This window comes from Rhipicephalus sanguineus, chromosome 7 (genome assembly GCF_013339695.2).
Source record: "Rhipicephalus sanguineus isolate Rsan-2018 chromosome 7, BIME_Rsan_1.4, whole genome shotgun sequence".
In the NCBI taxonomy this organism is placed as follows: Eukaryota; Metazoa; Arthropoda; class Arachnida; order Ixodida; family Ixodidae; genus Rhipicephalus; species Rhipicephalus sanguineus.
This window is the reverse complement of record NC_051182.1, coordinates 128969879-129114057: the sequence shown is the minus strand read 5'-3', so window position 1 is coordinate 129114057 and position 144179 is coordinate 128969879. Positions and strand designations below refer to the sequence as shown.

The following is a 144179-nucleotide window of genomic DNA, read 5'->3' as shown; positions in this document are numbered from 1 at the left end:
CGTAGGCTTGCGGGCTGTCCTCTGTGTCGCTCGCGCAGCAGAAGAAACGGCGCAGCCTGCGGAGAGTGAGAGGGGGAGAGGCGTTTATTTTTGGATGTTTCCACTGGGTTAGCCAACTAAGCGAGTCGGTATTGTCGCGGACAGACAGGTAAGCAAGAACCACGACAACGTAAACGAAACAACATTGTTATGTTCACGTCGCCATAGTTCAATTTTTGTTGAGACAAGTCGGCTTGTCAACTCTTAATAGGCCTTCCCGATAGATCAACTCGACAAGATAATATCGGGCGAGTCATCTTGTCGGGTCGGCTTTTTGGGGGGCTGACAAGCCGGTTCTAGGCATGACAAGCCAACTCGACCCAATTCGTCAACTCCCAACACGCCGACCTGAAAAGTCGACTCGCTACGACAATATCTCGCTACGACAATATCAAAGTCGACAATATAGTCTTCAAGAAAGTTGGCTAGTATAGAGTTGACAAGCTCTTGACAAACCGGTTCGTGGCCCGACAACTCGACCTCACCCACATTTTCGGCTCTCAACATGCCAACCCAATAAGTCTACTCAGCACGACAAAATGGAGCTTATCGGGTCGGTTTGTTGAGATCCTAAAAGTTGGGTCAAGTCGGCTTTTCGGGCCAAGAACGAAATGTAGTTGGTTCCTGATGGGGTCTTGTAGTGTAGATCACTATAGTATCTTCATGGACACTATAGTGCCCATGAAAATGTTATCATAGTGCGATTTTCTACTCGACACGACTGAAGACGAGTTAACGAATCTCGTATAGCGTGACAGTCCGGGAAACCGTGAGTTATTTTTGTTCTGTTGTCCGTGTATGTATGTATACTTAAACCCATCGCTGTGGTCTAGCGGTTATGGTGCTCGACTTCAAGGCAAATCAGTTTTATTTACCAGAAAAAACAATCTCGAGGGACACCGGACCAAAAGCTGTCGCCGCAGCTCTTCTTGCCCAAAGGACGTGGGGTCGAATCGCGGCCGTGGCGGCAGCATTTCGATTGAGGCAAAATGCCCGTGTACTTAAATTTTGGTGCACGTTAAAGAACCTTTGGTCGAAACTTCCGGAGCCCTCCACTATACGGCGTCTCTCATAATCATATCGTGGTTTAGGAATTCAAAACGCCAGCCAATATTATATGTTTATACGCATATCCTCGTCGAGTGCACGCACCTGGCGAACCAGAGGCGTGCTCGTCGGCGGTGCCCTTTGTCCGAGGGCTGGAGGAAGAACGTCTTGACGTCGCGGCTGACCTCGACGTCACCGATGTCCCGAAACGGGTTGTGCTTGAGCGATCCAGCCGGGTCGTACAGCGCGTACACTAACAGCAGCAGCACCAGCACGATGCCCCAGGCCACGATCACCAGCGTCTGGGTGGTATTTGAAAAGAGGGAGAGAAGGTGATTCAATAAATTCGGGGAATACAGTACAGTATGACAGTCTATAGAGCAGGGGTCTCAAATACGCAGCCCGGCCCGCAGATGACTGCCTTTGTGCGATATTTCTTTTTTCTTAATAATTATGCGCATGCTCAATGTGACAAAACAAACAACGAAAGGCTATGTGGCTGGTGAGACGTGGACGTGACGCAAGCTATCCGTGAGGTATGATACTTCCGCATCTGATAGTGCTAACGAGCTAGTATTTGTCGCGCTAGTATTTGTTCAAGATGGAAGTACACCAACTCGCCCAGTTGTCAGTTCTGGTGCATCCACCCATCCCTTCATTATCTCAACCCTCCCAGGTCAATAGGTTGTGATTTCTCAATGCTCATGAATGTGGTACCGTATCTACATTGCAGTATCTCTGAGGTTAGTATGTAGCAACACCTCTGTGCTTACGATTGTATAGGATCGACTTTTAAATACTTTTTTTTGTCGTTACGGTGTGGAGGCGCGCTAGCGTTGGATTAATGGCGCTGCGGAACACTGGATAGTTCTTTTGCCTCATTAGGGTAGCTTACGAAGTTAACGAAGCTGATACTTGCAGAAATACCGCTTGAGACTAATGACGACGAAGAGAGCATAATTAAGTTTGGCGTGACACGCGGCGATATGAATATCAAGCGCGTTGCGAGCCCGGACTACATTCATAGACAATAGAAGATACAGGAAAAGAAAACCCCGAGCGGTCACCGGTAAGGGGTGACGAAACGCGGATGAAGGTCAGCAGAGAAGGAAGGAGCAGTTATATTAACCAAAAGAACGGGCATTGCGTCACGGTCATGTGACTACGTGCTCACTTATAGAATTCGTTGTCATCCGCGTGCGTACTTAATTATTAGCATATTTATTGCAACACTGGTGTGGACTGTTACCTTCACATGACATGGTAACAGCTAGTCGTCCTGGTTTTTGATGTTTTGCTTAGTTATCGTTAAAGCGGAAGGCAATATCGAAGCATTGGAGCAATTAGTGGTCACCGCCGCAGCACGACGTCAGACACGAAAATTCTGCTTATAAAGCAATCCGGACTTGTACAAGCCACATCCTCTTTAGGAACATTTGTCCGCAGAGGTTCTGCTTGCTTTATACAGAAGTATGAACATCTATACAGGAAGGCAAGTGTACCTAGAAAGACGGCGTTAATTAAGCCGTGTTCGTCCTCAGTAGTCACGTTGTTATCATCCGGTCCATCCCCATTACGCTGGCTGAGAAGTGAGTGGTACGCTCCATACGCGGCCCCTTATCACATACATTATAATCTTGTGCAACTGATCACACTGTTTTGCATACGGTGCGTCTCTACGTTCCTCTAATGTAGCTGGTTGCCAAATGAAGTGAGTGCTTCATTGTTTGAAATCTAGCATATCCCAGATAAGATATTAACATGACATCACTGGTGCTTCTCAGCAAAGAGGTGATGTACCATACAGACACGCCACTTCGGGGCCTTACACAATGTCTTTCTTGCCAGTTCTTCCTTCACACGTTCTCTTGTACATCGTGTTTAAATGTGTACAATTTGAGATGACGTGGCGAATGTTTTATGCAGTATCAACTGCATCTGTACGACCTTTGTCCTCAGTGGCTACCGTAGCGTATGAGTAAGGGTTATACCCTTAAGTTAGCCTTCCTGATCATGGACATAGCCAGCATATTATTTATAAGAGGAGCGGGAGTGCCTGTCACCTCCATGTGTGCGTGTGTTTGTTTGTATACATACAGGCAATTCTTTAAAATGTTCTGGGCCGTGGGAGGAGGGGTGTTGTTGAAGCCCCACTTTCCCTTCCCTGGCCACACATGGCCAAGAGAGCGTTCAGCGTTCTCTTTTTAATATGCGGCTCAGTACCGAGAGACAGAAGGCCCTGGACACCATCACTGACCTGCTGTAAGAGGGACGTTGCGCAGTGGTTCCTGAACTAAAACGGTCGCTAGAGGTCGTTTTAGTGCGATTCTCCTTGTCATCGTCGTCTTGCCTATTAAGGTCCGAGTCAAAGATGGATTAGTGCGCGTTATATAGAGTTTAGATTAGCCGGCCGATAAGACGACAGACCGGGCCACAGACAACGAGCAGTTAATTACGAACCAATAAGTTCCACAGACTGCTTGTGCAGCTTCTTTAAGGAGGAGGCCTGCACGCACTCGTGTATCTGTAATACGCCATATGACAGCCCGCGTGATAAAAGTAAGGAAGTATAGTACAGAAAAAAAAAAAACGACAGGCATATACACATTAAAAGCGGTACTGCACTGTACAAGAGCATAGAAAGTTGGGTGAGTTGGTACGCTTGCATTATGAAGAGAAACAGTGCAAAATGACGATTTCGAAGTGGAAGCAACTTTTGTACACAGTGTAAGAATGCTTCCGAAAGCAGCTAGGCGCAGTGAGATACTCTGGGCACAGTCATTATGTATGTGCATCGTTGAATGTACCTCTAACTGCTGCCAGAGGTCCAGTGGCACGCAGGAGTCCCTGTAGAAGAAGACCTTGGCCGTGCCCAGGGCGTGCCACACCGTCTCGGCGAGCAGCATGAAGCTCCGGACGTACAGTATTGGAATCTGCGCCCTCCGTGTGCTGCTCTGCAGGGTGAACGAAACAGGACGTAAGTGAACGTCAAAATAACAGACTGAAAGGAAACGCAGGACAGGACTCAAGACAGGAGGAGGCGCGTTTAGTCTCAAGGACGCATGCGCCACTGTTTTCAGTTCAGTTCGGGTATACCCATAGCCGTCGTGGGTAAAGTCCCTAGATTTTTCCCTGTTCTTAGGTAGAACAGGGAAAAATCTTCTAGGTCTTAGGTAGAAGGGAAAAATCTAGGGACTTTAGTCATGGGGGCTCGCCTACCCAACGTAGAGCGATGACTTTAGGAGCCCCATTCCGAAACTTTGCCACCACGACCAGTTGGCGCAGAGGGGGAGTGGAATACTTCAGTGATGGAATGGTGGATGGTCGGTCTGAAGAACATACCAGGACGCTCCACGTTCAGGTGAACGATGGAGATTCGGGATGTAGAACGGTAATGAAGTGATGATGACAGTGAAACGGAAGCGTGATGTTGCGCGCATGGTGTGCACTGCAGTCATCACTGCAGACAATATATATATATATATATATATATTATAAATGACGGTGAATTCATACAATCCGTCTGGCGTAACAAAAGCGGTTTTTGGGCGATCGGCCTCCGCCATCGGCACCTGCCAGTAGCCTGACCGCAAATCTAACGAGGAAAAGAATTCGGCACCCTGTAAACAGTCCAGAGCATCGTCAATGCGCGGTAGTGGATAGACATCCTTCAGCGTGATCTTGTTCAATCGCCGGAAATCGACACAAAAACGGATAGAACCGTCTTTCTTTGTGACGAGTACTACCGGAGACGCCCATGGGCTCTGTGAAGGTCGAATGACGCCTCGGCGGAGCATGTCATCGACATGGTCGGCAATGACGCGGCGTTCCGTAGCGGAGACGCGATATGGACGTTGCCGCAGCGGTGAGTGAGAACCAGTGTTGATGTGGTGTTCGACTGCTACGGCACGACCTAGAGATGTTTGTGCAACGTCGAAAGAAGGGCGGTAGTGGTGAAGGATGGTGAGAAGCTGTGATCGCTGCGAAGGTGTCAAATCTTCGGCGATGAATGGTCGAAATACATCTGTAGATGCTGGGTCAGGCGCGGAGAGGGCACCCAGTTCACAGACGGCCGTAGAAGACACCTCATCGGGGACGGGAATGATTCGTGAGGAGTTGACCGTCTCGACGTGGCCAAGGCATTCGTGACAAAACAAGGACAGCGGTGATGAGTGATGATTATAAATGGGCATCGTGGTGAAACCTTCGACAAGGTCAAGAGCACCAAAAGGCAACGGAAGGTCTCGTCGGGTAACGAAGATGTGGGATGGCGTGAAGAAGACCGTCCCGTCGGATATGGCGCTGCACGAGACTGGTACCAATGCCGAAGAGCCCGGAGGGATGTAGGTGTCGTCATGCACGACAAGTTTAGCGGTAGATTGAGGGTCAACGGAGGCTGGGTCATCGAGTAAGCATAATTCAACCTCAGCCCGAGCACAGTCGATTACGGCGTTGTGGCGCGACAGAAAGTCCCATCCTAAGATAATGGCATGGGAGCACGATGGAAGAACGATGAACTCTATTGTGTACAGAACGTCCTGAATGGTCACACGGGCTGTACAGACTGCGGTCGGTTGAATGGGCTGAGCGCTGGCTGTACGAAGCGACAGTCCGGAGAGAGGCGTCGTGACTTTACGAATTGCGCGGCAAAATCCAGCATCGATGACAGAAACAGCAGCACCGGTATCTACAAGAGCGACTGTAGCGACATCTTCGACAAATACATCAATAACATTGGCAGGACAAGAATGAGGACTTGGGCAAACCGAAACTTGCGCAGTTCTTGCCTCGGGAACTGCGTCGTCTAGTTTCCCTCGTCGGTAGGTGCGGGCCATCGACGCATAGGAGAAAGCGAGCGGCGGCGGGGAGAGGGCGAGCGAAGATGTTCCATTCTGGCGCGGCGATCAGCCTGGTAGCGAGCTTGCGCTGGTGCGGAGGGAGCGTAATGCGAGTTCGAGTCAAATTGGAAGTAGGGCTCTCGGGGGTTGTCATCAGTGGCTTGAACCCGGCGGCGGCAGTACCTTGCGACGTGTCCGGGGCATCTACATGCGAAGCATATCGGACGATTGTCGAGCGTGCGCCACGGGTTTGCGGCGGCTGTACTGACCCAGTGAACAGGAGGTGGGTGGTAGTTCATAGGATGCTGGAATGGTGGTGCAGGTGCTTTGCGAGTGGGCATGGCAGCAACCGCAGCGTATGTGAGTGGAGCAGCCACAAGGTTTTGCTCGCGGGCAGCTGGCAGCGCCTCAGCGACCTCTCCTTGAATAACGCCACGGAGGGACGATGGTAGTGTCGTGGTAGGTTCCTGAGTGAAGGGCACCAGAGAGAGCTGTCGCGCGACTTCTTCGCGGACAAAGGCTTTGATTTCAGCTATCAGCGACGTGTTGTCGTGGCCGTTGGTCAGACTCGACAGTGATGCCAAATCGTGTGCGGGAGGACGTCTTGTCAGAGCTCGCTGCTTCCGCAATTCATCATAGCTCTGGCACAAGCTAATAACGTCGTTGACTGTGATCGGGTTCTTCGCCAGCAGCATCTGAAAAGCGTCATCATCAATCCCTTTCATTATGTGCTTGATTTTGTCAGTTTCCGTCATGGCAGCGTTCACGCGTCTGCACAGGTCGACAACGTCTTCGATATAGCTGGTGAACGTTTCACCTGTCTCTTGTGCGCGTGTGCGCAAACGCTGCTCGGCTCGGAGTTTTCGGACGGCGGGTCGGTCGAATACTGCCGTAATTGACGTTTTGAACAGCGGCCATGTTCTGACGTCTCCCTCGTGGTTCTTGAACCAAAGACTGGCCACGCCCGCGAGATAGAACGACACGCGTGTCAACTTGTCCGCGTCCGTCCATTTGTTTAGAGCGCTCACCCGTTCAAAGGTCGACAGCCAATCTTCAACGTCGTTGTCGTCTGTTCCGCTGAAGATTGGAGGCTCTCGCTGCGGAACAGTGCCAGGACAGGTGGCAGGTGGCGATGGAAGCGTCTGCTGGTTGGCGTCCGGCATAGCAGAAGGTAGCCGCCGAGAACGGAGATCCAGGATGGTAGGGGGACGGTAGAGGGAACGTTACCCCGCACCTCCACCAAATATAAAGGCGATTTATTGAGTGTGTAGCTGGTCGCTGGTCGCGCAATGCACCGAGAGCAGTTCGCTAGCTCGAGCCTCTGCTGCACACTCGATGATGCTGCCTCTGCGCCAGAGTACTTCCTCTTCGTTACAATATATATATATATATATATATATATATAATGTCACGGGCGGAGAAAGGCAGCGAATGACGACGACGAAGTCCTGGGCGGAACGCGCTTGGACTGCGACAGCGCTGTACGCTTTTGCTGTTAAATATACCCTGTGTATATAGTTTCTTCCCCGTAACATCTTTGGTGGAGGTGCGGGGTACGACTCGCTATACAGCACCAGGAACTGGATCTTCGCAGCGGACGGCGCGTTGCAGCTGCCACTATGACGGACCAAGCGACCCAGTGTGAAGAAGATCCGTCAGGCCCACAGCCGATCGTTGTGGTGCAGCCCCGTGATCCTGGCACATTCAACGGCACAAGCGGCGTGGACGTCGACGACTGGCTGGCTCTATATGAGCGCGTCAGCAGCAGCAACCACTGGGACCCAACGCTGATGCTGGCAAACATCCTCTTCTACTTGCGTGGCACTGCAAAACTCTGGTACGAGACGCATGAAGAAGAGTTGACAAGTTGGGATGTCTGCAAGCAGAAATTGCGCGATTTATTCGGGAAACCTATTGGACGTCAAGTGGCCGCAAAGAAAGAGCTCGCAACTCGTGCCCAGACGGCCACAGAGCCATACATCGCTTATATACAGGACGTGTTGGCTTTGTGCCGCAAGGTAGACAAGGACATGGCTGAAGAGGACAAAGTCGGGCACATACTGAAGGGAATTGCCGATGATGCTTTCAATTTCCTGTTGTGCAAGGACTGCTCGACGGTGGAGTCGGTCATAGCAGAATGTCGTCGCTTTGAACAGGCGAAAAGTAGGCGCATCATTCACCGGTTTGACCGCCTTCCCAACACGGCAGCTACGTCCTCCTGTGAAGATCTACCCACGCTACGTCAGCCACCAGCTCCGGAAAACGTCACCAGGATTGTCCGTCGGGAACTCGAGGCTATGGCACCCGTTACCCCTGGCGACAGCACTTCAGGAAACAACTTCCCCGTAACAATATATATATATATATATATATATATATATATATATATATATATATATATATATATATATATATATATTGTCTTCAATCACCTTGCCTTCTTCTCAGAGGCTATGCCTACGGCCAATTTCGCCGCCACTACTCTAGCACTACACGTGTATTTAGCAGGCGCATGCATTCGAAGTAGAATGGCCGTAATCAGTCCTTGATTGTTTCCTGTCTTAGCACTGCCGTTAAGCAATTGATGAACTGCGAAGACAAACGTTCAGCTCACCGCCACGATGGCTCCTCGGCTGTCGATGGCGGATAGCGCGAGGTCCGAGCCGATGACCAGCAGGCAGAAGACCTGCGCCCCGAGCTGGTAGGCAAACGCGAGCCAGTCGGAGTCGCCGCACAACCACAGGGGTCTGTGCTCCCAGAGGAGCATGCCGGACGCCACCAACCTGCGCGGCGAGGTGGTTGTGCGCGTGCGCACGATCATCTTCGTGTAATCTTCCTGAATGGGCACTATGAATAGCAACGCAATATCATCTGAGGAATTCTATTCCCTTTAAACACTCATCTGCATGCGTTTGGTGAAAATATGTCGATTAACATCTGCTCAAGAATTCTAAAGATTATAGTCTAGTAAAAGATAAGTTGCCTATCATATTATTAAAACTAAAGCGCATGATTTTTTTTTACATTTATTTAAATGAACACTAGACAGTACCAATGTCAGTTAAGACGTTCTATCGCGTTAAGTTATCCCGTTAAATAGTCCATCTGCATTTATTTAATGAGTAGCGTTTCGTTACGCCACAAAACGAAATGAAGATTAGATTGCTAGAAAATTAGTTGATTAGATGACGTCACATGTAAAGGTGCAAATGTCTTTTAGACAGCCGCGGTGGCTCTGTGGTTATGGTCTTTGCATGTCGCCGGTTCCATTGCCACGAGGCCGATACAGCCGTATTCCAATGAAGGCGGAAAGCAGAAACCCTTCGTGCACCGTGCTTTGAATGCACATCCACTAAACACCTTTTTGTATATTTACTTTACACACCCACCGTTATTTCAATACCACATAATATCGCCACTGTGACGAACGATCTCGGCATGCCCGTTTTGAGTAGCTGTGACGGCAGTGATCATCGAGGCAAAAGCGCGAGGGTGTACACACACACTCACCATCCGAGCCTGCAGATTGCCTCCAAGAGTGGCGGCAGGTACAGGTCGTCGTTGGCGATGATCCAGCGACGACGGAAGAGCACGATGCTCGGCATGGCGGGTCCTCTGTAGTGCTTGCGTGACGAACGATCTGTAGGTCCTGCACACCAGAATATAAAGAGTACGCGTCACAGTAGACAATCGCGAAGAGACAAATAAAACCGCTCGCGTTAAGTAGCGTTTTGGGATGAAGTTATCATGGACGCCACCATCTTTGGGTACTAGCCTCACGACAAGGAGTCACGCGAGCGAGAAGCTCGACAGCGCGTAGTGAGGCCGAGAGACAAACCGATCAACTGTGACAAACAGCTGATGACACAGGCAACTCAGCCGGACAATAACAAACGACAAAGCCGACAAAGGCTGTAGTCCCCCAGCTGACGTCACCGGAACTCCGCTCGCAGCGCCACCACCGACCTCCGTACGAGGTCAGTAGTGAGCTTCCGAGAAGTGAGCTTCTTCGCTGACGTTTATTATACGCCGTAAAATATTCATATGACGCCTCCAGTATAGTCCCGGCTGCTATGTCTCTAGGTACAGAAGGCCAAACGTGTCGCGTAAGATACCTGGTCGCTATTGTATTAGGGATGAAATGCGGAAGTGCCGAGGCTGGGCGTTACGCGTAACCCTGTGTGCGCAAAGTCCGTCATTCGCACTGTATATGTGCTATGCATGTACGCACGGCGGCGCAAGGCCGGATGCTCGCGAAACACCTTAAGCCGTATAGACGCGTGTTGTTATTACACGATGCTCATTATTGCAGTGTGACCTGGTGCGCTGTCAGCTGCAAGGGTCGTTTTTGATACTCATACCCCGTGGATTCGTGCATGCAGACGAGACGCCACTTTACCGTTTACTAGAAGCAGCCTGTTGAAAAATTTAGTGGCCGTGTAGTCATCAGGTGGTCTTGAGACACGTAAGGAGCTTGGGACAATGAGCGTCTGGACGTTTGTAATGTATAGGTGGCCCGTATGTCCTTGTGTGTGACGTGAGTCTTTGGGGCTGTCATGGTCGCCACGTAGCACAAGACTGTGGAGTGTACTTGTGCATTCGGAACTCTCTCTCCCTCTCTCATATTTCTCATTCAATTGTAGATGGGTAATTATCACGTTTTGAGTGTCACTGTTCCGTATACCCCCCCCCCCCCCCCCCCCCCCCAAAAAAAAGAGAAATCTTCGAGAGGAGCTCCACAGCTGCTCCTCAGGACACCGAAGTCCTCGATTTAGATTGCTGCAAGCGCGGCGGACATTACATGCGCAAAAAAAAAAGAAAAAAAAACGAAATGCGTTATCCGCCAAATAACTACAATACACTCATGTCTTTTTTTTTACAATTACTAAATAACTAATAATCAATTATGTTACAAATTGCAATAGACACATTGTATGCCGCTGAGCTTGCAAGGCCACTACTGGTCGGTTGGATTACGTGCCGCAAAGTGATTAATTGAAAATTAACGAGTTAAGATTAGTTGATAAACTGATAATTAGCGCTGTTTTCGCATTTGTGGACAGCCGCCGGAACCCGATCAGTTTACGTTCTTTTCTACTTATTAACTGTTGCTTCCACCCGCTGTGGGGAATTGCCCAAGATTTGTGTGATTTTATAATTCAATTACCCTATTCTTGATTTAAAATCAAGAATAGGGTAATTGATAGAGTATAGCACTGTTACGAAATTACCTTTGACGTTTTCGTTTTCTTGCCTCGAGAACCCCAGCTTTAATCATTTTTCGGCAGTCTTCGGAAAAACACCCAGTGTATGTATACACTCACGCACCGAGCTGCTCCAAGGACCTCTTGAGCAAGCTTTCCGTGCGGCTAAACACGAAATTAAATGAGCGCTCACGCGCTCCAGGTCGACGCGCTGAGAAAGTAAGTAATCAAAATAAAACAAGCGCTTTCTCGCGAAAGAAAGACAATGGAGGGCAGTCATTAGGAGATCAGCAGTTTCGGCGGTGGTGACGTGGTGAGATCGCGGCGCCGCGCTTACATTTTGGAGAGGAGGAAAACGTGGAGAGAGAGAGAGAGAGAAATATTGCCGCTGACCGCGCCTCCAAGACGTTTGGCGTTTTCGTTCTCCAAGGTCTCGGGCGCCAAGACTGCAGGCTTCTTTTTTTAAAGGCGAAATCCTTAGGAGGCTATGTTGGCGCTCCCGTTTGCGAGACTTACACGAGATTTCGTGAGACCGTGAGGTCTTGTAAGATCTCGCGAGGTTGCAGTACCACAAAGTTAAGGCTGAAAGTTGGGCTAGTTGCTATCAAGCCTAATAGGATTAGATTACCAGCTTAAAAGGAGACGGGAACGTGAAGAAGGGACATGGAACCACGCTAGACTTCAACTAAACTTTGCTACATTCAAAATTATCAGCGAGGAAATTAATACCATAGGTGTTATCCGATTATCATCATCATCAGCAGCAGCCTGTCTACGCCCACTGCAGGGCAAATGCCTCTCCCATGTTCCGCCAATCAACCCGGTCCTGTGCTTTCTGTTGCCACGTTATACCTACAAACTTCTTAATCTCATCTACCCACCTAATTTACTGTCTTCCCCTCACGCGTTTGCCCTCTCTTGGAATCCAGTCAGTTACCCTTAATGACCACCGGTTATCCTGCCGACGTGCTACGTGCCCGGCCCATATCCATTTCTTCTCAATTTCAACTATGATTTCCTTAACCCCCGTTTGTTTCCTGACCCACTCTGCTCTCTTCCTGTCTCTTAAGGTTACACCTATCATTTTCCTTTCCATCGCTCGCTGCGTCGTCCTCAATTTAAGTTGAACCCTCTTTGTGATTCTCCAGGTTTCTGCTCCGTAGGTAAGTACCGGTAAGATGCAGCTGTTATATACCTTCCTCTTGAGAGATAGTGGTAGACTACCATTCATGATTTCATAATGCTTGCCGAATGAGCCCCATCCCATCCTTATTCTTCTAGTTATTTCACTCTCATGGTTCGGCTCCGCGGTTACTACCTGTCCTAAGTAGACGTACTCCTTTACAACTTCCAGCGTCTCGCCACCTATCGCAAAGCGCTGTTCTCTGCCAAGATTGTTCCACATTACTTTAGTTTTATGCATATTAATTTTCAGACCTACTCTTCTACTTTCCGTATCCAGTTCAGTAATCATGAGCTGTAATCCGATTATATTTGTGACTTAAAACGGACCTCCTGTCCTGTGTGCATGCGTTCACCGAATTTTGTGTACATATACTTGCATGTTGTACGTGTAGTGAAGAAGATGAGTGCTACTCGAAAAGGCAGAGGGTACCACTCAGGTGGAAAAGAAGAAGACGTTTGGTTGTCTCGGCGCTCAGGCTGGTTCCGCCATTAGCACGTAACTTGTCTTAACATTTCCTCTGTTTTATAAACCAGTGCTACTCCTAAACGCCTTATTTTAATTTGTGGAGGTGCTGGGTACTCCATAATCCTGGAACTTCGAAACCGTACGTTGCCTCCGGTTTCTACCATGTCCACGGACGAAGGTCAGCAGGTAGCCGCCTCGGCTTCAACTACTCCGCCTGTTGTCTGTTCCGGCCCCATTCGGCAACGCGAACCACCTTCCTTCAGCGGTACCGATGACAAGGACGTGGAAGATTGGCTTGACGAGTACGACCGGGTGAGCAAGCACAACAAATGGGACGATGCGCATAAGCTTACCGTCGTCCAGTTTTATTTAACCGACGTCGCCAGTCTGTGGTACCGTAATCACGAGCGGGACCTTCCCACCTGGTCGGCCTTCAGAACGGCGTTCGCGGATCTGTTCGGCCGTCCAGCACTTCGCAAGCTACGTGCCGAACAGCGCTTGCGCGCTCGAGCTCAGCAAAATGGTGAAAATTACACCAGCTACATCGAAGATGTGGTCGACCTTTGCCGGCGTGTCAACTCGGCCATGACGGAAGCCGAGAAGATCAAACACATTTTGAAAGGTGTGAGTGACGACGCATTTCAGATGCTTGTCGCCAAGAACCCGCAAACGGTCTCTGACGTAATCCAACTCTGTCAGAGCTATGACGAGCTCTGGAAACAGCGTGAATCCACTCGTCGCGCCAGTGCGTCATGTGCAACGATCTCCGCTTTAACGTCGGCTGGCATTGCGGAAGACCATTCTGCCTTGCTCCTTGAGATCAAGCAGTTTGTACGCGAGGAGGTCGCGCGCCAGCTGTCTCTTGTACCTTACACCTTTGAAGCTGCCCCATCTACTTTGCCGCCATCGATACAGCGTGTCGTTCAGGAGCAAGTATCCGAGGTGCTGCCCGCAGCCCATGTACCACCAGTCGCTGCTCCGCTGACCTATGCTGAAGCACTGACCGCACCCCGACGTTTGCCTGTCGCGAACTCCTACGTTCCCGCGCGCACCTTTGCCGCACCGCCTGAACCTGTGCATCACGCTGCCCGTCCGTTCTCCCGACCAACACCATCACGCCTTCAAAACCCATGGCGCACTCCAGACAACCGCCCAATATGCTACGCCTGTGGTTTTGCGGGCCACGTAGCACGGTTTTGCCGACGGCGTGAGTTTCTCCTACGTGACGACATGCGGCCAAACAGTTACGATTTCCCGCCGAGACCTCAGACTGCTCCATCTGGCCCGCCTGCCGCCATGGACACATTTTCGACTCGCCAGAACTTCAACAGACGCCGGTCGCCTTCACCTCGGCGCCGTTCCCTTTCCCCTATGCTACGACGCCCTCCTTCTGTCCCTGAGGAAAACTAGAAGCCGCAGTTCCGGAGGCAAGAACTGCGCAGCTTTCGAACTCTACAAGACCTTGTTTTTCGCCGTCTAATGTCGTTGCTGTCTCCGTTGAAGGTGTTCCTGTTTTAGCACTGGTTGACACTGGCGCCGCAGTGTCTGTAATGAATGAGAAACTTTGCTGCAGACTCAAGAAAGTAACGACTCCTCTTCACGACTTCGTTTTGAGCACTGCAAGTGAGCAACAAATTCGCCCTCTCGCTGCGTGCACGGCACGCGTTGCGATTGCAGACGTTATTTATGCCGTCGAGTTTGTTGTGTTGCCGACGTGTTCCCACGACATTATACTGGGCTGGGACTTTCTCTGCACTCATCATGCTGTCATCGACTGCGCCCGTGCCGAAGTCGAGTTCTCGCCGTTGTGTGCATCTGCTGCGGTCGACTCGCCACCTTCACCTGCAAAAGTTTTTGTGGCTGCCGACACACCGATACCCCCTTTCTCATCCGCGCTAGTACCGCTTTCCTGCGACATCTCTACTGGCTCACCTGTTCTTTTTACGCCTTCTGAAACCGCTGTCCGGCGCAAGTGCTTCCTGATTCCCTTCGCCGTTCTCACTATTCACGATGGATCAAGTGCAATTTATGTCTCTAATCCGTTTCCCTCGCCTTCCAAATTACTGCGCGGAGAGTGGCTAGGCCTTGCAGGTGACATTGATCCCTTGTGTGCACATGTCGTTCCTGATCACTCGAACCCGCTTCATATCGACGCCGTTGATTGCTCCACGTTACCCTCTCAGCCATCGTTCACCGAAGCACTTTCGCGATGCATCGACAGCAACCTTACGGCCCAGCAGCGCGCCGACATCATCGCCCTCCTCGAGCGCTTCCGCACAAGCTTCGACCACCAGCAACCAACTTTGGGCCGTGCTTCCACTGTATGTCATCAAATCGACACTGGCATTCACGCACCTTTACGTCAGCGTCCGTATCGTGTGTCGGCATCTGAACGCCGTGTCATCGCAGAACAAGTTGACGACATGCTGAAGCGCGGCGTTATTGAGCCCTCTAACAGCCCATGGGCCTCGCCGGTTGTTCTAGTAAAGAAAAAAGATGGCTCAATAAGATTTTGCGTCGACTACCGCCGGTTGAACAAGATCACACGCAAAGATGTTTACCCGTTACCTCGCATAGACGATGCGCTCGACTGCTTACAAGGCGCCGAGTTCTTCTCGTCGCTAGACCTGCGCTCCGGTTATTGGCAGGTTCCGATGGCCGAGGCTGATCGCCCAAAAACGGCTTTCGTTACCCCCGATGGTTTATACGAATTTAACGTCATGCCATTCGGGCTATGCAATGCGCCTGCCACCTTCGAGCGCATGATCGACAACATCCTCCGTGGCCTGAAATGGCAAACCTGCCTGTGCTATTTAGACGACATTGTCATATTTTCCCGTGACTTTTCAACACATCTTCAGCGCCTCGAAACCGTGCTGACTTGCCTCAGTTCCGCCGGTCTACAGCTCAATTTAAAGAAGTGCTGCTTTGGCGCCCGACAACTCCTAATTTTGGGCCATGTCGTCTCTAGAGATGGTGTTAGTCCGGATCCGACGAAACTTCGTGCCGTTGCCGAGTTCCCTAAGCCGAAGACGATGAAAGAACTTCGCAGCTTCCTCGGCCTATGTTCCTATTTTCGTCGTTTTATCCGCAACTTTGCCTCCATCATATCGCCCTTGACTGAACTTCTTCGTGGCAACCGCGATCTTTCGGGATGGTCATCGGCGTGTGATGATGCATTTGCCACACTGCGTCGCCTTCTTACATCACCTCCAATACTGCGACATTTTGATCCACTTGCTCCAACAGAAATCCACACGGACGCTAGCGGTATCGGTCTCGGTGCTGTGCTCGCCCAGCGTAAGCCTGGATTTGATGAGTACGTCGTCTCCTACGCCAGCCGTGCGCTCACAAAAGCGGAAGCCAACTATTCCGTTACAGAAAAAGAGTGTCTGGCCATTATATGGGCAATAGGCAAATTCCGACCCTATCTTTACGGGCGCCCATTTAGCGTGGTTACAGACCACCATGCATTATGTTGGCTTTCCTCTTTAAAAGATCCTTCCGGCCGGCTCGCCCGTTGGGCACTCCGGCTTCAGGAGTACGACATTAACGTCATTTACCGATCTGGCCGAAGACATTCCGACGCAGATGCTCTGTCCCGATCACCCCTACCATCTAATGACGAGTCGCCGGCTCCGCCTACACACGACGTATCTGCACTTGGTGTCAACGACATGTTTCTGGAGCAAAGGAAGGATCCCTGGGTTGCTTCAATTCTTAACTTGTTGCGTCGGCCTCCCTCGCAACCCATCCCTAGAGGTATGCGCCGTCAAATACAGCACTTCGTTATCCGGGATGGTTTGCTATACCGACGAAATTATCAGGACGCCGATGGCTCCTGGTTATTCCCACACATCTCCGCTCGGACATATGCGCCTCCTTTCACGCCGACCCACATTGCGCGCATGCGGGAGTGTTAAAAACTTACACCCGCCTATCACAACGCTTTTACTGGCGCGGAATGTATCGGTTCGTTCGCCGCTACGTCCGTTCCTGTATTGCTTGCCAGCGCCGGAAGAATCCAGCTTCCCGTTCTCCAGCTCCACTACAGCCCTTGCCTTGTCCTGCCAGACCATTCGACCGTGTTGGTATAGATCTCTACGGACCTCTTCCAATCACACCTGCTGGAAATCGCTGGATAATCGTCGCCATTGATCACCTTACGCGGTATGCAGAAACTTCACCGTTGCCATCTTCATCGGCAAGTGACGTCGGTTCTTTCCTATTGCATCGAATCATTCTACGTCATGGTGCACCGCGTGAGCTGCTCAGCGACCGAGGACGCGTCTTTTTGTCGGACGCAGTCGAATCACTTCTAAAGGAATGCCATGTCATTCATCGGACCACCACCGCGTACCACCCTCAAACAAACGGCATGACAGAACGATTCAACCGAACATTAGGGGATATGCTGTCAATGTACGTCGCTTCCGACCACTCCAACTGGGACCGTGTTCTCACTTTTGTGACGTACGCGCATAATACTGCAGTACAGACAACCACTGGATTCTCTCCATACTTCCTCCTTTACGGACGCGAGCCCTCCTGCACGCTAGACACCATCCTCCCTTACCGCCCTGATGTGGCTGAGTCGACGACGGTGTCACAAGCTGCTAAATACGCGGAAGAGTGTCGCCAGCTTGCCCGCTCCCTCACTACTGCTGACCAGCAACGCCAGAAACACCATCGCGATAGCTCGACGCCTCCGGCCTCTTATGCCCCTGATCAACTTGTATGGCTTTGGATCCCATCAACCAGCCCTGGTCTGTCAACGAAACTTCTCTCCAAGTATCACGGCCCTTACCGTGTGGTCAAACAAACATCACCTGTGAATTACGTAGTGGAGCCGCTTGCGCAGTCCTCTGATCAACGACGCCGTGGACGTGAGACTGTTCACATAGACCGCCTGAAACCGTATTACGACCCCTCTGTCGTCTCCTGCCCCTAAGTCGCCAGGATGGCTCTTTTCCGGAGGGGAAGAAAATGTAGTGAAGAAGATGAGTGCTACTCGAAAAGGCAGAGGGTACCACTCAGGTGGAAAAGAAGAAGACGTTTGGTTGTCTCGGCGCTCAGGCTGGTTCCGCCATTAGCACGTAACTTGTCTTAACATTTCCTCTGTTTTATAAACCAGTGCTACTCCTAAACGCCTTATTTTATACGTAATAATGTTTAGTTAAAGTCTAGCGTGATCCCGTGCTTCTTCTTTTCGTCCCCGTCTTCTTTTACTCTAGTAGTCATTTCCTTAGGCTCGCGAAGATCTCGCATAGGCTCACCCGAAAACCACGTTACATTGTCCGAATGATGACGTCACATGATGACGTCATGATCACGTCATGACACGATGTCACGTTATCACGTCATCGTCAACATAAACCGTTATTTTGCCAGCGGGGGTCAACGTGAGCAACTTCCAATCGGTATACAAGAGCTGCATGTACATGTAAGGTGTGTTAGAAAAGTAATGAGACTGGCAACACTGCGGGCGATCTGGCAAAGTTGTGCCTAACGGCCTGTGCGAGACCCATTTATTTATCCTTTCCACTTCCTCCGCCTGAGCTACAACTATAAGAGTGTCCTTGAAAGGCTCAGGAAAAGAGATTCGTGTGAGACCAGACATTGCAGACAAGTGGGTACTTCATCATGACAATGCCCCGTGTCACACTGCACTTTCCATAAGTGAATTGTTTACCTCAAAACGCATTACTGTTGTTCCTGAACCCCCTATTCACCTGTTTTTTGTCCTTGTGACTTTTTCCTTTTCCTGAAATTGAAACATGTCTTAAAAGGACGTCATTTTTGGAACTCTGGTGAGCATTCAGATAGACTGGGGCCGACCAGTTAAAAGCCATACCAGTTGAAGACTTCTAGCGCTGCTACCAAGAGTGGGAACAACGACTCCACCGGTGTATAGCTGCCCAAGGGCACTACTTTAAAGGGGATAACATTGTTGTTTGAAAAAACTAAAAAACCTTGGTAAACACAAACTCAGTCTCATTACTTTTCAACACATCTTATATTCTTACGTGTACGTTCAGCACTGTTACAAGTTCTGAAAACGACGCACGCTGTTCCGAAACCTACTCAGGCCCAACAAAATCCTTGTGACACAACACCTTTTGTGCACGTTAAAAAGAGAGGGCGTGCAAACACGGACACAAGAGAGAAGTCAAGACACCACAAACGCCGTTTCGGTTTTTGTGGTGTCTTCACTTCTCAACAACTATAGCTCAGCTCTACTGTTATTCTAACCTTTTGTGCGATATATGCAAGCTATGCAAGTCTAGCAGCTGCAGCTGCTAGGGCCACCCTTCAACACATGTTGTGGGGATGTAATATGGTAAATGTGGCAGTCCCCCCGGAAAATATGGGGACGCGGTAGTCGGCCTTGCTGCGCAGTTCGAAACTCCAAGGACAACCGTGGGCCGTCCAGCGAGCCATTGAGGTCGTGCTGGGGCAACAGCTTCCGGCGGCCATCTAGGTGGCCTCAGGCCCGGGCCTCCCAAAAAGTTATTTCACTCACACACAACACATTTTACAGTCGCTTAAAGCCACTGTGTACGCTATAGCATCTAATCTACGTCGATCATATTCTCTTGCACATGTAGTCGACTTCTAGCAACCATCCCGCGCCGGACTTCTAGAACACCAGCATACGTTCCCTGTACCAGAAGCGGAAAACTGAAAGGGTATCTTATGCATTCGCCTAAGACGTCTCGAAGGCGAAAGCCATCTCCTTTTTCTTATCAGTCGATGTAGTAATCGCTCCACCCCCCCCCCCCCCCCCCCCCCCCAGGATCGCAAGCTTTTTGCACACCACCTTGTTTTGCGCTGAATCCGGGACCTTTGACCAAGCGACGAAATCATGTGACGTTACGTTATGTGTAGTCAATGCGACGTCATGATGACGTCACAAATTCCGGTGATCCGCGTCGTCATGCTAACGTCACATGATAGCATCGTCGCGTGATGATGACTTCTTGGCGTCACTCGTGTTGACGCCGACAGTCAACTTTCGCGTTTGATGAGGCATCTAAGGCTTTCTTTCGCCTTAATACATGGGTGCAAATTTGATCGTTTGTGTGCGTGTGTGTTCACGCGCGCATGTTTTATTAATGGAAGGTGGCATAAAGATACGAGTACCCGCTAACGAGTAGTAGACGCAGTTGAATCACGGCTGAATGGGGTCCGTTTACAGCACTGCCCTTGTTTCTATGAGCACACTAAAGAGGGTGCGTATAGTACATAAACAGGGCCCACTTAGGCCGTTAGAGCTGACGTAAGCTCTCTGAGTCTAAGGCCATGTGCTTGACCTTACTCTGTGAACCCTTTCTTTCGGCCTCAGGCACACAATTTCTTTTGTCTCTATTCATTCAGTGCGTTGCTGCACGCTTCCAGTGTTGACTTGTGAGCAGTTGCGTGCACTGAATGAGTCTGTTTATGCTAATTAGGGTTTTAGTGGGGCGGCAGGCACTATACAGTGGCTCACAGTGCAGCGTGGTGCACGGGTCGGCGGTCTCGCGGGTTTTTTGCATAATCGCTATGGCGAGAGATCTCTCTCTCTCTCTCTCTTTCTGGCAGCCTTCGACGTTGGCCGGGGTTGGTGATAAAGTCAAGGTTGGGCGCTTGCGTGCTCTCGCGATGCGAGCATATACGCACGCTGTCGGGACACTTTAGGAGGAGAAGAATGTGAGGTTGAAGTAAGGGAAAGACGCTATTTTTTTAACTAGGGCTGCAGAAATAGCATATCTTCCTCAACTCCACCTCACCTCCTTGTCATTTCTTCAATTCAATTGAATGTCCTTATTTTCGTGACAAGACAAGAGGGGGCAAGGGCTAAAGTCTTATGCGCCTGACAAAGGCTCCCGCCCCCACATACACATCAGTCAACGACGTACATTCTTCTTTAAAGTACATTGAGCTTTTTTTTAGGGGCGAAGCTCCTCTTAGTCTAACCTTGTCCGGCGTAAGGCGTAAGGTGTCCGGCGTAAGGCGTATCCGGCAGTATACTACGACCCATCACCGATCCATCACTTCACCGACCATAAAGCCGTTATAATGAAGGGGGAACGGAAGCCACGTCTAGCTACCACTTACGATTAATAAAATTTCTTGTATAAATATATACAGTGTTTGTCACGTCTTTGATGATGTACTGGGCTATCGCTTTGGTTACTGCTCGGCGAAATCACTGAAGATTTCACGGTGTAACCATGATTGCTTCAGGAGCTTCACCCAAGCTCTTCATCATTCACCCGTGGATATGCTCTGAATTTTTTTTATTTCGAAAGCCTGCCCTTAGGCATGAAGGAAAGAAGATGGCTTTTAAGGGCTCGTTTTTTCTTTGTTAGACACAATATTAATGAGAATTGAGAGACAATAATGCCAAGGACATTATTGTCCTTGGCATTATTGTCTCTCAGTTCTCATTAATATTGCCCTTAGGCATAGTAATTCGCGGTATCAAAAATACACATGCAAACTTGCTTCGTGTATAAAGTCTAACAGCGAATGGTGGAAAGGCTCGTGAATCCAGCGGTCGAGGTAAGGTTGATATCGTCGGGTTGATATCGGTTATACATTAGTTTTGAGCAGCAGTATAACCAAGCCAAGATAAACATTCACTTAAACTGAATATATCCAATATGCGCATACAAAATATATACATATTTATATGATGTTCACACAACATATCTGCTCGTAACGCACCGAAATATGGATGCGCAATTCTCTGTGGTCTCTAAACTCATCTTGCTCATTCGCTTCCCCACGAGAAGCTTTACGGTTTAGCAGCGCAGAAAATCTCACGTGGAACCGTACAATCCACCGTATTGTAGAACGTTCTTCGGTCCAACACTCCATTTCCACTTCATTGCGTTCATTCCGCTGCTGCTGTCGTCGATGTAATTTTGATGTTTACCGCGTACAGGAGGATCCCAATTCAGTGTTTACCGCGGGAGCTTCTTGTGTCTACCTCGATCTGCAAAGTAGAAGACCACACGATAAAAAAGATTGATTCCCCACGAATGCTGCGAGAAGATCGTGTTTCCGCAAGGTGCGCGGATGCCTTCACCAGGAAGCTGCTGGTATTCTTTTACGTTTTCTGCGAGAGACCGGCTCAAGTTATGCACGGTGAGGTATACTGCATGGAAAGAGTCGCTTAGGCGGACCAATTACCGACCAGGTCTGCCAGGCTAATTCCGCCTATGGCAACATCACCCACCATCATTTTGGCAAATAATAAAAGATTGATTGATTGATTGATTGATTGATTGATTGATTGATTGATTGATTGATTGATTGATTGATTGATTGATTGATTGATTGATTGATTGATTGATTGATTGATTGATTGATTGATTGATAAGATGGCGAATCCGACTACATGGCGGAATCCGACAACGTCCAGAAAACAGCACCCAGGGACAGCCTTCACGAGCCTGACTGGGCTTGTAGGCACTGTATACGCCTGGAGCGATCGACGCCTGGAGGCGTACGCTGCCTTGTCGTTCGTTCTCGACGGCGAAACACAATGAGATCATTTGCATACCGCCGGCTCGCCATACATGTCTATCAGCACGACCGTATATGGGTGTATAACGCGACTTCGGTGTCCTCATTGCCATTATCCTTCGAACGTAGTGGGGTTTCCTTACCGGCTTCCGTCCTGCTTTTTTCTTATACCCTATTGTCTGTATGAATGCCTTCTTGCGCACTCCGTGCCCAACCGAGGTGTCTACCTCTTCGCCAGCGTATACGCAGAGGAGGTATACGGGTGGGCCGGAAGGCCTTCGTGTACATCGACAGCTGTACACGCGTCGGCACCGATACAACCGCTTCGCCGGATGTGGCAGCGAACGCGAACATCCGGCGAATGGCATATAGTCGCTCTACTTAATTAAGTTACCAATTAATTAACATCCCTCTTAGCGCATCATTGTATCAGGTGGTAGAACTTCAATGTAACACATTTATATGTAAACGTATAAAGCAGTGCAGGCATATACAAGCACTTGAATAGATTATATCCGTAGCTACAACTCAGAAAAACTTTCAAAAAATGGTTTAAAAAGGAAATGAGGCATCGTGTCATTCAACCAAAGCGTGCGAATACATAGGAAAATAGCTCTGTGGACAAGTATAAGAAAGAAGAAAGGAATGAAAACGACATGGTTTTGGCGATCGACCTCCTGCAATCAAAGGGTTAGACGTGAGAAACGCACGCTGAAACATTGTATGTATGTAGTATGTATGTATGTATGTATGTATGTATGTATGTATGTATGTATGTATGTATGTATTATGTATGTATGTATGTATGTATGTATGTATGTATGTATGTATGTATGTATGTATGTATGTATGTATGTACGTACGTACGTGTGTGTGTGTGTGTGTGTGTGTGTGTGTGTGTGTGTGTGTGTGTGTGTGTGTGTGTGTGTGTGTGTGTGTGTGTGTGTGTGTGTGTGTGTGTGTGTGCATGTATGTATGCACACGGGCAAATGGAATGATGAATGCGCAAAATCTTGCATTGACCAATTCACCGGTAGCGCTATAACACAGCTTATCTATCGCGTACAGCCAATCACTCTGCCACGCTTCACTTTGCGTTGTTAAAGGGCTGGTTTTCACAGGCGGCGAAGGTATGCGTGGTAACCCTTGTAAGTTTTGGCGAAAGAATCTTGCAGCGCTCGCCCTTCCAACTTTCCTCCTCCCTTCTGACATCCTTTCTGGTTACTTTGAACGCTGGTATCCTGGTAGGTTGTTGAGTACACTGGCATGACCTTGAACGCTGGTGTCCTGCTAGGTTTTTGAGTACACTGGCATGATCTTGAACGCTGGTGTCCTGGTAGTTGTTAAGTACACTGGCATGATCTTGAACATTGGTATACTGCTAGGTTGCTGAGTACACTGGCATGATCTTTAACGCTGGTGTCTTGGTAGGTTGTTGAGTACACTGGCATGATCTTGAACGTATCCTGCTGGGTTGCTGAGTACACTGGCATGATCTTGAACGCTGGTATCCTGCTAGGCTGTTCAGTACACTGACATGATCTTGAACTCTGGTATCCCGCAAGGTTTTTGACTACACTGGCATGATCTTGAACGCTGGTGCCCTGGTAGGTTGTTGAGTACACTCACATGATCTTGAACGCTGGTGTCCTGGTAGGTTGTTGAGTAGTACACTGGCATGATCTTGAACATTGGTATACTGCTAGGTTGCTGAGTACACTGGCATGTTCTTGAACTCTAGTGTCCTGCTGGGTTGCTGAGTAAATTGGCATGATCTTGAACGCTGGTATCCTGCTAGGTTTTTGAGTACACTGGCATTATCTTGAACGCCGGTGTCCTGGTAGGTTTTTGAGTACAATGATATGACCTTGAACACTGGTATACTGCTAGGTTGCTGAGTACACTGGCATGATCCTGAACGCTGGTATCCTGCTAGGTTGTTGAGTACACTGGCATGATCTTGCAAGAATTTGACCCCGCGTGTTATGCATAGCTCTCATAACACACGTTCACTAAAGTGTCGCGTAGTAACATCGAATGATCTAGTGTGAGATATTTGACATGTATTCGGTGCTCCCAGCACTCACAGCGTGCTCCATTGCGCAGTACCTTCCGTCTTTCCTATTTTGTCACCATCCACTGCTTCCAGTAAATGCGTTTGCATATTGTAAGGCCGCATATGACTGTGCGCCCTAAGGATGCTGACGTGTTTACATCTACAGGGGAGAGGGCAATATCTCCTTCGCTCGCCGACGGCGGCCGCTGAACTTTTCTTTTTGTGGCGAGTAGAGCACTGCACGGGCCGTAATTTTCGTCCCGGGCCCGGCCCGGGCCCGGACCTCGTTTAAATTTACCCGCCCGAACCCGGCCCGGTGACTCAAAATGAGACCCGGGCCCGGCCCGAACCCGAGAAAAAATTTCGCCTACCCGGCCCGGCCCGGCCCGACCACAGATCAGGCCCGACTGAGGCCCGACCCAGTAATTTAGGTGGTGATGCCCGAACATGGAATCGACAGCAGGGTGTTTTAAGTGGCAAATATCTACGCTTTGTGGGCGCATGTTTTGCTAACAATTATACTTTAACATAGTTACGGTAATGTCTTGTAAAAAGGGGCTCACGGTGCAAACAGTTGAGCGGACATACCGAATACAATGAATGTTTGTTCGGCAGTGGTATAGTGTACCTATTTTTTCTGCAAATACACTGAGGATCATGAAGGGTAATTTGTAGCAGACATTGTAGCAAGAAAAGTGATTTGCAGCACGAGTTCAGTTTCGATAGGGAGCGCAATAACAACAAAGGATGGATTGATGGACAGATAAACTTTATTATGGCCCATCGGAACGCACTCTAGCACGTTGCGGGCCGCTCCGACATCGGAACAGAAAGACCAAGTCTCTCTGCTGCTTCGCGGGCCCGTTGGCCTGTCCATATAGCTGTTCCTCTAGCGCGGAGCTATAATAGCAGCCTCCCATTTGGACAGCGTGATCGCTTCACCGCCGCGTAACACGGAGCACCACCAGAGCATGTGTTCTAGATTGGCTTGGCAGAGAACAAAACGCTCACTTCACTTTGTTTTTATTGCACTTTATAACCTATTGAAATTTATAGCATGCTCTAACCACAAAGCCAACCATGCACCCTTCTCGATATGTAGTACCCGTCTTCACCATTGTAGCACCTTGCCAGAGCAAGAGAAACAGGGGAAAAAAACAAATTTGTGACCTTTGTTGTAAACACACTAATCTAGATAAAGGTATGGAACCGCGTGCACCACGTGTATGCGTATAATCAGCCGAAAGGAAGAAAAAAACTATTTGTCATAGCACTATTTTCATACACCATACCACTGCTTGTATATACAGACTGTAATTTCTTCTTCACATGTTACAGTCTGTCTTCACAGACTGTAAGTTTACTTATTCACATGTTATTGAGCGAAAAATCAAAGTATCAAGAGATTCCCGATTTAAGCACGCCATGCGCTGTTGCATCACATATCCTGCCGCACTAAAGCTTCTTGCACTGCTCGCGCTGGCCGGACGGGCGCACCACATCTGCCTTGCCAATTGCGAAGGCGTCGGCAGTCGTTGCTCAGCTTCCACCACTGGAGCAAATCTAGGATGTCTTTGTGGACCTCTGCAGAATGACCATAGCTGTCCAGCTCATCCCTTCACTTCTCTCGTTCCCGAACGTCGTGCCACTCTTCAATGTCGTCTATAAAACTGCTCTTTGAGGGCTTCTTGTAGTTCTCAGCAGTGTATGTTATGCACGGTTTCCACCGTGCTCGTTTTATTCATATTATAATGGTTTATGCCTTCCCAGCGATGTTGTATCGGTAGAAGGTGGCCATTGGACTACGCGGTTAGGACTGGCAGGAGTAGGACGAAGCAATTTCGATATATTTTCGGGGTTCGTTCGAGTTTGGTAATAAATGCGCGATTATAAGCTTCTCGAAGCTTACTAACTGGATGCATACGGTTCGAGGTAAGGGGATATCACCCGGCACGGAATCTGTCATTATCCTTTTTCAAGCCAGATATTTCGTCAAGTGAATATACTTCACCCTACGCCTTGTTTAATGGACCTGTTCTATTCCTGCACATTCCAACGCTGCTGTAGCAGTATCATGTAGCTCTCGCACTATATAGCGCACTGGCCTCAAACACGCGGCTCGCGGACCTCTCGCTAGCGGCTCCCCGCCCGCACATGACTGTCTTCATCCCATTTTTTTATAAGTATGTTCTTGAGATACACAGGCATGACAGATCGAAAACATATTTTTCTTGAGGCACCCCCTGCGGTCACCGTATGTTGATACATAACCGTGAAACAAAAGCTATATTTCAGAATCGGCGTCCAGATTTCAGTCACTATGGGTGATACGAAATGACTGGTTACCCAGACGTGAAAGAGAGACGTCCGTTAATGGCAATACTAAAGGCGAACTGCTGCGCCGGCCACGTGCATGTGCACGTGCCCTCGATGACCATCGGTTCCTGTTCTTCGATAGAGTCTGGCCAGAGACACCCCTGGCGCGCTCCAAGTTGCTCCGTTTCGCACTATTTTGCAACGATATGTTGTTGGAATCCTGCCGCCAAATCCCCCTCAGAAATGATCCCGTATATGAAATATGGGGAAGGTCTGCTGTGAAATAACGGTAGTTTTAAAACCTGTTCGCCCGTCCCACGCTCCTACCTTCGTCATTGCCCTAGCCCTTGCGGGAGTAAATTTTTGTGAATGCGGCCCGTTAGCTGAGGTGAGTTTGAGACCCCTGATATGGCGGAGCAAGACGAAAGCTCAGACGTTAACAATGCGGGCATACAAAGCAGGCTGTGCATGTCCATCTCGCGCCACATGACCACTGGAAGCCGTCACAGAGTCACAGAAAAGAATGTGCCTTTATAGGGATTCTATGTATCAAGACTCCGTGCAGTCCTTTCGTTTTAGAGGGGGGCTCTAAATTTCAGCAACGTTTGCCTGCTTTGGGTTATCACTGTGATCGCAACAGCGGTCACAGTGCATTACACATTACATTTATTACTGCGATTACAGAGTAACATTTGGGATACAAAATGATAACGTAAGGAAATAAAGCACGGAATAGCGAGATGTTACATATACGTGCCTGGTCTATTTACTTTTAGCTCGCCCGTTTCAGGTAAATCTAGTAGCTCATATGCAAGAAGCAAATCAGTTCAGTACTTATCCCTCATAAAACTTCTCCAAATAGCTTACCCCACATAAAAAAGCGTTTTTTTTTTCGAGATAAGATGTGGGACATATATGCATGCACAGCGTATGCGGAAGAAGGCATATTAAAGAGAACAACGATTTTTCTATTATCAGTAAATTACTCTTTTACCATTCCAAAAGCACCACGCTCGCCGCAACAAGACTCTTGGTAAGAGACAAAACTCGCATGAAAATGCAGGTAACGACGCCAACTTGAAATTAACGCAGCAAACTCCGTAACGTCATAGATTCTGACGGCATTTACTGGGCCCTACGTAGTTTATAATGGGTAAAAATGAAGTACATTGACCTCTGAGGGGGTCACAGACTTAACATACCAAGTTTCTGGAAATTTCGTTGAGCCAGTGTCCCCAAAATACGACGAATACAGTTTGAAATCCGTGACGTCACGTGCGGAGATTTCAGCGCGAAATTTAAAAATGGAACTTTGACCTTGATTTTCTCCTTTATTAATAAACTCATTGATGGTGAAATGAATGACGTTCGGGTTCTCAGAGTACACTTTACCGGTCTAAACCAATTCAGTGTTTCACTTTAGTGACCCTTTAAGAACGGAGCAAAGTCCAAGCCCGGCCCGACACGAGCCCGCCACCTCAAACCCGGGCCCGGCCCTAAGCCCGGAGCTTCAGGCCCGAGCCCGGCCCGGGCCCGCCGTGAAAGCTACTTTACCCGGCCCGGCCCGGCCCACGGGCCGGGCCGGGCTCGGGTTTTCGGGTAGGCCCGAGCCCGTGCAGTGCTCTAGTGGCGAGTGCTCAGGGCGAGAGCGGTTTCGCACCAAGGGGCGAACCGCGAGGTCGCAGAATGCCGAGAGGGGTCGGATTTCGGAGCGGGGACCTGTGCCGTACACCTCTCGCTGGGTTTGAGTGCATTGCAGGCAGTTGTGTCGGCTGCGATGGCGCCACGCGAGCAGTCGCTCGCCGCCTCCCTTCTAGTGTGAGATCTGGACCACGGCCGCCACGGTCTTGTTTTCGAACTCTGGGAAGACGCCGCTTCCGGTCAGAAGACAGACCACACTGCGTGGGTCTGAAGCGCAGGCTGCGCTGTTTGATGACAACGGCCAGGGACGGGAACTCGCTGCAGAGGCGAAACGCCAGTAGCCTGGTTTGCGCCAAGTTGGAGGCGACGGCCCTTTTGCTGGCCGACGATGCCGCTGAAGCGCGGAATGAGTGAGCAATAAATTCCGCACATGTGGCGCCGGCTCCTGATACCGTGCATGGCCACGTGTCGATTAGAAAGAAGGAAAGCCGTTGTTTTTCGTGATATCTTGGTTATATGTTTAGGTCTTGCCCGGTGGGCTGTGGCCTACAAGTACTTGCTCTCTGGTTGGTCGCCGTGGTCAAGGGAAGGATTAACGGATGCCACAGCCCTTTTTCTTTGTTTGTTGCAGTATATATTGACCTGAACGTTTGTGGCACGTCAGTCTGGGCTGTAATCAGCGTTGCTGATAGATCGGTGAGGCTTCGTGCCGTGTACGTTAAGCTAGCCTGGTCTGAAATCAGGACGCTGATAGATCAGTGAGGCTAGTGTAAATAGCAAGTTGAGACAGTCTGGTCTCTAACTTTGTTAGCAAGTAGTGTATATTTGTCCTGCATCAATCTTTGTATCTTTCTAAGCTCAGTTGTATGTATCATTTTGTGTTATCAAACGACTTCATCCATCATCTTACTTCCACTGCTGCCTGCATGTGAATTCATCATAGCTGCCGATCACCGTCCAAGACCTCCGTGATCAACGACGAAGAACCATCGAAAACTTTACTCGTATGACATCGCTTTGTAAGGATGATGACGTGGCATGCAGCACGCAAGATGACGTCAGTGAGGAAATGTCACTGTGATCATTCCTTCCCACCCTCTAATTAAGCCTCTGCGCATCTCGTGTAAGACAATATAACAACTGAGAGCAAACAAGAGTAACAATGCTTCTACGGCATGCCGCCGACCATGATGATTAGCTGCGACAGTAACCTGTCCTTTCCTGCCCTCGTTAAAACGACAGCAAGTACACTCTTTAGCACACTAGATGCCCGCATGTCTCCTCTGTAGCGATGGTCCTTCCTTGATTCTAACAACTTCTGTAGCGCAATGGCAACGTTGGACCAAAAGCGTTGTTGTCCTTCCAGCAATAGCGCCACTTGACGTCATGGAATCAAACGCGGAGAACTCGTGGACAACGTCGTTAAGCGCCCCCCACAAGGCCGAGTCTTAGTGGTGGGTGGCGCCCTCTGTCAATTACAGCGCGTCGCGCGCTCAGACCACAGATGGCCTATTGTAATACAACCACTCAGCGGCTGTTTCCTTAGAGGCCCTGGTATCAACAGCACCCCGGTAGCAGGAACCTCCTGCATATGATTTCCTGGTCTACCCCGAACGCACTACATTGTGAACGCAGAGGCGACTTCGCTTTTGAAAAAAATTACAGTGTGGTACACTGTTTATGGGAACATCTGAGCGCTTGTGGTTGACCTGTGGTTAAGGTCAGGATGACTTTGTGGTTGGTGAAGTCGCTGCTCTTCTACATAACAACAGCTCCCGCCGGCATTTCCGATCACTTGTTCATTGAGCGGACTCTTGATTAACATTCAGTTTCTCTAAAAGAACCGCAGATAGCCTAAATTAACCCGTAGTTGCATGTGGCTTCGATTACGCGGTCCAGTAGATCCTTATGCGGAAAAGATATTCGAGAAAGAAGTTCCGCAAACCAGTGGCACAAGTGGTTGCAGGCATGAAAATTGGACGTGAAAGTGTGCCAACGGTTCCTTAGGTAGACATATTAATTTGGAGTGAAACGTGACGCAAAGTATATCTCGGTACACGCAACGGCCGACCCTGTCGGAACAAAGCAGGGCGATTGCCTCAGCTTCCACGAATGAGATTTCTTTAAGTGGGGATCACTCCAACGTCGTTTTCTCCGCGTGAATTTCGAAAGCTGACATCTTAAACAGGACAGAAAGAAAACAACCGTACACCAAAAATTTGGATCGCGTGTTTGAGGATTGTGTAATACAGTGTGTTGTGTGGTGTTGTACGATAAGTTGTGCCGCTTCCTTTGTTTCGTGTGGAATAGGTCGTAAAAGATGAAGCTTCAAAATGTGTATACTGCTTAGGAACGAATCCTAATCACGGACATGTTTTTGTGTCACTTTCTTCGCATACTGATGCGTACGGATGCTTCCGTAAAATCGCGCCTTCCGTGTACAGTACCGTCAACGTAGACTGGAAAGAGCGGTAGAGTTTCACCCCTTCCAACACCGAAAACGGGTTTTTTTCGCTCGGAAATTCTTCACATCGCTGTAGACGCTATAACGTAAGTCGTTCCGTGTGCTACGCGTATCTTCGTGTCATGGAGTAATGCCAAGATGTCGCTCCTTACAATTCGCTGCCTTAAACCACTGGACACTCTAACAATAGGTTTCCAGTCCTGTATACATATGCCGTTATAATATACGAGTTAAGGCCTTAATTCGAGGCAGTATCATCAACGAATCGCCAGAACCGGGAGTTGCGACACGCGTTTGCCAAGCACCGGAGCCTCGGCATGCGCTGTCCCTCGTGACGCCATAGCAGGCCGAGTGACGTCACTCCGCCATCCCCCTGGATCGAGGTCACGCTTAAACAAAGGGCAGCGCGTACTCGCTTCCGCTATGAGTCACGCTTAGCGCATCACTCATCCTTGCACCGCGAGTGACCAACATCTTAATTCTTAATTACGACCACCATGCCAGCTATATTTCGCGGGAAAAAAATAATTTACCTGGTCGAAAGACTAGCTCTACACTTCAAGTACAATATAGACGGCTCTGCCCATTATGGGCTTGTTCTGTTGAACTGCTGCCTGTAATCTAGCTTGTATAGACAAAAGTCGTCAGCGTCGCTGCCTTGAGTTTGATGCCTATAGACTTTGAAACTCATCGTTAACAATTAACGTGCCTACAAGAACAAGAGACTGCACAACAGCATTGAGGTCTAGCTTGAGTATGCAGACTGGCTATCTTGTAGACGTCGAATCGATGTTGAAAAAACATCCATGCACTAGCTGTGCACTACAAATAGATTGCAGGGCCACCCACGGGTTTGCTCTGTTCACCTGTTGGCTGTAGACTAACTTGTAGTCAAAATTCGTAAGCGTCAATGGTTTGAGTTTTATGCCTATAGACGTGCAAACTGGTCGTTAATGGTTAACATGCCTATAAAAAAACAACAGACTGAACAACAGCATCGATGTCTAGCTCGAGTATGTAGAGAGCTTATCCTGTAGACGTCAAATAGACGTTGTAGAAAAAGAGCAGCAATAGAACTTCTATAAGCTGCCTAATATATTTGTTTGATGTTGGAACACGGCACGTAATGTGCTGTAATGGACTACGAGGCAAATAAAAATCATGCCACCAAGTCAGATTTGCTAAGGAACTGCGCGATTGACGGAACACAAGAAGTAGTACACAGGACAAGCGCAGTCCTGTGTACTACTTCTTCTTGTGTTCCGTCAACCGCGCAGTTCATTACCGTTCTAATGTCATACCAACTAGCCCCCCAAAGCACTTTACTCAAGTCAGATTTTTTTCCGGCAACGAGAAGTGCCGGAAAAAAAGCAACGTTGCTTCCTGGGCAACAAATGCATGGCTTATGCGTTCCACACGCACTCGTGAACGGCATGCAGTTCCTCTAGTTTACACACGAGACGTATATAAGAGGTATAATACAAGATCACTGCTAGATAAACACAAGGCCTGCGCATTTTGGGTGCCGCAACGCGGTATGACTGAAGCCAGATCGCCCCTCTTTTGTACACGCCACGCGTGTATACTCTATTAGCGACACCGACGATAAGGCAGGCCGTGTGCCAGAAGCCAAGCACGTAGCCAAGTTTTCACACGCCAGCGGCCGTTCTTGCTCTTTAATTCTGGAGCCAGCAGCGCGCGACGTTGGCGCGTCAACGGCGACCGATTATCTCGGTGACGTCATTCTCTCTTTGTTTTTATTTCATCGTCACGGAATGGCACGCGAGAAAGAGCGAGAACTTCGCGAGGTTAGAAGGGCGAGCTTCTAGTCATCGGCCAGCTCGGTATAAGTCGCTTGGCCTTTGGAATGTAATCACAGCATGGTTGCAGGAGTACTTGCTCGTTAATTAACACATTTGTCCAGTAAGTGGATTGAATCGTCGCTACCAGGAATGTCATTTGCATGCTCACAGGGGAACACTGGCGTAGCCAGGGAAGGGGGCGGTTGGGGGTTCAACCCCCCCCCCCCCGAAATTTTTCAATTTTGCATGTGTATATATACGCGCCCACATACAAATGCATGCATGATCATGCATAAAGGGTGGTTAGCCCCCCCCCCCCCCTCTCCGGAAAAAAATTCTGGCTAGGCAACTGCGGGGGGGAGGCTATAGACCCCCCCCCCCCCCCTGTGCGCATGCCTATGCTGCTTGTAACTCACGTAGTTGCAGTGACTCATTGCCTTGTTGTGTCTATATAGTTAAAGAAAGCTACGAGTGCTTGGAGAATGTAGCAAGAAAAATGTCGAAGGTTCAACAAATCGATGTTCGATAAATCCATGTTCAAGGTTGGATTCGTGGCACTGCGAGCGCGCAGCTATATACCGTCAGAATAAACAGGCAGAACACGGATTTGTCGAAGGTTCGACAAATATATGTTCGATAAATCCATTCTCACTGTAGCATGCGCCACCGCAGCGCCAGCTGGTCTGCCTGCGGTAATTTTTACAGGGAAATCTCTATAACAAATCCATAGTGTTGATTGCAGAGTCCCGCCGCTACAAAACACCACTCGACATTTAGCTTTTTTTTTGGGGGGGGGGGGGGGGGGGGGGCATAACGGTATGATGCACTCAGAAGAAATGAAGAAGGTGTCATTTGCTGTCGGCCGGACACGGCAGATTTCGACTCGCTGTTCAAACGAGGGAACGTGGCTGTCGTTGTTAAGTCGTTGCCATTACGGTGGTGGTCATCTCGTGAATGTCTGTGTCACAAAACAAAAGGTCGTGTTTATCGCCAACCAACAAATGACGTTTACAATTAAGCCACAGGCTTTGTTGTTCAGAGACGACATTCAGCCGAGTATAATATGCCTCCGGCCGCAGGGAAGTGTTTACGCTGCGGTCTCATACGTGCATCATACGTATACAGGGCGTCCCAGGTATCACGCAGCACGATTTAAAAATAGGGGAACGCCGTTACGCGAAGCACACCAAGTGCACATTGTTCCCATTACGCTGTAGTAGCCATTACTATTTTTTTTCGTTAATGAGGTTTAGGTAATTAGTCCAAATTACGTTTCCAACTCGACAAATACTCACCTAATCATTAAAACGTCAACGAGGCATATGTAGGCATGCTCAAAGTACATCTAACTGCGCTATTTTCAACAACGTGCTAACCGCGTGCTGGCTTTTTTATTGGCTAATAAAGAAAGCCCGCGAAATCTGAAGATTGACACGTGACTAGACTGCAGCGCCCTCAAACAGGATCACCGTGAGTTAGCGACTCAAGACAACGCTCCCACCTTTTGCTGGCGGGAGCGTAGGCACGCGTTATTTTTCATATTTCGGGTGCTTTCTTTACCAGCCGGAAAAAATGAGCACGTAATTAGTACGTTGCTTATCCCATATAAGAAGAAATTAATTGTTCAAGTTTACAGTTGTATAGGATACATGCGATATTGGAGCACGCGTTTAGTCAAAGTAAGGGCCAATTAGCTGGTAGGATAATTAATGAAAAATTAATTGAATGAGTTCGTTGAAAGAGCTAGCAGACGGTTTTCTTGTGGCATGTTGCCCTTGTTTTTCTAACGTTGCCATTTGACAGAAGGCATTTCCCATATATCATATATGGGTCCTTTCTGAAGGTTATTTCACGTCAGGTATCGAGAAGCATTTCGATGCTCATCTCGTGAATGACAGATCTGGACGTCGATCCTGAAATCTAGAGTTTCTATTTTACGGTTATGTTTTAATACATGGTATAGCCGTATGGGGTGCCACAAGAAAGAAGGAGAAATGCTCGAGACCAGTCATGTCTGTGTGTCCCATGAACATACTTATTCAGAAAGTACAATGAAAATATATGGAATGAATACAGTCATGCACGGGCCGGGCCGCTTGTTTGAGACCCCTCCTCTAAACAGTCTATATACGGACAATCTGTACACTAAGTTTAAGTTGTGACTTCCTCTTTCTTGTCATACCCTCACCCCACATACACTCTTCAATTATAGACGCTCGCACCTGTGCCAACCCCGTTCCCCGATGACGTCACATCCATTGTTCTTTGCGAGAAAAAAAAATCCCTCCTTTCTTTACACTAAATGTGGCTCAGCGTTCAGCTAGGCGGACATGCAACGGCATAATTGCGCGGGCTTTCCTAGGATATGAGCCGCTCCGAGAGAGTTCATGCGCGTCTCGCGCATCGTCTATAAATGGTCAGCGCTTATCCCAACCCGTGTACATGCAACTGCTTCATGGCTGACGTAGTACAGTCCTCTGAATACAAGCTCACGTCTGAGTCGCGTGACATGTGTCATGCCTCTTTGTTCCCAGGGAAGGGAGGGAATGGTGCATCATCAGGGAGGATTCGTATTCAGCAAACGTATATCTAACGAGCCTCGTTGGTAAAGTTCAGGACGAGCCTCGCGAGAGAAAACAAAAAGTTCGTCGAAAAGTACTCGATTCGGTGTAACGACGTTCCTTCTGTAAACACCCACGGGGTTGTTGCATTGTTCGTTTCAGTCGAGGCACTTCCTGGGGTAAAGACTAAGGACATATATTAAGCCAAAGCAAACACCTTGAAATGCTGCAAGCCTCGCGTATAAGTTCACGGTGCAGTTGTCCGCAGAGTGTGACGCACGCGCCGAACAAGAAAAAAAAAAAAACGCCAGACCTGCGCTGAAGGCGCGGCACATTCACAGCGCAAGCTGAAGGAGCGGTCTTCATGGAGGTCCTGTAAACTCGCTTAGGGCGCCTACTGCACGAGCACAGTCGCGAGGTATCCACTACGCAATAAATCATGGCGTTTCACGAAGTAGTGAAGCAAACCACTACGCGTTTCTAAGACAATATGTGCGCACCACCTGCGTAGCTTGCTGCTGTGGTGGATGATGATGAGGAGGATCAAGAATCATGGCCGAGTCCTTCATAATAGGTGGGGAGCTTCGATGCACCCACTCGTTACGCGATTCGACTGGTGTTACGCCTGGTGTTACGCCTGGTTACGCCTGGTGTTACGCCTGGTGTTACGCCTGGTGTTACGCCTGGTGTTACGCCTGGTGTTATGCCTGGTGTTGCGCCTGATGCGATTCTACTGTTCTGCCACGCAATATTACATCTGTTAACCATACATGACGCTTCTCCGAAAACGTTTCGAGCACTGGCGTGGCTCTGTTGCAGAATACTTGATTGCCAAGCAGAAGCCCTCTGTTCAGATCCGCCTTGAAATCTATCTATCTATCTATCTATCTATCTATCTATCTATCTATCTATCTATCTATCTATCTATCTATCTATCTATCTATCTATCTATCTATCTATCTATCTATCTATCTATCTATCTATCTATCTATCTATCTATCTATCTATCTATCTATCTATCTATCTATCTATCTATCTATCTATCTATCTCCCTGTACGAGCATGATATCTAACTGTGCAAAGTATGGTTAAACTTCTTAGCACTCCAATGCCCACTCTATTTTTTTGTGCGTATTAAGTTGTATTTTAGTGAAGATGAGCCCCTACAATTTCCTCCATTTTCTGACTACCCCGCCTCCCGGTTCATTTCTACGAGTCGACCAGCTCCCCTAGGTGTTGCGCGCCACGATGCAACGCCCTAATGGTCAAGAAACTTGGCCAATTAGCGCTAAGCGGCGATTCTCGAGAAGCTTAGTTCACATGCAAATCTTTCGTGCACGAGAGATTTGCATATCAACTAAGCTTGTACGTAACACAAGGCCTTGCACGCGGCATCATCAAGAAGCCAAGATGCATCGTATGACATCTTTAAGAAAGAAAAAAAAAAACCCGCTACAACGCGCGTACATTTCCAACGTCACCAGTACTTTTGTGCGACGTAATTGGCGGCCGTCGCAGAGCGCTCATACCCAAAGCACAAGTGTAAGGCTTTTATAATGTATACTAACTTGTATAGGTGTGTGTCCGCGTGGCTGTTGGTTTAGATGTGTGGGCTGTTAGACGTAAATGGGAGCATTGTTTCCTAGAATTAATCTCTGTCACAAGTAAAAGAAACAAAAAAAAAGAAAGAAAGACACGGACATGGAGATTATACATTGCGAAAAATCACGAGGAAGCGAAGGATTTGTTTTGCGTTGGTATTTTCTTTTTCTTCTTATTCCTTACGTTTCTGCATAAACGAGGCGTCAGCGCGTGCAGCCTTGGACGCTTTGTTCTAGGGCGCGCACGAACCCACCCCGTGAAGCCTATTAGGGGCTTAAGCGTCGCTCTGCAAAGCCCGAGGACGAGGGCTCGAATCCCAGCCACGGTGGCCGCATTGCGATGGTGGGCGAAATGCGGAAACACGCTTAATCGAAGTATACCGCACACGCTTATTCATATAAATACGTCTACATGACATATATACAGAGGCTACGGAACTAATCCTGACACGTTTGGTGTTATATTCTCGGCAACATTCAATAACACATTATCTTGGTGGTGTTCCGGCCCGGACCCCGAATCAGCCTGACAGAAATATACTGAGACAGCCTTCTGCCTGTAGTTCATTAATCATCAGCCTCATCACAAGCTAATTTGACGTCCACTGCGAGAGAGGTTAAATGATCTCCAATTTACCCTCTATTGCATAAGCTGATATTCCATTTTAAGCCTGCATATTTTTCAATTTCGTTGCTACCACCTAACTAACCATTTGCCGCGTATACAGACGTATTTTTCGCCTCAATTTATAAGGTAAAAATACGTCTGTGAAGGAAGCGTAAATGGTGTTTGCGTTCCTTTTTTTTTTTTCTTTTATGGCGTAACGGCAAGTCATTTTGCGCTCGAATGCCACAAAATAGAGCCTCTTTTCGTTTCCCTGTCACAGTGCCGGTAACACAAAGAAACAGGACCACCAGAGCTCTTCGTAATGGCACAATGACCAGAAGTTTAGAAAGGTGCTACGCTGAAACATGCATATATACCGCTTGCTATAGCAGTTTTCCTTATTTCGGCAATGATACAAAGTGGGTGTATAGACGAGCACCCTTATGCGGTTGCAAGGTCTCGCTGTTCCATGCTGACACATTAGGTAAGTATACGTCGCTCATCAGAGATTTCCTTTTGTGGGCTTTTGACTTCTTGTATCTACATTTTCTTTTTGTCGTTCTGCAGTGCATGCTTTCGTATCACTAACTGCCCTTTTCCGTACACACACTTGGCGATTGCGGCTTCTCCCGCGTGCGGAGCCTGACTCGAAGCGAGGGAATTTTGTGAAGCATCAAGGAAAAAATTTTATGCATACACACAAACGTGTTTGTTTGTTTGTTTTTGTTTGTTTGTTTGTTTGTTTGTTTGTTTGTTTGTTTGTTTGTTTGTTTGTTTGTTTGTTTGTTTGTTTGTTTGTTTGTTTGTTTGTTTGTTTGTTTGTTTGTTTGTTTGTTTGTTTACTCTTGATTGCGGGAAAGTCTTAGATGATTTGCAACCTAGTGTTCATTCAGGAAGCAAACGAGAAAAAAAAACTTAGATGCAAAAAAAGTGTCTGACGTTTCAGACGCGTTTTCGAACCGTTTTAAATGGGCGTTGGCCCTGAGATCCCCGCATCATTAGGCGAATGACTTTTTTTTCTTCGCCTGCGAAAGTCATTTTTCTGTTGTTTTTTTTTTCAGACACCCATACGGGAAGCACTTAACATAGCTTCGTGTTGTAATCCTCGCCTGTCGTATGAACGAAGAAGGGGAATGGATCGATGGTTCGTTTCTTTGTTAGATACAACCAACCTATTGCCGACTGCATGACGCTCGTCGCTCTCGAGATGGCGGCTCCTTTCGATCGTTCGCCGAACTAATTTTCCAAACCACACCATACACACCAAGATATACACCGGTATATCACACTACACGCGACCTCTCAGAGGCACGCAGTAACGATCACAAGCTCCGCGCCGTTTACAGCTTGTTAGCTGTAAATGTTATCTCGTAGCGCTGTCATCTACAAGGGTATATCTTTTAAACCAGCACGGTCAACTGTACGCGTATATCTTCTAAATGAGAAACCTGCGTGAGGACTTACACAGAACAATTATAGTTGGAGACAGGCGCTGTACGATAACGCTGGCAGCGAATTAAGGAAGTCAGTGTAAAGGTAAGATAAGGCAAGGAAGAAGGAAACAATAACCAAGAGCAGCCACTCCCACGAACTCAAGGGTTGCGTGGTGCAACCTTCCCGAGGAAATGGCGTTTTCCACGTGCTGGATTTAACTCGCGCGCACGTGCGTATAAGCCCGCGCTTCAAGGATTGTTCCGGCGTCCTTGACCAGGCGTTTATACCGGGTGGTCGGAATTAAGCTTAAAAAAAACAAACAAACAAACAAAAATAAAACGCCTGTGCAAGACAATTGCACCTTTTGTGTCCTAATAGTGCTCTCAGAAACGCAGATTATTTCGCGATAAAAGCGAAACCGAAAAAAAAATATATTTGATTCTCTAACGAAGTTTCGCTAATTAATTTTTATACTATATAATATCTAACGGCACATACTGCAGTGTATGAAATGTAGCTGCTGACCTCCAAGCGGAACGAGTTCTTCGCCCCGCCACGGTGGTCTAGTGGTTATGGCGCTCGACTGCTGACGGCGAAGGTCGCGGGATCGAATCCCGGCCGCGGCGGCTGCATTTTCGATGGAGGCGTAAATGTTTGAGGCCCGTGTACTTAGATTTAGGTGCGCGTTAAAGAACCCCAGGTGGTCAAAATTTCCGGAGCGCTCCACTATGGCGTCTGTCATAATCATATCGTGGTTTCGGTACGTTAAACCCCAGATATTATTATGAACGAGTTCTGAAGATACATACCCAGGAATTCGGGACATCGCTTTTAGTTCACCTTTTTTCACACCACGTGGCGCACGGACCTTCGACGTTCAAAATTCGCGCGATGACGCTTGCCGTAGTCGCGCGAATTGAGAAAACCACAATACATTAAAAAAAAGCACGACGACGATATCCGCTACAAGCAGCGAGCGCGAATCTAAATCGACGACTGATAACCGCAGCGCATGCAAGGAGCGGCCGGTTGGGCTGCTCGACCATGAATCAGCAGTCCTGTTGCAATGAAAGGAGGCTTACATGTCGCTTGGCTGCGCTTGATAACGACGAGCTCTCGAAAGAGCATGCTGCCCTTCTTCGCCTCCCCTGCCTCTTCCATATATTTCGTCCGGTTATATTGTTGTTGGTTCCCACGGCTTTCTTAAAAGTTCTAAAGCAAGAACGTCCTTTAGCACTGTTGTTTTTGTAGTGTGAAAAAACCTAACTTCCAGAAAATAATACAAGCTTGTGAGGCGGTGATGACGATCGCGGGTTTCAAAATGTGTAGACAGACATTTGCCGCCCCTAATTTCAGTTGGTCTCAATTTATGAATTCAATATTTTGCGCTTTTACAAGACGTCTTGCCATGTTATATTCGCTGCCCACAGACATTTTTCTTTAAAGCTCAATTACCGGCAGAGGTAAAGCAACAATACCTTTGCAAGCACAATATTGTTCAATGATCTTGTTAAAAAGAATCATTTTAATAAAGTCACCTTAGTTTCAACAGCGCCCTTAACAAGCTCTCGCGGCTATGCGCCCGTGTGTCTGTGAAAAACAATAAGGCCGCCTGTGACATACAGCATGTAAAACCGTATTGCCCATGCGTAGTTGGGGTGGTTTACGAAATGCCCCTCAGCTGTGGTAGGACATACGTCGGCCAGACTGGTCGATGTTTAAATATCCGATTGATGGAACATGAAGCCTCCCTTAACAATGTATCTGGTTTACACTTTCCTTCGCACTGCAAGTCCTGCGCATGCGCGCCCCGGTTTTTCGAAACCAGGGTGCTTGGGAAAATTCGAAACCAGGTGGCCAGAGAATTCTTGGAGGGCTAGTCCTGTTGTGTGTGTTCCTATTTTTGTCGTCGTTTTTTTCGCGCTGCTTCTAGTTTTCGCATCATGAACCGACTCGCCCAAACCTACAAGTTGTTGGAGGCTTTTTGCATAAACAACAAGGGTGCCCAATGTGTTAGTGTGCCTTCCTTGAATTTATATCGCAACGAATTGCACTTTTTAGACAAGTCTTGATAACTCAAAGTAGGTTGTCATTCTGTTACCGTGATTGTCAATGTGACTCGCCCATGCGCGTGAAGCTACCTGGAATGGAATGTTCTTTCCAATAAAACAGTTTTTAGTTTGGCACCAGTCCTGTCATTTCTTGTCCTCGTTCCTTTGTGCCTCCAAATTTTTCTCAGACCATGCACCAACTAGCCCAAGAACGCGTTTTAGTCGATAACTAAAGACGCCGGAAATCACCGACTTCATTATGCTCATGACATGCTACCCAGGCCGCGTTTTCCTCTCCGCTAAGTGTTGGTGAAAGAGGGATGAAACAGATTAGACAGATATAAAGTATCATGCAACCCGCCTTCTTGTTTGCTGCCTATGCTGAACTATAACCCTTCAGGGTGGTCTAGTGAATAAGGTGTTCGACTGCTGACCCGCAGGTCGCGGGATCGAATACCGGCCGCGGCGGCCATATTTTCGATGGAGACGAAAACGCTAGAGGCCCGTGTACTTAGATTTAGGTGTATGTTAAAGAACCCCAGTTGGTCGAAATTTCCGGAGCCCTCCACTACGGCGTCTCTCATAATCATATCGTGGTTTTGGGACGTTAAACCCCAGGTATTATTTGGAGAGTTTTAGCACTGGGGACCCCAAGCCACCTGCGTACGCACGCTCTTGCGTTCCTTTGTACTCCCAGCCGCATCCAGCGGGAATACAAAATAGCGCAAGGGCCCGCGCGCCCCGAAGCCCGCGGGAACCCAGCAATAAAACTCTCTATTATTGCACTGAGTCGCGCAAACCTTGGCTAGAGCAGAGCTGGTCGGCACTTGGCTGGTCTTGGCTTGACTAGACACACGTGCATTCACACGACGATGCACGAAGTCTTCACGGGGTCACAATGGTAATCACGAGTATAGACTAGGCGTTGATCGGGTTCGATTGGGTATCGCTCGGCAGTCACAACGCCAAATAGGTTAATTAGCTTAATCAGATTAATTGGAACAATTAGCGTAATAGGTCTAATTTGCACATTTGGAACTTGGTCTAGCTTAACTTGCATCCCCAGTCAAGCTAGCATTAATTATATTTTAGTTAGCTTAATTATGCTAATGAGCTTAATTAGTATAATCTACATACTCGAGGCTTCATCTCGACGAGCTTTCACCACAAGTCAGTCTAGACCTAACGCGTTAATTAACGTAATTAACGCTAATTAGACTCATTCCTAATTAATATATCGGTATCGCTCGGCATCTCTTGCCGAGCTCGGCATGACTACGCAGACTAGAATCTCAACTCGGCTTAATTAGGGCTAATTAGCCTTCTCGCTGTATTATGCTTGGCTAATTAGTTTTCATCGTGCTCAACTAAACTTAATTACAATTGGCTATGATTAACATAACTATGATTAACTAGGCACAGCTATGCTGAGTGCGCCGGCATAATGATGATTGTGTTTTGTCTACATCGCGAGTAGTACAAAGCGTGGCCATAACTCTGCTGTAAAAAATATTATTATTATTTACGCTGCAGAGCCCCTAAATGCCAATTAGCACACATTCCAAATGTATTCAGCCTCTTCCTATATGCTTTCATTTGATGCATTACTATGTTGTCGGCCTATTAATTTATTGACCATATACCCGCACTTGGCAACCGCCTACAACGATCACTAATAAACTATAATCGTCATCTTTAATTGCTAGGTTCCATAGATTTTCCCCAAATTATCCCTGATTACTAATTATTGATAACTATCACTAAGGATAATTGCATGTTACTATCTATCTCGAATGTTAATTTCATACATTGAATACCCTATATATATCATGTACATATCCTTCTATACTGAAAGATTTCTATTATAACCTTAAAATTGGTGAATTCATTACAAGTTATTACTTATATGGTCAGGGTGCAAATGTGCATAATGTTGCTGAGTAAATCTCACTCAGTGTGAATTCTTGGGGGTCATTGTCAACTCTGTTAATTTTTCATAGTAATTAAGCTGAAAGACCCCTAATCACTAATTAGCAACCTAAGATTCTTATATCTTTGATCCTCTTCGTCTCCACTTTCATGTGATACATTACAACGCAATCCTTGGATTAGTTGATTCTCATTGACCCCTTTTCTATTTACTTCAAGGTGTAAGTATTAATAATGACAGAGTACAATTACCATATCTCTTATACCTTTGATTACTAATTAGCTATAACTGTATCTACTGCTAGTTACTTGCATGTGACAGCCATCTAATATTAATGGCGTGCATTGCAATACTATATCTAAATATATATATATATAATATACATGTCCTTCTATACTAACCGCTTTCACCAATAAGTTTTAAGTAAATTGTTAAATTCATTAATACCTTGATTACTTACACGCAGTGGAGCAAAATTCGTATCCGTATCAATATATCTTGTCATTTCTTACTTACGTTGAATTACGAGGAGCTATTCTCATTTTTTACCATCTGCTCTAATTAACCTAAAACTTCTCATTGCTAATTAACAACTTAAGACCTCCACAGTATTCTTACCCTCCATATCTTTAGCAGCTTCAAGAAAAACAAGATTATATAAAAACACTGACATTTTCACCTGTTTTAGGGCAACCGTAAACACTATGAAGCGTATGCACCCCTATAAGGCGGTTTCGCTGCAATGCACCTTAGACAAAAGTTCCCGTCGAACCTCAGAAACTTCGCCGACATCCGCCAAACTTCACAGGTACGAATATTGAATCATCGAGATTGGGTCCCTTCAGTGATTTAAGCAGGTGAGGGCGCATTGTTCTTATATAAATTTTTAAATTATCTCCTATGGAGTTTCACATAGCACATAAAAGTGGCTCTCGAACCCAGCAAGTTAATGGGAATAAAGCAAAACTTCTCGCACTGTGGCATAATGACTCCCATATTATATGGACGAAGTGATTTAAGCGTACATTGAAGCGTTACACTACAATAAATGTTCAAAGGTCGGTTCCCATTGAGTGACGGTGCCACTTAGCAGCCCACACAACAGATGGCGCTAGTTGTCGATGTCCCGAATTCCTGGACATGGAACCGCTTTCGACATACGTGCATCTCGAAGTTTGCCATGAAACGTGTTGGTGTTCCAGTTACTTTCGAGCTCGAATGCATAAAGAGACATTTCCTTGAACAAGTAACTGACGACGACGAATTTTTATCGCAATTTGGCACGCCTTATAAGCAAACTGCTGTTTGTTTAAAATTTCGTTCCAAGCGAATGAACCTCGTGAAAACGCTTGGTTGGTTTCGTACGTTGTAATTTTGTTTATTCACAATTCACAATAGCCCTAAGGGCCCTCTTACGGGGGTATTACATAGGGGGGGGGGGTACAATACATTACGAAGCTTAGTCATTCATTACGATTACAGAATATATGCATACTAGCAGTTGGTAGATGCAATATTACGTTACAGTAACACTGATGCAAAATATGTTAATGCGTAAAAACAAAACAGGTAGTAATATGAATCTAGGTCGAACTGCTTTCATGTAGCAAAACTTGAAAATATGGTAAGTCAGTGTCAGTTACTATGTATGACAGTAGGTTATTCCATTCAATCATCCAACGTGGTATAAATGATTTAGCGTAAAGAGATTAGCGGCAAGTTGTATGCACTATAGAATAGCTACTTAAAAACGCTAATTGGTGAAATTTTGTTAAGTATTCGATTGTGCATTTTTAACTTGTATATCCCACACGGCCTCTCCCATCTTCAATAGCTCCTTGAAATGCAGCTTTTTTTTTTTTTGTCTAAATTGATAAAACGATGGAGCTCGCTATCAGAATATTTAGTGAAGAATATCAAGTCGACTGATGAATTCACGAAATGTATTAGTTTTCTTCCTTAGCACTAAGATTTCGCAATTATTACTACCAATTGTTGTTGCTTTTTGCACGTCGATGAATACTATTTGAAAGCGTACTTCTGTTGCATTGTCCCAACTCAAGCGATCCAATACATGCAATATCTATAGGATGTAATTTAGTAACGTATGTATTTTATAAAATAAATAAGTTAAGTTACTGAATAGTAGAACGAGACTGACATATTGTTTGTTTTTTTGTTTGTTTTTTTGCTAAAGAAAAAAAAAACATTTCAGTCTCTTTCTACTATCATGTGAGCATCATTTTTAGCCAATATTTTTTTAGATGGTTCATACGTCTTTTTATGTACATTCCACATATTTAGACCCAGCGTGAATAAGGAAAAGATATATTCTTACGGGCGTTCGAACATAACACATATTCGTGTTAAAAGAAAACGTAAAGTTTATTCATTAGTATACGATCCGTGGATATAACCTGCAGTGACCAGGGGCGTAGCCACGGGGGGGGGGGGGGATAACCCCCCCCCCCGAAAATTTTCGAATTTGCGTGTGTATATATACGTGCACACATACAAACGCACGCACGAACATAAAACTAGGATGGTTGAACCCCCCCCCCCCCCCCCCCCCCGAAAAAATTTCTGGCTACGCTTCTGGCAGTGACCTAAGTCGTAGTATTTGTGTTCCCTAGCTCTGTTTAAACGTAGAAATAACTAAGTTATTCATTCACAGCTGTCTTTTGCAATTTTTATGTAACCGGTTCGTTACACGTATTACTACTGCCTTGCGCAAATCACGCCCGAATATCTGGGAACCTTCCAGATTATTTTAGAATCTTTTGGTAGGCTTGAGCACGCAGACGCGAATGGTAGAGCTTGTTCTGGAACGAACGCGGCCACCAGCGATAAGGCTGGAAGCCTCGATGCCACATGCATAAATCGCCTCACCGCAGAGTAGACTGCTAGACGGCCGACGACTGTTCTCACCGCTATCAGTGTACAGCGTGAATCGCTTGTACGTTGACTTTTCACAAGTTGCCGGGCACAACTTCGTCCAAATAAAGCGTTCTGTATTTCCCAGTCCTGCTGCAGCCTTCTTACCGTCACAACCACGCGACAATATGTATCTTTGAAATACACATGCACATCGGCACAGGGACAATGTTGTAGCTTTAGGAGTCATGTATCTGTAGACATTGTAGTCCTCTAATATGTCCCCGCTATGAGTCATCTATCTGTAGACCACTTGTAGTAATGTACTGCGCCAAACATGAACTTAGCTTCGTTCTGAAGCAGAAGAGATAGAAAACGGTCCGTTGCACAGCGTTGTATACAGTCGCATCATCCGCCGTCCATTTCTGGCCGTGCTTACGTCAGGTGCGTGCTTCCCGTTACGTTTCTTTTTATTTTTACTTTCGTTTGATCCACAGCCCCCCAGCTGCGATTCCCTCACACCGTATTCTCGCCCAACGAAGCTTGCAAGCGCACACTAATGCGAAAACTTCCCCGTCTCTTTATATATACTTCTGAGACGCTTTTGTTTCAGCGCCAAGAAGTGTAAACAAGCCCTCCCATTATTGTCTCGTTTACGCGTACAAGTGTGTTTTTCCTTTCTTCTTTATTTTTATTTTTTTGTTTCCAGCTCCCTTTGTACACACGTTAGGCGCCCCTGCTTCAAGTTTTCTAAATTAAAGCATCAGACCCGCAATCTTGCCCCCAAGCCGGCAGTCGTGGACGTGGTCCACCACTTGTGTGTATCGTGGAGAGTTCGCGTGTGCTGCGCCCGGCTTGGCTGTCTTGTAACTTTGACGTTGTCTCGGGTGGTACTACGTACCTGTGATAATGCTTGGCTATGCACTACGTGTCAAGGGCAACTCGCTTCGCCGGAAAATAGAGATACGTCATCACCAGGGAAAGAGGGAGAGAGAGAGAGAGAGATGTGGGAGTGCCGAGCTCCTTAATTCAGTGTTTTGTCACGCGATCTGCGAAAGCGGCCGCACAATGTTTCGGGCTCCCTGAATACCAGATGTATCATTTTGGACACGAGATATGTTGACATTGTGGACATTGTCGCCATTTTGTCGAATTCCGCCATCTGGTTAGCGCTCATTGGCTCGGAGAGCCCCAAACTCCTGCTCTTTGCGATTGGCTCAAAAGTGCCACCAGGGGCGTAGCCGGGGGGGGGGGGGTTGGGGGGGTTCAAACCCCCCCCCCCGAAATTTTTCAGTTTTGCTTGCGTATATATACACTCACACATACAAACGCATGCACGAACATACATAAAGTATGGCTGAACCCCCCCCCCCCCGAAAAAAATTTCCGGCTACGCCCCTGAGTGCCACCATCACATAAGACATCATGGCCGATTTCGAAGCTTTTTTTTTTGGAATCAAGGAACTCGAATGTACGCGAGATGGAGCGCGCACGACGTGCCCGATGTCGACTACTTGGCGCCAAATGAAGTCATCAACAAGTTGTGTACACATTTGTATATACAACTTGTTTTTGCTAGTTGAGTCGACTAGTGGCTAAAAAAAAAGAGCAAGATACATCGCGCATTCAATGAATTGAACCTCCTGTGCAATAAATGTGTCTTCATTTAACTTCATTTCATGATATGTTGCTTGATATGATCACTTTGCTGAAGGCACTACCATGTTCGACGAGTCGTTCAACGTGCCGCTTTCCGCGAGCCACGTCAAAAGTTTAATTTTTCTTCGATTGAAATGAATATAACTGGAAACGAAATTACGCTATATTTCTAGTCTGAGACCTTATTCTATTTATGCAGAACTTCAACGTGGATCACTTCAGGATAAATAGTTATTTTATTGATATGTAATTACGATTAATTGCCAGAGAACACTCATATTAACGTATTACGACGTTATTTTTGTTATTTTTGTGTCAGCAGGATATAGAGTACCTAGAAATAATGTCTAAATTTAACCCATTTACAGACAGTTATTCGTAGGTCGTGCCTGAGGGGTCAAAGGTGTACTGACACGATTTTGAGGCATCGCAAAAGGGGCATTTTTTTTTTATTTCCTCGGCACGCAGGGCTAACGCTCTCCACACACCGGAGCCAGGACACACGTATAAACTATTTTAGTTTTATTTTCATGTTTTTTGTCGAATAGCATCTACAAGCCAACCCCACCGTAATGGACATTATCATGACGAGACAACACTGTTCGCTGGGCTTGCGAACTCTACGCCTTGGATGCAGCCGAAATTGCTGTCGAAGGACGGCAATTCACTCCTAGTTGTTTATGTGGAACACATGCGACTGACAGCAGACTACAGAGTGCTGCTGGTACGACTATATATAGTTGCTGTCCTTGCGTGACTGTCTTTACACGTCAATGTGATACCGCCCCTTTGATATCGAAACCGAAAGTGGATTTTTAAGAAAGCGGGATTAAAAATATATTCGACACTTTCTGAGGCACCACGATGCTTTCTTTAGCGTTTTCCACACCAGTGTTTTTTTTCTTTAGAGCAACGATACGAAAATTTCTGAAATTTCTGCCAGCACTTCACGTAACGATGTGACGAGCCCGACAGAGGCATAGTCGATCAGGCTTTATCGAGCCGATCGTCAGTATTGGGTTCAAGCGCTCACGCACCTTGCGAAGTTACTGACTAGAAGAGGCAAATTTCGTAACGTTTCGCAAGGTAACGATTATACGATATCGGACCATAATGTGTGTCCCCACAAACGCGAGCGCGAAGGGAGCCGGGGAAGAATGCCCACTGAAGACAAGTGGAGTCGTACCCATCCTGAAGCTTAATTCTAATGTATCCCATTGTTTTTTTTTTTTCGCACACGTCATCATCCGCCACTTCTGATGGATGAGAACAATAAGTACTTCAGCGAGTATCATCACTCGAGGATATACAATTGCGTCAGACTCGAGGCAAATTGGTGACAGCCCAATGTGACAGAAAAGACGTCCTGCGAATAGCTAACTCGAATCGCTGTAAATGCAGCTATAGCTGTCATATACGTGTAGATTACAGGGTGGTTTCGTTACTTCCTGACAGCCTCGAAGGACAGTCGGTTGTAAAAGAGGTCAACGGGGTGTCGAGCGTGTCCGGGGTGTTAAACGATGACGTCACTTTGAGACGTCGTTCGACCCTCGAGCTGTCTCACTCGAAGGCAGTCCCTTTGACTTTCGCTTTCAATGAGCATTTGTACATAAAAAAAGTACTCGCGTCTTGAGTGTCCCTCCGTTTGTGTAAGTGTAGACAAGGCCTTTTTAATTATTGCCTCTGACAAGCAGTGCTGCTGCGTTTAACGTCAACTGAATTATACTCCGGCAACAAGTCGTAGGCGATTAAACTGCAGCTTGAAATGCTTCGCTATGTAACTGACATCGTGAGGACATATTTTACATCACACGCAGGCCCCGATGACGAAATCGAAATGAAGCATTTATGATTATGGTGGTAGTAGTGCTATTTATTTCTCGTATAAGAAATGCTGCCTCTTTAAAATGATTGGTTTAGGTGTTCTATTGCGTTTCTGTTGACTTCCTGTTGTACTTAATAAAATGTCTGTTGAGATGCAATAGGACATACCGTACAACCTTTCTGTGTGGTCCGAGTGATACAGCTCAAAGAAGACAAAAATTGTGCTTTTCGTCTCAGGATATATATATATATATATATATATATATATATATATATATATATATATATATATATATATTTTTTTTTAAATAATGGTTGAAGAAGTCATATTCAGTGACCGTATCTATGACAGGACGTGCTATAGCTAGCTCTTCAGCGGCGTTACGACGAACTACTTATGACAGAGCATTAATAATTATAGAGTATTAATTAGTGCAAATTACTGCGGAGCGTTATTTATGACGTAATTTCTTGCCCCTTTTATATCTCCTTCTCGTTCCTAAATAAATCAAACAATTTAAAATGACCAAGTGATCGATAGATGACTGAAAATGAAAAGCGGGATTGGCGGGATCGATATAATTTTGTTAAAGCACGCACACATTTTATTTTAATTTTTTCCTGCCTTATCACAAATAACCCCGATAATCCGCGCAACGCGCAGAAAATCTTGTGCTTAGTGTGGAACGGCACAGGACATTTTGAACAGTTATTCAAATAGCTGCAGTAAACACTCCTTCAGCAGTGCAAGCGTGCGGTCGCTGCTCCTGCAAAACCACCGGTAATATCGCGCACGAAATTTCTAACACAATAATGCACCTAGTTGGGCTAGTTGGCAGCTGATCATGGGTGCACGCTTCCATAGTACTAGCGAATTAACAGACACATAGACTACACATGAACGACACAGAGACTTCGACTGATTTTTAATCGACAAATAGGACAGACGTATACATTTTATTGCGCACACGTAGGTGCCAAGAATTTCACTGCCGGCCCCGCCACGGTGGTCTAGTGGTTATGGCGCTCGACTGCTGACCCGAAGGTCGCGGAATCGAATCCCGGCCGTGGCGGCTGCATTTTAGATGGAGGCGAAAATGTTTGAGGCCCGTGTACTTAGATTTAGGTGCACGTTAAAGAACCCCAGGTGGTCGAAATTTCCGGAGCCCTCCACTAACGGCGTCTATCATGATCGTATCTTGGTTTTGGGACGTTAAATCCCAGATATTATTATTATTAATTTCACTGCCGCCTATTTGTATACCGCCAGCTCACACGTGGCATACGTGTAAGCAAAAACCACATGTGAGCGGGTGGTACACATAAGCGGCGGTGAAATTGTTTTCAGAAATTTGTCTCTGACGTGGCACCTGTGTGTGCGCAATGGAATCTATATATCTGTCCTTTAATTATGTCCTTTAATTACATCGATTAAAAATCAGTTGAAGTCTAGCGGCTGTTCTGTGTCGTTTTGTGTAATCTTTGTGTGTACTCGCTATCGTATTATGGAAGCATTCTCTCTAACACGAGCAGCTCGACACCTCTTCCCTTTACACAAGCAGAGTCGTTCGATTCTGTTCGTATTAACCGGAAGATTCGAGTTATACACCGTCGGGGGGGCTCCGTAACCGAGACCTCTGCTGCGATATCGAAAGCCGCATCCGGCGTTTTGAGGCGTCCGTGGCGCGTGACAATGGGGTCCCATTGTCAAACGATCGAGGCGAATCAAGATGAACGTTAGATCAGACGCGAGGCGACATGTACGGGCACGCTTGCTGCATGGTTGTTCGGCCAGTACTCCAAACTCTTCTTGCGGCCACCAGGGGCGCGGGCTTTGCCTTGACACACGTAAAGCCCCTCTACCTTGATACACGTAAAGCCCTTCTATCTATAAAGCCCCTCCATCTATACGTAAAGCCCCTCTATCTATAAGTAAAGCCCCTCTACCTATACGTAAAGCAGGGACCTTAGATACACGACTTGTTGTACAGCTAGAGTCCCTAAAGATATAGATGTATCTGCTGTGGTAAGGCTATGTAAACGACAGAATAGGTCTTAATTGAATGTGAAGGCACTAGCCTACATTAAGCCTTCGGTTTAAGGGAAAACTCTGGAGAGCTAAAGTCCACGAGTACTTCCGGTTTTCGGGTATACTATTATAAAAAATTTTCCTGTCACTGGTATCTGAAGGTGTCGGTACTCGTTCAGATGCGTTAATAATGTGCCGCAGGCTGCGGATCAGTAGATGATCAAATCTTGCATTAGAAGACATCTCGTTCTAAGTCTGCGTCGTAATTGATACTCTATATTACCTCCCTAGCGCATCATAGCCTTAGTCACTTTTGTGCCATAAAACATGAATTAGCTAACTAGCATTACGCTTCATTAATTGACGGTGTTTTATACCGTCTCGCAACCACGCGAAGAGTGACAGTGGAATCTCTAGCGACAAGTCTGGAAACTTACTTTGGCATATCCCCAAATTAAGTGACTTAAAATGCTCACATAATGTAAAACTAAACTGTAAGCGTGGGAGCACAGACGAAATAAGGTAAGCTATCTTGTCCAACCTTTGGCCTTAGGCAGAGACTTCTCTTCCCTCCCGCCTTTATTCTTCAGCTATCAGAGTGGAATCGAGCCCGAAACATCGATATCAGCGGTCATGAGACATTCAGTCATCACTGTCAATGCTTCTTCGTGCCTTGTAGCAGCTCTTCAGGACTGCACCGGAGAAGGGGACTTTGAAAAAATCGTGACCACACTACTTCTTCCATTTTTCTCTGAATCTTATCGGCCTCCTTTGAATCCTATATTGGTGTCACAAAGGGCACTTTCGATCGCGATCGAGGTTGATCGGGATCGAATCTCTCGGTCGTTATTGGCTTTGTCTATTGCAGGCTGAGAAAGCGAGTCAATCGCGATCGATAAATTGGATCCTGGTTGGTCCCGATCGCGATTTGAAGTATGTCTCGTGACTGAAGGGTAATTCCCAGTGATTTTTACGATTGCTACATCATTCCTATGGCTTACATTTAGCGCCCAATTGAATTAGGATTGTTTTACTTAAGAAAACGTCCAGTAAATGTCTAATTTTCGCCAAAGATTACGATGCGCGATAGGAAAGGAAAAATGGGATGGACACTTACCAAGTATTTTTCTTCCTTTCTTTTTTTAGGTGGGACGTCAGTCGGCGTCTGATCACGGCTCTGATGTTGAAGCGAAAGCAAAAAAGTAAAAAGCACACCGGCACGAAATTTTGTTACGTTGCCGTCGATTTTCCGGGTATCACGATGCAGACGCCACAATACAAGAAGTCGTCTGCTTCACATGTCTCCAGAAGTTCACGTCTTAACGATGCACACAGGTGTGTCACTCACTCACACATACGACCACGAAAATTACTAATAATCGTCTTCTTCCCTTCAGGCTCTCTCGTCGACAACCAGAGGATCGCGGGAATGGTCACAGCACGAAATCGCGAGTAACATTTTCGCGCATGAAGGGTCTCTCAAAATCGCGAGGAGCACGAGAGTCGTCTGTCTTTCTTCTTCGGTCGTCTGCAAGTTTTCTCGGAGCAGAAGAAACGGTCGTCCTGCCGTCCTTATAATAGCAGACGACATTCGCTCTTTCTCCCTCTCTCGTTGCCGGCGGCGCGCCGGCCAATGAAAAGACACCCTTGAGAGGCCTTTTGTGTTTCGAGCGTGCGCAGTTGTGGCGTCCGCATGTATTTCTTTCTCGTCTTTCTTTTTCTCCGCAGTTAGTAAGTTTCGTAACAAGTTCTACGTACCTGAAGCCCTTACATGCCCATTCTGCGTCAGTTACACACAATTACCATTGCATATACATTTATACGTGACCGCCATGTTGGCGAGTCCTTTCAACTTTTGAAGATTCGCCGAAAAGCTAGGTTTGGTATGACATTAATGTCGCAGAAAAAAACAAAAAATACAGCATTTCTTCTTTTCCCCGGCCATCTCCGTTCCTTTTTTTTTTTTTTCTTGCGTGGATGTGTGTGTGTGTGTGTGTGTGTGTCACCTGAGAAGCACACTTCTAGAGCAACAACACCTAAACAGGAAAATACTTGAAAGTCACTGAAGTCATTCTCTTGGCAAGTTTTCGCAGAATTAAAGGCTACCAATGCCCTCTCCCTTTGGGCATTACGGTAAACAGCAATACAGAAAAGCGACAGCATACAGAGACGGAAAAACAAATAAAAAGTTGGAAATAGAACCTGCTTGGGGGAAGGCGGCGGCGCCAACGCTTAATTAATGTCGGCCGAAATGACTTCTATTATGAAAATCGCCGAGGGTCTATTACCCTCTCGGCCATTGCAATAATTGCGCGTGCCTGAACCGAGCGTTTTGATTCGCTGTCACTACAGAGAAGTGTGTTGATGGCAAGTGCACTGAAAACACGTTGTTCAGAAACAACAAAAATGTGATCAACGTAGATCAAAACATACGAACAGAAGGCGAGCGTTATATATAGTTGCATGACATTTCTTCAACGATTTCGTGGGAACACTCATGTTAGCACTTCAACGCTATCAAAAAATAAAAAAGAACACTGTGACAAATAAAAGCAGTGCTCCCTCTACTACAATTTGTGTATATGTTTGAATAAAAGAAACAAGATAGATAGATAGATAGATAGATAGATAGATAGATAGATAGATAGATAGATAGATAGATAGATAGATAGATAGATAGATAGATAGATAGATAGATAGATAGATAGATAGATAGATAGATAGATAGATAGATAGATAGATAGATAGATAGATAGATAGATAGATAGATAGATAGATAGATAGATAGATAGATAGATAGATAGATAGATAGATAGATGAATGTAATAACTGCTGTTGCCGAACATTTAACGCAAGCAAAGCTTCAACTACTTGTGCAGTTCTCTGTGTCGTCTGTCCTTCATGCATTTCGCTCAGCGCAACTGCATTACAATATCAGTTAAATAAATGCATAATTCAAAGTGTCTAGTGGCCCGTTTATTCAGCAAGCAAACGCCGGTTCTTCTTTGCACAAATAGTTTTCAAAAACCAAAGCTTCATTCCACCTGTTTTTGTGTTTTCGCGCGTGTGGAAACCACTTCGAACCTAAAATTAATCAATATTGGTATTGAGCTTTTCTTTTCCTTTCCTTTATCGTTTTAATTTTTATTTGTTCCTTCCATTATTACTCTTACGTTATCGGTGAAAGCGCCCTGGGCACTTAGTATTCGCAAAAGTGTTATCTGCTGGACCTAATACGCGTGTCCAAGTGCGGTATTGCGAGCGCATTCTGTTGAAACACAGCTTTAAATTTGGCGCCCTAATTCGAAATGTTTACTTTCTGCATAGGGTGCGTGGACAACTGCCCAAGCAGCTTTAGGATGGCGTCTGTGCGAGCATCTGGGTGACTTGGCATCACTCAGATTTTACGCACATTCCAACACCTTTCCAACCAAGGAGCTTGCTTCCAACTACCCACACCTCTTCTAATCTCGAAGGCCATGCTTTGCATGTGCCTCAGTTTTTTTGCGCTTTTTTTCATGTTTTGAACGTCGATACATGTAGATTGGTTTATAGTTTGTCGCATGAAGCACCTGATTGTCTGTGCTACTCAGGTAACCATTCTTAGTTAGGGCCAACAAAAAGAAAACCTCTGAGATTTGTATTTTTGTTTAGAAGAGTGGGCCTCTCTGAGGCATGCATTTAAACCACCTATTCAAATGATGATGATGGTGATAGTGATGTTGCGGTAACTTCTTTACAACGGATCGCCAACTCTGATAAATGTGGCCTGAAATGAATGGAGTAAAAAAAGCACTCTTAGTGGAACGGCTCATTTCGCATGCTTCTGTCGCTTTCCGTGTGGACCATTTCGCAAGTTTTGGGTGGGAGCGTCATCTAGGGGTATTTCACAGAGTTCAGACAATTTAATTTAGCGATTATAGGGCCTCCGAGAGCACCATTTGACAGTCTTTGTGCCCGTTCTTCAGAATCGCCAGCGTTTGCACTGCCATCTGTGCCGAAGTACATAAAGCAATCGAACAACCGCTCGGACTCAGAGATTTGCGGCTACCATTGTGGACAATGTTTATTTTGATTTAGACAAGAGATACGCATTAGACCATTAATCTTGCTTAACCGGATTGTGCGCGCAGCAAAGGCCATTCATAAAAAGTTCAGAAAAACTAACTTTAATGAGCACTGAAAAAGAGATTTTGTCATGATTACACTGAGCCACTTGTCCCGAATGATGGTACTTGAAACCCTGGTTATATATATGGAATCGAAGGGGTACCTGGTGTACTTCCAAAGTACATATACTAAAATTGGAACGATACAGAGAAGATTAGCATGGCCCCTGCGCAAGGATGACACGCAAAATCGTGAAGCGTTCCACATTTTTTTGTCGAATTCTTGAGGATATTTTTGTCTTTTTTGTGAACATCACCGCGGTTACGGCTGTGTGTTCAATTCGGGTTTCCTAATTTCTGGTCCACGGTTCTGTGTTTTGTTTTACTGTCTTCGAGACACCGTAGATTTGGTTTCAGACGCCGTAATAAGGCCGCACGATTATGTGTAAAGTCTGCACAACGTGACCTAAATACGTATACGTCATCGTTACGGTGCACGTGTGTGTGTGTGTGTGTGTGTGTGTGTGTGTGTGTGTGTGTGTGTGTGTGTGTGTGTGTGTGTGTGTGTGTGTGTGTGTGTCTGTGTGTGTGTGTGTGTGTGTGCGCGCTTCAACGCTTACTCCGAGGAGTGGTAGGTATGGAGGGTGCGTTATTCCTGACTGATTTATGCACGCGGATCTAGAATTTTCTGGATATGCGAACAATTCAATGCGTCCAATACGACGAAGTAAGGCTGAAGCCAGTAGATGCCATAATTTCCGTAATCTAGCTTCCTTATTTTACTTTTCGATTCCTCTGTTACTTGTTTACATACATACATACATACATACATACATACATACATACATACATACATACATACATACATACATACATACATACATACATACATACATACATACATACATACATACATACATACATACATACATACATACATACATACATATGGGTGGGTTTTGAGGACATATATGCGCATACACTTTCGTGGAAACCAGCTGAGTCATTCCACCCTCAATATATTTATGCTCGACTCTATGACAAGTCGTCATGTCACGCATTGCTCGTTTTACATGCCAAATGTTGAGACACACTTAATTCATCTTGCCTGCGTATATCTATGTGCCATGGTGAACGCGGTTCCAGGGGGGGGGGGGCACTTGCTGAAGGCCTTGATTCTGAGCAGAACACCTATTTTCGTTATTTATTTTCGGTAAAACACCGTATCATCACACCTCCATCAAAATTTCGGAGGAAACCCGGGCCCCTAGCCCCCCCCCCCCTTATTTTGCTACGGCCTGATACAGGCATAGTATACATCTATACAATTCGGTCAAAGCGTGGCGCCTTTGCGATTATGTATGCACAGGGGCCCGGAACATGATCAGGGGCAGCACCAGGATTTTTTTAGGGGGGGGGGGGGGCACCCGCCGCAATTTAGTTCCTTCGGGGAAACAGGGAGGCGGGGAACTCAAGGCGTTGTGTTTTCACTGTTTGCGTTTGGGGTAGGGGGCGGGCTAAGGCGCACAGATGAAAATTTCTGGGGGGGGGGGGGGCACTCCCTGCCCCCCCTAAACAACACTGTGATTGTTCCGGTGCCATGTGCTATATCGGAGAATACTGTACGGTAACTGGGTCTGACTATAGCGTTTATTCACATTGGATGCATTAAGCGTCCCACTATGAACGATGTACTGAGATATGGTATGATTACACGCTGGCTCCTTTGCTCAATGGAGACCTTGGAGCCCACTTTACGAGTACACTTCCTTGTTCTTGAACATTTTGTAGCTAAAAGTATATCTCATCGCGCGATAAACAGAGCACTGTCTAGTAAATTTTTCACGCAACACAGACTTTACCAATTTTCGCATAGTAATTGAATGCGCAGGGAACTTTCATCTGGTGTGATCATGAGGCAGACCTTCAAAAGCAGTGTTTTTTTTTTTTTCTGTTGGGTCACTATTGGGTCGTGTATTTGGTCACCTGTGTTTTTTTAATGCTTGAAGTAAGGTACTCAATTATGTACTTTGCGTGGTCACCATAGAGGTACTCAATGAGGTTTGAATTAACATGTCTGGTCCCTTTTCCCAGCATTCTTCCTGTCTATAAGCACTTATTTCGGTTCGTTTATTTCGGCCGAACCCATGCACATATGGATCCCTATATATGTCCGCTACCTTGTGACGTCAATTTTACGTCATATGCTGAAGACCAATCCGAACAGTTGGATGCATAATGGCGTCCTACGCCATCCTGTTTCAGAGGGAACTGCATATCAGTTGTCTAGTACTGTGTAGTACCTAATGCAATAGTTAGGCAGGCACATAAGAAAGCTTGCTATCAAAGAAGTTTTGTTTAGAGTTTCTCCAAGCATTATGAAGTGCATGCAACTGTGATAGCTGAAACTTATTCAAGGATTCAGGCGGAAACCTTAATCACGGGATACAATTATTCCTCAAAAACACCACGCACTTCGTCATTCAGTGCTATATAAACGTTATGTAAGAATGTAAGCTTATCACACCTAAATTGGCATGTATTATTCATATGCTATTAACTGCAACTATACATATGCACAGCGTGGTACGCCGACTGTGTGTGCTTTAATCATACCTAATTTGTCTCTGCAATATATAATATTATTGCCATGATCAAAATTAATTGTATGTGCATATCATTTTGAAGTATCGTTGTTTGCAGCAAATGAACTGTCCCAAGTATTGCTACAATTACTATAGTTTCATATCGTGAATATATCGATAGCTTTGTCGCAGCGGGCTGTTACGAAAGTTCGATAACTAAAATCGCATTTTTAATTTTTTTATTTTGCTGTCGTTTAGGTAGAATTAGAATACCTCAGAGTCGCGATATTAACTGATACGCATGTAAAATTTAATACATTGTCTATGGTTACTGCTTATCGCACTGTAGAGGTACCACTACGCGCGACTTTTTTTTTTTAGTTTTTCGGTGTAACCCGCGGCCGTCAGATGGTGCGTGCGTCGTTGCCATTGTGACAGTGACTTTGGTGTGCGTGAGATTTTTTTATTTTTCAATGCGGAGTAGTGGGGCATTTTCGGACAATGTAGCCACCATGGACGTGGTTTCAGCGCCGAAACAGACCAACGTACCGGGCACGGTAAGCCGTCACACAGACGCTGAAGGCTATCCGCGTCGCCTGCATCGCTAACCGCGTCCCACACCGAGGAGGTGTCGACTGTGTGCTCGCGTCGACTACGCTAAGCCTAAAACACGCTGTGGTTGGTGTCTCTTGCTGCCGCCAGCGACACTAGCAGTGGATGCGGATTTCGGACGCCTCCTACTCCCCCTGCTGATTTTTTTTCTTATATTTTTTTTTAATCCGCCGTGCGACTTTGCTCGATCGCCTAAAGAAACTTGAGCAACTCCTGCTGCTACTGTACGTGTTATTGTGCGATTCTAGCGACTCTCTACTGCGTTGCACCGAGGTTGCAAGAAAGAAGAAAAACACCTCCTAGGCTGCGTCCCCTCCCTATGCTGGCTACCCGGATTATGTGGGCATAATCCCGACCCTGCGATGTCTCTAGCGCCGCTCGCAACGCCCAACTCGTGGTGCGTAATGCGCGACGTCTACATCTAGGTAAGAACCTCTCTTGTTTATGCATTTAGTGTCCAGTGGCAGCGCGAGCCGGTGTCGTTTTATGATTTTAAAGCTATATAGAACCGCACGAAATGAGAGAGAAGAAAGGGTGTGCTGTTGTGACGGGTTGAATGGGAGTAGCAGCGCGGTTGGCATTTTTTTTTTTTTTTCGAGAACGAGTATATATTCAAAATGAAAGCGCAACTAAGGGAAGCGCCGTATTAGCGCCCGATCATGCATAACGCGCAATACAGCTCTCGTTTAGCTTAGCGTTCTCTTGTTCCAGTGTTTTCCCGATGAGCAACGTCGGCGTGAAAACAGCGCGGCATTGTGCATCGAAACGTGGGGAGCGTGATTGCGTAGCGAGAAACTACAAGCCGATCAAGCGCTTCTAGTTTCTCCCAAAGCCGATCGAGCGCTTTTAGTTTCTCCACTGAGTATTCTGACACGTTTCGGTGGTGTATTAACTCGAAAGCCTGTGGTGTTTGTTTGGGCCGAGCTAAAGTTGACGCTGCTGCATGCAATTGACCCGACGCTACGCGATGTCGCTTGGTGGACGCCGATTTTGAGGAAAAATAAAACTATAAAAACACTCGCTCCGCTCGTCGATGTTTCAGCATTCACAACGAGGCCTAACCGCGGAGTTAAATCTGTTTCATCTTGTGATCGCTTCTTTCTCCCACAGCCTTTTATTATTGAACTCGCGTGATGTGTTTGCTTTGTCGCAGTTTGCGGACGCTCTTTGTTTCGCTTCGTGCGCGCTTTTCGCGTGATGCCTTTTTATGATTGGCCCGCAGCCCTTCGTTTCGTCACGCAGCAAAAATAGTTGTGTTTACGGGTGCACGTTTCGCTTGGCGTCTCGCGCGCACCTGCGAGAAGTGAAAATGAACGCGATTTGATGCTTGCTCGTCGGGCGCTTACGTTCGTGTTTACTTTGAAGAAACTCGTTGCACTATGCGATAGTGTAACGTGCACGGGCTCGTTGCATATTGGAAGAGCGATCGCCTTGTTGACATTACTAATGTCGTCATTTTGTTGGCGACTCACCCCATGTCTTCGCGTCGTGTGTGACCTTAAAAAGCCTGTTCTGTAATTGTAGCAGACGACAAAACGAAGGCAGATTAACGAACCTCTGTTTTCTTTTTCGGGAACGAACAAACAAAAGTACGTTGGTTAAGTTTTGTATCGGTTCCTTGTTTGGTGCGCCGTCGTCCAAGCAGGTAGTGTAAGATCGATAAACGTTGCCGCTTAATGAAAGGAGCATAGAAGCTCTTAAGCAGACCGCTTTTACATATAACTGTCGTGTCGTCTGCAGCTGTCGTCTGTTTTGGAAAGCCGACGCTAATGTTGCAGACGACACGGCAGTGTCGTCTGCAACTGCCTTCTGTTTTGTAGAGATGTTGCCGTTTGGAATTTCGTGCGTCCATATACATTTCACCCCGTGTCACATACGTGTCAAGGATGTAGGAAAATGGTTTTTGAATCAATTTATATCGTGTCTACAGGAGTGCTTTCGCCCCACCTGCGCATTTATGACTTATTAATTTCAGCGTAGGCGCATGTTAACGTCGGTCAGTTGTAACACTGCTTGACAAAAAAACGGAGAATACAGAACTATTGGACCGTGCCTGTTAAAGTTCAGCGACAACATGAGCATGCGCTTTCATTTAAAGCTTTTTGAGAGTGCTACAACTTCGAAATGTCAAAGCTTGTGTCACAAGCGGAGTTGCGAGAACTGAACTAGATCATGCCACGCTTAGAGGGGGCCGAAACAGAATAAGCTATCCCATGTAGTCAACATACGGCAGTCTCTTATCTGAACCCTTTCTTTATTGTTTTTCTTTGGTGAGAAACGCGCCTTATCTATGCCTCTCAGCGACAAGATTGGCAGATAAAATGGTCCTTGCTAACAACAGGCCTGTACAGCTGATCGGTCCTGCGTCGTATGCAATAAAGAAAGTGCTCTGGACATCCCCCCTGTCCCTCCACACACACACACACACACTCACGCTTTTACCGTTTCTTTGGGATAGTTAACTGCTGCAGCCTCCTAGTTTTTCCATTTACAAAATCCACAGCGAAATAAGTACTGTAAGCTGATGCTGTTTGTGGAAGCAAGGTTTTTCGAAAAGTGTTCAAGGCAGCGCATGAAAGCGTAACAACTTGCACTCGAGTCGTGTTGCAACTTAACAGTTGGGTTGCGAGAGAAGCATGTTTGGTTCTGTGGACGACGACAGTAGTACTCTCTCTAGAATAAACATAACTGCGATGGCGCTTCCACCAGGCTCTAAAGACTTCTCCTTGATGAAAGCGTGGTGTAGCAATCTTTCCATTTCGTTCTTGTGTTGTTTTCAAACTGCGAGAAACCAGGACACTTCTTCTGAACAGTTCTTTTTAATGCAAAGTCAGCAAGCTGTCTTGCTGTTTCGCATTAGAGTAGGCAGTCAACTTGCAAAAAACCCACTAATGCGATAAATGGGGCGAGCTTCTTCACGATGGCGTAGCAGTGTGCTTATGGTAGGGTAACACACTAAAAAGAACACGCAGGACACAGTCCTGTGTCCTGCGCTACGTCCTGTTAAACTGTGTCCTGTGTGAATTCTTTTTAGCGTGTGCTATCACAAGTGCATCGACAAGCCATTACAAAAAGCGTCTAATATGTGTTACATGAAATTGATTGGTCGGTGAGAAGCCGGGGTACTGATGGGTTTGCTTGCTCTTCTTGCATGGTTTCGTTTTAGAACGAACATTCTTTCTACAAACTTGCGGCGAGTCATTTCTGAAGAAGGCTTGCTCGTAGTAACAAGAAGGACGTCATGCACAAGTTAATCTGTACTCCCGTTTCATACATCAGGTGCAACACTATGGAAGCTCGTAAGACTCTTTGCAGCAGATGCCTTTGCACCAAGAAATATTTCAATGATTTTACCACCCCTAATGTGATTTTTTTTATCGTTTTTAGGCTGAGTGTTAAATGAAGATGCTCCGTTCCTTAAAAACAAACAAACCGCAGTATTTATACGGTTGTCAATACGTTGTTCTGGATCGCTTAGGGTCCCATTTTTTTGTATCGTGGCGTCCTCAGTTAGTTTCCGGTAGCGCGCAGCCGGAGCCAATCGCGGAGGCCACGTTTGCAGCGACGAAATCCAAGCACAAGATGCATGGACTTGCACATTTAGCTGACCAAACTTCTTGCATAGTTTGCACAGCGTTGAACCTGATGTATGAAACGGAGTATAGACGGTCATAGAATCTACATCTATTGTTGCCAAGATTTGCAGAATTTGAAGCTTTGCAGTGCACCTTACATTGTTTTTACTACTATACTTTCACTTCCTTTAGTTGTGTCAGTAAGTACTCTTTAGTAAGCTGCACAACAATGCTGTTCTTGTAGTTTATCTTAATGCTAGCACCTCGGCCTAAACAGGTACATCTGAGAACCTGTACTAATTATGTTGCAGATTTAAGCGGCCTGACGAATGTGCCACGGTTCTTGTTCTCCTGGAACAAAGGATATTTGTTGTGTAATGGCTAGCATTGTAACCATGTGAATGAGAAAGTATGCGAGGTGCTCTCATTGTGTTTGAGAGCTTTAAAAAATAAAGTCACTGCCGAGCTTTGTGCTTCCTTCCCTCCACCTGTCAACCGAAGTCAATGACATCGCGTGCAGTCTTTCTCTCGCCCACAGTGTTGTTTGGAACCACTGGGTCGTGTTAACAATGCTGATGTTACGTATCGAAGGGTTAAGAAACTGGGGCGCAGCGCGACATCTTGGGAAAGCATTGCTCCTGCACGAGTGCTTTGTCTGGAGGACTAGAGAGATAGATAGATATATGTTTATTTTGTGAGCAATACAGATCATGAGGGGTGAGAGAAAAGGCTGCTTTTAGGCAGCGTGACAAGGCTCTTACCCCCTGTAACTCGGACTTGGCTCAGCATTTGGCCACAAACATACTATCAATATAATACATCAGTACAATATGTGCAAATAATATATACACAATTGAAATAACAAAGGGGCCCACCATGATCATCCGGAAAAGAAGTACAAAACAGAAAAGAAAACAATACAACGAATGTATGGTACGATCTTGCAGGCATCCTTCTACGGTGAACAAAATTATGAAAGTTTTCAGTTTATTTCACAGCAAAAAACAAAGGTAACAGAAAGAGGATGGAAAATAGAATACAGTATAGAATTAACGTTGCTTAAGCTGGTTGAATGTGAAGTACTCTATATGTATATCGTGTTCATAAAAATTATTTAATATTCTAGGAATGAGATGAGGCAACACAACCTATCTTCACCATGGTTAGTTGTAGTTACAGCAGGGTTGTTCGCTGTCAAGTGGAACACTCTGACTCGCGGCTCTTAATTTTTCTCGCGCTTCTCTAAGTGCGAACTTTGGCTGAAACAGTGTACACAAGTTTTACATGATTGGTGGGCGAATAAAACTTGTTGATGTCATCAGAAAGTGTCCTACGTGGCTCCCTTCTGCATTGTGGGTTGAGCCTCTGGTTGCCGTCCTCAACTTTGGGATCCTCTTCTGTACATTCCTTGAAAACCGCCGACTGTTAGGTGAAGCCGTAATGATCTCAAACTGATGCATAAGTGTCTCAATGCATTTAATTGGTTGCACTTTTTTTTAATTCAGAGGCTTTAGAAGTTGCGGGCCCTGAGTTTAAACTGAATTTGTCGACAGAAAAGGTAATCTGTCGACACTCCTTTGATATCTCTCAGCTGCTTGTAGAATCAATCAACCAACATCACCTAAGGCTTCACTAGGTTGGGGTCACTGCAAAGATAGTGGTCTTCACTCTTTTAGGTGCGACCTATGAACAACTAACTGTCTGCAGGTGTGTACAATTTACACATTATTGAACATTATTCAAGGCGCTCAATATTTTAGTGTAACAAAAATAATCTCGTGATACATACAATGTATCACGAGATTATTTTTCACGAGATTATCATTTATGTGTTTTATCATCAGCAGGGGCGTAGCCAGAAATTTTTTTCGGGGGGGGTTCAACCATACTTTATGTATGTTCGTGCGTGAGTTTGTATGTGTGTGTGTATATATAAGCAGGCTAAACTGAAAAATTTCGGGGGGGGTTTGAACCCCCCCAACCCCCCCCTTGGCTACGCCCCTGATCATCAGTAATCCTAATTAGATTGAAATTAAATATTTATCCCGAAGTCGCTCAAGTTGTTTTTTGTTTAAATAATATCAGACATTGTGTTTGAAATATCATGCCATTTAGTTTTCGATTATATTCGTTTCGAGCAAAGGAAAATAATACTTTTGATGTGGTTCCGGAAAGTGGCTCTTTGAACGACTCGTCTAACACGCTAGTGCCTTCCTCAGAGTGATCATGTACAACAGTATGCTGCAGAATGATGTTAAACGAAGACACATTTATTACACAGGAGGTTCAGTTGATTCAAAACTCCATGTATCTTGCTCTTTCTTAGCCCCTACTTGACACAGCTAGCAAAAACAAGTTCTATACGCAACCGTGTGTTCAAAGTGCCTCAAAGGCTGAAGGCTGGTTAACTCCAATTCAGTATCTTTTGGATGTGTTTTTCTCTCCCATTACCACATTACTATAGTAAGCTGCTTGTAGAAATCCTTTCTTTGGTGTATTAACGATGCTGTGGCTGGTAACGGGCGACGTAGGCTAATGGGTTACGAAGGGGCCAAAGTGCCATCTTTCAGGATTGTTTGAGTAATGAAGACACTCAGGTGCTTCTAAGTGCACGCTAATACACGTTCAAATTGTATTTAGCTTAAGTCGTACACAGGCGACATGGGCAGACACCCACCCATGCCCACTTGCCAATGCGTTCCCAGGGCATATGTACTTGCCTGTACGCTCATGTATACCAGCACTAGTGGCACTTGCTCCGCATTGTTTGCTTCTCCTGTCCACTTATGCCAACACCCACTTGTGTTCGTAATAACATTTCATTCTCACTCTGACACCCGATCACCTGCAGTCACCCACGTACACCCACCAGTTGTAACCCTTTGTTAGTGCTCACGTTTGCTTAAAGGGGTACTGACACCAATTTTCAAAGCTGAGTTTACTCCACCATACAATCTGCTGTATAGAAAGGATGCTCCTATCAAGCGTGAAGTTCAGGAAATGCTGATAGGATATTTTATTTTGACACTAAAGTCAATTGTTGCATGGTGCGCCTACTGGACATCGACAGTAGTGTGTACGTCAGGCTGTGGTAACAATTTTGCTGACCTTACGCGCCAGTGTGGCTAGTTGTGATGTTGTCGCATACCAAAACATGCAAAATGGCCTCTTGTGCATCGCCAGTGGAGCCACGGAGTGGAGCGGCCACGGAAACGTCATGATATCTTGCGTGAGCACGTAATGAAAAACCCCTGCCATGTTGTGATGTCAGGGTACAGTAGGAAGCGAACTTCGTTTTTAGAAACATGTAATTAATATTTTAAGGTGCACTCACGGTTACCAGTGCATTTTTTAGGTGTGTGCTAATCTATTATGTTTGAGCATTTGCCATTTCATGTTGTTTAATGGTTGCAGCTGTTATATTTTGTGGCCAGATATAGTAGAACAGGTATTGGCAGGTAGTAACTGAACAGGTATTACCACATTAACAATACCAACTTTAACGGCTGTTTAAGTTTGTGGATTTGTAAAGAGGGTCGGATATTTTGTAAATATTTTCTGCTGGCCTGGAGTGTTGTTACAGTCAAATGGGAGTGGTTATTTAGGAAGCATTAAGAAACACTGGAAGCTTCACGATGTAGATAGCGGCTTATTTTATTATTATTTTTTTTAATTGTAAGTCTAAATGTATTTCATTGGCATAGCTTGCAATAACTGCATTGCTGTTTGCGACAGTAGGACACTTTCTTTACACTGAAATGTTCTTTCAAGATTGAAGGTTTAGATGTTGACATGTGGAAAACCAAAATGTGTTCCTTTGAAAGGTCTCGCAATATCTGTATTCTCACTTATAGGATAGTCTACAATTCACTAGATTTTGCGTTTTAATCAATAATGAACACATTTTGATCAATAATGAAATGATTTCTGAATTTTCCGGTGCACACATGGGCATTCTGTTGCACTTCCAGTTCCTTCGACACCTGGCTCTTAAAGTGATTACAGCAGCTGGGCTTTGTTTACTGTGTGGTACATCGAAGAAATCCTCGAACTTGTTTCCATTGGTGTGCAGCACTGCATATTGTATATTTTGAACAGCGTGCCTGTTCTTTGTTCCCGTTTGCTGATTTTGTCAAAATCCACATCTTTAATGATTATTGGCAGCATTCACTCTTCGTGGCGTTGTTACTGTATTCGCGTTGTTACTGTATTCCTTTCAAGAGCAGAACCACAATATTTACTTAAAACACCTCACCTCTTTTTACGTTCCACGTGCATAGAGGGTGTTGTGTCAGACCACGGGGGCACTTTCGTATGGTGGAATACCAGAATACGAGGGACAGTTTGTGCTGGCGGTGGACTATCTTGTGATATTTCGATCGGCTATACTTTGCAAAGAACTTTCTGTTGTGAAGCGCTCACACGTTGCTGAGGACATATACCACTGCTATTCAGGATCAGAGTCTGCTTTATTTCGAACACACAAGTTGGCGAGTGCGGAGGCAGAAAAGCTGTCACAGACAGCTCGACATGTGACCTGGTGGCCTTCAGAGAGAAAAGGGCAGTGGATTTCACATGATGATAACAGTGGTGAATAAACACAGACATAATGAAAAACAACAAAAAAATGAACTTGCTTGGCAAGACAAAATGCAACAGTCAATTGCCTGTATAAGAGTTTGGGAACATGAATTGTCGTACAGCGCTGCAATACATGCCTTGCACGTCACAGACAGGTTCTCTGCGCTTGTTCACAAGCATGACGGCCACCGTGACTTTTTTATCTCATTAGAGTGTCATTTCAGTGGAGGACACCCAGTCGTTCCCCCCCCCCCCCCCCGCATTCTTTTGTGCTCTCCCCACTTTCTTTTGTTCGCCAGCTGCGTCAAGGGGGAACACAAGAGGATTGGAGGGGCCACCGGAACTAATCTGATATCACCGTTTCTTGCTACGCGCGTTCGAGCAAGAGTTCACCCTGCGTCTCAACCACTTTGTTCTCAAAGATGGCGGCCACAGTGACGTCAGTGCAAGCCATGTATATTTTTTTTCTGCTAACTCGCAGCTTGCTTCCAGAGCACCACCGTGACACACTGCCCTGCATTTCACCAAGCCTAAATGGTTAGTGCCCACCGCACTGAAGGCTTACTCAGTGTTAGCTTTTAAAAAAAAAAAAAAGCAGCACTGCAAAGCTCACTCCACATATCCCTACATGCTCTATCCCCCTCTATAATTTCCCTAGCCTCTGCTCTTTGGTCATTTTCTCATGTTCGCCGTTCAGGTGTCAGCTGCTCGGGCTAGACGATTACAGCGGCCATCATTACTTCCTTTTCCTTTATCGCAAATACCCCAGTAAACAACCACTTGCTGCTACCCTTCTAGGTTTCCCCTTTTTCTCCATGGATGCTGACTGCGACGTAATGGCGCATCTGGGTGTGTCTGCTCTGCCGACCTGTCTGTCCCCTCCGAGCCGTTCCATCCCAACACTTTTCTAACCGAGGCACTACTTCTGCTGCACTGCTGTCGCGCCGAATGTTCCACCACTGCAGCTTTCTCTATCCACTCCCCCCCTCCTCCCATCCTTCCCCTGACAACACCACCCGCCCCTCCCCTCTTCCCTTTTCGTTCCCCTCTAGACCTGAGGCGATCTTTCCAGAGGAGAGCCATTCATCCCACCTCGCAGCGAAGGGAGTGTCGGTTTCTCTCCGGTCTGTCTCGCTTCGTTTTCGTTTCGGCGCGAAAACCGCGGCTTCTTTTCTGTACCATTCCGTTAATTCCCGCGTCCGCCGCCAGGGGGACCCACTCGCCCTCCTCGCACCCTCCGTATCGTTCGTGTGTGCGCGCCGGCCGGTGGTGTGTTTCCCGCTCGACTCCGCCGCTGCCGTGCTGCGCATTGTCGGTGGTTCCTCGTACGTTTGTACTACGCAAGCGCGAGTCGTCGTTTCGCGTCTCTTTTGTCCCTCCCTCTCTCCCCCTCATTCCCTTCTCCTCCCTCTCTTCATCTCTCTCTCTCTCTCTCGTCCCTCTGTCACTGTCCTTTTGTCTCACACGCAGCGCAGTGTTTAGTGCCGTCGTTCGGGGCCCCGGGTTTCGCCGTTCGTGTGCGCCTGGCGCGCGATAATCTCCTTAGCTTGTCTCTTTTTGTATATATATTTTTTTGTTGCTCAGACTGCGCACAGCGGTCGGCTCAAACCCTCCCTTGCGTTCCCGCTCTTTTTTTTTTTTTTCCTAGGTTCCGCGCTCTTTGCCTTGCCTGCCTGCCCGGAGGCGGAGGATGTATCCGAGTGTCGGTTCCTCGCGAAGGAAGGAATAAAAATCGCGAACTAAAGAAAGTACGACAGTGAAGGGCCATGTCGGACGACGGAAAACTTGTCGAGACTTTTTTTTTTTTTTTTTTTTTTTTTTGCGCGACAACAACGGACCACCGTCGTGAAAGCGAACCACGTTACGTGTTCAAGCAAGCTTGCTCGCTTCGGAGTTCGGTGCTGCGCCGCTAATTAAGTGAAATGTCCTTCGTAAGCAAGCGCGTTGAACCGAAAATTTTAGGGGAGGAAAAAATTGTCCAGGCAAGCATTTCTGGGAACAGCGATATGTAACTTGGTTCGTTCTGTCATACTGATAATTAGCAAAACTGGATGGTATGAGTGTTGAATAGAAACAGCGAAAGGAAAAAATTAGTCGTTTTGAAGTTTTCCCTATAAAAGGGAAAAAACAGCGCAAAATTCTGACAGGAGACACGAGATGAAGGCACGACAACAGCGCTGTCTTGTGTGTCCTGTCAGAATTTTGCGCTGTTTTTTCCCACTTATAATCATGAACCAACTAGCCCAAGCCTGAACCCTATGAAGTCTTCCGTTCTTTTCTTTTCTTCTTCTCCTTGAAATTTACTCTCTTTTTTTAAATTTTACTCGTCATGCGCGCAAGAAAACTGGCGGGGTCGAAGGACGGGGCCTTCAAAACAGTCTTACAGGTCACGAATTAAAACGCATAATCGAGGACACGGCGCCGCTGCATAACTCGTAAAAACGTCTCTTCCTCCCCGCAATCTCTCTCTCTTTCTCTCAAGCTTTCCTTATGAACAGACGGCTGCTCACGCACAAAGCATCAATCGGTGAATGCTGCGTAAGGTCTTATATAGGCTTCCGAAGGAGCGCACCGCGTTGGTCCAATTTTTCCTTATCCAAAGCGGCTAGCTCGTTCACCTCATCGAGGTGTTGTGCCGCCTGTAGAGCGTTGTGAGGGTCACGTGAGTGTGCGCGGCGAGAGGCTATTGGTATTCACGCGTTGTGACGTCATTGGAAAAAAGGAAAAAAACCAAAGAAAGTCGTCATCACGAAACACGAAAGTAAACTGTAGGGAATCAAGAACCGGGTCATGTTATTACTACGTGCTTCACTTTGTGTTGGATCACTTCTTCTTGTGCAGGTCTTGCCCATTGTGTTCATGTTTCCTGTGTTCTTTGCGTTTTTTTTTTTATGCTGCAACATATCACTCGCGATTTGTGAATGGCGGCAGGTGGTTTCCTGGCCTGTCGCGTTAAATCGCATACTACGAGCACTAGTTGTCATTGGCTAATGTTCGCAGCGTCAGCCAATCCTTGTCAGCAAGGGTTGGCTAATGTCAATGTTTGCTAACTATCGGCCACCATCCGTGTAGTGTTGAAGTGAGCTGGAATAGAGAGGGTCTCTTCTGCAGTGGCTTACCGGACCGGGTAAGCCACTGCAGTATTGGTGGGTTCGAACCTCTCCTCCCGAATTTTTTACATTTTGTAGATGTCTTTACGTATACGCGCACATCATTCAAACACACCCACGAACATGCATAAAGGGTGGCTAACACCCCCCCCCCCCCCCCGCCCCCTTGGAACTGATACATAAAGGTGCGTCCACCTCCTCCGGCGCTGCCATCGAGGCACCCTAGTGGCTGAACAATCGCAGCGCCACGGTTCTGTCTAGTAAATATTGCAGGAAACTCTACGGGTAAGGCAAAGGCTTGGAAGGGAAACGGCAGGCCGTGGAAGCTAGCTGGCGTTTTCCCCTTCGGCGTTGCGTCGCCTCGCTAGCGCCGGCGGGCTCGCGCGGTGCATTGTGCGAGCGGCAGCAGCGCTAGCGCGGTAATCCCTTCGGAGGCCTCGCCGTTCATCTATATACTCCGCGCCTCTCCTTCCTCGTCGGCTGGGCGCGATCTCTCCGAACTGCCTGTCGCTACTCCTCCCCGATCTCGCGAAATGCGTGCAGCGCATGCAAAGCGCTTAGGCCCATACGTGCCGCAGCCGATCGCGGTTGTTTTCGTTTTGTGTATGCAAGAGGAAGCAAATGAAAGTGCTGCAGTCGCTAGTCTCGCCCCATGTGTATACTACAATAATCATTCCATTGTTATGGAAGATTACAGACAGCAGAGCTTCGTGCGACCAAGAGCGGGACAGCGGAGAGGCAACTGAAGCGTTGCTCCGCCAAGCACGTGGATGAAGCTCCAATTCTCGGCCATGGATGAGGGGAACAGTTAGGAGGGAGCATTGCCCAGCGCGATAGAAAGAAAAGTGGTACGTCACGCACGCCAAGTAGTGTGTACTAAGCTTCGCGGTGCAAGGGCTCCCGACTTTTTTTTAAATTTCTGGTTGGTCGACGCGGCGGACTGCAGCTTCTGCCGCATCGCGCGGAAGTGATGCAGTGTAGGGTTCGGTAAAGGTGCGCGCACGCGCGCTCCTTGGGGCGTCGTGGGCCATTGTCGGCGACGGTGCGGCCCTGTTTGTTTCTTTACGCGTACGAACTGTCGATGACAATGCTTTCACGCGGGGAGACGGAGCGCGCGCTATGTTCGTGATGTTCAATGGATTGCTTCGCAGCTTCGTCATTGTTTGTGGTAGTGTCGTCGTAGCGGACTACAGGCGCGATGTGAAAGTTTGTTGTTACCTGTAGCTAAGGCGTGCGCACATCGTATGGTACATGCCTCTGGTACACGAGTGTTATGCGACGTACACGGGTGTCCTGCGCACACCCTAGGCGTCCGCGGGACACCCGTGTACCGCGATTTAGGTGCACTTCAAAGAATTCCAGGTGGTAGAAACTAATCCGAAGTGACCTATATTAACCGTATCGTAGTTTTAGCGCGTAACGTAACCGACAATTACTATTAACCATGGTTAACACGATCCGTGGCTCCTCAGGCGCGGTAAAAAGCTCTCGGAAAAAAAGGGGGAAAGTTCGGCAGCTTGTTATATTCGTTGTAGCACTTGAAGGCGAAAGCCTGTTTCCCACGTGGTAATGCATTGAGTTATACAATCGGGAGCCAAGCTTCTTGCAAGACATACCGAGCCGCAGTGTTAAAGGCATGCATTTGATTATCTTGACGATCTCAGTCTCATTGCCCCCCCCCCCCCCCCCAACCGAAAGCTTTCTGCACCTTAAGACGGTCCGATTTTCCATGCGATCCGACCGCCGACGCCGCGGTGGGGGAGAGGGAATGGTGGCTGTACGATGCTATGAAAGGTCACCATTCCGGTTGCCCTCCGCCGTGTCGGACGTCGAATCGCATGAAAAATCGTACCGTCTGTCTCGCCCTTTATTCGGCGTTGCACTTCCTCCTCCGGGTTATCGGCCCACCCTGACGAAGCGACGACGTGAACTGATGACATCATACTATGTGTGATGACGTCGGGATGTCGCAGTGTTTGAAGATTTGTGACGTCTTTAATGGCGTAGGTCACGGAGGTTTTTGTACCACTTCATTTTCGCATGTCTTTTCCTCAAGGGGCCTCGCAGCGAGACACCTTAAGATTTTCTTTAAAAAAGAAAACGTGCTTCGTGACGCCGGCTCAACGCCCTTTTAGTTTTTAGAAAGGGCATAGGATGCTCGCGTAAAATATTCATCTACCAATCCTGTATGTATCCTTCCCCTCGTTTCCCTAGAAAGGCGCCATCCTTCATTAATCCTTTCGCGCCTTCCTACTAACAAACGGCCGGGTAAAACAGCTCGCGGGTATGGGGAGGGCGTCTGATGCATGCAGCACGCGGGTCTGGTCGGTCGCATTCGCCTGGACCCGACACGTTCGCGTGCTTCTTCTCTCCACCCCCCCCACCCCCCAACCCCTTTGGCTTAGACTAATGACGCAGTGCGTATGCCACGCGACTGCCTCTGAACGAATGACAGAGAAGGAGGGGGAGGAGGATCGCATGGGGAAGTGGAGGGGGCGACGCTCGCAGATCGAACGCCCTGCGTGCCGTAGAGACACCACCGCCCGCCCCTCCCCCGTGGAATAATACGAGGTTTGCGTCGTATATAGTACTCTCGAAGAAAAAAAAAACAGTACGTGTTACTCTTCTCGGTGTGTGTATAGCTGACTTTGCCACGTATATATAACTCTCTTTAAGGAGACACCTTAACTCTCTTTTGGGTCCCCACGACTCCCCGACGAGAGTATGATTATATCCAAAGAGAGTTCTCGTGTCTCTTTTAAGAGAGTCATACACGTTTATACTCTCTTTAAATAGACATATACTCTATTCAAAGATCGTCATCTTTGAAGAGACACGTGAACTGTCTTCTTGCACTCTAAGACAAATTTATTTAGTATTTCTGCCACACAACAATAATCGTCATCTGGCTTGCTCGCGTTTCCTTTCTTGAAAACCCGGCTCTCGTCACTTTCCTGTCGAGAATGCTATGTCACGCTGATAACGCGCGCGCCGTTCGTGACCGGCAAGTGCCGGGACCACGGTGATGACGCGAGGGAAGTACGCGAGGTGGATGACGATTATTGTTGTGTGGCAGAAATACTCCCCAAATACTCGATTTTTTTCTTAGAATGTACTGTGTTGTGGTAAATAGGTGTGATCCCCATAGGCGTGCGCAGGATTCCCCATCAGAGGGGGGGGGGGGCAAAGGTTCATCGCAGCGCCCCCCCCCCCAGCCTACTAACGCAATGTATAGGGAAGATTTTGCGCCCCCCCCTCTTAGGTGATTAGGGGGGGGGGCAGCCGCCCCTCCTGCCCCCCTGTGCGCACGCCTATGGTGATCCCCCCCCCCCCAGAAATGTACACCCGAGGCAGTGACATCAGAGTGCGTCAGCCTTTGTGCTCCCACGCCAGTGCGGTCCAGAAAGAGGGTGCTCTCCCTTCTCAGTTTAAAAGACACATATGCACTGACCGCTAAGAGGGCGGAACCCGCTTCGTTTGAGGGGCGCGCGGCGATTGAAGGGGTCCATATACGGATCGAAGCATGTAAACGGTATACCATAGGTTCATCATCAGCCTGTTATATATGTCTAGCTCACGTCGAAGGCCTTTTCAGGATTAATGCCTCTCCAGTGTGTGTGTGTGTGTGTGTGTGTGTGTGTGTGTGTGTGTGTGTGTGTGTGTGTGTGTGTGTGTGTGTGTGTGTGTGTGTGTGTGTGTGTGTGTGTGTGTGTGTGTGTGTGTGTGTGTGTGTGTGTGTGGTGTGTGTGTGTGTGTGTGTGTGTGTGTGTGTGTGTGGTGTGTGTGTGTGGTGTGTGTGTGTGTGTGTGGTGTGTGGGTGTGTGTGTGTGTGTGTGTGTGTGTGTGTGTGTGTGTGTGTGTGTGTGTGTGTGTGTGTGTGTGTGTGTGTGTGTGTGTGTGTGTGGTGTGTGTGTGTGTGTGTGTGTGTGTGTGGTGTGTGTGTGTGTGGTGTGTGTGTGTGTGTGTTGTGTGTGTGTGTGGTGTGTGTGTGTGGTGTGTGTGTGTGTGGTGTGTGTGTGTGTGTGTGTGTGTGTGTGTGTGTGTGTGTGTGTGTGTGTGTGTGTGTGTGTGTGTCCACGGAGATGAAAGAGGGACGCTTGGACCAACGCGGCCTGCGTAGGGGCGATATCTGTCGAGGAATTAGCTCTGGCAGAAAGGAAAAAAAGGATACTTGAATGAAATGAAGGAAATTAAGTTAAATCTACCAATAAACGTTCGTGACAGGTGACAGGAAGTGGACAAGCAGCGGACCGTGCGGACGGACCATTTCCTTCCCCCCACCCTCCTCTCTCCCTCTCGATGTTCCCTTTCCCGTTTCTGCATGTGGGCGGTGCTGATATAGCGTGTAGTGTTTTTCACATTCTGCGGTCTTCGCGGTCCTCCTCTCTTTTTTCGCGTGATTGAATTTATTATACAGCCCCGTCATGTTTCTTTTTAATTTTATCGGGTTAGCGAGGGTTCAAACCCACTCTCTCCCTCCCCTCCCCAGTGTGGGACATGTGGTATTGGTGATGTAGTACGACAGAAGGAGCATCGTTTGAGTTTTTCTTTTTTTTTTGTTTTTTTTAGACGCGACCAATCGAACCGTCAGGCAAAGCTAACGGAAGCATAGCTGACACTGTTTTAGTTTTTTGAACTATGTGTAATGATTATGTAATGATTGACCCACAACCTTGCCTGCGAGTGGCGCTGGCTAACGCTGCCAGGGATTAAGCGCGCCTAAGTACCCGACAAAGTGGACGAGGGAGCGCCTTCCGTCGTCCTATCTCGATTGCTAGGAGAGCATCGGACACGTTATTCGAAGGTTGTGGGTTCGGGTTCCACCGACGGAAAGGGTGCTTTCTCGTTCTCTTCTTAATTCCTTTCAGTTTATCATGTCGTAATCGTTTAACACTACAGCTAAAAACAACAGATAACGTCCCCCACGCTTTCCTTAGCTTGATTGTTGATGATAGCGATTTAAGAGAAGGAAATGACGCTTGCTTCTGCAGCTACTGCCCGCATGGTGGCGTCTGTTGGGCGTCCCCTTCTCTCCCTCTCTCTCCTTCTCTTTCCTTCTTTCCTTATTCCTCTTTGTCTTACTCCTGTCGCATACTTCCTATTCCCGCGGGCCGGTGTTAACAAAAGAGCCCGTGCGCTCCGCGCGAGCTACAGTCAAAAAATAAAATAAAAAAGAAACGGGCCCCATCGATCCGCGTCATCGGAGAACAGGGCGCGCCTAGTCGTCGGCTCTCTCAAAGAACACCGACACGTACCACCCCTCTCCCCCCCCCCCCCCCGCTCTGTGCTTTCTTCCGCCGTTCTGCATGTGCTATGTAGTGTGTGCGTGCGTTATACGAGTGCGTTGTTATACGAGAAATGGATGGATGGTGTGTGTCGCAAAGCAACGCGCGCGCCCTTGTCGCGTGCGCCTCGTTCCGGCACCGCCCCTCACCCTTTTCCCCCTCTCCACTTTCCGCCTATTCTCTTTCCCTATCTTTCGTTGTGTTCATCTCTCCTCAGTTTGTCGTTATTAAAGGGACACCCCCTTGTTTGTTCTTCGCCCTCTCCCCTAGCGGGCTACGTAGAGGCAGCGCGCAGGAGGGAATAGTGTGTTTTGGCAGTGACGGTAACGCTCGGCACGCAGATTTTTTTTTTTTTTTTTCAACGAAAGGTGCTATGAGATCACAATCAGCCGATTTTGGTGGTTTAGTCCGCCGTCGCGCCGGGGTCCGTGACAGCTATCCCGGGAAAAAAAAAACAAGTCCAAGAGCGAGCGGGACTTGAACCCGGGCCCTCTGCTTGGCGGTCGAGTGTTCTACCATATATAGCCACGCCGGTGCTTGGAACTAGTCCGCAAAAAGACCATGTACCGTCGTCATGTCGGGCAAGGAATCGCGTTAAAGATCTAATATAACGCGGTAGAATAGTAAATTAACAACCATGCGTCACACAATGCGAATTGCGTAATCGAGCGGATGGTTTGAAGGTTCCCACCCGTTATAAAAATTGTTCAGCCATAATTGTTCGTCGCCATCGGCCACAGCATCAACGAAGTGCATATATGACGCCTCGCGGACGTGTAGCGGGTACCTTGCTTCTCCGCAGTATGATGATTCATGGCGTAGTGGGTACCTTTCGACTGTACTTGTATTTGTTGCCCCGAGACAGTTTACAACGTGCTGTAGAAAGTCCGCTCCTCCAGCTTTCGCTGTGACTGTGCTGCGCCTGCGTGTTCCGCGCAGGCCTGGCGTTTCTTTTCTCTTTTAAAGACGATAGTCTTTCTTGGGGTACTTAAACGCAGAAATTTTGGTCTCTCAGAGTCTCTGTCACCCGATTCAGCCAGCCGGCCAAAGTTGAACCACTTTCTGAACGCCGAGCCACCTTGGAACTGGTACGGCCGTTCATACTTGTGAACACTGTCGATCAAAAAGCAAGTATTACGCATATCTGTGGCGCAACATCAATACGTAAGTATTAGGTGGTGTGTTCCTTTACTAGAAAATACATAGATAAGTAATTCTAAAGACCCTGATGTTTCTTAGGCTGCGCTGAAAATGCTAGTGTTTCTTTGGCTGCGCTGAAAATGCGGCGCTATGAGCCAGATGCGGCGGTTCAAAGTATACAGACGAGGACGACTGATGTAGTACGGCCGGCACAAGACTATCGTCTTTCGGCGACATTTGCAGCGAAGCACGCAGATACGCGGCCAATTTTTTCCTTTTTTTCTTTTTTTTAAGCTTTTCAGCCGCGCGAGTTGCTTATTGCGTACGGTAACTTCATGAGGTGACCGTAGTGTCTAATAGAGGTCTCGCATATACGTACCGACGACGACGGTCCAGTTATTTCGTATACCACTGGCGTAGCTATAGGAAGTGCTGTTCAAAGCCCCGTCCGAAATTTTTTTCCAGTTTTGCACGTGTTTATATACACACACACACATATATAAACACGCACCAACATACATAAACGGTAGTCGAACCCTCCCCCCCCCCCCTTTCGAAAAGAAAAAAAAAAGATTCTAGCTATACGCCGCGTTCCGCACTTATACCGTACGGTGTTACCGTCACTGCTCAAACACCCTAATATCGATTGGTGTGTTCGTGTGTGTGTAGCAGCTCTCGTTCGTTTCGAACTGGAAAAATTGAGTGCACTTCTGCAACGGCTCAACGACATTGAACAAACACGGGCTGTCAGAAATCGAGTGTCCTAGCGATATTCAGAACACACAGATTATAACCGTAAGAGATACCTGTACCCCCTGCGGCTGGAGAAGCAAAAAGGCGCACGAGGTGGTCGTGTTCGTTTTAAAGTATCCCGCTATAAAATATTTAAGGTGCTCTGAGACTTGCGAGCGACGATATTTTTTGACAGCAGAGCTTCGAACGTTACATGGCTAAGAGTTTGGAAAATATGGCGTTTCGTGAGTGCGTAGGAAGTATAATGAACAAGCAATTACGCTATACCTCGAAGGGTCTCCGCGCTTGCGCTAGTTGCTTTGGCCGCAGCACGAATCGCTACCCATTAAGTCCCATAACGCATCTCTTAAACGTGGTGATAGTGGAATGAAGAGCCACAAGAGAAGACACTTTTGATAAGACTCCAGCTCGCTCGTGATAAACACCAGGTCCGCACATTTCAGTTTTGCTGGTTATAACGACCTGTACGGACTGCTTGGGCGGTGACATACGTATATATATATATATTTTTCTTATTGTTTTAAGGTCTAGGACCTTTAACACTCGTGCAAAGAAGTCGAAAATAGCATGCGGGCACTTTTATAATACATGGATGGTCGTGCCGCGGGCAATTTGTCCGGTGGGCCATAGCATCGCTATAACCGGGAAGGCGTATCAACGGGGAACGTGTTATCGGTACTTCATTGAGTCATATAGCAGGGTGGGGCGTCTGTGTGATGGTCGCCCGCGTAGTTCAGGAGTCGCACTATGGGTACCTTCGAAAGCTGTTCGTCCCGGTAGCGCGCCCGGGAATCACGAAATAACCGTTATAACGCAGTAGTCGGCTTCTCGGCTGACCGTGGACAATGTGTCAGCTTCCTCAGTGGACGATGCATTTAGATCCTTGCAAAAAAAAAGTATGTAGTACAACGTTTTCTTTTGTTCACTACAGCTAGTGCCCTTGGTTACATGAATTATATCTACAGAAGATTGAAAAAACTAGTAAACGAGTCAATCTTTTATCTGTAGTGCTTCCGCTGTCCTTGTGTTTACCTGACGTGTGGTAGTGATGTTAGAGAAGGCTCATAGTGTGCTCTTTCAATCTGCATTTCTTCGAAAATATGACTTCGTCGTGACGAGGTGTTTGATGAATTAATTAATTACGCGTCTCCTCTCCCCCCCCCCCCCTTTTCCCAGAAAAAAAAAAAGAAAGATGTAACAGGTTACAAAGCGATCAGCAAACTCAGGGGAATGCTTAGATTGATTTTTTTTAATGGGCACACGATTGCATTTTATACGAATTGCACGACACCTAATTGTTTGAGCCCATATTCGTGACGGCTCCAGCAATAGGGTCCAATTCTGAAAACTCACCTAGGAATACGCAGCACGCATTTTTTTTTTTTTTTTGGTTTCATGTATGACACATGTAGTAAGCCCTTGCTAGGTGTCCAAAACTCTTTTAGCAGTTTCTTTTGCGAAAGCATGTACAGACTGGTCCACTGTTAAAGGGAACACTTGCGTTTCGGGTATGTCCGGATTTCGCTCTCCTACAAAAGCATAGTAGCTTAGATTTGCATAACACTACTGGTGGTTGACAGACTAGTAACGTCCACGAGCAATCTTTCCGCATCCACTAGTCGTTAAAGGGGTACTGACACAAAACTTTTCAGTCGTCGTTTTTTTGCGTCAAGCGAAAGAACAAGCCCTCAAGAGCCCAGGAAAGGTAGTGCTAAGCGCGAGTGCACACTGAAAAATCAATTACAGTATGTTTTCAAAAGCTAGTTTCGGTTCCTACTGTACCCTGACGTCACAACACGGTATGAGCTTCTCGTCACGTGCTCGCACAATATATAGTGACGTTTCCACGGCCGCTCCGCACTGTGGCTCCGCTGGTGACGCACATGCGGCCATTTTGAATGTTTTGGTGACGCACGAGCGGCCATCTTGGAAGTTTCGGTACCTGACGTCATCACAACTAGCCAGACTGCTGTGTGAAGTCACCAGAATTAGTACTGTAGCCTGACGTCAAGCTAGTGTCGATGTCGGTCGGTTCGCCATGGAAAAATTGACTTTAATATCAAAATAAAATATCTTATCAGCATTTGCTGAGCTTCCTACTTGCCCAGAGCCGTCTCTGCATACAGGAGATTTGGATGGCAGAGTAAACTCGCCTTCGAAAAAAGGTGTCAGTACCCCTTTAAATGAAACTTGCTCATTCGAGTGTTCCCTTTAACAGTGGACCGCACTGTACATTGGAATCACCAATATAACGCGCCACGGTGGTCTGGTGGTTATGGTGCTCGATTGCTGACTGGAAGGTGGCGGTATGGAATCCCGGTCGCATTTTCAGACCCGTGTGCTCAGATTTAGGTGCACGTTAAACGACCCCAGGTGGTCGAAATTTCCGGAGCCCTCCACTACGACGGCGTCCCTCATTGTCGTGTCGTGGTTTTGGTACGTTAAAACGCAACAATTCAAATTAAAAAAAAAATATGGAATCACCTATATTTCGTTTACTCTGGCACCCTAAAAAATACCGCTGCTTTTGAACCCAAGGTGAGAATTTATTTTATTGCAGACGATATGTTCGTTGTTCGTTGTTCCCGTGTCACTGTAAATTTCTGTATCCCCTCTAACGCAATGCATTTTGGGGCCTGTAAAGCTACATTTTAAATGCACAAAGTGCCAGAAGGTATACGTTTAATGATTACTTCCTCTGTTGCATGAGTTCTAAGCATTATTATCTCCCTCAGTGCTTCACGAGAACCCGCGAGAGAGAGACGGGGCAAGTATTCAAGAAATTTACGACCGTACGTGGCATTCGCGCGCGCCCATACATAAAATAACCTTGTCCGCTGGCTTTCTGCCCAACGACGCTTGTGTGACCATCTGATAAGCGACCTTGTTTCTGAACGGCCGGTTTTCGTGTGGCCGTCATATATGTACGCGCGCTACCAACCTAAATGTTCGTGTCTTGCCTTCACATTAGCCTTTGCTTTCTTTTGTTACGTAATATCTTACGCTGCTCTGCTGTGGTCACGCGTTTCCTTTTCTTTTAACTAGTACTCTTTAGGGAACGTAAAATGTCTCCTCCATACGTCTTAGTTTCTTCATACGCACCGTCAGTGCCTCGTTGAAACGACCTTCGAGGCTTCTTCGATGTCGTAATGCATGCTAATGAGTTATTAACGTTTGGTTGAACGTCCTACGCCGCTCGTAGTACGCGGCAGCGCTTTGGTTTTCAGATTCGGGTGGCTGCATTTATCGCTGCATTTGCTTGAAAATTTCGAAAGTGCGACGCTCGCAGATGGTGCCAGCGTTGAAAACGAAAAATCCAGAGCATCGTCATAACTTCCGAAGGAAAGACAAGGGATAGGCGCGGCTGCTGCATCAGCGACGATCGAAAGAAAGCGAGGGGCGCCTGCCTGTCAATCATCCCTCCATGCGCGCTTGTTATGTGTGTACATATGTGCGAGAGAAAACGAAGGAACGCAATGGCGCGGACTTTTCCTCTTCGTAAAAGCATTCGTCGCCGTGAGCTGCGCGCTCTGTTTTGGAGGAGGAGACAGCTGCATGCAGGCAGCGTCGTGTCTGTCTGTCTCTGTCGCTCGCCGAAAGGGAGAGGCCTAGCGATGTGTAGGGTAGGCGTGCGCGCACAACGTACACACAGCAAACGACCGCCCGAGAACGCAAGCCTCCCGCTGCGCGCTTTCTGGGAGGAGGTGGAGGCAGCTGCGCTGTGGAGCTCTCTGCGCCGCGCCGGCTATTTATCTATCTATCGGGGCCGAGCTCGGAGCGAAGCCCGAGTGAAGTATGGAGGGATGAAAGAGTCGAGGAGGGTTTGAAGCGAAGAGGGGGGGGGGGAAGAAGCGGCGGCGCGATGCGATGGATGGGGGAAGGAAAAAGCGCGGGAAAGTAAAAACGACGGGGGTCTCGGTCCGGCGCCTCCCGCTCCTTCCCCCGCCGTCCGTCCGTCCGCCTGGCTTTCCGGTTGCAAGGCATTTGCGTGTCCTGTCGGCTAGCTCGCTCGGACGCGTGGCTTCTCTCGCTCTTGCCATGGGTTTCGCTCCTGCGGCGGCGGACACAGAAGCGGCGACGCCAGCATTCGGGGTGCCCCACGAAACAGCGGCGGCAGCGCTGCTTCTAGCGAGGCGAGCCGAGTTGTAGTGTGTGTGCGCGGCAAGCGGCACGACTTTGGATTTCTCGGCCATGTTGGCGTGGTACGGTAAGTGTGCCGCTACGACGCTGCTCTTTATTTCTTTACGATTTCTCGTTCGCCTTAGCCGAGGCGAGCAGCAGCAACAGCAGCTGGCTGTCGTCTGCTCGCTCCACCATCCGCCATGTAAACAAACACGGGAATGTCGAGCGGCCGCCGCTGGTGTGTGTGTGTGTGTGTGTGCGTGTTTGTGCGGCGCTCGCCTACTGATACCTGCGAGGTTTCAGTTTGCCGTGTTGGCGAAAACATCCGTTTGCTTTACGATTCGCAAGCTGGTTTCGATACGCCGAAGACTACTCTTCGAGTTGTCTGAGGTTTCGCGGTGCATTTCGTCGTCTGCTAGCGACCGTGGTGTGTGCAGCGCAGCGCGTAGTAAGTGGTACCGCCTTTTCTCTTTTTCTCGCGTTATCGCGGAAAAAACGAGGTCCTCGCCGTCTGCTCGGTTTAGGCTTAGCTACCTAGTCCGCGAGGGGCTGGGCTGGCTAGCCTGCGGCCTTCGTTGCTTCGGATGGCACTCATTCTTTCTTTTTCGGCCTGTAACGAAGCCTCTCGCATTGCTGGCGTTTGTGTGCGTGTGTGTGCGCGCGCACTGCAGTGTGCGATCCGGAGAAGAGGCGCTTCCCGCTGTGATGTGCGTTCGTCTGTTCGTGAGGACTGTGACCGGAAGGGAATGGTGGGGCGGGGGAGGGGTGGGGGGTATGTGTTCTCGTACTACGTACGGGCCCTACGGCTCAGATCGATTGGAAACTGGAGGAGAAAGAGGTCGCGTGAGCTGTTTGGGCGGGCGGTGGGTGGCACTGGCGCGAGAGGAGTGGTGGGGGAGAGAGAGAATGCTTGCTGCCCGCGTTTCGTCGGGCCGTGCTGTCAGCCCAGGAGGGAAACCCAGTTTCCTTGGAAACGGCGGCTTGCCGGCAGCTAGTGAGCCCGAGGCTTTTACCCCGGTGCGTCAGGCTTCTGCAGTCTGTCGACGTCTTCGCGGGCACACACACACACACTGGTGTGTGCGTGTGTATGCGCGTGGAGATTTAATTAGTACCCTCCCCCCAACCCCCTCATCTCGCGACTCCTTTCCCGGGGCCGCATCCCTGCGGGCCCCCGTCGTAGTACTCTTGAGAAAAGGACGCGCCTGTTTGAGAGATAAGGATGCCTGAGCCGCCGCACGGACTCGCATCGCAGCTCGAAGCACCCCCCCCCCCCTCTCCCCCCACACCTACAAATCCTACCCCCTTTATCATCACTAGGTCTTCCTCGAGAATTCTTTATGAGAAGCGAGGGTACCGGTAGTTTTCTGCAGGCGGGCGTCTCCCCAATGACTACGTCGATGGAGGGTTTGTGAAGGTGTCGGCGGCCTGCGCGGAGCAGTAGTGAGCAAGGGGGAATTCTCGTAATAGAGCGATGATGACCAATTGTTCCGGGATGTATGAGGCGAGTACGTGCGACGTGTAATCGATTTTGAGAATTGGAAAGGGTGAGGGGGGGGGGGGGACACAGTTCTGTCCTATCGCATTGCTCTCCTGTACTCTCTCCCCCACCCCTTCTTGTTTTCACTCTCTCTCTGGCTTGAGTTGATCCGAATTTGATGGCTCGTTGGGTTTGAAAGAGGACCGACGTATGGCTTTTTTTTTTTTACACCAGGGTGGAGGCAATAAATGCAGGTGACCCGCAGTGCCTTTGAATGGTTTTGCGCCCCCCCCCCCCCCTCACTTCACACACACCCACAGAGAGACCTGACCCCACCATAACATTGCTACCGATTTTGAGTAGTACGCTACATTGCACAGATTCCACGCTATGCAGCATAGCGCTGTTCATCACACCCGAAAAGAGACCTGAAATGATCAGCAGCATGCAATAAGTGAAACCTGCCCCTTTCTCTGAAGTACGAAACCCGACTCTTGATTCCTAATTGCTTGAAAAAAGGTGTAGTAAGGTACAAACTTCAGAAGTTTGTGGCACTTCCTCCTCAGAGGTGCATGGCTGCTGACCTGCACCAATGAGTGCGCACTCTAGACTGACACCGTAAGCTGGACAGCCGATGACCGCCTCACAAGTGGCATTATTTCTGTAGTCGCAGATGCAGTCGTGCTTCGGTCATCTTGGAGGGGACTCCTTAAGTTGTATACACCTATAGAGTTTTCACAGAAAAGTGCACAGCTGTTCGGATGGGAGGTTCTGTCAAATTGAAAGCCTAGTAAGCAGTGGCATAGCCAGATATATCTTCTGGGTGGGGGGGTGTTATACACCACCAGTAAAAAAAAAAAAAAAAAAAAAATAGAGCCTGCGCACAAATGATATGTTTGTAATTTTTCTGCTTTAACAAAGCAGTACTCGGAAAATTTTCGTGGTGGGGGGTGTTCTGGGCCCTCCCTAGCTACGTTCCTGCTAATAAGGGCTCGTACAAAGATTATACTTCTGGTACTTGTTCCAAAGGTTATCTAAATGCATCTCGAAGTGTTGCTAATCTCTTGCGCGGGTTAGTATGATCGTGACTTTGTGCTCGTACGTATAGTGCACGGCCATGTCCTGTCAGTACGTCGCTGAAGGCATTCACTGTGTCAGTAAAATCTGGGCAAGCTGATTACTGGAGTGATGAAGCATCAACCTTGTTAAACTGGTCCTGCAAGAAGTTAAGAAGGCACAGAGTCAGAAGATCTCTATCACCACTATTTCTGTGTACTCTGGCCTTGCAGTGTTTTAGGCACGTAAAGGTGGGAGGTCATAGTGCAGTTCAGTGGCATAAATCCCGAAAAATCACAAGGGGTACACACCTTTCCCATTGCCATGGTGGCCGTTTTGTTTCTATGAATATAAATTTTTGTTTCGAATTGTAGCACTTTTTTCTTATAATGCATAAAAGTGCAGGTTTTCTTTAACTTTAGCGCCATTCTCCATCAGGTATACTTGTTAGAAACTGCCTCCCACAATTTACCCTTGGAAGCTATCCTGTAAAGCATATGTTTTCATTCACTCATGATGATTTTTTTAAATAACACAATCATAGTCGAGCACTCGGATTCATGCTTCATTGTCAATGGTTTCCACCGAATCACCGACATAAATAAATGACAGTAGATGATCATGGATTCTTCATTTACTTCACATTTTGAAGACGAGCGTTATAAACATTTGCAGCACGTCAGAAGTGACCCGTAGCATTTCAGAAAGTGCATCCTCTACAATGCGTTTTGAAACGAAAATCAGCTTTCACTTTTGTACTTTGTGTCTGCTCTTTGGAAGGGCTTCAGATTTCAAAATTGGTTCATGGAGAGTGCGCCATAGTTACGTGTCAATATGATGTTTGAAAAATAAATCTCAAGGTGGGAGACAAGCAGGGGGGGGGATCACGACCCCCCAGTCCTCCCATGATTTACGCCAGTGGTGCAGATCACTTTTTAAGGGAATGCTTGATTAGTGTGCAGCCCTCAATTAGAACTACGATTCGCAGTGGAGACCTGCCTGTGGACTAGCATGCACAAGGGTGGTCTGTCTCATGCCGGTCACTTTTACGTGACTTTTAGATGGACAATTTGTAGTTGTAATGAAATTCATTGCCATTTTAGGTGTTCCCTCTACACAAAATAGTTGTGTATAGGGAATGCTGATAGATACCGATTACAATATCAGTAATGGGCAGGGGCTCAGCGCTGTGGAAAATGCAGGAAATTAAAGCGAAGGGCTTGTAGTGACACCATTCCAGAACAAAAGCCTGATGACATGGTAGGGCCTCAGTGCAATTAATCAAGTTTTTCAAACTACCCATGACCGAAGAGAACATTTTATTGCATTACAAGACTGAATGAAACAAAAGTTTTGCATTTCAGTCCAACTCATGCAAAAAAAAGTACTTGACGTTACCCTCGAGAACGGCGCAAGTTCCGTTTTCGCCGGGTTGTGCTCTGCTAAAGCCCTTTGCTGTGCATTGTACACTGTACATTGGATTTGATGTTTCCGTTAGCGATTCATCATCCTGGCAAATCCTTCCTGGTTGTGTTTGCATACTGGCTGTGACAGAGCTCCTTGATGGGTGTTTTGCTGTTGTACTTGCATTCCGTTTGTAGTGGACATTCTTGACGGACGTACCTCTTTTGCATTTGCGTTTTGTTTCTCCCTCGTCACGCACCTCTTTGATAGACCTTTCCTAATTGCGTTTGCAGGACGCGCGGAGAGGGGCGGCGTGGACGGTGTAGGGGCCCAGTACGCCAGCTCCCCCCAGGTTCCCTGGAGGGGCATGGCTGATCCAGCTGCCTACCCGGGTGAGCCGCGCTTCCTCTACTCCCTTATTAACCTAATCCTAATTTGCTCTTTGTCTCAACATTGGCCTGGCATGGCTGCCTGGTGTTTGGTATCTTGTCAAGCAAACTACTATAGTCGGTTACAACGTAAGGGAAAAAAACGTCAGCTCCTCCCACAGCCATCACTGTCACTCCTGCAGACGACTTATTTGAGTTACATCGAGCACTGAGCACTGAGTCTCGAGCTGAGATTGTTGACTTTGCCCTACAGACACACGTTTGTGTCGCCAGCTTCAAGTCGGAAACTTGGAACGTCCTGGTAAATTTCGTCAGGGATTCTGATATCGCTGCTCAGCCCAAAGTAGTGTTTTAGGTATTAACGATGAACCTTTAACTACTAATATGCATAGCATTTACATTAGTCCAGAAAAAGTACTTACGGTTCGAGTGGAAGCCAGCTAGCACGACTCTTTCACAAGTTAATGGCAGGAGCGCCGTGTTTCTGTGGGTGGAGCCTAAATCTTTGCTTAGGTGGTAACCGAGTGTAATCTCGGAGACCGTGCTGTGATTATCAGCAGGGCTGATACGATGCGGAGATAGCGTTGTGGAAACTGAGCTAATCCCAGAGACAGCGCGATGATGGCTGACTTGATCTTCACAATGGTGTAAACAAAATTGGGTGAATGCTTCAGCTTACACCAGAGATGGTGCAATTAAGGCCTTGTAAGTCGTGCGTGAACTACATAACGGAAGGCAGAGACTGATAACTTAGTTTCAAGGGCAAGGCTGCACAGCTGTACTACGTCTATGTAGAGCAGCCTGACAACATTGCTAGGTGTAGCTGTGGCAGGAGCATGCGTGTGTATTCTGAAATTTAAGATCAAATACAATTGCACGCATCATATATCTCTTGGTATAACATTTAATTGAATGAAACAACTGTAAAAAGCTTCACTTAATGGGACACTAAATTGAAACAATGAATTGGTTTAGATTGATACATTTTACTCTGAAGACTCTAGTGTCCTTAATTTCACTATCATAGCTTTAATAATAGAGGAGAAAATAAAATTCAATTTCTCATTTTTAAATTTCGTGCCAAAATCTCCGCACGTGATGTCACAGATTTCAAAGTGCATTTTTCATATTTCGGCGACATTGGCACAGCGAAATTTGCTGCAACTTGGTCTATGGCCCCATCACAGAACAATGTACTTCATTTTTAACGATTAGGAACGACGTAGGTCCTAGTAGATGCCATCGAACTCTATGATGTCACGGTGATTGGTGCGGGAAGCGTGGTGATTTTGGTATTGTGAAAGAGTACTAATTCTAGAAAATCGGTTTTCTGTTCTGTGTTGCTTTAAGTAGATCCCAGCAAAATGTGTTGCATCTGTCTCATTGAAAACTGTACAACGAAATGATACGTTATATTGTAGGTCAGTTATACTGCGGTCATTCACAGTTTACTTAATTTACTCTGTGTCACATTTGCAAAAGCTTTATCTACAAAGCGCTTCTTGCTGTGCTTGTAAATCTTGCGTGTGTTAAATGTTCCAACGGATACTGCTGCCAAAATTTTTTCCTTCTTTGTCTTTTTATTGCGACTGGGTATAAGTGACACAATGTTTAAAGAAATATGTGCAGCATTAAGATGTTCATCAAATTTTAATGAAGAAAAGAGAACATAAATGAAAAAAAAAACTTAGCACCCAGCATTTGCAACAATATAACTCTTTGCAAAAGTATAGAAAGTATGTCAGATTGCTTCAACTGCTGCCTTATGAGGGGATTTCAATATTTCACACGTTTCTTGATGAGGCAGATAACATCCTAAACTTTTCCTTCAAAACGATATTACTGTTGATGCTGCCTAGTGGACTTTGATAGCAACGGTGTGTTCTGATACTGGTGTGCTATTTTCCTTTTTTTTAGGTTGCGTTGGGCAGAGCATGAACTTCGCAGAACATCCCTATGAAGGCCGTGGTGTAAGTGTCTTTTTTTTTAAATCTTTTCTGTGCCATTGTTTCAGGAAAACACCAAAGTATTCCTAATATTACCCTATTTTCTCATGCATAGCCCGCACAATATGTACAAAAAATTGGGAGCTAAGGTTAACCCTTTGAGAGTCAAGCACGTGCACGTACGTCATCCGCAACAGCCACTTTTATGTGCTCAGTAAAAGTGTGTATGTGTAACATGTAAGTGGCTTGATGTAACATTCTACTGACTCACACTCGGATCAGGCAGCACTGAGTTCTGAAGGTATACAAATCCTATGTATGTACGGCGCACACGTCGAAGTTAATTTAGCAGGATGTGGAACTGCGCTAATCACACGTGTCAGTGCGGACGACGCTGCATGGTAGATGGTGCCTGAACAGTTATTTTCCCACATGCCTGTAGTAGAGAACATAAGTTTGTCCATAGACTTCGCAGCATTTGCACATAACCCGGTTACCGGAGCCGTTCACGGCAGCAGTGTACAGCAGTGGAGCCGGTAGTGACACCTTGTGGCAATTTATCTAACTACTATATATTACAGCTTCTTTTTTTTTTTTTTTTTTTTGGCTGGGTGTTGAAATAAAAGAATGAGACTGCTGTGAGTTTATTATCTCACTGTCAGTGCTTTATACAGAGTATGTAAACGGGTAAGTCGCTGCAGTGTTAGGTTTGTGGGCCTCTGGTTAGGCTATTTTTTTTTTTCCGCTACCAGTGTTGTCCATCACGCACAAGTCTCCGGCAACCCTGCCAAAACTCATGTACGTTGTTTACAGAGCAGACCCGCGGTGACTATATCGCTAGGTGCTTCACTTTCCGATTTGGTGTTTGGAGGAACTTCAAAACTCGGTTAAATTGGTTTTAGGCTCTATTTGTGGCTGATATTGTGCAGATGACACCTATGTTCTCCCAGCAGTGCGATATCGCTGTGAAATTGTTTTCAAATCTTTGTGTCGGGACTCCTTTAATGTGTGAGATATACATGAATTTCGCTGCAACAGTTGGCTTCATGGTAATGCAAGGAAGGGACCTTCACAGCAATACGAGGGTTTTTTTTTTTAATTTTTATTTTCCGCGGTGTGTGGTTGGGGGTGTGGGTTATATGGAGGAGCAGGTTATACACGAGAAAATACAGTATTGTGGCTGGTTAATGTTAAACAGCCTTTATTATCTCGATATCAGCAGTTTATTCATTTATGTACACTATGAAAATCATATTAATAGAAAATTCCCTGTTGTATTAAAGGGATGGGGGCTAAATGCAAGAACACCTGTATACTTAGTTACGTGCACATTACAGAACCCCAGGTGGTCAGAATTAATCCGGAGTCCCCCACTACGGAACCAAACTGAACCGGTGAAAGCAAATAATGTGCTCAAATGTTTGGACGTTGCACCTGGAAGGGATGTTCCTGACATTACGGCTACACAGTTGCACGAAAGTTTCGTTGCAAAAGTTTAAAAATGGGGCATGCTTAGCCCTCGTCTTTCCACCAAACGTCTTTCCCCAAAACGTATGAAAAGCAAAGTTTCTAGGCACGTTACCAGATTAGACTGATGCCCTCTAAACACGATGTTTGGATCTTTTTCGCAGTCAGTGTAAATGTGCATCCGACAAAATTAGTCTATCGCGCTAGGTCTGTATCGACTAGAGACCTGTTAGAACTGCCGCGTTTAAATCTTTGGATGCCTTAATGCGTGCTACTCAAAATGAGCAGTCAAAAAGAGAAAAGAAAAACAAAAAGCAGCATGGCAGAGGTAAAAGTGAATCCCACACAAGTAATGTCTAAATAAGCTATTTCAGAAATGGGGAGGTTCTCACATTTGGAATCATTCGAAGACCGCTGGAAGTCGCAGGTCTGTGACTGCCCCTTCCTACCTCATCGTGTGATTCAAATTAATATAAAGGATGCAGATTTGCATCAATTGTTCATTGCGAGTGCATCCCCAGTTTTGTGCAGTCCCTATTGCTGAACAACGCTTGTTGAGAGTGCATGTCGACTGAGCTCTGCACGGAGCTATCGCCTTTAATGTACAGTACTTACTGACTGAAACGTCAACATTTAGGGCCAAGTAATGTGCATACTTTCGTTTCCAGCCTCTACAATTCGTGTCATGTCGGCATAATTTCGACTCGGCTACATCAGAGCCAATGTCACCTTTAGTGGCCAGATTTTCAGCGTAATGATGCGGTTATCATGAGCAATTCGTTATAGCAGTCATTATATTTAAAAAAAAGATATCGTGTTTCAATCATTGAGTACTGTACTCCCATGAAGAGCTCCGTTTGTTACATAGTGATCAGGTTGGCAAACACTGTTGGCACTTCACCTTGCAGCCTGGTCACTGTCAAAGCGGCGGTGGGGGTTACCCATACCCGGGACAGTACCGGCCTCACCCGAGCTCTCCGCCTGCATCCTATGGTCCACCGCCGGGCCAGCACTGTGGCGGCAGCTACGGCAACGGACCCATGCCCAGCAGTCCCGGGCCCTACCCACGGCAGCCGTACCCCGGCGCTGTGCCCGAGATGCGGTACGGTCCCCGCCACTCGGCCCCGCCGGCGTATCCGGGCTCTCCGGCACCACTCTCAAAGCCACCAGGCGCATGGGACCACGGAATGGGCGGTGGTGGCGGAAACTATGGTACACGGCCCGTCATGATGCAGAGTCCGCCACCGATCCGCTCACCTGTCAGCAGTGCACCGACGATGCACACGATGGGCAACTACCGGACGGTGGTGCCTCCGGGGCCTGCCGGCCCTCCCATGGGCGTGGCACCACCCCCGCCTCACGGCAATGTGCCGGTCTCGCAGAGCCAATCACCCTCGTGGTCCCAGTCGCCCAGGACGACCCCTTCCCCGCTGGCCTGCCACGCGCGGTCTCCGGCACCGTCGCAACAGCCACCGTTCTCCCCGCCGACGCCCGCGCCTACCCCGCAGCTCCAGAAGCCTCCGTCACCCATAACAGGCTCCCACGATCCCCTCCAGTCACTGGAGAAGATGGTTCTTCTGGACCCCCACAACAGCAGCAGCGGAAGCGCGAGCTATGGCGTCATGCAGGAGTCGTCCGGTTACGGATCCACTTCAGGTGGTGGCACTGAGAGTGGACCCAGCTCGCCGTACCCGACGTACTACAACCTCGACCAGAACCGGATGTGCACTCCGCCAGATCCAGGCCCACCATACGGCATCGCAAACTTCGCCGCTACGGGCGCCTACCGCACGGTGCTGCCCAACATGGACGGCAACCCGGCCCTGCGGGGCGAAAGGACCAGTAGTGGCGGCATTCCCGCTCCGCCTCCTGGTGTGTATGCTCAGCCTGTTGTGAATGGTGTGAACGATGGTGATTTCGGGACGGGTGGTAGTCCCATGGCGGGTCCTCCGCCAAGGGTTGGTGAATTCGAACGGCCCTATGCTGGTGCAGGACAGAGGGGAGGATCGCCGCCCAGCGACGACCCAATGAAGCGGCGGCGTAGTTTGGACAGTACACCGTGCAATCGGCCTTCCAGCGTCGGGGGCCAGGGGCCGTCGGGTGTGACGTCGGCTTTGGGTGCCGTGGACGGCGGGTGCAAGCTCAGGCGTCGCAGTGTCGCGGGTGTTCCCGATGGAATGAATACATCGCCGGTGCCCCTGACGGTTATGCAGAGGGAACAGTCGCCAGCCCAGAGAGTGAAAACGGAACCAGAGGTGAGCGCGTCGGAACCAGAGCGCGTGCCAGTGAGTGGTTCTGTGAGTGTTAGTGGTACTACTATTACTACGGCTGCTGCTGCCGCTGCTACGGCATCATCAAGTGCCACCTCCACTTCCTCTGCTGCCACTCCGCAACAGCAGTCACCAACGAAGCGCAAGAGGGGACGACCCTTTGGCGCAAAAAACAAGGCCAAGGACTCGGGGACCGTTGTCAAGCGGAGGCAGCGCAAAGCAGCACCAGCGACGCACCCAGCGGTTGCCGCGACACCCACCACCTCGGTGGTCGCTGCGGCAACGACAACGAAGGTTCGCACGCCCACGACGGGACCCTACATTCGTGTGCTCGGGACGCGCGAACGCCCACTGTCGTCGCACATCGTCAACATGACTCCGCGCACTGTGCCAGAGGACGAGAGCAAGCGGAAAAAGGTCAGTGCCCCCCCGGCCCGTGTGGGGCCGCACCACGCGACAGGTCGTCGGCTCGCCGGATCGGCGGCGCACACAAGCACGTTGTCACCCCACTACGACGCTGTGACGCGGGACCCTACGTGGTTGTGCGCGTTTTGCCTGAAGGGCAGCCATCACCAAGGTGAGTGGTGGCCTTTGGTTGCATTCCAGTTTGCTCACCTTGGGCATGATACTCAAGCGAAGCTTGTAGTGCCTCACAAGTGTCGTTGGCATTGTGTGTATTTGAAGAAACCTGGCACCCGCGAGTGCGAAGAAATGCCGCCCTCAAAGGTGCACTAGTCACATGCGTAAAAAAAATTTGTATGCGCCGTTTTCCAATAATTGATGCTGTCTCGATCATGGGCTTGTCGGCAAATAGCCGCTTCTAATATGGCAATCTGATATCGGGGTCACTTCTGATTTCACATTGCCACATTTCATTGTTGCCTGCGTATGAAGGCATGACCGTCGCTGTTGCCCGTAGCAACAGAAATGTTGCACTGCTGAGCACGTGGATGGAGGTCCCGTTCCCAGCATTGAGGAAGGAAACAGTTAGAGTGGAGCATTGCACAAGGTTGCAACAGCTGTGCCGATTGTGTCAATTTGATACAATTCCTTATTTTTGCGCCAAGCTGGGCCAAAACCGTGAAATTTGTTGAAATTGTGCCACACTGCACCAAAATACCCGAGCAGCCTCAAAATTTTTCTCGGTACTGCTAATTTTAGCAAGAAATGGAGAATGCGTTAATCACCTGCAGTTTGCGCATCATCATCCAATCCAATCCAGACACACAGCCCATAACCCTAACTACTTGTTCAGTATACCCTAACCTCACTGCTAAAGAAAAGAAGAAAAAAAAGACAGCGGTTCTAAATTTCGTGGCCTTGTTCCATCACGTGCCAAACCCATTTTAAGCTGCTTTTGCTGCAGTACGCCTTTGCTGTACGGAAAAGCGTAGTGTGATTTAGAAGGGGCTATTAGTACTTGCTGTCACGGGACGCAGCACATTTTGTTCCTTAATTACTCATGCATGCACATGCCATATAATAACAAGTGCTAGTATGATTCCTGACATCTAAAAAATTACTGGCGATTGTTCAGAGGGGTGTACAAGACGTCTGCGGCCTTGAGAAACAATAAACAAAAACATACGCAAGTTCTCTTTCTTTGCAAGCCCCTTTTGCTCCTGCTTTACAAATCTCCTCAATTTCGAGCTTGCCAGGTTGGCAGATTCACACTAGCATATGCAGCGCCTGTCACATTGGTTTGACAGGCTCTGCAAATGCCAATGTGGACTTCAACATTATTTGCGCTGTGGGCTGGTTCAGCAGACTGCTTTTATTGAAATAGCAGTGCTCACGTGCACATTGTACGAGTTAGCTGACGTTAAATAGTTTGTACATATATTTGTAGTTTGTACATAAACAGTTCATACATAAATAGTTTGTACATAAATCTAGGATTTCGGGCTAAAAAAAAAGAGGGCATTTTTTTCTCCGTAACCTGTTCCAAATGTGGATTTTCGTGCTCCAAAAGCAACATTTTGCTGCTCCAAAAGTGGCTCCGAAACCTAATTCGGCTGTTGCACGCCTGATTGCACAATGGATAGAAATAAAGAACAGTAGTATGTCTGGCATGCACATACAAAGCTTCGCCGATGGGGCAAGGGCTCCTAAATTTTTGTTCTCCCCATTGCAAAGGGCCGCCCTGGTGTTGTCGGTAGGGGTGAAACTTGCGCCGCTCAGAGTGTCTGCTTTGCCTGTACACACACACAATTGGGTCTTACCTCTGAGCCATTTGGGTGTTGTCATTGCGTAAAGGCCGGTCTGTTGCCTGGAGGGATATGTGTGATTTGTAATTGGGTCTTACCTCTGAGCCATTGGGGTGTTGTCGTGCCGTCAGCTTTGCCACTTTGAGGCTCGTATTCTTTTTGGAACAGCGGCGACAAAGCATTCGGGAGTTTGATTGCAAAAACAAAAAAGAACGAAAGAAAGAAAACTAGGTGACTGCTTACGTGGCAGCAAGCAGTCTATCCTGACCTGTAAAATGTGACACTGTCATTGAAAAACAAACAGAATCTCTGCGCGCATAACTTAGGCTAACTCTGGAACATTTGGTTGATCTGCTATTGTATTTGCAATGTCTGGAAAGTCTGCGAAAGAAGCTGGAACTACCATTTCCCTTTGCAAAACTCTCGTGACGCTTGTGCCGCCATTGATACCGTACGTGCCAGCAAGAACTTCAAGAATGTCAAATGTTTTTACAACAAAGCTGTATATGCCTAGGCAAAATCAAGATTTGTCTTATGTGCGGAAAAATCCTAGCACGTATGTGCCACTGAAATTGGGCACATCCCACTACTCACCACTGGTCCACTAACAATGAAGGGAATGCACAGGTGGCATACGCCAGTTAAGATTTTTGCACAGACGTAACCAATAATTAAGAGTTTATTGAACCATGGGATTAACCCAGTGATAAACACCGGGGCCACACGTTTCAGCTTTGCTGGTTAACCCTTTCAGACGCCACCTTTGGAGAACTGCTTGTAAATGCGTCAAATCGACACATTGTTATTTCAAGGCACTCGATATTATATTGTAATAAAAATAATGTCTTATACGTTAATTTATGTGTGTTATAGTAATAAATTCTAATTACTTTGTAATTAAATGTCTATTTATTCTGAAGCCATTCATGCTCTGTTTTTGCATAAATGTAATGAAATCTCAGACTACAAATATAGTGCAAATTCGTTTTTGGTTATGTCCACGTTGACCAAAGAAAAATTATACTTTTTATGCGGGTCACGGGAAGCGGCACGTCGAACGACTCATCGAATATGGTAGTGCCTTCAGTAAAGTGATCATATGCAACAGTGCGCTGCAAAATGAAGTTAAATGAAGACAAATTTATTATCCAGGAGGTTCAATTCATCCAAAGCTCAATGTATCTTGCTCTTTCCTAGCCCCTAGTCGATACAAATAGCAAAAACAAGTGGTGTACACAATTGTGTACACAGTGCCTCAAAGGGTTAAGCCATCTTTATGGAGCGCTTGGACGGTGATTTTGTTTTCTCTGTTTCTCCCCTTCGTCACGACAGGTTAATACTTGCGAATGTCTAAAACAATTATATTTTTGATGACATTGCCTTAGTCATCGAGATAGTACAGTAAATCTGTGGCACAAAATGCGACTTCGGCGGGGCATTCTAGTATTAGCCCAACGATGCAGGGCATCCTTGGTATAAATCTGTTGCTAGAATTCAACCATTCATAACAACAAAACGGGTCTGAAATTCCTCTGAGATTCGCTTTGGCAGCGTACAAAACGCAGCGTTAACTCAAGGACTACACCGGGCATAGAGTTTCTCACAATAATACCTAGAGGGAAATCTGGCGCCACCGTCTATGCGAATTTCTTAAGGCGCGTCGTTGCCGCGATGGTAATGACGGTATAGTACGTGTCTGCGAGGCTTGTGTAGAGCGAGGCTTCGGCTAAAAGGCGGATTTGACTGTGCAAATAAAGCTTCTCTGAAACATAACTTTTTTAAATGGATCTCATTCACGCGTACTAGATTCTAGAATAAAAGTCCACCCACCTGTCAGGCATAACCAAACAATGAAAGAAACAGACGACGAGCAGTTGCAGAGTGAACGCTGGCTTTGTCGTCTGCCTTCCAAGTTTAGCGGCTGTTCGTTACGTTTTACGCTTCGTAGAAGTGTACATCAACGCATAAGTTTCCAAAGTTAAATAAAACTCATTTCTGTGCAATGATAAAAAAGAAATAGCTTACTACGTGCTCCTTCAGTACAAAATCAACCATTTTGACGCAAGAAACGTGTTGAAGCCAGACGCGTCTTTGAGATGTCCGGGCTCTTCGTGAACGATACCAATCCGAGCCAAGTCTGAAGCTCACATATACCGTCATTCCCATGCATACAACAGCTCACTAGCGCCAGATTTCCCTCTAGGTAATTCTGAGAAACTCTGTGACACCAGGGCCACAGAGCAAGAAATATTTAGGAGGCGCGCGCAACTCCGCCATTTGAGGTGACCGGATAACGTCACGCTGCCGGAGAGCCACATCATGGTGGCGGCGTCTGGTGGCAGATAAGGAAATTGCTGCCGTTTCGGTTTCCGAGGGAACCGGTCATGCGCATTGCTTTCGTTCCGCCACAGTCACATAGAGCGTGAACGCGGAGCGCGTTCCGTTTCTTGCTCCATCGTCACGAACTCCTTGCGTAAGCTTGCAGAAACTAATGCAATGAAAAAGAAAAAGTGTGGAAAAAAAGAAAGAAATTACATGTTTGCTGACTGGAACGCCACTGTCTTCTGCTCACGAACACTGCCGAAAAGCGCACACGTGCGTGTTTGCCTAAAGCCGGCTCGCACAACTGGTCATGTTTTTTGTTTGTTGGTTGGTTTTGCTGCACCTTGGTTGCCACTGCTCACCGCAAGACGCCGCGAATTAAAGTGCCTCGTTCGGCGCATGTTGATTATGTTATTATTGTGATGTTATCTGGATGCCCGTTCTAGCAGGAGTTTCACCTCTTAAGTATTTCTTACTTCGTGACTGGGGCACGCAAACGCCGATGTGCAAATGCCACTACCAGACTCCTAAGTCAAAGCATGAAGGTCGCCTCCAGATTTTTCTTTTTCTGCCTTTGTGCCTTCATCTTTCTCCCCTCTTTCGCCCTCCCTCCTCAATTGTGGCCTACTGTGTTGCAGCATAGCAGACGACCTTTTGCAGAGTGAAGCGCGCATGGCCTGGCAATGCACTTGAAGCACTCACGCTAGAAGTCTTAGCTTAGAGTATCTTTGTGTACAGCATAGAATTTCTGTCCAAAGGTTCATACAAATTTATTTACTGCAATTTGTTTTACTGTTTTGATAACTATTCGGCAAATTAGTGCATCTGAACGAGCGCTAAAACTGGCCCCTGACAACTCCAAATGTACCGTGTACGTTAACTAAGTCCACGACTTTTGTGGAGCTTGTGTCACAAGGTGTCATTGTGAACAGTTGTAAATTATTGTTTCAAAATTGGAAGCTAACGAGCCGATCGCCCGCAAGCCTAACGGAGCATAGATAAACTGCGTCATCCTTGCCAGGTGAATTCGCGGAGCATGTCGATTATCACCTGGGAAGGCAGGTAGAGGCCACGAATGGTTGTAGCTCCGAAGGGTCGGCAGGGCATTACAGCTGTAGTACGGCCTACATGCCAGCCTTTGTGCATGCCAATTTCCTAAGCACGCGCAAAGCAATCTACGAATTGCACAAATGTGGTTTGTTGGGCTAGTTGGTCACGCATTTGTTAACAGGAAAAAACAGTGCAAAGGGAGACGAAGCACAAGCGAAGGTGCTAGAACGAGTGCTGACTAACAACTGCTCGAGCTGTTAGTCAGCGCTCATCCTCTGTGTTACTAGACATTAGCTAGACAATAGCTATAGCTAGACAATAAACATACAGTTTATTGTCTACATATGTCATTTTGTTCATTTTAGTTCAGCCGCTTCTAATAGAGTGCTACTCGAGTTATTTGTGCAGCTTGTGAAAATGAACAAAGCAGCAAGTGCGAGGCAGTGCCCCGGCCAGGTGTACACCAATTGTGTACACAGCGTCTCAAGGGCTTCAATCAAGTTAGGGCAAGGTAGGAAAGTGTACACTTATAGTACACTGCTAAGAAAGGCAGTCGAAGACAAGTCCTTTTGTGAAAACATTGGCTTTAGCAACATTGCCTATTTGATTCACCAATGTTCACATGTATTAGTAAATTAACCGTTATCCACGCACCCCTTCCACAATAAAAAAAAAATAGTTATCACTCTTGTAGTGAGAATATGCTCTGGTAAGCTAGAAAACGTGCAACAGGAAAAATACATGTGGTGACACTGTGCTGAAGTTCCTGTACTAACCACTTCACTGTAACACAAATTTTGACATCCGCTAGTGACCGCATAATTCTCCGTTGATAAAAATGCATCATGTTGTATTCTAAGGGAGCTAGGACTGTAACAAGGCAAGCTTAGAAACATTTTATTGAGCCAATGTGGCCAAATTGCAAAAAGAAGATGAAGAAAAACAGACATTTATGTTCGTGATAGCATGAGGACATTGACAAGCTTGGATTTCGACACAAATTCCAGAAATGAAACTTCGACCTTCATTTTCTTTTCAATTATAACCCTGTGGTAACAATATTAACGGCGATAGGGTTCTGGAATAATGAAGCTTAGTGCTTCATTATTGCCGTATTGAAAGAGGGAGGGGGTACAAAAGAATGGCGCTTCATTTTGCCTCTCTAATGCAGCAGAAATGACGAGTTTTGGTTGTTCCGCAAACTGCTCACAGTCCAGCAAAAGCGAATCGCCCAATTGGTGTTGCCACCTGGTGGTGCAACACTCAACTAATCAAACGACAGAGTTGTTATTGCAATAACCAAGTGTACTTTGCTTTGCTGCTATCTAGCAGCGTAATCAGTAATACGTTACCTTTTTTGACCAGAACAGAAAAGCATGTTTATAAAGCATTTCCAAGGTGAACAGCAAGTTTTAGTACTGCGTACAAAGTGTCCATAACAGCATTGCGTGCGCAATAAGCCATGCTTCGAATAACGCAGACAAGTAGAAGTTTTGCGCTTAGGCTCTATAAGAACTGCGACATGCTTACATACGCAACACTTTTACGGATGTAATGCATGCAGTACTGAAATTCGCTATTATCGCTGCATGACAGTACAGCTCTTTGCATGTGCTTTTTCTGTTAGATGCATGTTTAGATGCAGTACTGTTTTTTCCCCAAAATGTGCTGTTTGTAGTACACTGTTTTTTTCCCAAAATGTGCTGTCACTCGTTTGTTCAGTTGTTTCAGTGATTCCACTCCTGCGCCAACTGCGCCAAAGTGCGCCAAATTGTATTTACTGCGCCATCCTGATAATATCGACGAAATTTGCGCCAAACTGCGCCAAAGTCTCGAGTTGGAGGGCGTCTATCACCGGCAATCGCACCGCCGGCGCGTCAGAACATGTGCAGCTCGATCTTGGGGCTCCCAGTAAAGTCGCAATCATGGACCAAGAATTATTCCGCTGAATAAATAGCGCTCGCGCGTGCGTTTCGAGTAAGCCACGATGCCATGCACGGTGCCGACGCAGCTTCTGTACTGCAAGTCGGCTCGACAGCAAAACGCGCTCCCCCCAGAGGCTCGTGACGTCTAGGCCTATCGGTAGCGAGAAAGTGCGACGGCGATTCATCGGCGGACGTCTTCTGTTCCAGAAACGTTGCGATAGTTCGTTTCAAGCGTCGCACGGCACGTAAGGAAAGCAATGTTCAGTAATTATACTACATGAGTGCCGCTAAAATGTCTGTCACATCTGTTTCCGGACATCGCGGAATGAAATCTGGGATCGCTCGCAGTCAGGGGCGTAGCCAAGGGGGGGGTTGGGGGGGTTCAAACCCCCCCCGAAATTTTTCAGTTTTGCTTGCGTATATATACACGCACACATACAAACGCACGCACGAACATACATAAAGTATGGTTGAACCCCCCCCCGAAAAAAATTTCTGGCTACGCCCCTGCTCGCAGTAGATATATGGGACAATATTGAATTTTCCTTGCTTCGCGTTTATGGAAGAGCACGCGAGCGGTGGAAACGCGTTGACACTTTTCCTCAGATATACTTTATCCATGGATCTTCACCCAGAACAGCTTTTTCGTAATTCCTTCCGCCAGCACGTCCGAGTGTGCACTCTGCGGTAAATACCCCCTAAAAGGCCCTGCCCTTTCGAGCTCACGTACTAGGGTTCGAATTTTTTGCTTGCTTTTTTAAAAATGTCATCTCATTAGTAAAATCATATCTCCTGGTCGGAGCAGCCGCAAATGCGCAGCTGTCAGTAGCGGGCCTGTCGCTGACGGCCCACAGTGAAGCGGCTACACCATGTTACACGTCCGCCTCTCGCTTTCGGGGGTCAATAGCCAACGGTTAAAAAAACTAAGTTTAGCTTAAGAGCGAAGAAATGAATGCGATACCAAAAAATTGTATTGTGAAACGTAGTAAGACTAGCAGCTAACCCTTTTGGATCCCATCTCGCGTAACTCAACAAAACGCTGGTTTAAGGGAATATGGCCCCTCCAGGAACCGAAACGTTTTCTTTCTCTGAGTTTCCTAAACGCGAAGTAAGCGTTGAGAGCACAGCAAGTTTACGAGCCGTCTCCTGATGCCTCGAGATAGCGCGCGCGCAAGCGACTGCGACCTTCGAACGATGCGCCCCCCCCCCCCTTTCCGCTCCTCTGGCGTTTGATGAGCAATCCACAGCAGGCCCGCACGCGGGAAGATATCTCATGCGCTGTCCGTGCAGCGGAGACAGACGGCCGGCTAGTTTAATCTCCGCTTCAGCCGCGTTCGTCGCCAGCGCTCGCGAGCTAGAATGCGCGGCTAGAATGCACGTGGTGATGTTATTAATTGGGACTTTATACGGAAAATTACTGCAACGGCGACGGCAAAAATCCGCCGAGAGTGTCCATATAATTGCTATCGCAAGGGTCAATGTACGGGGCAGATTTTGCGCCCCCCCCCCCTCTTAGGTGATTAGGTGGGGGGGCGGCCGCCCCCCCCTCCCGCCCCCCTGTGCGCACGCCTATGCTCCTGAGATTATTTTTTCCATGAGATTTGGAATGAATCGAAATATTTCTAGCCTTCATAAGAGCCCCATAATAATACTCAGGTGCTTGAATGTTAATGCAATATGCTTCTGTATTGCACGCCAGGATATAAAATTCGCTGCTCCAAAGTGCTCCCAGATGCAAAATTATCTGCTCCAAAGTGCTCCAAGATGAAAATTTTGCTGCTCCAAAGTGCTCCAAAAAGGAAATTTTGCTGCTCCTAAAATTGCTCCAAATCAGAAGTCCTCAGTAGCATCACTGAGTTGTTTGCTTGCTCATTCGACCAGTAAGTAGTTTGTGTGCCAACTACGTTCATGAAATGCTTGTGCTGTAACGCAAAAGGATTAGTGCACCGAATTTTGTTTTGAATAAAGAAATGCTGCCTAAATATAGCAACTAACGTGGGCCTACAAGTAAGTTGTTTGTTTAATAAAGCAAACTTGTATTTGCTATTTGTATCGATTAGGGGCTAAGAAAGAGCAAGGTACATTGAGCTTTGGGTGAATTGAACCTCCTGCATAATAAATGTGTCTTCATTGAACTTCATATTGCAGCGTAGTGTCGCATATGATCACTTTGCTGAAGGCACTACCATATTCGACGAGTCGTTCAATGTACCGCATCCTGCGACCCACGTCAAAAGTATAGCTCTTCTTTGCTCATCGTGGACATAACCGAAAACGAATTTACGCTATATTTCTAGCCTGAGATTTCATGCTGTTTATGCAAGAACAGAGCATGAATAGCTTCAAAATAAATAGATATTTAATACAAAGTAAATAGGAATTCTTACTATAACACACATAAATTAACGTATTACGACATTATTTTTGTTGCATTATAATACCGAGTGCCTTGAATTAACATTTTATCGTTTTGACACATTCACAGACAGTTCATCATAGGTGCCGTCTGGAAGGGTTAAGGGAAGAGAAGAGATATTGTGTGCAGGCTCGCTCACCTCCCCTCTTGTTGAAAGGTTTGCTGTAGCAACATTCCGTGTTCAATAGTTTCTCATTGCATCAGGCCTCCACGTTCCCCTGAACTTCTGTCGTGTTTTGATTAATACAGACTAGAATCATTTCGCTCTTTAGCACAGCTTCAAGAAACATTACTAAAACACGGAAGTGTTGCGCCTTTTAACATTTCCGTTCGTGCCCCGTGCCAGGGCTGGGTGATCTGTATGGGCCGTACCCGGGCACCATGGTGCGGCCGGCCGAGCCGGAACCGGTGAGCTGCCAGGAAGAGGCACTGCTGCGCAGGGGCAGGGCCACCAAACGGAAAAAGAGCGACTCATTCTCCGGCACCGAGGACGGCTCCACACCACGGCGAGGTATCCGGCAGGTGAGCCGACCCTCGCCTGCTACCCCATTTGCCTCGTTTCACTCGTGTGAGAAAGGGCTACTTTCAAGACACACCAAAGAGGAAGTGAATCAAGGGCTTGTTTCTTTGTTAAACACAACCTAATTAAACCGACAGACAATAAAAGCCAAGGGAGGCATGGGGACATTAATTTGTAGTTTTTAGCTGTAGTGTAGGATTCATGGCATAAATGGAAACGAATTAAAGTGGATGAAAAATCATCTTGCCGCAGGTAGGGACAAAACCTAAAGCCTTTGGGTAACTCGTCCAGTGCTCTACCAACTGAGCTACTGCAGCGGTTGTTTTCCCATCCACTTTATTGGGTATTTCTGTGCCTGTAATCCTGGGAGTGTTAGTGAGCGCCACTCGTAGCCATGATGGCAAGTGTGAAACACCCTTTATTTAAGGCTGGTGTCACGTCCTACGTGACGTGAAGAACGTGACGCCAGGTGGCAAAAACAGTGTGTCCGCCTGTACCATCACTTGACATCCACTGCAGTCACCGATAGCCTGTTCAGTCGACCTCTAGGCACAGAGCAGGCTTTGATAATTTGTTCAACTTAGATGTAAGGGCACTAAATGTTGTGCGTGTTAACTGGCAGTCACGTTTTTTACAGCGAAGCAGGATACCTCTTGTTGGTTGGAAAAATTCTGAAAAACGCCAGGCGCCTAAAACCACCAACAGACGTGCTCGCGTGCTCCTCCGCTAGCCGTTGTGCGCACTCCTTGCGTTTTCACCTTGGACACTGAGGAAGGGCATTCCTCAGTGTCCAAGGACACTGAGGAAGGGTGGACAGACGAGCCGACGAACGTGTTCGCTGTAAACTTGCGTGCAACTGCAACGCCACAACTAAATTTCAACCTCTTGGTGGTTTAGGGGCCCTTTAACAATTGAAGGCAAATGGCATATCTTTCTTTGCAGTCAGGCATAGAGCTCAGTATTCGTTTCAATAAAGTGAACCACACAAAGCAAGCATCAAAACCGCATGATGTATGATAAGGCGCTTGTGAATAATGAGAACACCCTCCCACGCGTTCCCAGTAAAGATTATCTTGCAGCTGCTTTGCACTTCACACGAGGGCTTCGAATGACATCAAACGACCCTTCCTTCTCCCCACGTGTATTCCCCCCCTTTCATATTTGAAAGGAAGACGCATCTAGCAACTCATTCAGTTCATTCTCAGACTGCGATGGGTAGACCGCGAGAATTAACCCGTTGAGGGTCAAGGACTGTGGGATCCGTGATCATCTGTTCTTATTATCGCCGGCTCTCAGAGCACGCGGAAGACAGCAGACGCGGTTGGTTCAACGAACACATTTAAGTTGATTACACACTGCTTTTACATTCGGCGAGCTCGCCGGCCGAATCTTATTACAATCTAGTCACCCGCTAAAACAATTACACGCGGACAATGAACACTTGGATAGCATAACACACACTCAACAACGTAACACATGAAATACACCATAACATACGACAAGCAAAAACCGCGAATGCGGCGTCGCGAGGACGCACGACTCACCACTACGAGGGGCCCCGAGGGAAACGAGCCGCGGTATCGTCCCCCATCGGGACCCACCGCGGGAAGCCGCCCGTCCACGCCAGCCGCCAAATCCCAAGAGACTCCCTTTTTCCCGCCCGGCGGCCGCGGCGGGCTCGCTCGCTTCTCTCCGGTGGCGCGGCCATCGCTCACGCGCAAACCCCAACGCTCGCGAGCCCGGCGCCACTGCCGCCGACGGCCTATCCGCGAGGCTGTCGGCTCCTGTGGAGTTGTCTGCGCCACTAGGCGCAGACAACTCCACAGGAGCCGACAGCACCCCCACATCCCCCCAACCTTAATTCAACACATATCCCGGAAAAAAACACCTGAAAACAAACATCCCCCCAACCTTAATTCAACACATATCCCGAAAAAAAACTTTAAAACAAACAGCTACACAAGCTCTACGAAAAACAACACATGTGGCCTAAATGTCCCTAAAGAATGTCCGTGCACCGCGACACAGCCGCTGGTCGACACCGCTGCACTGGCTCGACGGCTTGGCGTCAGTCCCGGAACCGCAAAGGCGACGTGGCCGTCGGCGCGAGAGAGCGTCACTCGCACCGACACGTCCTCCGGTTGTGGGCAACACTCACGAGGGCTCCAGCTTGAAGACCGCCGCGCAGGTCACAGGCATGTCCATTGGCCAAGATGTCTCGACCGCATTCCTGGCCAGCGGCGAAGAAGACGTGCAGGGGACAGCCAGCCGCGGGTTACGTCAATCCCGCTGCATACATTCAAAACACTCGACAGAACGATGCCGCAGGACAAAGGGAAGGGAGCCACGGGCGCAGCGCCCACGTAGCAACGGCTAGCAATGATATCGGCGGTGGCAGACGACAAATTTAAGTGAACCAATGTTGCTTTTCTTAATTTGTGCAAACGCAAGCTAAATTAAACGAGGGAAGCAGAGTGCAACACCTCATCGCCACGATCCAATGGGTTGTGTCCCCCGCGCGACAGGCGGCTCCGCAGAGTCTTAGGCCCAACGAGTCGCTCGACAACAACCGGCATCCAAAACGAGCACCCCGCACAGGCGCAGAGGAGGCAGCCGCGAGGAGACATCAGCTCTGTGAGGTGGCCCTACGTGCTCGCTGCACACAGCAGCTTACCGAGCGATCGGCGCCCACTGTCCCGGACGATGTCACGACGCCCCGGCGTCGAGCCGCAATACCAGCAGCAACGACACCCGTGGCCCCTGGCCACCCGGCTACACAAGCCGCGACTCCCAGAGTCAAAGAGACAGAAGAAACTATTTACAGAAACCCGGACCACCTATGAGGCTTCCGTATTTGCTCACTTCGGGCTTGCCTACAATCCACGTACTCTATGCCTCGCTCTCCCATGATGCGGAGCACATGGCTCGTACCGAAAACTCAACGACGTTTTTTTTTATAAATAAAATGAACTTCCGTACAGAAAAAAAAAGAACTCTTAGCGTGCCGACGTGTTCAAACATGCCACAACAACCAATCTCCCCACTTGCGAACAGCAAAAAAAAAAAAAAACCAGCGGGCCGACAAGTTCAAACATGCCACAACAACCGATCTCCTCGCTCTCAAGAAAGCACGCCGCCATTTTGCGATGACAATCCCCCCTAGGCCTACTCTAACCCGGCTCACACAAAGGATGCCCCAAACCGCGAAAACTGTCGTCCGATGCCCCAAGAGCCCCACGTTGGGCGCCAGTGTGGGATCCGTGATCGTCTGTTCTTATTATCGCCGGCTCTCAGAGCACACGGAAGACAGCAGATGCGGTTGGTTCAACGAACACATTTAAGTTTATTACACACTGCTTTTACATTCGGCGAGCTCGCCGGCCGAATCTTATTACAATCTAGTCACCCGCTAAAACAATTACACGCGGACAATGAATACTTGGATAACATAACACACACTCAACAACGTAACACATGAAATACACCATAACATACTACAAGCAAAAACCGCGAATGCGCCGTCGCGAGGACGCACGACTCACCACTACGAGGGGCCCCGAGGGAAACGAGCCGCGGTATCGTCCCCCAGCGGGACCCACCGCGGGAAGCCGCCCGTCCACGCCAGCCGCCAAATCCCAAGAGACTCCCTTTTTCCCGCCCGGCGGCCGCGGCGGGCTCGCTCGCTTCTCTCCGGTGGCGCGGCCGTCGCTCCCGCGCAAACCCCAACGCTCGCGAGCCCAGCGCCACTGCCGCCGACGGCCTATCCGCGAGGCGCGCGTGCGCCACTAGGCGCAGACAACTCCACAGGGGCCGACAGCACCCCCACAAGACGTATATGTCACCCGCTACAGCCACAAGACGGTCAAATACGCGCACGTCATTGCCTGTATGTTTAAAACGCGCGCCTTTTCCGATGATTTCTCTTGCTTGGCGTGTGCTGCCACACTGCGGGAATACATGGAATTTTTTTCTTGTGCCGACATCTCTGTTTTTTTTTCATGCTTTACTACTGCAGTGCGCCAGCTAGTTTTGGTTTCATTCTTTGGCTGGTTCCTGCTTGTTGCGCCCGCAAAACTGATGGCTTCCCAGTTTAGAATCTTTCAAAAGGTGACCGATTTGTTACTCTCTCGTTTATTGCTCCCTGGAACGCAATTACGCCTGTTTCCGTGCAGGCGCTGACTGACGCAAATGATGCCACTGTGGTTGCGTTTCCTGTTTCGGGGACTCTGAAAAACTGCTTCTGTCTCATTGGTGATAAGACGAGTGAATATTATGTTTTGGACTTGGTTTTGCTTTCAGGACGCGCTCACAACTACAGTTTTCTTCAGTGCGCTGACCCGCGCAGTTTGCTTGCACTATGGAAGTACGCAGCTGTTTCACTGCCGCAAGTGACAAGTGACTCTACTGTCGAATCAGAATCTGATTCAGTAATTGTCAGCCCGTCATACGAGGAGTTACGAGTTAAGACTCGGACGTTGATTAGTGAACGACATCTCAAAAGCGTGCGCGGCGAGACGATGCTGACTGGATCAAAAGTGGCTTTTCTCCCCCTGTGTTTCCACATAATGCCACTTCATGCACTTATTTTTGTCCTTCTGTGAACTACACAGATGTTTATTTCAACACATAATTTTTTAACATTTGTATAGGGTTTCTTTTTAGAATTTATCTTGCTCTTACTCACTGATAAACCATGTGTATGTAACAACACAGACGATTTTTTTGTCACTTTACAGTCACCCGAAAAAATTTTAGTCCATTTTTTTTCTCAAACAGATTTGCCTGAAGAATTTAATTCAGCAATAAAAAATGTACACAATGGGAAGCACATTCCGCAAAAAGATGGACCCTGAAAAGGTTAAAGACACCAGAACAGCGTGAATACGATTCCCAATGAAAGGAACAAATTCGTCTTGCTGAAAATGGTTATGGAACCAATCACTGCCACAGCGACCATGAAGCGATAATCACCACTACTCTAAAGTAATAATGAAACATACCCCCCTCCCCCCCCCCCCCATCAGCATGTGTGGTGGTTGATACAGCTTCACTGGACATTCACATTTGAAAGGAGGGATGGCGGGCAATTTTTTTAAGATTTTGCACGCTTTAAAAAGGCTGGGAAAAAAAGTTTCGCTAAAGGGCAGAACAATGAATGCGATAGCGACAAATTGTAATGTTATACGAAGTAAGGCTAGCAGCTAATTCATTTGGATCCGATCTCGCATAACTCAACAGCTGGTTCAAGGGAATACTGCCGCTCCCGGGATCGAAGTGGTTTTCGTGCCGTCAGTTCTCTAAGTGCGAAGTAAGCATTGAGAGCACAGCAAGTTCACCAGCCATCTCCTAATGCCTGTCGAGACAACATGCGCACCAGTGACCGTGCCCTTCAAACGACGCAGCCTTCCCTTCCCCTGGCGTCCCTTCATATTCCTTACGAAAGACAGACAAGGCGTTTCCTCTCTGCTTGATGAGCAATCGACAGCAGGCCTCGCACATGACGTGCGTGATGCTATCACATGTGCCTTCTGTGTGATGGAGACAGCCGGCTTGTTTCATCTCCGCGTCAGCTGCGTTCGTTGCCGGCGCTCGCGAGCTATTACTTGCAGGTAGAACATACAATGCGCGGGGTGATGTTAGCAATTTAGACTTCATACGGAAAATGAGGGCGGCGCCAAAAACCTGTCGGAGCGTGCATATAATTGCAGTTGCAATAAAAATGAAGCAGGAGAGTTATCGTAGGTGAAAAAATTCTACGTTTCTGAACAAGCGCTGCAACATTTGTATTGAGGATGTTTCACCTGAAACTTCGTTAAGCAATCTTTGTTAATTACCGAGCTTGGTGGATTGTAAAAATATCATGACGTGATGTATATGGCTCAGAGCGATACTGTGCTAATTCAAGACACGTAACGTGTGTTTTCTTGTTTTAATAATTGGCTCAAGTTAGCTTAAAGACCCTGTTTATATATTGCCTTTGTTGCTATGGCTGTGTGTTTTATGCACTCTTATGTAATGATCTACATATATATTGTATTTTCTGAATCTGTTATAAACCATATATTGCATCAGGTATATTTGTGTACATGTCTCTGAAACCGAGTTTAATGTCAAAGTCAATCTTTTTTTTTTTCTAACTCTATCTGGGCCGTTTTGTTATGTCTCGAGTGTTTGTCATGCAAAATTTTTCTTGTTTTGCTTTTGGCTTGAGCATCCTCCCCCCCCCTCCTTCCTCATTTACTTGAATGGAGGAATGAAATTGTCCTTTACATTGTAGTGTATGGCTAATTACTGTTGTCTGTGTCTATGAAATCACTGTGGAGTGAGTGTTTGTGAATGACTGTATGGACCTGTGGCTCAGTGTAAATTTTAATGTTTTTTTTTTTTTTTAACAGCGGAGGTCGAGTGAAGCAGAACGGGAAACGGAAGTGACCAAGGAACTGTGGGTGCACGAGACGTGTGCCACCTGGTCTCAGGGTGTGTACCTCGGTGGTAACCGGGTGCACGGGCTGCAAGAAGCCGTAGCCGAAGCCACTCACCTTGTGAGTCTTCCTCTTTCGCCCCGTTTGTCGGAATTAAGTTTTGTTGCGAGGGATGCTAAATCAGAGAAACTTAAGCAGCTTAGTCTCGTAAAGAATTCTTTATATATAATCATACTTGCCAAACATTTCGTTTTGTTTAAGGTAGTTTAGTTTGATAACGTATTCCTTCTAAGCTCCCCTCTTTTTTGTTAACACAGTGGCTAGAAGTTCACTACTCAAAGGGAGGACTAAAGTTGCTTATACCCTCTAAATACCTTGCCAAAACCTCTGTTCTGGCGCATCAGCATGACGTAACGGATTTTGAAGTAATATTTTGTTTTCGGTTGCCTGAGTCATGGTCAGTGTTCTTGAAACCTTTCAAGTTGAGTAGGGATGGATGAATATTCGAGCGTTTCGAATATTCACACGAATATTAAAGTATTCGAATTTGCTTCGATACGAATTTAGATTATTTAGATTGACCGCACATAACCCCCTGTAAAGGTGGTTTCACTGCAGCATCTGGTTGCTGTGCTTTGAAACAACCCACCCAGGGGAAATCTGCACTGCCGCGAAGCCACACTTCAAGGTTAAGCGTACATATTTTTAAAAATTTTAAAGCATGTTATGTTGGCCTATGTGCGCTAAGTATAGTAATTTTTAAATTGTAATGTATTGCACCACTTATATCTTGCACCCTATTCATATCTTGACACTATTCAAGGCTGCTCAAAAAAGGGACATTCACTCATACCTAGTTCCAATCCTTAAAAATATTGTGCAAGGGTCATGACAAAAATGCTCATTTTTCTTAATAATATGCGGTAAATACTATCCGAACTATTCGATTCGAAATTATTCGACCAAATCTCTATTCGCCTCGGATTCGCTTCGAACCTCAAATTCACTATTCGCCCATTCCTAAAGTTGAGTTTTCGAGTTCAGAATATGGTGTGGTCCCTCGTCACTGCTTAAATATTAACCAGACCTGAGCCATCAAAATCGGCTATGTCGTGACAATCTGATGCGAAAGAATGTCAAGTTGCATGTGAGGTTTCTTGGCTTGCTGTGAATGACATGGTCTCCGAGTCGATTTGCATTTTTGCACGAAACCAGAACTTAGGTTGCCCGAAACTGGTGAAGGGCGGGGCACGCATCGGCTCGGTCTGACATCCCAAGCAGGCTGCAAGGCATCGGAGGAAGTTTGTCGTTCACCAGAGATCAGGATCGAGATTATATGCGCAGGGTAGGCTAACTCTCACAGAATTAGCGAACTTGACCATCAAAGAACAGAAGACAAACGAATCAGTGTAGATCCATGGCTGCAGCAGTGGCACAAGACATGGAATAAGAGCAATGGAGTAGAGGCAACACACTGCTCTGTATCTGCTTTCTGCTACAAAGGGCTCTGTTCCATGCTCTTGAGGTTTACACGTCTAGCCCTCGCAGCGCCATGTGCTGTCTCTTCCCTTCGGCCAAGTCCACCTTCAATCGCGCTGTTGCGAGCGTGCCCTTACCAAATTCGTATTCATGGTTATTGGATGGATCGGGTCAGGCACGTCGGTAGATGGGAAGCTCTGAATTGAGTTTAGGCAATGCAGCCCTAAACCGCTGCTGTTCCGCAGTCAGAGTTCCGTCTTCATGAGCAGGTGTGAAGCCCGGTAAATGCTGGCATCTTAATTTTGACAATAAAGTCAATTTTCACATGCCGCACCTACTGACATCGACATTAGCATGACGTCAGGTTACAGTCTAAATTCTGGTGACTTCACGCACCAGTATAGCTAGTTGTGATGACGTCAGGCACCAGAACGTACAGAATGGCTGCTTGCACGTCACTAACGGAGCCACGGAGCAGGGTTGCCATGAAAATGTCACGATATCTTGCGCTAGCACATGACGAGAAGATCGTATTGTGTTGTGACGTTGACGTGCAGTGGGAACCGAAACTAGCTTTTAGAAACACGTAATTAATTTGTGAGGGTGCAGTCACGCTTAACAGTACACTTTCTAGGCTCTTGAGGTCTTGGTCTTTCATTTGACGCATAGAAACAACTGAAAATTTTTGTGTCAGTACCCCGTTAAATTTGTTCCTGCCTCTCTCGTTGCAGATATGCTGCAAGTGCAAGCTCGTCGGCGCTTCTCTGGGCTGCCTCAGCCGGGGCTGCAGCGAAAAATATCACTACCTCTGTGCCGTCGAAAAAGGTATTCTAGCAATGCTTCTATTACACATCTTTATGGTGTTCTTTACTGAAGACGCCCCTTCTGAGGTGTCCTTTACTTAAAGACACTCCTTTATGGTGTTTTTTACTAGAGATCTTCCCAATATGGTGTCCTGCATTAATTGCAGGATTTAGAACTCCACCAAGGTCTACACAGAAACAACATTAGCACAGGATTTAGTGTGAGATTTAGAACTACACCAGGGCCTACGCAAAAGTGACATTAGCGCAAGATTTAGTACGGGATTTAGAGGTACCCCAGGGTTTACACAAAAACGACATTAGCGCAGGATCTAGAGGTACACCAGGGCTTACACAAGAACGACATTAGCGCAGGATTTATAGGTACGCCAGGGCCTACACAAAAACGACATTAGCGCGGGATTTAGCGCAAGATTTAGAGGTACACCAGGGCCTACACAAGAGTGACTTTAACGTGAGATTTAGAGGTACACTCAACTGCCGATTTTTCGGACACCCGACTTTCCGGACATGCTCGAAAATTCGGACGCCTTTGCGGCACCGTCACCAGCCTCATAGACGTCAATGTATATGAACGTCCGAAATTTCGGATGCTGAAACAGTTCGGCGTCTGATTTTTTGGACTTTTTGCCCAAATTGCGGGTGCGAAAGTCATTAATTGAAGCCCCCACCTCTGCCGCGTCTGTCATCTCGTAGGTCCGAACCAGCGCTTTCATGAGTCAATGTGTTTGCGACAGTATCGCAGTCCGAAAGTCAGCTTTGCCGCAATGCCGAAGTGTTATGGGGTGCAGCAGACCAGAAATTCAAAGGAGCCGCTATCACGGCACCGTGCGGCGATGTCTTTACGGATAAGCAGTGGAAATGCATGGAGGCGTGATGGCGGCAGGTGGCAAACGCGCCAGTACGGCTTAATCACTGACAACCCTTATGATAAGCATCTGTAGAAGGGTAGCGAATTGGGCGAGTTGGAAAATGCTCATGATGGTAAGCGCAAGCGCAGCCGCCGTTCGGGCTGCCGCTTTGTGCGAGACCGCTAAGTGCGCCGCACAGACGCGTCATCACGAACCCTTTCATGGCAAATGCGTGCGTACGGTACAGCAACAGTACAGTGACAGCGTCAGCTTAGTTGGCGATGTGCTGTACACAACTAGAAATGATCGGCTTCACACGGCAGCAAGTGTTGCCTATCGGCGGAGGTTCGGCGATGTGCGTGCACATCGTTTACGTGCGCACACGCATCGCAGAAAGTCGGACGAGTCGACTGCTCTTCCGCCACAGTCTTTGTGTTCCGTATCAGCGCGTTTCCAAACGCTCCATGCGAGAGAACCGTAATCTATTCCTCGCTTTGCTGGTATCTGCGGCGCTTAACTTGAGATGCAAATTTGCAAGTGGCGGTTGGCACGTAGTTAAGCGGGGATCGCGGCAGGTATCGAATGTATTTGCGAGAGCCTGGGCGCGCACCAAAGTGCCTGATAAGTGTGCTGGGAGGCACAAAATCTATTTCGGACGTGGCTGTGGCGATTTGATCGCTTGAGCGGAATAAAAAAGCATGAATTCGTTTTTCCGGACTGCCCGACTTTTCGGACGATTTCGCGGTCCCTAGGGAGTCCGAAAAATCGGATGTTGACTGTACACCAGGGCCTACATAAGAACGACATTAGCGCAGGATTTAGAGGTACACCAGGGCCTACACAAGAATGACAGCGCACTATTTAACGCAGGTTTTAGAGGTACACCAGGGCCTACACAAGAACGACAGCGCACTATTTAGCGCGGGTTTTAGAGGTACACCAGGGCCTACACAAGAACGACAGCGCACTATTTAGCGCGGGATTTAGAGTTACACCAGGGCCTACACAAGAACGACATTAGCGCGGGAATTAAAGGTACACCAGGGCCTACACAAGAATGACATTAGCGCGGGATTTAAATGTACACCAGGGCCTACACAAGAACGACATTAGTGCAGGATTTAGCGTGGGATTTTGAGGTACACCAGGGCCTACAAAAGAACGACATTAGCGCAGGATTTAGCGCGGGATTTTGAGGTACACCAGGGCCTACACAAGAACGACATTAGCGCAGGATTTAGCGCAGGATCTAGAGGTACACCAGGGCCTACACAAGAACGACATTAGCGCAGGATTTAGAGGTACACCAGGGCCTACACAAAAACGACGTTAGTGCGGGATTTAGAGGTACACCAGGGCCTACACAAGAACGACATTAGTGCAGGATTTAGCGTGGGATTTAGAGGTACACCAGGGCCTACACAAGAACGACATTAGCGCAGGATTTAGCGCGGGATTTAGAGGTACACCAGGGCCTACACAAGAACGACATTAGCGCAGGATTTAGAGGTACACCAGGGCCTACACAAGAACGACTTTAGCACGAGATTTAGAGGTACACCAGGGCCTACACAAGAACGACATTAGCGCAGGATTTAGCGCGGGATGTAGAATTACACCAAGACATACGCAAGAACTACATTTTTTTACCCCTTTTTTATTATTCAGATCAGTTTGGTTTTATTGCTTTAAAGCCCCCCCCCCCCACCCCCTTTCATTTAGGGGGTCCAGATATGGCAGAAGTTCAGGGCAAGATGAAGCTTGAAGAGATGAAAAATTCTTGAACATGGGGTGTCACTGGAGCCATCATTTCAACAAACGGTCTTGTCGTCTTAAGGCTGCAACAGTAGCAGCCTTGAAGACAAGACAGCGTGTTGATATATTGGCGACACCTCGTGTTCCAAGGATTTTTCATTCGTTCCGGGGGTGTTACATGAGGGGTGGGATTAACAAACGAGAAAAACAAGACAGCCAAGATTCGCTTAAGATATAGCATGGTCAGTGATGTGTTCTTGAAATGTAGATGATGAGGCAGTGGTGACAGTGTTGTGTAGCGTAGGTCATTCCTGTCTGAAGCTGCTCTAAGGAATAGTGAAGTAGAAAAACATAGTGGTGGGGTATGGTGGGCGGGCAACTTTAAGTGGATGACTGGTGCAGTCGGATAAGAAATGTAGAACTGAAGTGCGGAGCGTAAGAGGACTGTTTCTTTTGGGATCTTTTCCTGTCTAACGTGGAGACCAGAGTAAATGCTTATCCCCTTGAAGCGTGAATCATGATTGACTGTTTGAAAATGCGTCAAACTCGCCCAACATAACTGCAAGGCACTTAGATATCAAGAAATTATATAATATGTTGTTTTGCATGAGTTTCACTAATTAAGGGGAGACGTGGCACTTTAAAACATTTTTTTAAATTCTTGATCGATTTTGATGGAACGTGCAGGGTTTCAGAATGTTTGTGTGCAGATTTCAAATATGCAATTGCTTTTTTCCCATGATAAGCAGTTTCCAGGATATCCCAAACACCTACTTCTTTGTTTAAGGCCTAATTAGCTAATTAACCACAGCCTGCACACCAATGTACAATCCACAGAATACATTGAGAATGTTTGTAATGTGTCGTAAAGTATAAATCATTGCTTTAGGACATTTCCAAGCAGAGTTGTGGGCTGTTGCACCCAATCTAAAAAATGCTCCGATTAATACTCAAAACAAAACCTTGATTTAGAACATTTTCTTAAAGTACTATAACAAAAGATACCTTATGACACATCGCATCTATTTATCTTAGAAGCGAAAAAGAAATCGTAATGATAACCCAGACAGAACAAAAGATATTGCTCCTCCATTACAGGAAGAGCATGAAAAATTGTTTGCCGTTTGCCCTCAATTTAAAGGGCAGGATGCACGATTTTGGTTTTTTAAAGTAAGATGTGGATAGAAGACGACGGTATGCAGCAATGAAAATTTGTAACTAGGTGCACAATGATGTCAGGAACGTGAAGAGGTGGCCAGCAAAAACTAGATTTTTTGGTTGATTTTCACTCCCTAAGTGTCACGTCCCCCCTTAATCATAATTGGCATGCAAATATATATCTAATTATTCTGCAATCAGTCAGGTTTAATTCTTGCATAAAAAGAATCAAATGTTAGGCTCAAAGTGAATACCCAGTTTGTTTTTTTTTGGTCGTATTCGTTTCGAGCAAAGAAAAATAATGCTCTTGATGTTGGTCCTGGAATGCGACACGACACGTCGAGCGATCGTTCAGCATGTAAGGCGGAAAGTTGGGCTATTTTTTAACGTGAATAATAGGACATGATTACAGTAGACTTCCGTTAAGACAAACTCGAAGGGACCGCGGTCATCTGTTCGTCTTATCAGGAGTTCGGCTTATCAGAAGTGCCCCCAAAAAGAGACATGCTAACATGACAAGTGCATCCAAATATGTTACTTGAATACACTGACTGGAGTAGACTTACAATGGGGGCAAAAAGACAAGAAAAAGCTTTTATTTGGCTCAACTACATAAACGCTATGCCTTCAAGCAGAGTATTACACGAATCATACGAGCACCTGATTTCGCGGGCTCGAAAATAAATTTCATGAAGATACTGCTACCACATTTTAATGATAAAACTGTAGCACGCTCCTATGTTGACGATTACAAAAAGAGAGAGAGAAGCAAAATTTTCCTTCAAATAATGTAAATTTATTGTCCTGGCAGTTCCTTTTCTTCTGTGAGCCTGTTTTGCTGGCTCTAAGATCGCTTCTTAGAGCCGCTTCTTCAGCCCACTGAAGTTAAATGAGCACTTGTTGTCCCCTCGGGAAGCCTGTACAAATGTGCACACTGCGTTTCAAGCCATTTGAAGAAACACGTGGTGCGCGAGGCACCTCCACAGTTGATGTGTACAGTTGTACACCACCTTGAAGGGGTTATTTGTGCTTTTCTCACTCTTTTTCTCTCTGCCCCCCCCTTTTTTTCTTTCCTTTTCCAAACAGGCTGTCAGTTGGACACGGAAAACTTCTCCATTCTGTGCCCCAAACACAAGGTTTGTACAGTTTGATACCCAAGTTTGCACATTTCTTCAAGGAACTTGTTTCATTCTCTCTTGCACCAACTTGCGGAAGATATTTTGGAGAGTCAACAGCAAAGTCATTCATTCTTCATCTGCTTGTGCCCCTGCACGCACTGGTGTCTTCCCTCATTTACAGGCTGTGCCCTGTGATAGGGATAACTGAAATTTGTTCTAAATTTCGTTAACTAAATTTCGCAGCTTGAAAACATTGGTGATTACCGTTACATGCCTGTTCGGGCAGCCCTAGTTGGGAAGGTGCAGTACCATGGAAATTTTTAGAAATTTGTTGCCGTAAGTGTTAAGCTAAAGTCCTGAAAGAGGAAAAATTTACTGCCAGTGCTCTGTGAACAAGAGATGCAGTGTGACCATTTACGTTATCGCCAAAAAAAGAATTCTGTCGCTGTGGTAAATGTGATACGGCGGAACGCCAGCTTAGCAATATATATCTCTGCAATATTAACGCATGACAATGTTTGATTTAACAAAGTCACGGTTCTGCCAGGTGTGTTTTGTTGAAGTGAAGTGAGTCTTGATAGTACGTGCTTAAATTTTGCCTGTGGCATGGAGTCGCTGTTGCAGCACATTTTACGCTTTGACGACACTGTACATGCAGTGCAGTATGGCCTTGCGTGTGCACAGCTTTTAAATTTCCATATGCCTCTGGACATCTGGGCAGCGTGTGCTTGCCATAGATAGTGGCAGACATCATTCTTATCTTATCTGCTCTGCCATGTTACTACGAGTTGTGCTTCTCTCACACTGTGTAGGGCTTTTTGTCAAATCTTACAGTCCACAATTGAGGATGTTGGAGTTTTTTGGGCTCGGTAACGTGACTAGCCGTTGATGCGTCAGCACGAAAACTGACCATCTTCACACCATGATTTGCCATGAATATGCTTTACCTAGCTACTCACCTGAATTTTTCGGTACGCCATACTGAATGATTAGAGAACTAGACTCGCAATTGACCAGCCAATTGTACCTTTCCGGGACTAACGCCTGTGGAAAAGCGTTGGTCCCAGTTTCAATTTGTGGACCAGGACGAGTCTCTTCGAGTGCAAATGTTCCTGACTGAAAAACGTGCATTAGGTTTTTTTTTTCATAACTTTGGGATATAGTCAACCAAACAACACTTCTCGCTGTCGATAATCGCATACTAAAAACTAAAAACCAGGCCTTTGACGACACCCATGACATTGCAAACCCACCGCTCTTTCTCTTGCAGAAACCAAGCGTACGGCCCTCCTAAGCCGTCGCCGGTGGAAAGAGAAAGCACAACCCCCCTCGACGGAAGATTTACGACCTCCGAAGGGCGGCGAGGCCCCTTCCCCGGACACGCATTTTTGCTCCGAGCAAGTTTCCAGAGTCCGGTTGCCATGGCGCGGGCACCGCTACCGTTTCCGAGACTGTTGTGGGGAGAGGGCTCAACCGAAACCCCATTGGAGACCCCCTTCCACAACTCCCCGCGTTTGACGTAGACAGAAATCGAAGAGAGACGCACGCTGCGATGAAAGCGGCAGAGCTTGGTTATCACGCAGTGTCGCCAGGGCGCCATAGCGTGGTTGTCCTCAACAAGGCCATCGTTCGTAATCTGCTCAAACTTGTTCTATTCTTCTTATTGCTCCCCCTATTTGGCGGTGCTGCAGAAATGGTCCCTCTCCTCATAGTTTGCGTTGTCGACGAAAGTACAGTACGGTACACTTCTAAAGAGAACGCCCGACTTGTTTCTCCAATGAAATTTGGTGATGTCTCAGTGCTGTGACTGACACCGCCTGTCTTAGGCAGGCCTCTGTCCGGGCCTGAAAAAATAATTTACAGACCTTCGCCGTGGACTTCAGACCTATTGAAAATTATCAGAATGCTAGTTAGGAGTTTCCTTTCAGAAGGCTGTACTGTACGGTTGGCCAAAAGAAAAAAGTCTGTGGGACGCGGTTCCTGCGATGCACACAAATTTCTGCTTTTGTAAAAGCAAGCTGCTTACAAATTATTTAGTCGCCGCGTAGCCTGCAAGAACTACGCAAATTTCACTTAACCGGCTTCAACGCAAATATCCCTGTCCCGCAGACTTCGTTTTTGGCCAGCTTGTGTAAAACGCGCGAACTAAAAAAAAAAGGCCCCTTTTCTTGTGTCAACGTGCGAGACTAGCAGCGTCGGTGTGACCCGTGTGATTGTAGAAGACCACTGAAAGTTTGTGCGTCGGTGAAAGTGCGTCGCTGTGATTGCATTTTGTTTTTCCGTGTGACTGGAGTGACGGATGTTGCACGAGTTTTACGGAGCATGTCCGCAAACCGGAAGGCAACCGGTGGTACGTGTGTTAGACGAGCCGAGATTTCAATTCTCAGGGCGGTTCTTTCTCGGTGGTGCAGGTGGGTAGAATACTCTTCTTGTGTCCACTTGGTATTTCTCTCGTTTTATTTTAAACACTGTAAAATATTACCGTGCAGACTTTTTAAAGTAGGTTTTTCTTGTTAATTACTGTGATCGTTGGACGTTGTGAGCGGCGGACGGCGGCCTTGTGGGGAGATTCGTGAAGGCAGGTTGTTTTTCAGCATGCGGAAAGTTCCATGCCCTATGTGCATGTGTTTCTTTAAAAAACATTTTTTTTTTCTTTTAAGTAATGTGTTCAAAAGTTGCTGCCAAAGTAGTGGCGGTGTGAAGCTGCGTTGACACATCGGTGAACTTTTGTTTTTTGCGACCTCCGTCAAACATTTTATTTACGAAACGGGTGCCCCCACAAGCTAATTAAAAGTGCATTTCCTAACATCGCGATCGCAGTGTGCAAAATTGGAAGTACACCGCCTTTCATTACATTTTGGCAGCGTAAGCATCGCAGTATTTTGTAATTAGAGTCAGTCATCAATGTCTGCATATTTTGGCAACGTGCATAGTTGTGCTGCTATTTTCGGTTTTTCAATGATGTTGTTGCAGCTTATACTAGTGCTACATTTTTTTTGTACCCAGATGTGTTTTTCGTTTTCTTGTGACCAATGCGAATGCATGCATGTAGAACCAACGCCATGTCTTTTCAAAGTACATAACCCTGCAAAGTTCACTTAGGACACCTCTCGCAGATTTCGGCATAGCTTAGCAGTAACGTACGGACGATTCCTCCGTCTGTGGGAATACGACGAAGATTGGGCCTTTGCGGAAGGAAAATGTTGCAAGAGTGGAACGGTGCCAAAAGTCTCTTCGTTTTTCTTTTCCTTTCCATTGACACGATTGATGAAACTTTGATATCTCAACACTAGAGGGGAGTCGCATTGTCTACGTAGAGGTTGTCAGTAGTCCGTAAAGTAACACGCCGATGGTTCAGGTGCATCTACTACCCCTGCGTGTATCACCCGGTGTGTGAAGCAACCTGCGGGCCTTCCCGTACCTTGGAGTACGGAATAATATTTCGTTTGCTTCGTATCACCAGCACTGTCCATGTAGGGGGCCCTTACGTATTTCAAGATGGCCAACTGGCGAGGATTAACACCGAATAGTATTCCGTATTCCGTGGTACGGTATAGACCCTCTTCCCTCCCTTTTAGTTCTCTGCCCAAACCACAACGCGCTGGCTTTATCAGAAGTATGCAAGCCAAAAGGCACCTGGTGTTGTGCGGTCACGATCGTTTTCTTGGGAGTCTTGAAATAGTTTAGTATGGGTCGGAACTTAAAGAGCTTAAAGAGCACAGAGGAGCTGCAATGGCTCGCATACTTGTGGAAGAGGTTGCGCCCTCTGATCTACATTTGCGAAGCGGGACTAGCATAAGTGACTATGTTTTGCTCACGACGGGGCGTAGTCGATGGTGCTCACTTGTCCGGAAACCGATCGCCGGTTTCTGGGGTTGCTTTTTGCGGCAGCCTATGCGCTGCCTTGGGAAGTTTGAGGGGTCAGTCTTATATTTCTGTCCCAGTCCATCCACAAGGCTTTTATAGGCTGGCAGGAGCCAGCACATCCGTAAGAAAGGGAGTCAGTGACATGTTCTCTGAAGTTGCAAACGAGAGTTGCAGCCGTTGAGGATCGGTGTGTTCTGGCCGTCGGGAGTTTCTAGATCTGGAAGGCGGACACGGAACCTCTCGTCCCGAAACGGACCACCCGGGGCTTCCCGTTTGTTTTTCTTGCAAGACGAAAGATCATTCCCGCTGTCGTGGTCAGTGTTGTCGTGATAGCCTTTCACTTTTCTTTTTTTTTTTTTTTTTTTTTTTTTTTTTTTTTTGAGCGCGTGTTTTCAAAGGTGTGAAAATGTTTCTTCGAAGACTGTATTATGGGTGACTGAAGACAAGTGTTTTGTTTGGTTCAAGAGAGTGTGCCATTGCTGATAGCGAACCTGTGTACGTATGTATGTGTGCGTGTGTTGTACTGTATCGGTCGTTCTCTTCGAATACCCCTACACCCATTTCCTGGATGCCCCCTTCGGTCAGCGTTAGCTTTAACACAAAGTGGGTGGGAGTCTGTACTTGCAGCCGCCATTCAATGTGTCGTTTTTTTTTTTTTTTTTTTTTTTTCGTGTGCAACTCTGTCGATGTACATAGTTTTGCTTGCTCCGAGGAGAACAAAGCGTGAGAAATATAAAGAAAAAAAGCGGCGGCAGGCTGTGATGTAATAAAAGAGATGAAGCTTGTCCGAAACACTTTTTTCTCTTTTCTCCGTTTCTTGCTTGCACATTTTCATATGTTGGCGGCACAAGTTTCCGCCAGCTTTTAGTCGTGACACTATGAACCTCAATAATGAGAGAGATAGGAAAATGCTTTAATGAAATGCTGGGGATGTTAGCCTAGCTGTTCACCTGACATGCTACTCCAGGTGCTGGGTGATGATTATAATATACGATATGATATATATGCACTGTTAAACACATAACTGCACATGCAGTCACACACACACACAGATTGCACTATTTGCAGGAATTCGCTAAGGCTCGTGGCCTGTGAAAACGTCACCAGCACTTTCGTGGTGCGTAATGCACTTGTGGTGCTTTGCCGTGGGCTGAGAATATGCCACAGTTAGCTCAAGTCCCATTGGAGGTGTAATCACACCTTCTAACCGAGGAAGAAAACTCGCCCAAGATGACTCGAAGTTGAAAGCTGCCATCATCAACATTGGAGCTTGAGAGGTCGCGATTTTCTGTACCACACGCCGAGTTTTCAAGGCCAGCGTCTTTGTTGATACTGTGGCCAGTGACGATCATCATGGCTGCCACTAAACAAAGCAGAGATCGAATACGCCGAGAGCATCCGCTTATGCAAACACAGCGGTAACTTTGCTTGGTGCGGCCGCAAGAATGAAACATCAGAACAAAACGACGTAATGCAACGTTCGAGTTTATTAAACGTGCCTCCTGGGAAGCTAAATGCACACCGTCAATGTCGGTAATGTCACAAGCGCGTTCGCACAACGCAGTCAATCGACAATGCCGAGCACAACCGACTCTAGCTCGTCGAGCGCGGTTCCGGCTTGTAGCCGATGCGTTCGTGAACGCTAGGCTTCGCTGGACTCAAGCCGGCAGTGTCGGCGTTAGATGCGGTAGCCTTGCCGCCAGTGCCACTCTGTTCGCAAGCCGCTGACGATCCTTTGTCGTCCCATTCCTTCTTCATCGCCTCGTACTCTTGCAAGTCGTCGAGTTTAACTTCGACACGAGTCGGTTGCCGCCGATACATGGTCGTGTCCGCTGGCAGAAAACAGCAGAAGCCGAACGGGTAAAACCTTGGAGCTCTTGCGCCGACACAGTGCACGCAATCGTACGGCGCGCGCTACAGGACTGACTCAATCGAGGCGCATACGAACGGCGCCATCTTGTTTTTCTATCTGGCCTACATTTACTACATGCATGCCCAATCGATGTCTTTTAGTACGAAGAAAGAATGGCGGTGGCGCCACACTTTCTAAACATTCAATTCTGATTTTTAGGGGTTTTAGAGCGTTTACAGGTGCGCTGCCGCTGTTTGCTTCTCCGCTTAAATGTGCTCTAATACAGCAAACTCGTTATCATAAAATTAACATTAAAATTTTACATTTCTTTTATTTTATTAGAAAAGTAGTGTCATCTATGCGATTCGTTTTCGGCGATATTTGGCAGGCACAAAGGACTGCCCAGACAACACGCAGCTGTGGCAGTTTCGTACTTTTTGTCAACAAAAATCTTGCTATTCGTGGTCATTAAGAAAGAAACGAAAAAGCTGCATATATTTGGTTTATTTACGTGGTCTGCGTAATTAAATATTAAGCGTTTATAAGCATAGTTGTCGCAGAAACATGTATGACAGAGAGTGGATTGCATTGGATTCAGTATGTGCTTGTAGCTGTTGGCCGGCCGGCTGTTCCAAGGCTGTTCCGCGGCGTTGACTAGCCCTTTCTCTGTGGTGTTGTTGAAGGTGTTTTGCAAAGTGCGGCGTCATTGCGTGGACCGTTGTCGAATTAAGGACTACGAGGGTGCTCTACTCGTCCCGCAGACATCGGAAATCGCGGTAGTTTGAGTCATGGAGTCGACGTCGCCGGAGCCGGAGTCAGAGTCAAGGCCTACTAGGCGCCGAGGTATGTCCAGCATGGCGGTAAAATGTAAACCGCGCAGGCCTTTACATCTCGGCAGCCTGGTTCACCTTTGACCCAGCGTCGTGCCTGCCGCGTTGAAATTCGGGGTGTCGATTACACGAACTTTTCGTAGGAAATCTTAGTGGCTTAGCCGATGCGTTATGTTTTGTGCATCACAAATGGTGTTCACCCGGCACGTTCGCTGTTTGGAGTACCGGGGCGCTCGCCTGTCCTAATGTTGGGAGGGGGACGTTTGCCGCCCCCCCCACACACACATACACACTTTCAGAAGTGCAGAGTGGGACGAAACCCCTCTAACTTGTAAGCATCGCTCGCGACAGCACGCTGGCAAATCCAACTGTGGCGGACTTTTCTTACAGCAAATTGCAAGTTTGATCTTGCGCTGCTTGATGAGATATACGGCAGGGCGGAGTGGGGGGGGGGGGGGGGGGGTGCAGAAATATGTTAAATAAGAAACTTGGACATGCTGGCACAGTGCGGGAGAGGGGGTGGGGTGAGGCCCGTAGCCAGGAATTGGGGGGGGGGGGGGGCAGCGTGGGGAACTGCGTACATTGTGCTCATTGCAGTTCATGTTGCCAGTGCCCAGGCTAGTGAACAAAGTTATAGTATCAAAATGCAGCAGTCATCTTTTTGTGGCCTGTGCTGGCCTGCAGATTGCAATTTCTGCATTTGAAGTTGCGTTGTTGCCTGGCAGCTGAGCATTGCCAGACGGGTGTGCATTAAACCCTGTGCCAGAACGTTCTCTATCTCCATACAAACGTGATACTGCTGTGTCTATTGGCCGCGAGATTGGGCATTGCAGGGGCACATCCACGTTTGCTGGAGTGAACTTCTCACTTCTTTGTTTACAGTATCCACACCTCTGGCAGAACTCAACTACAGACAGTATTCATAGCTGTACACTTCATTGCCAGTCTCTCCTGCTATCTTTTTCTGTGTGGCTTAGATGATATTGGGTTTCTGCATTCATGCCTCGGAGCTGAGCACAGTATCGTATAATAGTTTGGTGAGATGGGTTGTATGAATGTTATCACCCTTAAAGGACAACTTCAAGATTCAGTATTTTTTTTGTGTATATTCCTTTTTTTTCTTAACCTAGCGTACGCCAAATAACTTATTTTAACATCACTAACGATAATCTCAAAATATCCCCAGAACTGTGAACTCAGCTTTGATACTGCAGTCCAAGTGTTTGAGTGGATTACATGAATAGTTATTTCTTGGTTGTGCAAGCAGAAAACATTCCTCAGAGCTGAGCTTTAATGTAGCTGTCATGGTGTCCTGTGGTAGTTTTGATGACATCACTCCCAAGAATATGAGTGGCCTTAAAGGACAATTCCAAGATTTTCTATTTGTTCTGCGTATTGATGTTGGAGTGTAGCATCTTCATTTTCCGTTCTCCTCTTTAGCACACAAAACTTTTTAATGTCGGTCAGAATGATTTCAAAATATCCCCAAAACATTAAGCTAAGTTTTCTGAATCACACTTCAAGCCTTATTTCAAGAATTTTGCGTCATTGACTGTGCAATCAGTGAAAACACTGCACATAGCTCTTGGCTAATAGAAACAGCTGCACATGTAGCCTAAAACTAATTTGAGCATGTGAGGCTTGCTGTTTATGTGGTCAAGATCTAGCTTACTGTGTTGTGAGGCTGCCCTTGGAGTTTTAAACTTCGGTATAGGAGGCACAACAAGAGCGTGATCATTTTAGTGAAAACAGAAACGCTAAGGATTTTGCCTGCCTGGCGGCCTTTTTTTTGAGATCAGCTGTTCAAGCAACACCTACAGTTGTCTGTGTTGATAACCAGGGCTCATGAAACGACTTGGAACACATAAATGCACAGGTACATGTTTGCGCAGAAGTGTCCGAATGCATTTCTTGTGCGACGGGCCTTTAGATATGCAGTTGATGTATGGAAGGCTGAGCAACTCAGGAGAGGTTGAACAAAAGGCAAACGGCATTTGACGTTGATTTCTGTGAAGTGAGCGTTGCACTCTTGGCGGCTTAAGTTAGTATCGTGACAAAATGGAGGTCCTTGAGTGGACAAACATTGTCGGTTCCACAGGTCGAAATATAATTCTTAACGCACTAGTTTGCTGCCTCCTTAGAACGCACTTGGGCTACTGTTGGTAATGAAAAAACACTGCCAATAGTTGCATATCTATGCCAGTTTTTTTTTTGTTGTTGGTTCAGCTGAGGGAGAACAATGCTTCTGGATGGATAAAGAGTTTAAAAGGAACTTCTGCTGAATTGGTGTACCTGATTCACACAGATGCTCGATTGTCAGACTATCCTTGGCATGTCACTACAACTGATGGGTGAAAACTAGGGGTGTGCGAATATTCGAAAGTTTCGAATATTCGTCGAATATTACAGTCGAAATATTCGTATTCGATTCGAAAATCGTGTATTCGGAAAGTTTCGAATATTCAATAACTTCGAATATTCGAAAAATTCGAATATGCGATTCGATTATCATGCATAAAATAACTCGTCTTCCACATTTCTGCTGCGTTCGTATCGCTAAAAACGTTGCCGAGAGGAGCGATAAACATCCTAAGTACACGGAGGCACGATATCTGCCTGCGGCGAGCGCCCCAATACGTATGATTTATTGCTGGTGCATCTCCGACGTGCAGCGCTGTTGGCGATCATGTAACCATACATTTTCAATATTATGCGGCCGTAACGTGCCGCACTACCACTCGTTCACTATGCGAGACCACTTCTGAAGAAAGATAGTGACCCACGTGACTGGTGGCGGACTGTAGGCACCTTCAGATACCCCATTCTGGCAAATCTTTGCCCCATGTAACTCCCTATACCAGCCACTTCTGTTCCAAGCGAGCGTGCCTTTTCAGTGGCGGGGGGGGGGGGGGAGTTGTCCCTGTTACAAGGGAGCGCCTGCTGCCTGATCATGTGGAGCAACTCATATTTCTTCACGATAACATCTTGTCATTACTTTCATTGTGCCGTGATATTTGCTTGCGTTGTGATGTGCATTGTGCTAGCCTGCACATTGTGTTCTGGAGATAGCAGTGTATGTTGTGTTGCCAGTCAGGCTGTTAATGTGTTTTTTTTTTTCATACAGCTACATGTTGAATAAAATATTGTTACTGTGGAGGCATTTTTCCTTTGATATTCGATATTCGATTCGATATTCGAAGGTGGATATTCGTATTCGATTCGTATTCGAAAAATTTGATATTCGCACACCCCTAGTGAAAACTGCTATCTCCATAGAGCAGCAGTTCACGGTGCTGAAAAGCCATCCCAACAATTTGCATTCAGAAAATGGTAGGCAATGTGTTATAAAGTCCTCATACAATGTGGAGTGCAATAGGCAAAAAGAACTGGAAGTACAATAATTAGATGCAAATAGTAAGTTTGGAAATGTATTGCTGAACAAGTGCCCTCCTTCTGGTGGCAGTTTAAGAAACGACTCATTGTATGCAGCCGGCGACATCTTCATGGAGGATGCTGGGAAACCACTGCATCAACTGTGAGAAGCTGTCAACACTTGTATGGGATGAAGTGATGATGACTTTCTGACAGATTACGTTTGCATATGGGGAGGGGGGGGAACCAAACTGCACACACAAAAGCTTACTCTGCATAAGTGAGCTCATTACCCCCCAAAAATGAGACAAGATTCTTGTGTGAAAATTTTGGCTTGTGGCCTTAGAATGCATGATGTACTGTTAATGACACTGGTGGCATTCTGTATCTCAAGCAATCCGTGAAGACTGTAGGTTCAGGCAAATTTTATGCACTGGACAGCTGCTGGCACATTGTTTGCACGAGCACTTATTTTCTTCCCCTCTGGAATTTATGAAACCTGTTTTGTTTTTTTGCCTTTTTCGCACATTCAGATGCACTGCAGTGATTGAGTACGAGTTTTCACTACTTATTTGATCCGAGGCGCATATTCAGTTCCTCTATTTTCACGCGCCCTTCTCATGGAGCCGGTGGCGCCCTCACTCAGCGTCCACGCGCATAGCTTCAGCCGGGAGAGCCGAGTGAGCGTACTAGCTTATATTAGGGCACTTGCAGCAGGCCTCTCAAAAACGTCGTCGGGGGCCCTCCTGGGTTTCCGGTTCACAGCGAATAACGTAAAAATTAACCATCGGCAGCTTCATTCGAGGAGCTGAGAGATACGGCCGCCCCGAAAGGGATATACATGGCGGAGCCGGGGTCGATTCTGGCCGGCGATGCGGAAGCCGAGCGCAAGGCGAGGGCGTTGGAGAGACAACGGCGGCGTCGGTCGCGGCTGACGGAGGAAGACAGGGCTCGAATGGCCGCGGCGAAGCGTCTGCAGAGGGCCCGGGAGACCGACGAAGACCGCGCCCGGCACGCGGAAGCCCAGAGGCTCAGGCGTGCCCGACAGGACGAAGAAACCAAGGCGGCACTGCGCGAGATACACCGGCAGCGCAAGGCGGCACGGCGGCTGGAGGAACGCGAAGAGGAGGCGGCTGCGCGTCGCGCCGCAGGTCGGATGCGGAAGGCGGCGCAAAGGGAGAAGGAAACTGAAGAGGCGAAGGCCGCTAGGCGCGCGGCCGATCGGAGGCGCAAGGCGGCACAGAGGGCACAGCGACGGGTCGCCGAGACGCTCTGGCACAGTGCGGACGAACAGTTATCGTGCGACGTCGTCGTACGAGACGACGCCTTCGGCGCGGTGTGCGGCGTGTGCGACCGGTTGTGGTTCGACGGCGATGCTGCCGACGCGGGGACGCCAGCGCTCGAACGGGACTCGGTGGAACTAGCGAGCGACGGTGCGCGGAGCGGTGACGCCGTAAAAGCCTATGGAATGTGTCCGACGTGCCGGCTTACATTTGGTGATGATAGTTTGCCTCTGCCGGCTACCGATGCTGGTACCCCCTATGAATCAACAGCACCTAGCTTGACTCAGTTGAATAAGTGAACACCTTCCCATCACCATCGCTGCTCCCCGCCCTCTGTTCAGTCATGACGTTTCAATGTGCACTCATCACTTTTGGGTAGGGAGACTTCAAATAAATTGTCGCACACATATGCGAAAGTTTAGTTGTCCACGTGTCGTCAGTGTACAGCAGCGGCACAGTGCCTGTTCGCTGTGTCTGTGATTTGCGGCTCTCGAAAGCGTCCCACATATTCTCGAAACTTTTCGTATATGTGGCTTTCGCAGCTTCGTCTCAATGCTCCCACAAACCTATACTCTTTAAATTCATGTCGTTGGCCAGTTTGAAGATACCCAGGGACTTCAAAGTTTCGACTGTGGTGAATGGCTTTGTAACGAACGTCACCGGCATAACTTTAAACTGGCAAAGTTAAATGTCTGCTGCTGTTACTCTCCCTGCTTATCAATCTATTTTTTTTTTAAAAGAAGTCAGTTGCTGTTATTTTTATGATAGGCTGGTGAAGGAACATACAACTGCTGCATTAAAAAGGCAGTGCTCGCACAGATAAAATGCTGGCAAAACCTTGTTAGGTGAGGTCAGCTCACAGCGAAAGCACACTAGTATTCACGTTATTTTCGATGGAGGCGAAAATGTCTGAGGCCCGTGTACTTAGATTTAGGTGCACGTTAAAGAACCCCAGGTGGTCAAAATTTCCGGAGCCCTCCACTACGGCGTCTCTCATAATCATATCGTGGTTTTGGGACGTTAAACCCCAGGTATTATATTCACAACGTTGCACGACCTATAGGTGGCACCACTATAGGACAAGCCTTGTAGAAAGTCTCTGCATGGAATCAAACGAGTGGTCGCTACAGCTGCAAAGGTCGTATTTATTGCTCATGTACTTCCTGAAAGTAAGCACACGTGATGAACATTCTGCATGCCATACCTTAAACTATTTGTCCAGCTCTCCCTTGTTCCATAACTGTCCTGCAGTGAGGGAGCCCTACTTTCTGCACGCAAGACCCTTGCTGAGGAAGTGGACATCTGACTTCTTGAACACCAACTGATGGCTCCCGCAAAGTAGCTTCCGCCATGACAGTGGCATGTTGTAGACTGTGATGTATCTTCGTTAAATGCCACGAAGCATGCGGCAATTGCACATATCCATATGTACTTCCTCGAAGTACAACCCAAATACTCGTGTCCTGAATTTTCCACAGGGACACTAAAGGCAAATAACAATCTATGTCAGAGTGAAAGCTCAATGTATGACAAATTCTAAAATGGCGATATTATCAACAGCAGTGCACTACTTACCGAGAAATTAAGCTAAACGTGTCACATGATGAGTGCCCCGAGTGGGACATTTTCGAAGTGGTCCCGATGACTTATGAGAGTCTGAATACAATAAATCACTAGTAATTGAACTAGCAGCAATAAAGAAAGAACCTTTCGTGCATCAAAAGACGTAATAAAATGCTGTTTGTTCGTTTCCGTTTGATTCATGGAAAAAATAACCTCTAGGCGTTGCCATGGGGAATGGCGCGCGTGGTTCAAAGGTTCCGTTTTCGCCGAACTGCACTTCGCCCGGCGCCCTGCTTCGCTCACACGGTCGCGTCTCAGCGGTAGTTTCGGGCTTGCGTACTGCCGCGGCGTACAGCCCAGCGTCGCGAGCCAATGTCTTGTCAAGTTCTCCGTCCACATCCATTGCGGTGATTGCGGCAAGCTTCGATGGCTTCGATGGCCATTGTTGCTGCTTTGGGTCCTGCTACTTTTGCTCTGCTGCTACTAGTGTTGGCGGCCGCGCAGTAAAGGCGGGCAACATTGGGCACAGCAGCAGTGACGTATGAAAGTCTGATTTCAGGCGGGTGATTTGAAGTGCGCTAACGTGATGCGGACCACTAAAACGTGATTTTATTTCAAAATAAGCACTTCCTTGGCATAAAAGTAGCACTACAAGGTTTCTGGACCGCTATTTCAACAATCATTGTTGACTTAATATTTGCCTTTAGTGTCCCTTTAAGTCTCATGCTGGCTTATCTTCACAGCGGTCGGTCCATCCTTGCCGGGTGCCGGCATTCTGCACTCCACTGCAAGCATCTCACAGAAGAGGCCTACGTGATACTTGTGGCTGTTATGCGCATTAAACAATTAAACATACCCAAGGCAGTTTATACACGGACTCTAATTGTCATGAAAGTGTTGGAGACTCTGAAAAAGTATAAAAATCTCGAAATTGTACGGCTATATACACTTTTATGCTCCATTTATTCATCCCAGCATGTCATAGTATGCTGGGTGCCTGGGCACCGTGATATCGAGGGGAGTGTACTGGCTGATCAGCTTGCCATATCTGTCCGTGCAAACGTTACCTACATGTCCATGGCAGTCCCTGTGCTGGACCTAAAGCCCTTTCTATGGAAGATGTTCAAGTCATACTGGCAGTGTTTATCGGACAGTCAGACACAAAATAAACTGCACATGGTTAAGCCATGCCTCGGTAACTGGTCACCGACATTAAAAAAACGTCGTACAGAAGTCACACTTTGCAGACTGAGAATAGGGCACCCGCACAGCACTCATGCACCTCTATTGGCCGGTAGTGACCCGCCCAGCTGTGATAGATGTGGTGAGCCACTTACAGTGCTGCATGTACTCCTACAATGTGCACAGCTTGAGCCTTACAGGAAAAAGCATTTACCATTACTATAGAAGCAGCAAATTCCACTTCATCCTTTAATGTTCATAGATAGGGATAGTGATTCATTAAACATGAATCGCTATTAGAGTTTTTAAAAGATGTACATACATATAACGTTATATGTACAGGTAATCCGTATCACAGCCTCTCAACAGAGGGTGCTGCTGGGGTATTTACATTAAAGAAAGCTCCTGGCCATTGGACTCAAGGGAAATGTCAAGGCATTTGCACTAATTCCAGATTCCCTTAGTTTAATTCCTTATCATGCGTTCTCATCAGGCACAAGTCGTGTCACTCTCAAGATCTTGACAACTGCCGTCAAATCCTGAGCAAGCGTCCCCTTCTCCTGTTCAGCAGATTTGAAATATGTGCATGGTGTAAGAATATTCAGGTGTTGACACTGCGCACGCCTAAGCGGCCAAGGTATGTTCAGTTATGGGTCCGTTGAGCGTAGTGCCATCTCATGGCTCGAGGCGGAGAGCGCTTAGAGTAGCCGAACCACAGTGGTGCCGCATGAGCGCCACTGCGCCCTATCCTGTTACTCTTTCGATTTCGCCTACTTCTAGAACACTGTAATTTCGCCCCTCGATGCTGCATGGTGGCTCTGCGCCGCTTGGCGCAGAGCCGCCAAGCCACACCGCGCGCCGACCTTTCGCTCTTTTTCGGTCGTCTGCTAAAAAGAATTACGAACGTTGATCAAAGTTGTTGCTGCGGCAGTAACAAAAATAACAATGAAATGAACTGTCAGTATGACTCTTACCTGACCAATAACTTGCACCCCAGTCAACTCGCAGACTAGGAGGAAGAAGTTTTATCCAGAAATAAATTCAGGCAGTTATGGTTGGGCCCTCAGTCCATGGCTGCACTAGCACTCGCTTTATTTTTCCGCATAAGACCCACCCTTTGCCCATAAAGTGACATCGCCTTCATGAAGAGCTGCCCCTACCTTTCAGATTTTTCAGCTCACATGCTAGCTTTAGGAGGCCTACATTAAAAAGTATCGGGGTTATTATGACTCCCTGTGAGGTGCCTCTATTAACGCGATAGCATTAAAGAGCTCGTATTGCAGAAATTCCGCCGTCGGCGTCGGTGACGGCGCCGTTGGTTGTGAGCAAAAAATCATCATCTTGTCCGTGACCGAAAAATCGAAAAAGCTGCAAATAAAATAAATAATAAAAATGTTTGGTCCGAGTGAGAATCAAACCCAGGCTGTCTGCGTGGCAAGCAGGTGTTCCACCACACAGCCACGCCTCTGCTTGGAGCTGCACTGAAAGTAACTTTCATGCTTCACAAAAATACGCGTCCTGTATACAGGTGTCACAGTACGAGATGTAATATCGCAGTAGTACTGCATGGTTCAAGCGTGCATTGCCATCGGGCGTCACACCATATCAATGTCATAACGACTTGGTGGTTTAAAGACAGCCACCCATTACAAAAGGCACACACATTACTGGGCATATTCCCTTAAGACCACGTAGTGGGTACATTGCAACTTCGAAAAAGTTTCTCACGCATAATTGCTCCTGGTTTAAAGCATGCTACCCATTACATAAGGCACACACCTTAGTGCGCGCATTCTGTTAAACACTTGTAGTGGTCGAAGTACGCACTAGGGGCAGGATATCGCTATCGCGTTCAACTCTTAAAGGCAAAGCTTAAGCGTCCCCCAATTTTTTTTTGGCAGTCGAAAGTTTCAGACTCAACCAAGTCTGTTCCACTGCTCCAGACGATCCTTCTCGGACGGTGCTTTGAATAGAGGCACAAGTCCGATAGTCGCGCAAGTCCGATAGCCAGAACGGCAGTTCGGTATGAAGCATATCCTACCCATTGCAAACACCTCTCAGAAGTCTGTTGCCACCTTCGTCGATACAAGAGCATAAAACCACCGTGCATAAAACGCACACGAACAGGAATGCCTGGCTTCAAAACAGCGTGGCTGCACATGCCAGCAAAAGGCACATTATCAGCAGCATGCGTGTTGCTATGGAGACGACTGCCCCACTTTTTGTAGCGCCCTCCAAGAAGGCGCCGATGAAACTGCAAGTCAACTGATAAGAACCCAAACATTATCTGGCTGCGCGTGGATTGCAGTTTCCATGCATTGCGGGGAAGAGTGTCAGCACTTGAGTATATTCTTACACCTTGAATATGTGCCAATGACCGAGCAAGCGCCACCTCTCCCCTCCCCCCCCCCCCCTTTCTTTTTTCGACCTGTTCTCTGCTACAGAATCCTGCAGCAGCGGTCCCTAGGTACCCAAGTTCTGAGATTCCTTAGATATTGTGCACGATTTCTTAGTACTTTTATAGTGTGGTGCCTTGAGTTGCATTCTGAGTTGTCACAAATTGTCGGAACATTTGAAGGACATCTTTCCCCCCTTGTCATAACATGAAATTTCACACGAGGATTTTCTCCGGTTCAGTAAAAACAGTAAATGCGTGTGTATTCAATAACGCATTTCATTAGATGCACAGGTGTGCATTCTTAGAGGCTGTTCCGCCGCCATCTGGAATTTTGGTCCGCGACCAAGCAAGGACGCCCCTCCAAATCTTGTCCGATTATCTTCCACTGCAAGGGGGGGTGCTTGCTCGGGAGTTTACGGCATACGTTTTTACACACTTTCGTGCACAGACATTTAGGCCTTTATACAGCTGCTTAACTTAACACCATTTCCCATCCCATATCACGTCCTGGCACTCTTTGGCCATCAGTGGCCCTTGCGCCATAAAGCACCATGTATCATCACAGGTGGCGCCACTGTACATCCAACATGGCTATGCACTTCTCTGTCCTCGTCATGTGCACTTTTAGTTTCTAACTTATCTGGGGTTCCTTGATGTGCGAAGTTGACGTAAGCTTTGGTGTTTTGAGCTACAGTTATTACAAAATTCTTTTCTTTTCCGTTTCTTTCCCCCAATTCAGCGAGGAGGCTGACCGAGGAGCAGTTACAAGCGATGCTGAACAGCGATACAGACTGTTCAGACAACGACCCGGATTTTTACGAGGAGACGAGCCCCAAACGCCGCCGTTCGGTACAACACCCACAGACACCCCAAGACTCGTCGCATTCCTCTGAAGACGTCGACGATCCTGACGATCCTGAGGAGTCTCCGCCGCGGAAGAAGGCGGTCAAAGCTAAAGGGGATCCAGTCAAGAAGAAGAAGGGTGAAGGGACCAAGGTCGGCACCAAGCGTTCTTCATCGTGGGCGCCAGTGCACGACGTGCCTCCGCCAATAGAAAATCCTCACCTGTACTCATCATGGACAAACGATTCTAAAATTGTGGAGCCCGCGTAAGTTGGTGTTATATATTTCCCGTGAGCAGCATTGGCACTGTTCTGTTTTCTTTTTAGCATTTTTGTGACCTCTCAAATAGTATTTCAATTGCTAAATTTTGCCCTCTTAAAATTGTCCAATAGGTAACCGAAGATGCTTTTTAAACTATTCACAACTAAGAAATTACTCCTTTAGCCTGAATATGAAACTGTGGATCTTGTGTTAATGGAATGCAGACACCAAAATCTTCTTCGATAATTTGTGTGGAAGGCTGTTTATTGGGAACCCTGGCGACAACCATCATGTTCACAATAGTGTCCCCACTAATTGAATATTACGCAATTTACACGGCGCATTTGACAATATCAACAATTCCTGCCAAGTGGTGGAACACTTCTAATTGGCAACAGGAACGGGTATTGCATGACGGTACCATCCCATGGAGTACCAAAGCGGTGACAGTCGCGGTGGAACGACGGAAGGGACCTTTCGTTTGGAGAAAGGGAGCACCTCTGTCTGTGCATTGTTCTTTTGCTGCGCTATGCTGATACACCAGGACAAACAAGAAGACCGGACTCGTATGTACCCTGTCTTCTTGCTTGTCCTGGTGTATCAGTATAGCACAGCAAAAGAGCGATGCCATAACAGCAAGCTCCCGTCGAAGCCATCTGCGCTGTTGTGTGGTGGTGCAAAGGCTGACAATGCAGCCTCTACATTGCATTTTTGGGGGAGTCACCCTTACACTATAACCTCATTATAAAAAAAGTCACATCTGACATGAAAATAACTTTGCTGTATTTGAAAATTCGTTATAAACGTATATTTGCAACACACTATGACCAGCCTATTTTTCGTTTACTTCGTTATAACCGATAATTCGTTATATCCGTGTTCATCATATCGCGGCAACCCAGGGTAGATTGTGGAGGCACCCAAGAAGCCTTTGTTGGAAAGGTGCTACTCTAAAATGTTGCCATATTTTCTGTACACTTCTCCAAAGTTACGCCTTTTGCAGCTCTCTCTCGACTTTCTCCCTGATGGTTATCACGAAAAGCCTGGGAAAGGAGCCACACTTCGTTTCTAGGCTTCAGAATTCAGATAAATTGCCTTTGAGTTGTTTATTCTGTATCGGAATTTGTCACATCATTTCGCAAGGCTCATGCTATAGACAGCTTACCATCCAATTTTGGTGTCTACACTTAAGCTTCCCATGCTTAAATCAGCATACTTATTTATTGAAACTCAAAGTAGCATGTATACACCTTTCTAATGGAGAGAAGGCTCCCCTCCTTTCTGGGCTGTTGCATGGGAGTACAAAAGCTGATGTCACAGCCTCGGCAGTGCATTTTTGGGGGGTCACGCATGTTAACATCATTCCAGAGAGGCTTATGGCAGCTCCCAGGGAGCCTACGTTGACAAGGTCTATTGCCTCACGTGCTATTCCTTTAGTTCTGATGAGATCAAGTTTCACCCAAAAAACTTACAGCCACTCGGTGCAGGCTCCACCACAATGTTTGAGGAACTTGTCAGTTTTTTTGATCATTCTGATAAGATTATACGTACAGCAAGAACAGCCGATTCAACGAGAACAGTTTATTCTAGAGCTTACGCGAGCCCCGGTGATAACGCTGGAATTTTCTATCATTCATGTATCAATGATGGCATTTTCTGTCGATGATCAGATTATCGACGACCAATGTCTGTGCTCGGCGTTATCATTGTACATGTACAAAGGATGTTGCTTGTACCTTGGTTCTTCCTCTTACTGGGCACAAGTTCGCCCAGTAAAGCATCCAATCTTTACCAGCTGCGTTTGCTTTCTTCACCGTCACAGCCACGTGACAGTATGATGTTGCACATCACAGGATTAAAAGCAGCATTACGGCAGGTATGTTCAAAGTGTATATTTCACACCAATGTGTTCGCGTCTCTCGCAGCAAAAAGAGCGACGACAAGACGTACTACTGCTGCGTCCGCGACTGCGAGTCCGGCGACACATCCGACAAGGAGGGCCTCTGGCTGTTTGCCATGCCGGAAAACGAGGAGCTCATGTCGCTATGGGACGAGCGGTTACCAATAGACTACGAGCGCAACCGGCCACAGAGTCCACGCGTCTGCTTCCGCCACTTCGAGAAGGCCGACTTTGTGCGACGGCAGCAGCGGCTCCTTGGTCTCCGCGAGGACGCCATCCCTTTGAAGGTGGAACCTGCCGATGTCGAACCACGCATCAAGCAGGAACCGTCCTAAATACACTGCCTTCACAGGGAAATTCTCTGAAAGGCAAAACAAAAAGATGCCTCATTGAGCAGCGAGATAGTACGAATAATTTCAATATCTGTCTGGAAAAGTTGAGCAGGAACATGAGGTCGTTTCGTCTGTGTGAATGGCGAGTGTGCATAATGCACGTGTATGATGGAATGGTCTCTGTTTAAAGGTTTCTTTGCGCTTGCCATACAGTTTTGTTCTGTTAAATGTGTGTGCGGGTTTAACATCTTGCCTCTCTATACATTGCTTTCGGTCGTCTCCACAGCTCAAAACGCCAAAGAGTTTCCTTCCAGAAAGAAACTGCTGTGACCATTCTTGGACTTCTTAGCTTTACATTTAATCAGTTAAAGCGGCAAGCTAGGTGAGTTGGTAATTGAACACAATTTGCTAAGTGGGCAGCATTGCGTGGATGGATGTCAAGGAAGAACACAGCACTTGTGTCGTGTTTGTTTTTTCTCATCCTCTGTCCGGGCTGCGCTGCCCTCTTAGCAAATTATGTGCAATTGCTGGAGTAGGCTGCCAAAAGGCTGTGATTCAGTCACATGAGGGCACGGTAAAAAAGCAGCTGCACAGGCTCTTTCTCTCTCTCTCTCTCTTTTTAAGTTGTGAAAAAGTCACATGGGTGGATAAAAAGATGACCAGAGGACAACTAAGGCTAACTGCACCACTGTTGAAAATCATTTTTAAACATTTTTTTTTTTCTTTTACTATCAGTTCTAGCCAAGTTAATTATCGCAAAACCCATTGTCTGAACATTGTTTTGTGGGTCCATCAAGGCACTCTCTAGGTGCAGATGAGGCTTGTTGTTAGACTGCTAAACATCTCAAAAGCCTTGTCATTTCAGGCTAGAGTTACTAGAGTCCTTTGGCAAGTTACGGAAATATGGTGCACAAATACGGTAAGGCAGTACGGTAGCGCTTCTCCTTTTCCACTCGTGCTTAAGCCGCTCCCAGTGACAGTGCATCCCCCGAACAACGGGTGCGTCGTTAACAATGCGTAGGCCAAGGGGGCAACAGCGAGACGTGACTACCCCACAGTAATTTTTGAAAAAGCTTTTGAGGTGTTGGGGTGCCTTCACCGGCAAAAGCACAGCAAGCGGGAAAGGAGGAGCGCTACCGTACTGCCTTACCATATTTGAGTACCGTATTTTCGTAACTTGCTGAAAGACTCTGCTAACTGTGATGCGGGCTTGCGCACATTACCATATACTTGAAACTGTTGCTAGGTGGATCTTGCGAAATATTGGCGCTTCTGTGTATTGGCGATTGCCTCGAGGAATGCGCAAGGTTCTGTAGCCACTGCTGCTGTCAATCTTTTAAGACTGACAGAATGAAAGTTTTCATTTAGGAGTTATGCATTCCTTGTGGACCTTCATATTGAATTTCAGAATGCAGGATATCCACTTATTTGCGAATGCAAACTTCACGCGACTAGTGCGCAGATCAGTCCCTTCCACTGGTGCACATTCCTAGTTTGTAATCTCTTGTTGCGTCATATCTCGCACCTAGTTATGCATTTTGCGGAATATGCTAAGTTTTTTTTCAAAAGCCATTTGTCATACTTGAGGAAAGAAGGCTGCTTTCTAGCGCACCCTTCCTCCGAGGCTCGTAAACCCCAAGATGACCTTTGCTGCGAGTACACGAGCCACGTACGTCTTGAAAATCATTGACTAAACATTTTTTACAAGGTGTCATTGTTGGCGTGGTTGCTTTCAATATGTTTTCCACACTGAACATGATCCAACTTCTGCTGTCATCCACTGAAATAAACTGCTATGAAATGAATTGTCACGGTATTAACAATCTTTTCGTCGAGCATTACATGATGTGGGAGAAATCGCAGTAGTGTTTGAATCGAGCGGAAATGTCACAAGAGGCTTGCAAATGAACCTTGGTAAGGTAAATTGAAAACCTTGCAAATTTTTGTATTGTTTTCTTGGTGCAGTGCCTCTCTCTTTTTTCTGAGAAAGTTTTTGTGAGCATTGTAGAAAATGCTTGTGCTGTTCCATAATAATGTGTTCAGAGGCATACCATTGTTTGCCGCTGTTTTTTTTTTCTTTTGCTTGTGCGTGCATTGAAGCATTTGTAGTTTCTGGAAATCATGACGTTGTAGCTCTTGTCTTTGGGAGAGCAACTGTTTGACTGCAAATGGATGTTTGTGTACATTTTTTTTTTTTTTTCATTGTAACATGCTCTCTGTTTCTGTGAATGAAAAAGCAAAAATGATCTGCACTGCACCGAATCAGTGTGAATCATCACGACCACAGTCATCATAATTTCATATAGGAAATCATGTGTAAGGCTTGTTTTGTGCAGCTGTCAATGCATGAAACGGGTGCTGATTGCGCAAGTGCTGCATTACAGCTTCAGTCATGCCCCATCACTTTGCAGAAGTGTGCTGGACATTGCGGTAAATCTTTTCATAGTGCACAGGTTTATGCGAGCTGGTAGATTATCGTTGCCCGAGTATGTTTCTGCATGGTATGTTGTGGTAAAAAGCCTTTCGTATGAAGTGAATTAATGTTCAGAGTTTCGTATTATGCACCTGTGCACAGCAGAGCTTGTGCGCAAGTGCTGTTCCGGAGTGTTGTTTTTATGTAAGAATGCATTTTTGTCTCGTTTGTTTAAATAAACGTTTGACGGTTTTAATCGCCTTGTTTATGAGGAAAAGTACTGGCAACACTCTTATGTCACGCATGGTGTGTGCTGTGTGTCTGCTTAGTACAATTTTTGCCAACTTGGCAGAGACACAACTGCGACATCCATGAGCTGTGGGTTTTTTAGTGCCTCTTCTGTGCATTTGTTCATGTGAGAGAGCTGGCCGAGTGGAGGCCTCCCATTCATAATGTGTGCACGTTTGTCGCATCGGCATCTCTCATATCCTAATGTAGAATGTTGCACCACGCAAGGCCAACCTCTCGGCTTTTAAACCATAATAAATATATCTCTCTCTGCTCCACTCAACGCTAGTCCTCACCTCATTAAGTCGACGGCTGCGCAAGCCGTCGAATGATCCAGTCGAATGTACCTCGCCCTTCGTTTATTCCTAACAGAAATATTTGATTGCCAAGTTGCTCTTGAAGCCTTCCTGGATATACTGGAGTAAAGGTGCATTTCTCAAGCATGTCATCCCTTCACAAAAATATCGGCGCTAATAAAGCACCAGCTCTGGCCAAAAAATGGTGCTGTTCTCCAGTCTCGGTCGAGTGAAAGCTCCGGGTATGGGCCTGTTTGCTAATGCAAGTGCTTATGCTCCCTAACCGAATAGTTGGCCATGTCTCAGCCTTTTGAAGAAAGGATTTTAAAAATGGCTTCGAGCACTTGTGATGTAATGGACTCGCATCAGTTAGTTCAGGTCGGCACAATTACGGTGCCTCACTTTCCAGTGTGATGACAAGAGGGCTGCAGTGCTCAAGCATCAGCTACATGTGCTGATTTTGATGAAGGAGGCATTTAAGGCCGTCTGCATCGAAATTTTGCTGTGGCTGAGTTGATGTGCGAGTTAGTGGTTCTCACCAATTTTTAATCAATTCTAACCAAACTTGTACACGTTACAGAAAATAACTGATTTACAATTACCTGCTTTAAAATGTAATTGATAACAGTGGTCAATTGCAGCCCCTGAAAAGTAACAGCGATTTCAGAAATGTAATTGATTACTTTTACGTTACTTCAAAATTTTACTGACTTAGCGCAATAACACAAGTTTACTCAAACGACAACGAACTACTGTGGGTAGAGAGAAGGCTGGAGGCTTGCATGAAGTCCGAGAGGCTTACTGTGGCTTCAGTGAGCCTGACGCCACAGTAAGCCTCCCACAGGCTCGAGCAACCACTCATTGTTTACGGATTTTTTCATAGCAAGCTTCCGTCTTCCCCTTCCTGCCGTTTTTTTATTTCAGTGATATAGTGTTACACGGTAACTTTCAACAGGAGTCGTTTTTCAAGGTTGTCGCTGATTCACGTTTCCTCGTTTAGAGGTCGGCTGCTACACTGAGCACACACTTAGTCCATGTGCTGGAGGGAAGGGCGGTATTATAACTAGGAACATGGAATTTGGAACTAGGAATATGGATGTGAAGCTGCGCAGGCGTGGTGTTACCCTATATATTCATGTGTTTTCTTTAATAAAATTCAGTTGGAAGTTAGCGCTTGTGTGCGTCGCATTCTCCTGTGTTTCATCCCTGACGTTTGTGCTATTTAGCTGTTCAAATGGAGTACCAACTAGCCCAAACATGCACCTTGCTAAACTAGGAACACCTTGCGCACCACTTCATAGTTGCGCAGTGCTTCGATGCTAGTGTCTATGTCCTCTATGAAGCATGACTATTTGCAGTTGCTGGCGCTTGGGTAAGGCGTTGCAGGTAAAGGCCAAGAAAAAGGTGAAAAAATAGGCCTTGTAGGGACCCCCCGACTGACAAGACAGGGGGTCCCTACAGAGCAGTCGCGCATTTTTCGAGACGAGAACTGCTGTAAAAGACAGGTTACAACTTGATTTTGGGAAAAAAAATGGAATCGATTACCTGTAATCAATTACAAAAAAAAATGTAATTTAATTACCCTGAACGTTACTTTTGAAAAAGTAATCGCTTATTATTACAAAGTTACAAGAAAATGTAACTGATTACTTGTAACATGTTACATATGATTCTAACTAATCGTTTCAAAATTTATATGTAGATGGCCTTGAAAGGCCATCTGCGTAAAAATTTGACTAAATTCATTATAAATTTGTGGCTGTCGCTATTGCAGCATTTGTGGCAAAATTGGTGTTTTTTCTATTAGTAGCCTCTTAGCACGTCAGCAGAAGATGTGCACCCGGGAATTGGCAGATACGACTCGGCAATGTTCAGTTTTAATCCAAAATTTGCGTATCCCTGTTTCAAATTTTCATCACATTGTTACATGTTCCTGCTTGAACAATCCGCCATTACTTGGGGCATACATTAATTAATTTTGCTTGATTGATCTGGCTTACGAACTCAGTCTCATCTTTCAGCCCCTCAAAAATGGTTTTCCACCACTGCAAGCCTAACACAACCACCTGTTCTGTTGCTCCTCTTGTTGAACTGATTATAGCTGTTTGTTGAACTTCGTTGCAGTTAGATAGATAGAGCAAATTTATTAGAAGGCAGAGAGGTCGGCCTGAGCTTGAGCGCTCTAGCCTGCTACATTTTCGTTGCAGTTAATCATTATTATTCTATATGGCTATTTTATCGAGCAGCAACCAAAAACATTACTTTTGAAGTGTATGGATATAAAAATTCGTTTTTCCCTCTTCTTAACTGCATAGCACTCGCAACTTACAGTAAAGCATATGCACGCAGGTTCGCATGAAGAAGGTGCTTGCATGTTTCAATTGCAAACAGCTGTTTCTATTGCATTTTTTTAACCGTCATCACCTAGAGTCGTAGTGCAAGCAACCAGCAGCGTTGAACATATACAGTTGCATGTAATTATTTTGCTCATGTCTAGTTCACTGATATCTGTTTTTTGTTTGGTTATTTATATAAATGTTATCACATGTAAATACTCGTGTCATTCTGCAGAACTCAAATCTGATGTTGAGTTATTTTAACGCGATAGCGTTAAAGAGCTCGTTTCGCAGAAATTCCGGTGTCGGCGTCATTGGTTGTGAGTGGAAAAGCTGCGTTGTCCGTGACCAAAAGATCAAGAAAGATGCACATAAAATAAATAATAAAAATCTCCTGTTGAAATGAGAATCGAACCCAGGCCTTCTGCATGGCAAGCAGGTGTTCTACCATAGATCCACTCCATAGCTTGAAACTGCTTTGGAAAAAAATTTACCGATGATTACGATACTGCCTAATGCGAATTCTGAGTGCAGCTTCATGTTGGGGAAAGGCCAACTGTGTTTGAAGATTTGGCTTTCCGCAAGGTATCGACTACGCCATAAATCATAATTTTCGTTAAGTAGGACAGAACCCACTACGCCATTATTATTATTCATCTTTCTGCGGATAAGCGAGGTACCCGCTACACATCTGTAAGGTATTATGTGCATTTTGTTGGTGCTGCATATGCATGATGATGATGAATAATTATGGCTGAGCACTTTGCAGTTGGTAGAAAACATTAAACCACAAACTCGTTGCGCAATTAGCATTGTGTGATGACCGGTTGTTAATTTACTCTTCTGCCATGCTATATTACATAGGTTAATGCAATTCTTTACCCAACATGACTCCTGTATAGGGTCTTCTTGCAAATGAGTTTCAAGCACCAGCGTGGCTCTATGGTAGAATACTCGACTGCCATGCAGAGGGCCCAGGTTCAAATACCATTAAATCCTGGGTATTCTTTTCTCATTTTATTTTTTCATATCTATCGGTTACGTCGCTGCCGGCGACGCTGCTCAGCGCAGGAACAGGCACCTGAGAGCTACGCTCTAAAATACTATATGAATGTCGTGTAGTGGGAGGCGTCTCCTTAACGCATGTAATATTCCATGGCAGAAATGTAGAATCGCGCCAGGCGTCAAAATATGTGAATTGCGCAACGAGTGGGTGTTTTAAAGGCCCACCGATTACAAAGCGCTCAGATATGTAATCATCATCAAAGCAAGCAGCTGCAAAGGGTCGCATGTTGCCTTACGGATGCGTAGTGGGCCCTTCGCTGATTCTAAAAAAGAAGAATTATGGCGTAGTGGCCACTTTGCTACTGTACTTGCAGTAGGCATTCAAGGATAGTTTGAAATGGTCAATGTTACGCTCACAGACGTTCTTTACCTTGCTGTACGGTTGAGGCGTTCACCGAGAACCGAAGCTAGGCTAGCACTTGAGAAGGCGATGCGCACGGGGCTCTATTACGCTATCGCGTTGTACTCTTGAAGGCGAAGCACAAGCGTCTTCCAAGGTTTTGTTATCGTCTTCATGGCATCCCTTTTTCGTGTGGTCGGTTGCTTATAAAGCTTGTGCGAGCAAAACTTGAATGTGCATGTGCTCTCTTTGACCCACACCTCTCTAATCTAGCTAGAGCTCTGAAGTTTGATTGGAACCACGCTGCTAGATTAATCACACTACACTAGTGTTTCTTCGCTAAAACCTGAGCTTAAACTCTCGGCTCGCGCTCCTGGTTGCCACATATCTTGCCTCTGCCCTATTCATGGGTTTGTCTTGTATATCACAAGCCAGCAGCTGATGATAACTAGCACATTGTGGTTATGCCATAGGCCATCTGAATTCTGTCATCCCACTACAAGCTCTTGCTACCACGTTATTGCATTCATTTTTTTATTTGAACAGCCCAAGATTGGAATGCCCTTCCAAGACAAACTGCTCTCATCAGCGGTACTGCAAGCTTTTGGTTGCCATTGAACCTCCCGACTTATCTGTGTAACATCATCATCATGAGTCCCACCGTTTCTCTGCCCATCCTTCATGTCAATAGTACCCCTGAGTTACAAATAAAAACAAAGAATTGTCTACGTCAAAACAGTCCACTGGCTCCAATTGAATTTTTCAAACTACACTCAAACCTCACTATAACAAATTCACATATGCCACAAAAATAACTTCGTTATATCCGAAAATTCATTATAAACGTTTATTAATAACACTGTATCTATGACAAGACTATTCTTCATTTACTTCGTTATAGGCAATAATTCGTTATATCCGTGTTTGTTATATCGAGGTTTCAGTGTAGTCCCCCCAACTGCTGTTGAAATGGTTGGATTTCTGCCTTCCGTTAAATCATACCAATTATGACCAATTGGGAACGCCGTTTGAATTCAATTAGTTTCCCTATTGCATTCAAATGGTTACCAGTTCGAAAAAAAAAAAGCCTGATGGCCAATTCGTCAGGCAGTTAGATCTGTCTGCAGCTATATACAGCTGGCTGCCAACGTAGATTTTCATTGGAAACCAATTCGCTCCAGCTGTTGACTCAATCGAACCTCTATTGTCCAGTTCATGGTAACTGCCAACAGCGTTGTGAATTCAGCATTATGAGCAAACATAGTGTGTGTTATGCTAAACAAGACGTGCAATTATATATACAGGTATAGAACAGAGGACTACTTCACCAAGGCACCCTAATTCGACTAAACGTAATCCCACTCACCGTTTTAATAAATTCTCACCGAGCGAGCAGCGCCAGTTTTTCTAAATGAATAGGTATATTTTTATGGCAGACTATAACTTAAAGAAACAAATGCTGCTCTCTGTTCCATCATACCAGAACACAAAGATTTCTCATTGCACGACTCAAGTTGTAATTGTACAATTGTCTTGAAGCCAATGTCTTTGTAAGCTGCTTCTACCCGCATTCTATTACGCAGCGCAATGAACACGGTGTGTATGATTTCCTGACTGAAATAAACGCTAAGAAAAAGCAAAAGAAGTAAACAAAACACAAAGAAATGAAATAAACTATTGCATGGCAAAATGTGTCATTCTGTAATCTAAATCCAATGGTCAAGTTTAATGCTGATTTTTCAACTTCGATTGCCTCATAGTATTGCTCATGTATGCGACTTCCATGGTGCATCAATTACATCCCATCGAAGCCAACAGGACGAGTTCTCGTTAAAAGAAGCTGGCATTCGGAGTCATGTAAGAGCAGTTGCTCATTCTACAACATGGAACCCTTGAATAACCACCTGTTCAACATTACTCCTGATATAACTCCCTTTTCAATGTACCAGATCACTGTACCATATCTATGTAGGTGAAATTTACAGGGAGGAGAGGAAATCAAGCTGCATAATCCAGCGAAGGATACTCCAGGCTGCCCTGTATTGCAAAATCCACTGTGAGAGCCATATGGACAGTACACATGGTGTTCGGAAGAAGCACTTAATGTTGGAGTGAGGCAGTATTCGCTTAAGTGTACGTGGCTGAAATCTAACCTCTGTAATGCACGCAAGTGGTAATTACGAGAACAGCAGTGGAGATTACCACCAGGAATGCCTCGGCCAGTCGGTGTGCAGTCTGATTAAGTAACAAACCCGTGTGATCAGGTGCCCAAACTAATTGCATACACCGCGAAAGAGTGGAGGCCAGCGAAAGAGTTGCACTAGGACGGAGTTGCCGAATGTGAAGTGGTACAAAAACACAGAGAATCTGCGACAATGGCAGCTGTGGTGTCTGAAACACTTTATGCAGGGACGGGAATTACTGCTGTCAATTCTGCTAATAAGAGCCAGACCAGTCAAGTATGGTGAAGAAAATTCCAACATAATATTTCCTCACGTGGCTACATCAGTTGCAGTGAATGTTGCTGAAATAGTCGTTAAGGACCATATGAAGCAGTCCATTTAGAGTGCAGTATCAGAGCACCATACTGCACTCAACCAAAATAATCATTATTTGTAAGTATACTATGATCTAGTAAAGTTCGCTCAAAAATTACCTGGGCGGTGAAGTCGAGCTTAGTGTATGAGAA

At 46.8% G+C, this 144179-nt stretch overlaps 3 protein-coding genes and 1 non-coding gene across 6 annotated transcripts in view; 3 read left to right on the top strand and 1 right to left on the bottom strand.

The window, feature by feature from the left end:
- The window catches only part of LOC119399012 (diacylglycerol lipase-beta), a 33178-nt gene extending 19093 nt beyond the window's left edge, over positions 1-14085 (bottom strand). Inside the window, exons 1-6 of the mRNA XM_049417501.1 lie at positions 14028-14085; positions 9435-9573; positions 8539-8707; positions 3894-4040; positions 1192-1388; positions 1-56 (exon numbers count right to left, since the gene is read on the bottom strand). The exon at positions 1-56 is cut by the window's left edge and continues 35 nt beyond it. Coding sequence (XP_049273458.1) covers positions 1-56; positions 1192-1388; positions 3894-4040; positions 8539-8707; positions 9435-9573; positions 14028-14085 — 766 coding nt within the window. The remainder of the gene's footprint in view (positions 57-1191; positions 1389-3893; positions 4041-8538; positions 8708-9434; positions 9574-14027) is intronic.
- A 41334-nt stretch (positions 14086-55419) lies between these two features.
- LOC119401049 (U6 spliceosomal RNA) lies at positions 55420-55522 on the top strand. Its single transcript, XR_005185385.1, has one exon. It is a non-coding gene; the product is annotated as a U6 spliceosomal RNA (small nuclear RNA).
- A 2718-nt stretch (positions 55523-58240) lies between these two features.
- Positions 58241-119708, top strand: LOC119399908 (trithorax group protein osa). 3 transcript variants are annotated; one of them, XM_049417893.1, is made up of 9 exons: positions 58241-58872; positions 85244-85342; positions 87257-87309; positions 89661-91599; positions 101289-101464; positions 107858-108004; positions 110095-110188; positions 115038-115087; positions 116340-119708. In XM_049417893.1, exons 2-9 carry the CDS (start codon positions 85318-85320, stop codon positions 116361-116363), a joined length of 2508 nt encoding a protein of 835 aa, XP_049273850.1. In that variant the 5' UTR covers positions 58241-58872; positions 85244-85317; the 3' UTR covers positions 116364-119708. The 3 variants fall into 3 exon arrangements, with proteins under 3 accessions (XP_049273850.1, XP_049273851.1, XP_037522725.1); XM_049417894.1 differs by having other exon boundaries at positions 58272-58392; XM_037666797.2 differs by lacking the exon at positions 58241-58872 and adding an exon at positions 80805-81098.
- A 1722-nt stretch (positions 119709-121430) lies between these two features.
- On the top strand, positions 121431-137736 carry LOC119399910 (uncharacterized). Its single transcript, XM_037666802.2, has 3 exons — positions 121431-121631; positions 132156-132525; positions 134446-137736. Exons 1-3 carry the CDS (start codon positions 121577-121579, stop codon positions 134753-134755), a joined length of 735 nt encoding a protein of 244 aa, XP_037522730.1. The 5' UTR covers positions 121431-121576; the 3' UTR covers positions 134756-137736.
- The last annotated feature ends 6443 nt before the right edge of the window (positions 137737-144179 follow it).

Coding starts and splice junctions, on each gene's coding strand:
- LOC119399910 (XM_037666802.2), top strand. CDS start 121,577: ATGGAGTCGACGTCGCCGGAGCCGGAGTCAGAGTCAAGGCCTACTAGG. Junction 121,632..132,155: donor AAGGCCTACTAGGCGCCGAG/GTATGTCCAGCA, acceptor CCCCCAATTCAG/CGAGGAGGCTGACCGAGGAG. Junction 132,526..134,445: donor TCTAAAATTGTGGAGCCCGC/GTAAGTTGGTGT, acceptor CGTCTCTCGCAG/CAAAAAGAGCGACGACAAGA.
- LOC119399908 (XM_037666797.2), top strand. Junction 101,465..107,857: donor CACGGCGAGGTATCCGGCAG/GTGAGCCGACCC, acceptor TTTTTTTAACAG/CGGAGGTCGAGTGAAGCAGA. Junction 115,088..116,339: donor TTCTGTGCCCCAAACACAAG/GTTTGTACAGTT, acceptor TTTCTCTTGCAG/AAACCAAGCGTACGGCCCTC.